Genomic DNA, 131,754 nt, shown 5'->3' with positions numbered 1-131,754 from the left:
AGAGAATCCCCCTCTCCTACAAGCCTAGTGTCAAGGCCAACAGATCATCCCCAGTGCTGCCTTCTGGACCCAAATCTGCCAAAACATCTTCCCAATGTCTACCAACATAAATACTCATTCAATACAAGATTATTCATATAGAACACTATACGGTGAATGTTTAAAATGGGTTTTACAGACTCAAAATACAATGACTACTACAAAACATAAATATTATCTAATGGGCTCTCGTGCTGCGATAACTGTACTTTGGGCTTGCTCCCTTGATGGCTGATCTGGTTCCTGCCCCGCTCCTCAACTTCCTAAACTGCCATCTCCATGGAGAGCCCACGTGACCTCCTCCATTTCCAAAGATACTAAAATCTTTGTCAGTTGCTGAAGCCACAAAATCCAAAGCAGTGAAAGAGGCAGAACAAAGCTGAGCTGTGGCAATCACCACGGCTGAGCATCGTTGCGATCACTGTCAGTCAAGCATTCACAAACCAATATTGTTATGTCTGAATATGTTTTTGACTGCTGACTGACCCGCTTCATGGCGGTAACAGTATCTGTAGGCTGGACCTGAAGATGTGCTCCAGTTCTCATGGTGTCTCTCAGAGTGTGGAGCTCTTTGCAGGGTGACTGGAGGGAGTCATGGTAGTACGTCCATCCAGTCTGGATGACTTTAGAGCAGGGGTCTCCAAAGTGGACTGTGGCTCAGCGGTAGAGCAGGGTCGTCCTTCAGTCAGAGGACCGGTGATTCCTTCCTTCCTCCAATTCATTTACCATTTATCTTAGATCTTAAGCCCGTCACGTGTTCCTCATGGTGCATTGTGAAGTGTGCTTCAAGAATGTAGGTTGATGGGATTCTACGAGCCATCTGGTCCTGATATAACTGGAGCGGTGTCTTTTCTTCTGCAATAAAAGTGCGCTCACGTTGGTCACTGGGCCTTGATGTAGTTTTGCAGATAAACAGATGGTGAGGTGTGCACTGTGGGTATACTTCAACTCTTAGAACCATGATGGCCAGTGAAGGTTCTGCTGCATTGGCTTCAGCCTTGTTCAGGTAAAGGTTAAGTCTTCTTGCTCAGTGATATCTGGTGCATAAAATCCAGCACATGGTCTTGAAATCTCAAACATTTAGAATTCACAATTGGTTGTTGAGAGCTCAACTTTGGTTAACTGTAAGGGCTATTATTGTGAAGTGGAAGTGACTAGAACAACAACTCAGTCACCAAGCAGTAGACCACGTAAACTCAGAGAGCTGAAGCACTTCTGATCTGTTGCATCTCTGGAAGCAGCCTCAGCACACGCACACTGTCCGTAGGGAGCATCACAATGCTCAACGTCAAGCGCCTGCAGTGGTGTAAAGCCTGCCGCAGCTGGACTCTGGAGCAGTTGAAATGTGTTTTTTGGAGTGAAGAATCATGCTTCACTAGTCTGATGGACGAAGCTGGGTTTGGCGGATGCCCGGAGAACGTTACCTGCCTACGGTAAAGGTTGGTGGAGGAGGTCTGAGTTCCAGTGAAGGGTCCTCTTAACGCTACAGAATACCAAGACATTTTAGCCAATTGGGCAATTCCAACTTCCACCGGTATGTGGAAGACCCTTTGCAGTTCCAGCATGACTGCACAAAGCAAGGGCCATGAAGAAATGGGAAGAATCAGAACGCAGATTGCGAGCGACGCCTTCTCGTCCAACATCAGCGCCTGACCTCTCAAAAGCTCTTTAGGCTGATTGGACACAAATTCACCACCGACACACTTCAGAATCTTGTGGAACGCCTTCCCAACGACATATTAATGTCAATGGATTTAGAACTGACTGTCCAACATGCTCACATACTGTGTGTGACGGCCAGGTCACTGACTCTGTGTGTGTTGGTCTCAAATATGCATCTTCTTTCATTCTTGTTAATTTTTCCACGGAGGATTCAACAGTGCAGATAAAGCTCCTAACTGGCTGGACTCAGCAATGACCTAGATACAGGGGGGGGGATGACTGGAGAAGAGAACACTATGATTTGGACATCGCTAAAGTACTCTGTTTTATCTTTACATCTCTGCACTCAACACTAAAGGTCTATCTGTCTCTCTCTCTCTCCTGGAGACAAATGCACACACACACACACACACACACACACACACACACACACACACACACACACACTGGACTCCACTAATTAGAGTCTGTTCTAAACTCTGGAAGTGATTCAGCGGCCTCTTACAGTAGAGAGTGTGTGTGTGTGTGTGTGTGGGGGAGGGGGGTCCTCTCAAGGACACAAGCTGTTTATTTCATTTTGAATCCAGTAGTTTCTCATTTGTCTTAGTTGGAGACAATGCTACTGTAACAGCAGCCTGTTCAGTCATAGAGGAACGTAATGAAACACCTCAATGTCTCTGGCTCAGAGAGTGTTCATCACAGCCCACAGTGTTCATTCTGCCGTTAGTCTTATGGTACCAGAGGTCCGCCTGTGCAAACAAACATGGAGGTAACTTATCTGTGACATGCTGTGACGTCTAGCATGGGAGCTCAGATGGGAATCAGCTGTTGTATTCTAATATTAACATTGAGCAGAATGTTCTGTACAGATGAGTTCTGCTGGGTTTAAAAACGTTTTCATTTTCAAAGTTCTGAGAAATGAAATGAAAAGGTGTCCATAGTTTGTGATTGGTACCCTGCTCTACCACGGAGCCACAGTCCACCTCTCTAAAGTCATGCTGACTGGATGGACGTACTCCCATGACTCCTCCAGTCACCCTGCAGAGACCTCCACTCTGTCCTGAGTCAGCCTCACTGCAGAGACCTCCACTCTGTCCTGAGTCAGCCTCACTGCAGAGACCTCCACTCTGTCCTCAGTCAGCCTCACTGCAGAGACCTCCACTCTGTCCTCAGTCAGCCTCACTGCAGGGACCTCCACTCTGTCCCGAGTCAGCCTCACTGCAGAGACCTCCACTCTGTCCTCAGTCAGCCTCACTGCAGAGACCTCCACTCTGTCCCGAGTCAGCCTCACTGCAGAGACCTCCACTCTGTCCTCAGTCAGCCTCACTGCAGAGACCTCCACTCTGTCCTCAGTCAGCCTCACTGCAGAGACCTCCACTCTGTCCCGAGTCAGCCTCACTGCAGAGACCTCCTCTCTGTCCCGAGTCAGCCTCACTGCAGAGACCTCCACTATGTCCTCAGTCAGCCTCACTGCAGAGACCTCCACTCTGTCCTGAGTCAGCCTCACTGCAGAGACCTCCACTCTGTCCTCAGTCAGCCTCACTGCAGAGACCTCCACTCTGTCCTCAGTCAGCCTCACTGCAGAGACCTCACAGGCTGAGGGAGGTGGAGTAGAGAGACACCATGAGACCTGGAGCACATCTTCAGGTCCGGCCTACAGATACCGTTACCGCCATGAAGCGGGTCAGTCAGCAGTCAAAAACATATTCAGACATAACAATATTGGTTTGTGAATGCTTGATTGACGGTGATCGCTCAGCAATGATTGTAACAGACTCAGGAAGATCAACCTGGCCTCTCATTCTGAGACATCAATGTCTGCTGTGAATGTTGAAATGATCTATAAGTGTGAATCTGTTTGTCTTCAGGGTGAGACTCCTAAGAACCGGGCTGAGAAGGCTCATGACTCTGAGCTGGCGGCCTATCTGGAGAACAGACAGCACTACCAGATGATCCAACGAGAGGACCAGGAGACGGCTGTCTGACTCACAGCAGCTCCTGAAGGCCTGGTCCTCACACACCAGTGATGTGACTCTAATGATGCTTTAGAATCGTTGTGAATGGGTTAATGAGGGCAAGATCAACAGTAAGATGATGAGATGCTCATGAAGTCGTCCCGTTTCATTTTGAGTAGAAAGTGTTGGTTAAGTTGTGAAAACAGTTTTGGGATGAGTCCACTTGCGAGGACTTCTCCGTTCTCCAGAACTGTTTTGTATCAAACTAATTTAAAGGACCAGAAGTGATGATGCCGTGTTTTTGGTTGAACATACTCAGGAAATGTAATTAATGTGGTAAACCATGGAGTCAACATCTAAAGAGACTAAAGTCTACGGCCCGGTTACTGTGGCTACAAAGTGCATTACACACCGTACCAAATGTAAGGCGGTCACTTTGTTTCGTTGAGTTCAGAGAATATCTCATGTTATATCTTATATTATTTTAATATTTACAGTTAACTTTAACTTCAACTTCCGACTGTTGGCTTTTGTAACACGTTGTCACGGAGCAACGTGTTCAACATGTTGAGGGCGGGGGGGTCATGAACATCAGCATCAGGTCTCATGGTAGTCCAGTAGAGAGATGTAGTCTAGACCGACGGTTGGACCAGAGACTAACGGGGGTTTGTTAAATGAATTATGAATGATCATAAACCTCCATCATTTATCTTTGTGACCCAGCCACACCAATGCATCACTATACTGTACATGCTGTAATTAGTTGACTTATATCAACATATTCTAGAGATGATTATTATTCATAAGTGATGTATTTCTGGTGCCTGACTCCACTTAAATCTTTGTTTTTGTGTCGAGTTAGATGAAGTGTGTGTGTGTGTGTGTGTGTGTGCGTGCGTGTGTGTGTGCGTGCGTGCGTGCGTGCGTGTGTGTGTGTGCTTTCAATTCAATGTTTATATTTTGTTCCGATTGTTTAAAATCCAGTCTCAAATCATGTATTCTGAATTATTATAGTTTGTTGTGCCAAACGTTACAGTACACACAAATTATTGACGTGAACTGTTACGAGTTCAGCATCAACTCTGTGAGGAGCGTTCATGTCGGGCTCACTGCAGCAAGATGAAATATCAAACTCAAACCTCACTTCAGGCTCATGAAGTCCTTTGAAGAGGAGTGCCCCCCCAGCACCAAGACCGCTGTCTTCAGGACTGAAGAGTCATTGAGCACGTCCACTTCACTAGCTCTGACACCAGAGGACCACGCCCACTTCTTCACTAGCTCTGATACCAGAGGACCATGCCCATTTCTTTACTAGCTCTGACACCAGAGGACCACGCCCACTTCTTCACTAGTTCTGACACCAGATGACCACGCCCACTTCTTCACTAGCTCTAACACCAGAGGACCATGCCCACTTCTTCACTAGCTCTGACACCAAAGGACCACGTCCACTTCTTCACTAGCTCTGACACCAGAGGACCACGCCCACTTCTTCACTAGCTCCGACACCAGAGGACCACGCCCACTTCTTGACTAGCTCTGACACCAGAGGACCACGCCCACTTCTTCACTAGCTCTGACACCAGAGGACCACGCACACTTCTTCACTGCCGATCAGCTGACGAAGCGATCACCCTCACCTGTTCAGGTGACTCGGTCTGTAGTGAGCTGCAGAGAGGCTGAGATGTGGACGACAGAGGACACGCCTGGATCTACACGGTGCTGAACATCTGGACACCAACTCAACACATTCAGAGACGTTCCTTCATGTGTACAGCAAGAGACACGAGCTCAGAGACCTCCATGGAGGCACACTCCATGTGAACACCTCATGCTACATATGATCAGAGCTGGTCATCGATGCAGACACACTCATTACATGATGAGGACGTCTGCATGCATTCTGTCGGCTTGTAATGGCAGATCACACATGCTCTTTATTTATCATATTTTTTCATTAATGTCTTTTGTTTGCGTTTCCATTTTCCTGACAGCCGTGTTAAGACTTAGTGTACCAAAGAGCTTTGAAGACGTGGCCGTTCACCAGAATACTCAGACCAGCTGGACCTTCAGACTCTGTATGAACCAGCTCCTACATCATGAGACTCTGCTCAGCAGGTGGACTAATGCACAGCCCATTGTCAGTCATATTGCAGGACATAAAGGTTCTGTGACTTGTGTCTTTGTTGAGTAAATGATGAGAAAGAGTCATGGGTGAACCAAGAAGACGTGAGTGTTTGGATGTTAGTTGGCTCCTGCCGGTGATGTGATCTTCTTCACGTCAGCGTTGAGTTGACGGTAAGCTCTTGCTCGTACTGTATCGCAGTGATGTGAAGCAGCTTGTTGTCCAGTCCAGTCTTTATTCTGTCACGCTCACGACTGTTGTCTGGTGAACACGTGGGTGTGCAACTGTTTCTGTCTTTCTATTTGTGCATTCAATTCTTTTGTTTTTGAGATTAATATGAAGACAATAAAAGAGGAAAGTGTATTTGTCTCTCTTGTCTGTTTTTAGATATGAGATTAAGTCAATTTGAAACACATTAGCATGTTTAGCTCCTGAGATTCAGATGGTCACACTAATGTGAGATCACGTGAACATCGTTCTGTACTGGACCAGCCACCAGTATGATGGACATCCTGCAGCTCTCTCTTTACACTTCAGTATCTGTACAAACAGTGTGCTTCCAGCTGATTAGGTCCATCCAGTTCAAACTAATCCAGTCTGATCCAACTGTCCTGAATCCTGGTTTTCATGAAGGTCCTGATGTTGAAACTAGAGGAGTTGATCCCACACACACTGCTTGCTCTGGAGGCTGCTGTGATATCTTGATGATAACTGCTCTCATCCAGCATACTGTGATTCTTAGATATCCCACAAAGTCATGTTGTATGTTATCTAAGGGATCATGAATGAGGCATAAATACATAGTTATTGTAACCCAAACCACCATCTTCTCCTAAACCGGGCTGAGAAGCTTGCTGTGAAGCAGTGTGTGTTGAACAGCCTGTCTGGATGTCAGACCGTCCTGTGAGGGTACGCTGATTATAAATGGCTGTGTGAACCTAACCTGTCGGCAACAATGTGGTAATGTGCATTCATGCAGCATAAGAAGTTACAGTGAGAAGTGCTGGTCCAGTCTCGGGTCGTCTCTATCACAGCTCTGAGTCTAATCAGGGAAGCTTTCCAGTATCTGCCACTATGTATGTGCAATAATCCCCCTAAAAACAAAATGGCCTCCAGGCCCACCTGTCTCTACTGTGAGAAGAACTAAACACCACATGTCAAGAATAGCAATCGACTTCCTATTGATCTCATCCAGGATGGCGTCCAGACGACACTCCCAATCAGGACAATCAGTCCAGATGGACTGATTGATCCTGTACAGCGTCTGTTGTCATCGAGTGATGACACTGGAGTGATCCACTCCTATTAGAGCTCTCACTCTTTCTGTTTGTATGGGTCAGTATGTTCCTCATCATGATCCCAGTGAACAGAGCATGTCAACAAGCATTCGCACTGAGAAGAAGCTGATGCGTCACACAGACACTCAGTGGCCGGGGGGACACTGAGCGTACATGTTGCCTATGATGGATCGTCTTCCTCGCTCTATAGATCAATAGATCACACAAAGCGTCTTAGTACATGCAAATGTCCACTGGACAGTTGACATTGGGTCAATGGGTGAGCGTGGAGCGTGGAGGAAGGCCGGCGCTGTTCATCTGATGTTCATCTGACGTAGGGAGGCGTGTGAAGCCAGCAGCGCTCTTCAGCTCCCGCCCACTTTTTAGCCGTCCAATCAAATGTGAAGGCTTTGATTTGAATCTTGTAACTGTGCAACACTCAAATATTCACATCCCGGAGAAATACGCCCCGATGATATGAACACAACCTTCTGTTACTCCAGTTCAAGTCAGGCTGCTTTGTGCCACAGGGTTAGCCTAAGCTAATGCTACTGGGTCAGCTAGGGTTAGCTGCGTTAGCCGGGACTATGTGAGGGTTTCGATGAGATGGGTCGTCTCAGGCTGGTTGTGGTCACTGGAGAAATGAATCCAACTGAGCCTGGATTCATCTTGCTAGTATCAATATCTGCTGAGAGTAACTGTTTCCATGTGTTTGTGTACTAAGTACTACTGTCTTCATGTTGAAGCGTAGTCACTGCAGTCATTGTGATCAGTACAGAAGACCTAGAATATAAACTGCCTTTGTTTTTCGATGCACAGTGAGAATACATATGTAGAGAAATACAACATGTTCTACCTGTGACTGTGACGGAGTGTTGAACGTAGATATTAGTGATGATATGAATGAGTCACATGCCTTGAGAGGAGTAAGGGAACGTGTGTCGCTCCATTCACTGCTGTGGAATCTCTATTCATTTTCTCATTGACAACTGCAAGCTAATTCCTCATGAATAATGAAAGCTGTAGTTCTGAGCTTCTACTGGTGTCTTTGACACGCTGCCAGCTGCTCTTATGCTCACTTACAAAGCTTAATCAAACTCTATTATCTCAGCATGCAGCGTCTACAGGAGGAACAGGGTTATTTAGGTTAGCTTTATGATAATAGTCATGACCCAGGTCACCTGTTTCTTCTTTGTTGTCTTTTACATTCATGTATTTAAGTGTCATCACGCAGACTTAGAATGTTTTTATGTGAGTTTGAGTTCATTCTGCCTCTTGGCTTGTTTAAATTCCATCACAGCTCCTCTGATACTTTAGAGCCTCAACATTGTTCTGCTCTCTGCTGTTATTTATGCCTTCTGGTCTCCCTTCATCAAGATCAACTCCACATTAAGAAGATGAAAGCAGAGACACGCTGCGATAAGAAACACAATGATCAAAGAAACAACACAAGCTCAGACAGAGATTCTCCTCGCTGCAGCTGTGGGCTGATGTGGATCTGTCCAATCAACAAATACCAAATTTAAAAGTGTCTGACCCAATGACCTGCAGCAGGGGGTCGTCTCATGACAACACATCTGTGCAGTTCTGTCTCAGTGTGTGTGTGTGTGTGTGTGTGTGTGTGTGTGTGTGTGTGTGTGTGTGGGGGGGGGGGGGGGGGGGGGGGGGGTGAATGGGGCTAATGCAACCAGAATGAACTGGTTTGAGAGACAAAGCAGGGCTCAGGGAGGTGCATGAGTAAGAGACGTAGAAGTCCAGACTGAGACACAACTTTCCCCTGAGTCTTCCTCCGACTGCCTGTTAACAAGTAAGTGAATCTTCACACTACGCTTTGTAAACTGTAATAACTTTTTAATGACTTCCACCAACACACAGAGAGATCCTTTGGTCTGTTCACCTGAGAAAACCACATGCAACACTAGTTTAGCTCTTAACGTTGTTACAGTGTACATCATGTCTAACGTCGTACTGTATTCCACTTCTCTAACCGCTACTGTTAAGTGCTTTTCATCTGACGCTGGCTTTTATTAGTCTTTATGTAATCGTCCCATTTCCTGTGCCAGATCCGGCACTTTCCCCACATCTCAACTTTACAATAGTGCAAGAAACACACTTTACGTGTGTGTGTGTGTGTGTGTGTGTGTGTGTGTGCAAGTGCAGCAGTTAAGCTATTGTAGCATATTTTAGGGTTTGATTAAAAATGTTAGTAATGCATGTTTTTGCTTCCTGCTGATACAAGTAGCTTAACTGTGTTGTGCTGTGAGTATGAGGCACATTTCCAGTGTCTGTGTGAGAGAGAGAGACAGAGACAGACAGAGAGACCGAGAGAGAGAGAAAGAGAGAGACAGAGAGAGACAGAGAGAGAGAGAGATTTTTTGATTTTTAAAAAACCTTTTATTGATCCAGAACAGATTACTGTCACGTCATGAATTCAAATAAATAAGAAATAAAACAACTCCTCCAACCACAGAAACATACATATCAAACATGAAACTCAGCTTTTTACTTCAGTCATCAGTTGAACTTTCAACCTGAACTAAATATCAAAAGTACAACAGACTCAATAAAAAGTCTTAGATTTCATTTCATTTTTCATGTCCATCTCCCCCGCTGGTGATGTTCAACGGTGTGATGTTGAGGCTCTGCTTTGAGGGTCAGAGCAGAGAGACAGAGAGACAGAGAGACAGAGAGAGAGAGAGAGAGAGAGAGAAAGAGAGAGAGAGAGGGATACAGAGAGAGAGAAAGAGAGAGAGAGACAGAGAGACAGAGACAGAGAGAGAGAGAGAGAGAGAGAGAGAGAGACACACAGAGAGGATCCAGGGTTGATTAACTTGGCTTTAACAGAACCGACTGGTGGTTAGAGAGACACATTCAGCTCAATAAAAGCATTATTAAATATTATATTATAATATTTTTGAGCAGTCAGACATGAATGTGGCCAGTGACCTCTCCTCTGAGAGTAGCACGTCGTTTTAAATATGGTTGATATGAAAATATGAAAACATTTATATTGACCTGTTCTCTTGATAAATTCAGCTAAAGACAGATGTGTGCCAGTCTGGATCAGCAGGGCACCGCCTCTCTGACAGGTGTCTCTCAGGACAAACCAACAGCTGGATGTTTGAACGTGACAGGAAGCAGCTGTCTGACAGCTCAATCATCTCAGTAAACAGGAGCTTCTGACTCATCTTCATCCACACATGCCCGTGATCGAACCCCGTGGGGCTGAAGTAAGTCACTACTCTTAGTGAAGGATTACCGTTGTGTTGAGGTGAGGAGGATTCCTGTTGGGTCAGTAGATACTACAGGTCAATGAAAGGAAAACCATTACATGCAGATACCTTCATGTGACAATAGTGACAGATAACCAAAACTAATGTTTCCTACGACATCATACGTACCGGTACGTTGAGTACTGTTGTGCACTAGAAGTGTTTGTTGTTCTGATCATGAGTCAGAAGATGCAGTTACACTAATGCATTGTGAGTGTAGACAGTCTACTGATTCAAGCTGATTCAGATCAGACAGCAGAAAGAGACAAAGCCTGTTATTCTCTGTTCTCTGCTGTAGCTCATACAGGGACCCATGAAATGTCATTTCCGCCTGGCTGCTTTTCAGAATCCCTAATTACAGAGTCAACACACACACACGCACTCACACACACACACACGCACATGCACACACACACGCACTCACACACACACACACACACACACACACACACACACACACACACACAGACTGAGCCCTTATGTCCAACCTCCCTCACTTCTAATAATTTGGTCAGAATCCAACTTGAGGAGCAAAATGTGTCTTTTTCACACCACAAATGGCTTTTCAGATTAAAAAGTGAACTTCCCACAGAAGTGTATACTGTCAGCCATTTATTATGAAGTGTGTGTGTGTGTATGTGTGTTTGTGTGTGTGTTTGTGTTTTTTTTAAATAAGCAGCCATAACTCTTGGTCCAGTCAGATAAGAACACTGTGTCTGCTAATCGCCAGCACTGCAGAAATGAAAATGAAAGGTTACTCGTTGTAATCCTAGACAGACAGAGTCTAAAGCAGGCGAGCCAGTGTGGAGCAGGACATTACTAGAAGTTCTGCAAGGATGACTCGGAGGTCCAGTTATCCAGCAACGAGAGAGGAGGCGGTATCAATCAGCATGTGTGTGTGTGTGTGTGTGTGTGTGAACATGATGTAATGTTATTGAAGTATTAGAACGTTGCAGAAAATGATAACAATATACTCTCAATAGTGACAACATGTCCTAAACCCACTGTTGATGTTTTGAAACTCAATACGATTGAAACTGAAAGGTGTTTCTAATATTTTGTCCACCTCCGGTAACATAACTGACCATACTTTTACAGTTTCTAAACAATGATGACGTACACAAGTGTGCACACACAGTCAGTGAAGAGCTACACAAAGACATTAACAGTGGTAGTCAACACGTTTGATAGCCTGCAGCCATAGTGCTGCTGGTGTTTCACTTTAAACAGGAACCGTGTTAACTGGTGACTCTCAGCTGAACGGTTGCTCGTAGTGACGACGGCCCATGTCCTCGTAAAAAGAGCTTAATCACTTTTAAATACACACATCTTTGTTTATTATCTACAAACCATTTACAGAAGTTACTACGAGCAACCAGGGACGCATTGCACTGAAAGTCACCAGTTAACACGGTCACTGTTTACAGTGAAACACATGTTTGATGCTGGTACGCTTTGATTCAGAGTCTAAAGCTTCTAGCTGTGGAAGGCTGGGGCTAAACACACCTTCTGTAAAAGGTCAACACCTCACACATACAGTGAATGTGATCAGCTTCATAATGGTAGGGATGAGTTCAGGTAGCTCCTGCCACATGACCAAACTCAACCAATCAACACATGTGGCAATCCTCAAAGCCCCCCCCTCGTGGTCTCCTTTGTATTTTTCGGCGTAAGGGAAATGTTGAGGGCAGTCTGAGAGGTGGGACCATGATATGGATATGGGTTTGTAGTACTGATTGTCTCAGCAGTGAGAAGGTACAGTTACGGCGAGATTCAGTCAGGCACCACCCACCGTGCTTTGAGCTAAACTTCCAAACCCTTGTCACAGCTAGTTTGGAAACATAAAAGCCGGGTAGGCGGGAAACGCAGCGACTTTTGTCATGCAGAACTTTAGAATGCGAGCACATGGCTGACCTGGAACGTGCTACACTCAGTCATGTGTTTCATAGCAGTAACTCATTACTGACTGTTTGCATCCTTTCATTCACTGTGATCTCAAGCAGCAGAGGGTTCACCCTGTATGATTACTTGTATGATTTCACTGACAGAGTGAAATAACATCAAATGACCACTGTTGAATCTGAGTCCTGCAGGACACCACGTCTGTCACAACAAACCTGAAGAAGAAAGAAAGCTTTTCTTCATTCCACCAGAAATAACTGCTCATTCCATCATGACCCTGAGGAAACCTTTTCTTTGTCTACTTCATGTTCATAAGGAAGCCAGGATGTGGTTTCAGGACTGAAGTACTGTTTTTCTGTCCTGTCTCATGGACCTCTAGGCACCGACAGAGAGAATCAGAGCAGAGAGAAGACGGTCCCTGGAGGAGCTGTAGAGCTGTTCTCTTGTCTAGGATTTGTCTCTGCGTTGGTTCCAGTGTAACACGTTCATTCATAGAATATTCACCTTTTCAATTTCAATCATTCAGTTCATTTCTTTTTCTGTGGGAGCAAAATGGTTCTATGACCCTTTCAAACCTCAAGTATTTCACTGAGTCATTAAACATTCATTGCTAAATAGTCAAACAGCATGGGTATTGGTATACAGCATAGTACAGATATTCAGTCTGGTTTAATATCTTTAATACTGATATTAAGTCTGGTTTAATATCTTTAATACAGATATTCAGTCAGGTTTAATATCTTTAATACAGATATTAAGTCTCATCTCATCTCATCTCATCTTCAACCGCTTATCCGGGATCGGGTCGCGGGGGCAACAGCTCCAGCAGGGGACCCCAAACTTCCCTTTCCACATCAGCCAGCTCTGACTGGGGGATCTCGAGGTGCTCCCAGGCCAGTTTGGAGATCTAGTCCCTTCACCTGGTCCTGCGCCTCCCTTGGGGTCTCCTCCCAGCTGGTTGTGCCTGGAACACCTCCCTAGGGAGGTGCCCAGGTGGCATCCTTATTCCAGAACCACCTCAACTGGCTCCTTTCCACACAAAGGAGCAGCGGCTCTGAGGAACCCTCCTGAGGAAACCCATTTCGGCCGCTTGTACCCGCGATCTAATTCTTTCGGTCATGAACCAGTTCACATGACCATAGGTGAGGGTAGAAACGAAGATTGCCCTGTAGATAGAGAGCTTTTTCTTGTGGCTCAGCTCTCTTTTTGTCACAACGGTGCGGTAAAGCGACTGCAATACCGCCCCAGCTGCTCCGATTCTACGGCCAATCTCACGTTCCATTGTTCCCTCACTCGCGAACAAGACCTCGAGGTACTTGAACTCCTTCACTTGGGGTAAGGCCTCATTCCCTACCTGGAGTGGGCAATCCACCGGTTTCCTGCTGAGAACCATGGCCTCAGATTTAGAGGTGCTGATCCTCATCCCAACCGCTTCACACTCGGCTGCGAACCGATCCAGTGAGTGCTGGAGGTCACAGCCCGATGAAGACATCAGGACCACATCATCTGCAAAAAGCAGCGATGCAATCCTCCACCCACCGAACTGTAAACACTCATACACTCACCCACGACTACGCCTCGATATCCTGTCCATGAATACCACAAACAGGATTGGTGACAAAGCGCAGCCCTGGCGGAGGCCAACCCTCACCGGAAACGAGTCCGACTTACTGCCGAGAACCCGGACACAGCTCTCGCTTTGGGCGTACAGGGATTGGATGGCCCCCAGAAGTGGCCCCCTCACCCCATACTCCCACAGCACCTCCCTCAGTATCTCCCGGGGGACCCGGTCATACGCCTTCTCCAGGTCCACAAAACACATGTAGACCGGATGGGCGTATTCCCAAGCCCCCTCCAGGATCCTTGCGAGAGTGAAGAGCTGGTCCGTTGTTCCACGGCCAGGACGGAATCCGCATTGTTCCTCTTCAATCCGAGGTTCGACTATCGGCCAAACTCTCCTTTCCAGCACCTTGGAGTAGACTTTACCAGGGAGGCTGAGTAGTGTGATACCGCGGTAATTGGCACACACTCTCTGGTCCCCCTTTTTGAACAGGGGAACCACCACCCCGGTCTGCCACTCCCTAAGCACCGTCCCAGACCTCCACACAATGTTGAAGAGACATGTCATCCAAGACAGCCCCTCCACACCCAGTGCCTTCAGCATTTCTGGACGGATCTCATCAATCCCTGGGGCTTTGCCAGGGAAGTTATCCTTCCACCGCCCGATTACCCCCTCAGTTGAAGTCAACAGAGTCCCATTCTTACTGTATACAGCTTGGATGTTTCCCTGTTTCCCCCTCCTGAGGTTCCGGACGGTTTTCCAGAAACACCTTGATGCCGACCGAAAGTCCTTCAACATGGCTACTCCGAACTCCTCCCACACCCGCTGCTTTGCCTCCTTCACGGCAGCAGCTGTAGCCCTTCGGGTTTGTCGGTACCTTGCAACTGCCTCAGGAGTCCTCTGGGATAACATATCCTGGAAGGCCTCTTTCTTCAGTCGGACGGCTTCCCTGACCACCGATGTCCACCACGGTGTTCGAGGATTACCGCCCCTTGAGGCACCTAAGACCTTGAGACCACAGCTCACCGCCGTAGCTTCGGCAATAGAAGCTTTGAACATTGCCCATTCCTGTTTGATGCCCCCAACCTCCACAGGGATGCTAGAAAAGCTCCGCCGGAGGTGTGAGTTGAAGATCTCCCGGACAGGGTCCTCCTCCAGATGTTCCCAGTTTGCCCGCACTACCCGTTTGGGCTTACCAGGTCTGTCCAGAGTTTTCCCACACCCTCTGACCCAACTCACAACCAGATGGTGATCAGTTGACAGCTCCGCCCCTCTCTTCACCCGAGTGTCCAAAACATGCGGCCTCCAATCCGATGATACGATCACAAAATCGATCATCGACCTTCGGCCTAGGGTGCTCTGGTACCACGTACACTTATGAACATCCTTATGCTCGAACATGGTGTTCGTTATGAACAATCCATGACTAGCACAGAAGTCCAACAACAAACGACCGCTCGGGTTTAGATCAGGGAGGCCGTTCCTCCCAATCACGCCTCTCCAGGTATCCCCATCGTTGCCCACCTGCGCGTTGAAATCCCCCAGCAGAACTATGGAGTCCCCTACTGGAGCCCCTTACGGGACTCCAGTCAGGGTTTCCAAGAAGGCCGAATACTCTGAACTGTTGTTCGGTGCATATGCACAGACAACAGTCAGAGTTTCCCCCCCCCATAACCTGCAGGTGTAGGGAGGCGACCCTCTCGTCCGACGCAGCGGCACTCAGCCGGGGATTTGTGAGTATCCCCACACCCGCCTGGCGCCTCACACCTTGGGCAACTCCAGAGAAGAAAAGAGTCCAACCCCTATCCAGGAGTACGGTTCCAGAACCGATGCAGTGCGTAGAGGTAAGCCCCAACAGATTTAACTGGTAGCGCTCCACCTCCCGCACAAGCTCCGGCTCCTTCCCCGACAGAGAGGTGACGTTCCACGTCCCCAGAGCCAGCCTTTGCCTCCCGGGTCTGGTCCATCGAGGTCCCTGACTTTCACTGCCACCCATCGGGCAGCACACCCGACCCCAGCGGCTCCTCCCACAGGTGGTGAGCCCACAGGACGGAGAGGAGAGGGGTGCCACGTTGCTGCTTCGGGCTGTGCCCGGCCGGGCTCCATGGCAAACCCAGCCACCAGGCGCTCGCTGTCGGGCCCTCCGACTGGGCCTGGCTCCAGACGTGGGCCTCAGGCTTCCTACGGGCAGGGTCTCCTCGACTCTTCTTTGATTTTCCAGATATTAAGTTTGGTTTAATATCTTTAGTACAGATATTCAGTCTGGTTTAATATCTTTAGTAGAGATATTCAGTCTGGTTTAATATCTTTAATACAGGTATTCAGTCTGGTTTAATATCTGGTATGGTGGTTCACTGCAATATTTATGGACTAATATGTGAAATGTGCAGAATGAGCACAATCAAATCCTCTAGAAAGGAGATATGACCTGCTGTCTGATTGTTTTTATGTTGCAGAAAACACACACACACCACAGGGCAGGTTTATGTGTGTGTGTGTTAATAGTCACTGGCTTCACTAACAATCAGATTGTGTATAATGGATTGAAGGGCTTTTTGTACATTCATTTGTCCTCACAGAATCCACTTCAATGACTTCTAAAGACCGCCTCCCTAACTACTCTCTGTGGTTCGTGGAGGTCCTCAGCAGCATCCACAGCAGAGAGTGTACAGGTCGTGACTTCTCTCATTGTCTTCTTCTCTCTGGTCTCTTGTGTTCTCCATTCTCTTGAGCTCGGTCAGTCTCGTGGGTGTTTTGACGCAGACTTGTCAAACAAAGTAGCAGGTTAATTCAGGCTCTGAGATTTGTTTTTACAGTTATCAACATAAAATATTCATCATTCAATATTAGTGGTTGCATTTACTCATCATACACTGAACTTGCTCTTTTCATATGGTTTGCATTGCGTAGCATGTTTCCTCAGCAAACGCTGCAGCAAGCCAGCTAACGATGAGCCACAAGGGACGCTGCTGTAAACGGCCCCACCAGAAACAAATACGCATGCATATTTAATGAAAAGTGGCTGGTTTGGGTTTGGAAAGTTTCAAATTTCACAGCTGAATACACTCTTTCCATGGAAATTTGAGGGGAGGCTCGACTAGCCAAGTCAAACTGCCAGCCAGAAACACAAAATATAAATCATAGCTGCTATCTGGACTCAATCAGAACCGTGGGGTCCGATTCTGTTGTGGCTCATAAGAGAATTGTGCTGTCACATCACGTCTTCTGGCCCAGGTGATCTTTTAATCTTCCACTGTCTCTGAAGTGTTTTACCTGTTTCACTATCTCCTTTGTGGCTCATAGGGAGAGGGTTATTGGCCCTCAGCCCACCCCACAACCAGGAGGACCAGGGGATCAACCTTTGACCTCCTCAGAGTGTCCCTACCTGGAGTACAAGACTCCAGCTGACGAGGCTGTAGGAGTCACGGAAACGATGAAGTGGTGACAGCGTACTGAAACATTGATGATACAAAGAGCCAAGATCACTCGCTCTCTTTTGCTGGAGGTGTGCTTTTTAAATGTCCATAGCTTTCTCAATGTTAATGAAATTAACACTGTTAGCAGCTGTGAGATTTACTCTCGTACATCAAGACAGTCTGTTGGCACAGTCCCTGAAGCTCAACAATGTCATGACAGCTGTCCTTTTCACCATGGATTTCATCAGAAGCAGAAGTCAAGGAGCTACTGAGTCCGAGTCCAGAGATCTGAAATACAAGTCAAGTGTATTTAAATGAAGAAACAGAGAAGGGATGTGCAGGGGAGTGACCGGTAAGAAACTGTCCTGGGGATGACAGTCAGTGGTTGTCCCGGGCTTTGTTGATGATCCCAACTGAAGACGGGAAAAACTGTTCATGTGGCGTGAGGTCTTGGTCCTGATGGACCTCAGCCTCCTGCCTGATGGAAGGGGCTTGAACAGTTTGTGTCCAGGGTGAGAGGGGTCGGCTACAATCTTTTTTGCTCGCTTCAGGGTCCTTGAAGCGAACAAGTCCTGGAGGGACGGCAGATTGCAGCCGATCACCCTCTCACAGAGCGAATGATGCTTTGCAATCTGCCCTTGTCCTTGGCAGTGGCTGCAGCTTACCAGACCGTGATGGAGGAGCAGAGGATGGACTCAATGATGGCTGTGTAGAAGTGCACCATCATTGTCTTTGGAAGGTTGAACTTCTTCAGCTGCCTCAGGAAGTACATCCTCTGCTGAGCCTTCCTGGTGATGGAGCTGATGTTAAGCTCCCACTTGAGGTCCTGAGTTATGGTGGAGCCCAGGAAGAGGAAGGACTCCACCGTGTCAATGGGGGAGTCACATAGGGTGACAGAAGGAGTCACACAGGGTGATAGAGGGAGTCACAGGTGATGGAGGGAGTCACATAGGGTGATAGGGGCAGGTGGGGCTACGTTCTTCCTGAAATCAGGAAGGCATGAGCCCCTGCTGAGCTGGGGGATGGGGGCCTGGTGGTCTGGGGCTGGTTGATGGAGCCGTGGGGGGTGGGGTCAGGACTGTCCCATTGTCTTTCAAATCTACAGAAGAACTCATTCAGCTTGTCTGCCAGGCATTGGTCGTTCATGGAGTGGAGGGTTTTAGGTTTATAGTTGGTGATCTGTCTGAGACCTCTCCAGACAGCAGCAGAGTCACTTGCTGAGAGCTGGTGTTGCAGTTTCTCAGAGTACAGTCGTTTAGCGTCTCTTACCACCTTACTAAACCTGTATTTTGCCTCTTTGTACATATCCTTGTCCCCACTCCTAAATGCCTGATCCTTGTGCAGCCTTAGCTGTCTGAGTTCTGCTGTGAACCAGGGTTTGTCGTTGTTATAACTCACATGAATGTTCTCCTCTCTGGGTGAGCATTTATTTAGGGAGTTTATGACTGAGGTTTCCTTTGTTAAAGTCACCAAGGACAATAACTAAAGAGTCTGGGTTGTTCGGCGAGTGTCTGCTGTGCTTCCTGCACGTTGCCCTGCGGCGGCATGTAAACACCGACCAGTATGGATGAAGCGAACTCACGGGGGAGTAAAAGGGTTTACAGTTTATGACGAAAGAGTCCAGATCAGGAGAACAGTGCTGCAGAACCACTGTCACATTGTTACACCAGCCAGTGTTGGAGTAGAAACAGATTCCTCCACCCTTTGATTTACCGGATAGCTCCGAGTCGTCTCACTGCATACGTTAAGGTGAGCGCACCTTTGACTAGAATGTCCAGTAATTCTACAGAAGTTAACCGAAAAGTTGGAAGTAAGTCCGCTGGAGTTGTTCCCCTGATGTTTATGAGCTCATCTCTGATGAAAGAGCTCCGGGTATCACAGCACAAAATAGTATTTACAACAAAAACAACGCAAAACAATGAGCACCAACCCGTAATACAATCAACAAAACAATAAGGTCACCACTGATTATGACTGGTACATTATACCATTCTTAAAGAAGGAATAAATAAATAAATAGCAATAAGGATATGTGCTAATATGCACGTCACCTACTTTTTCCACTTCAAGCTGTGTATTTAAAGATATACAGGAGTAATGTCTACATGAGCAGAGAATGAAGTCTCTCTCCCTTTGTGTGTGTTCACAAAGCCAGCCGGCCGTGTGCTTTCTTTACATGTTAGTGCATGTGAGCATGCTCTACTGGTTGTCTCATGGACGGCGCTCTGCACTGCTCTCATACGGCGGTTACAGCTGATAACGTCCAGACTGACAGCATCGTAGTTGAAGTATAACACCGCCCTCAGGTAAACACCGTTAGCTCTGTCAGCACGTTTCAGTTGTTTGCACTGCGCTGTTTGTACTGCACTGTTTGCACTGCGCTGTTTGTACTGCTCTGTTTGCACTGCGCTGTTTGCACTGCACTGTTTGCACTGCGCTGTTAGACCTACACTGCGCTGTTAGAACTGTGCTGTTTGCACTGCGCTGTTGGTATTGCGCTGTTTGCACTGCGCCATTTGCACTGCGCTGTTATACTGCTCAGTTTGTACTGCGCTGTTAGAACTGTGCTGTTTGCACTGCGCTGTTTGTACTGCGCTGTTTGTACTGCGCTGTTTGTACTGCTCAGTTTGTTCTGCGCTGTTTGTACTGCACTGTTTGCACTGTGCTGTTTGTACTGCGCTGTTTGTACTGCGCTGTTAGAACTGAGCTGTTTGCACTGCACTGTTTGTACTGTTCAGTTTGTACTGTGCTGTTTGTACTGCGCTGTTTGTACTGTTCAGTTTGTACTGTGCTGTTTGTACTGCGCTGTTTGTACTGTGCTGTGTGTACTGCGCTGTTAAAATTATGCTGTTTGCACTGCGCTGTTTGTACTGCGCTGTTTGTACTGCTCAGTTTGTTCTGCGCTGTTTGCACTGCGCTGTTTGTACTGCGCTGTTTGTACTGCACTGTTTGTACTGCTCAGTTTGTTCTGCGCTGTTTGTACTGCACTGTTTGCACTGTGCTGTTTGTACTGCGCTGTTTGTACTGCGCTGTTAGAACTGAGCTGTTTGCACTGCACTGTTTGTACTGTTCAGTTTGTACTGTGCTGTTTGTACTGCGCTGTTTGTACTGTTCAGTTTGTACTGTGCTGTTTGTACTGCGCTGTTTGTACTGTGCTGTGTGTACTGCGCTGTTAAAATTATGCTGTTTGTACTGCGCTGTTTGTACTGCGCTGTTTGTACTGCTCAGTTTGTTCTGCGCTGTTTGCACTGCGCTGTTTGTACTGCGCTGTTTGTACTGCACTGTTTGCACTGTGCTGTTTGCACTGCGCTGTTAGAACTGTGCTGTTTGTACTGCGCTGTTTGTACTGCGCTGTTTGTACTGTGCTGTTAGAACTGTGCTGTTTGTACTGCGCTGTTTGTACTGCGCTGTTTGTACTGCGCTGTTTGCACTGCGCTGTTTGCACTGCGCTGTTTGCACTGCGCTGTTTGCACCGTTAGCTGTGAGCTGCTGGCTTGCTGTCAACATGTTGAGACATGTTGAGAGGAAATGGAAATATTCCCAATCTGATATTATTAGCACCTTTAACCTCTAACCTGAAACAAGGCTCGCTGTTGGTCATTCCTCAACACTGACTAGACACTCACAGTGACCTCTGACCTTCAGTCTGAGCCTTAACAGGCTCAATTGACAGAAGATAACAGAAGATTGGAAGATTGATCATTCTTCTTTCATATGTTTGTTTTGTCATTGACAAAAATGTTTTAAATATGCAGTTTTAAAAAAGCAAAATACACAAAGTCAGAAGTAAATGCTTGGCCTCATTTTGTTACCACAGTTGTCTTATGGTATTGTGATCAGCAACATCATTTTAAAAACCATTCTCTTCAGCATCTGCTGAACACATAAATGAGGCTGTGGTTGACCAAGGTCTTTATTTCCATGAATATGTTTTTATTCCCCCTGGTGCTATTCGGTTGATCCTGGAAAGGCTAGGAATGGAATCCTCATGGGATGCTGCTGCGCTGCTTTTCAGCTACAGTCCCTGGACAGGTTATTAGAGCAGCAGTGCAGAACTGCAGCCTGGCTGGTTTGTGAAACTCCCTCATGCTCCAGCTTTGCTTGCACTTTGTATTACTGAATTAAAAAGAGGAAGACCTGACATGTGTTGTTTGGAATTGTATTTTCATTTGAAACGTGTTGTGCGAGTTTAGAACCCCTGTATATCACTGTATGATATACAGTGTATATTGAACCTGAAGGTTCTGGACCTTGGATATAGCAGTTTGGCATAACATTTGTATCAGGTCCACTTCTTTGTTTGAGTTATGATTACCTCATGTTCTCCATGATGAGAGACACAAGATGTGGTTGAAAGCTCCTCAAAACACCTTGTGACAGATAGTCAATAGTTTATCTTTGTTAAAACGTTCTATCTCATCTAAATAGTTTAATAATGAACAAAGAAAAAGAAGAGTAGAGTGTGATCAGATCACATGTGGGGGAGTCAGAGAGGCACAGCTTCAGATAGTTAATGATTTCAAGCTTGAAGTCCTCACTGGAAGATTAAAGACTGTGAAAAGCATCCATCTTCTGCTGGTCTTTTTGATCTCATGTCTTAATAATGAATCCGTTCTATAACTATGCTGCAAGACGTGAAGCTCTACAACAATGAGCCCTGGATCCTGCAGAGTGAGCTTCATCTCATAGCTTTATGTCTGCTTGTTATTGGCTGCTCACTGATGAATATGATGTTTGATGGGCTCTCATGATCATTTGTTCCTGCTGTGTTTATGGCTGGTGTCTTCTTCTGTTGTATGCAGGACATTCATGTGTATAAGCTAAGTGTGGTGGAATGTCTTCACACCTAACTCTTTACTTCAAACTTTGAAAAGCAGGGTGCAACTGTACAAAGACACCCCCACCCCCCCTTGTAAGTGAAAAAAAAAACGATGTAAGTGTAGGTGTGTTTGACAACCTTTGAGTTATATAAAGGAAAACACCAGATAAATACCTTGAAAATGTCTTCAACATGGAGATAAAAACACAGAACTGCATATCCTACTCCACCATATAATTCTGGGCAAACACTTAGAGCCTTTCTATAGCCGGCTGATTTCAAAGAACCGCCTCTGCCAAAGATCGACGTCTCAATTCATCACCTCGAGTTAAATGTATTCGTTTAAAAAGAGATATTGGCAGCCTGGTGTCCTAAACATGTTCCCATTCAACAAAACTACACTGTTCATTTCATTCCAGAGGAATTACGTTTGTATTTGACATGTCACAAATGTGTTTGATTAAAGTCTGCACAGAGAGGAGGTAGTCTCCTGGTTGATAGTCCAACACAGGACTATCAACCAGGAGACTGGCGTTAGTGACCCATGTGAAACCAGCAGTAACCATGATCTAACCAAACCATTATCTTTAACCAAACCATGATCTAACCAAACCATTATCTTTAACCAAACCATGATCTAACCAAACCATGATCTTTAACCAAACCATGATCTTTAACCAAACCATTATCTTTAACCAAACCATGATCTAACCAAACCATTATCTTTAACCAAACCATTATCTTTAACCAAAACATGATCTAACCAAACCATTATCTTTGACCAAACCATTATCTTTGACCAAACCATGATCTTTAACCAAACCATTATCTTTGACCAAACCATGATCTTTGACCAAACCATGATCTTTAACCAAACCATTATCTTTGACCAAACCATTATCTTTGACCAAACCATGATCTTTGACCAAATCATGATCTTTGACCAAACCATGATCTTTGACCAAACCATTATCTTTGACCAAACCATTATCTTTGACCAAACCATGATCTAACCAAACTTCAGCAGGTAGTTGTGTTGCCTAAACCTAACCGCCCTGAGGATGCAGTTTCAATGAGTGATTATTATAATATTGATATTACCTTCTCTAGAAATGGTGATATTACTTATATTTTTGTATTGACATCAAGATTCAACCCAAATGTACCATGTCAACATTTTATTCTGGTACCTGGGTTGTAACTGGCAATAGAAGCCTGCTGTATATGAACATGACATTTTCACTTCAAATGTAGGTTTTACTAACATTTGATGTGCGTATTTCTCGTAATAAGACAGCCAGTGTCGGCTAAGAATCCCGAGGTGAGGGTCAACACTTGTGAATGTTCACGTTCCCTCTGCTGTGTGTTCAGGATGAGGGCTGCGCTGGTGCTGCTGCTCGTCACTCTCATCACGGTCACAAGTGTAGCTGGAGGGAGAAACAAGAAAGGTAGGATTCTCTCTCTCTTTTATGTTTGTCATGTTACAATACACTAGATGTTCCTGCAAATATTGATTGATGAAGCCCACATCTCATTGAATGTCTGAACACAGCTGACAATATCTTCACATTTCTCTTTTGTGATTTACAGCTAGTGGAGCTGGGGGCATGGATGTTAATGTTACACTGCATATTGCTACCTATACGTCCATTGTTACAACATTCCATCATTCCCAAAAAGAAGAGATGAGAAGACATGTGCCAAAATGTGCTAAACATTCAAGATATAGCATCCCAAACGTGTCATTAATGCTGTGAATGAGGCCGCTGTTGAAAGCAGCTTACAGTAATACTAATGCTAACTAACCCCAGCTGCCACAGGAAGCACATTCAGCAGGCAGATCAGAGTAATGAGGCGTTGTCACTGAGCAACGGCTTCTAACTGCTCACACTTTCAACTATGCTCTTCACAGAGAGCTCCAGGACTGGTTCACTTCTGCCTCAAACAGCAAGTCTAAGCAGCGCACCACTCGAAGGAATATTTCAACAATACGCTCACTTGCTCAGTTTTTGACTGTGAGATAATAAGATGAATATCAAAACTGGAAGTCGGTTCCACAGGAGAGGAGCTCGGCAGCTGAAGGCTCTGGTTATCTGTACAGGAATATCTCTTTAAGACATGAAGGAGCACGTACGGAGAACCACTTTAAATCCTAATCTGGGTTTTACTGGGAGCCAGTAGGAATCATAGTACTTTATGAGTACCTGATTCAGTCAATCACAGGCTGTATACCTGTCGTCTGTGAAACGTTAAGAGTCTGAAAGTGTAAATGAATCAAGTTTTTGGGTTAAAACGTGTTCAATCATTTGAAAGTGATGTAACATTGCACAGTGGAGGTTGATGTGTACAGTTCTTACACTTACACCATCTATCACACCACCGTCAATAGCAGTCACGAGTGTAGTGACACCTTATCGTTCAGTGAGTCACCAGCAGAGCTCCAGCTCCAGTCATTGAATTTGTGGATTAGATGATGACATAATATTGAACCTAATATTGAACCTATGCATGTCTGATTACTCTATCCTCAGAGAAGAACAAACCCTCCCAGTCCGGGTCAGAATGCACTGACTGGCGCTATGGCAACTGTGTCCCTAGCAACGGGGACTGTGGAGCAGGGTTTAGAGAGGGGTCATGTGACCAGCAGAACAAGAGGATGAAATGTAGAGTACCTTGCAACTGGAAGAAAGAATTTGGAGGTAACACACACACACACACACACACACACACACACACACACACACACACACACACACACACACACACACACACACACAGTGCTGTACAGTGCAGGTGAAATGAGGTAGAATGTGTATTTCAGTGTAAAGTCACGTGTGCTGTGTTTCCCAGGCCTCTCACACACTGACTGCTAGTACAGTATGTGAACACAGAGGTGGTGGAAACAGCAGCATACCACCTGGAACATGTGATGCACTCCAGAACAGCAGCACTGCATGCATAGAACCACCTCTGTGCAGCTGTAATGATACCGTTGTGTTGATAGTGTGTCAGCGGAGATTCTGCTAGAAACAAATGTTTATGACATACTTTGTGGTGAGGTGCCTGAAGCTTGTACTCTGAAGACAGGAAGTGTTTTTACATGTGTGTTGCATCACTCTTAAAGGAGACCTGCACTGTTATGTAAAGTCCTATTTGTCTCATATCACTCATGTCTCAATTCTAAAACCAGACTCGGTAGAAAAGACTGAATGTTGGTGGTGATGGTGAGGTCAAGTCCGATCTGGAGGTTGTGGTTATGACTGTAGCAGTAGTGTTCTATCAAAGGACTCTTGATAGATACAGTTGTGGTCAAAAGTTTACATACACTTGTAAAGAACATAATGTCATGGCTCTCTTGAGTTTCCCCGTTATTTCTACAACTCTGATTTTTCTCTGATAGAGTGATTGGAACAGATACTTCTTTGTCACAAAAAACATTCATGAAGTTTGGTTCTTTCATGACTTTATTATGGGTTAACAGAAAAAGTGATCAAATCTGCTGGGTCAAAAATATACATACAGCAGTGCTAATATTTGGTTACATGTCCCTTGGCCATTTTCACTTCAATTAGGCGCTTTTGGTAGCCATCCACAAGCTTCTGGCAAGCTTCTCGTTGAATCTTTGACCACTCCTCTTGACAGAATTGGTGCAGTTCAGTTAAATTTGATGGCTTTCTGACATGGACTTGTTTCTTCAGCATTGTCCACATGTTCTCAATGGGATTTAAGTCAGGACTTTGGGAAGGCCATTCTAAAACCCTAATTCTAGCCTGATTTAGCCATTCCATTACCACTTTTGATGTGTGTTTGGGGTCATTGTCCTGTCGGAACACCCAACTGCGCCCAAGACCCAACCTTCGGGCTGATGATTTTAGGTTATCTTGAAGAATTTGAAGGTAATCCCCCTTCTTCATTATCCCATTTACTCTCTGTAAAGCACCAGTTCCATTGGCAGCAAAACAGCCCCACAGCATAATACCACCACCACCGTGCTTGACGGTAGGCATGGTGTTCTTGGGGTTAAAGGCCTCACCTTTTCTCCTCCAAACATATTGCTGGGCATTGTGGCCAAACAGCTTGATTTTTGTTTCGTCTGACCACAGAACTTTCCTCCAGAAGGTCTTATCTTTGTCCATGTGATCAGCAGCAAACTTCAGTCGAGCCTTAAGGTGCCGCTTTTGGAGCAAGGGCTTCCTTCTTGCACGGCAGCCTCTCAGTCCATGGAGATGCAAAACACGCTTGACTGTGGACACTGACACCTGTGTTCCAGCAGCTTCTAATTCTTGGCAGATCTGCTTTTTGGTGGTTCTCGGTTGAATCTTCACCCTCCTGACCAATTTTCTCTCAGCAGCAGGTGATAGCTTGCGTTTTCTTCCTGATCGTGGCAGTGACAAAACAGTGCCATGCACTTTATACTTACAAACAATTGTTTGCACTGTTGCTCTTGGGACCTGCAGCTGCTTTGAAATGGCTCCAAGTGACTTTCCTGACTTGTTCAAGTCAATGATTCGCTTTTTCAGATCCATGCTGAGCTCCTTTGACTTTCCCATTGTAGCGTTTGTGGGCGTTTGTATCCAATGAGCCCTATTTAAATGGCCTCAGAGAAGTCACCAGTTGTAGTCACTCATAATCACTCACAAGAAGTTAAGAGGCCATGCTATGAAGCTCATTTCATTGACACAACTTTCTAAGTCACCAAAATTGCTAATTCATGTTGCTGTATGTATATTTTTGACCCAGCAGATTTTGTCACTTTTTCCCATAATAACCCATAATAAAGTCATGAAAGAACCAAACTTCATGAATGTTTTTTGTGACAAAGAAGTATCTGTTCCAATCACTCTATCAGAGAAAAATCAGAGTTGTAGAAATAACTGGAAACTCAAGAGAGCCATGACATTATGTTCTTTACAAGTGTATGTAAACTTTTGACCACAACTGTAGCTGAGCTAGACCAGAGACAGAGAAGTCAGGAACATGTTGCTCTACTTGTATTATAAGTACAGAACAGTAGGTACACTACTGTGGAAAGGTCAGACCACTTGGTTTTAATAGACACAGAGTTGTGTTTGAGGAATAACAATGGAACTAGCTGAACTACGTGATGCGTCTGCTTTACTGGACCGTGTGTTCAAGTGTCTTCTGTGTGACTTCTCTCTTCCAGCTGACTGCAAGTATCGGTTTGGTAGTTGGGGAGAGTGTGATCCAAGCTCTGGCTTGCGGACCAGAATGGGGACACTGAAGAAGGCTCTGTATAATGCAGAGTGTCAACAGACTATTTCTGTGTCCAAACCTTGCAGTGGAAAAACCAAGACAAAAAGCAAAGGTTAGACTGGCGAGGTTTCTTTACCTCTGTGGAGAAGAACAAACTGTGATGTGATGTTGCTCTTTGCTTACCAGCACTAATCACAGTACAGTGATTCGTGCTGAGGCTGATACTAATGCCATCAGCTCTGCAGGTATTTGACCATCTATCAAAGTATTGGACAAGATGAAACCTGGTGAAAGCACCACGACAAGGAAGAAAGTCACGGTACTTTACCAGACACTTCACTAGAAACTTCACATATCAACCTCATGGGGACGCTGGATAAGTGTTCATCCTGTGGGGACCATGAATGTCTGTACAATAGTTGTTGAGATGTTTCTGACATCTGGTACGGTCATTCACTGTCTTCAGATGATGTTTCTAATGGTTTGGATACACCTTGATGAAGCACTTTTCTAGTCTCTCGACCACTCAAAGCTCTTTTACAGCCGAACACTCCACTTATAAATAAGAAATATTTCAACATGGCTCTTCACTGCCACTCATTGAGCTGAATCCTGAAGATGAACCCTGAGAACTGTTGAGCAATCTTCAGTGTGTTCTGTCCAGCACTTTTGATATCTTAACTTTGGGGCCTCTCCTGAGGACCATCTTTGTAGTTTGTCACTTCTGTCATGTTCTTCTGTAACTACAGACCAGTATTTTGTGAATCAATGGTGTAATGTTTGTGCCGGTGTTTGTCTTTTTTTCCAGGAAAGAAGAGAAAAGGCCAGGTCAACTAGAAGCAGGCTGTGGTAAAGAGTCTTCCGAGTCTAAGAACAGCACTGGTCTGAACCAGCTGACAGCTGCACAGTGACCCCAACACTTAGAATTGTTGCCTGATCCCCATAGACACAGTGTTGAATACAGGATTCTTCAACCACTAAATCTCTATAGGACTAATAAAGTAAGCATGGCCTGGAGCATGATAACCAGCTGCTTCCAAATCAAAGTGCATTTGGAATATTCATAATATACTTTTTTTAAACCATCATGTTATAAATTTCTTTAACTTTGAAATATTGTATAACATGTTCCCCGTCTCTATGTGACCCACCACTGCTTGCAAACCTTTCCTGAGTCCGCTCCACCAGAGCTCTTTAAACTCCCAGTGGTCTCAATCGTTTAGTTATTTGTGCATGTGTCAGTATCATCCACACACAAACGGTCTACTTTGTGTTTCATTGTGTCCTAATAAACGCAGCCATCCGGTTTTAATAATTCCAATCACCACGGTGACTTGTAGATAAAAGTGTGTTTGGAATATCAGTTTATAAATTTGCCTTAGGACACACAAGCCCACCGTTATACATTTCCTTCCTTTGTTCCTCCTCCTAAAGAATAGCCTTTCCATTTCTCCTGTAGAAAGTTTGCTGCAACAGTATTATTTCCACTTTTCTTTTGTTTATTAAAAGTTCTCAACATGGTGTGACATTGTGTCTTTTTTGTATTATTACAGACTTTTCTAGACCTGTAAGTACACTGTATCTATCTTCTTCTGAACAGGTCTTATCCATTATGGATCCCAGTACTGTGACTGGCCCACTGCACCCCTTACTTCTTATAAATAACTAGGGCCAGGGGCCATAGGGCCCCAACACCAACTTTAAGATCACAGACCCTCAGTGAGAGAGAGTAGCATTGAAATCTCCTTTTGCACTTGACAAGACTAAAGTAAAGACTTAGGTTTGGATTTGGAGGTCTGGGTCTCGTCAGGTGGAGGGTAAGAAGGTCTGTGCCGTTTGGTTCAAGTGTGCCATGACCTTCTGACCATGATATGAACTAGGTTTGTGAGCAGAGTCTCTAAAATAAATAGACATTAGATATTCATCACACAGTTGGGTTCAGAAGGACATTAAACAAACAAGAAAGATAGCATGTCAGCGAGGCTGATCTTCAGTGTACGTAATGTCACAATAACATGTTTCAATGCTGACATGCTGAGTCAGCTTTTTGTGATGGATTTTAGATGAAAAGTAGTTAGCAAGTGAGCTCAGATGTTTACCACTGTTGTATCTTGGTTTAGAACAGACAATTGAACCATATCTGCGTTGATATAAGTAATAATAAAACAATAATGTGAATAAGTTAAATATATTAGACCAGTGTTGGATCTGATAGAGCTGGATTAAAAGGTTTGGGAACCACTCTCTGTTGCTGTTTGAACCTGGGTACAGTGGCTTGTAAGGTTCAACAATCAGTCCTCATTTTGTCACATCTATACGAACACAATTCTCACGTGCAACATGTACTGTATGTTGAAAGCGTGATGTGACAATGACAGCGAACATGACAGGTGAAAGAATACTGACTAACTCAGACTAATGTCTGACTTACAAACTTAAATGGAACTATGAGCAAGAAAACAAGAAGAAGAAACTTGTTCTCTGTTGGCAGAGACGTAGCAGTTGGTGGTGTTCTTTTACCTGGCAGTGTGTCACATCTGTCATTGTTATGCTAAACCAGACCAGCTAGCCTGTAGAGTCCCTCCCTATGAGTAGCATTCCACGTGAGAGACATGTCCTACACTTCTCTGGGTGAATGAAACTGTTCCTCTTAATAAATATAAAGCATGAATTCCATCCATCCATCTATCCATCCGTCCATTTGGGGGTGGGGCCGGTGTAAACAGGAAGTAGATTGGTTGATCAAAGTCGCTAACCTGACTTCAGACGTCTCCGTAGGTCTGATACCTCCGCTGGTCACGCCGCTCACTAATCGCTCCATTAACAGCTGCTTCCTCCGTAGAAATGCAGACTTTAACTGAACAACAGCTGCTAGTAAAGACAACAAGGTCAGCCACACCTGTAATCAGTCGTTCATGTTAAATAAACCTGGTAGTCGATCGGTAATCAAGACTTTTGTTGTTGGTGATTTTCCGGGTAAGGGTCATGTGATAGGAGTGTGACGAATCAGAGAAGGACACGTCATGACTGCTAAGAACCAATCACGTAGTGAACACAGGTGTCTACATCACTGTTTCTAAACTTGTGCGTTTGCGAGTGTCCACATGAAGAGGTAACCCCGGAGTTTTCAAACTCCTGTTTTCAGTGCTTTGAAAACTCTGGCGTAGTGTAAACGGAGCAAAACATATGTGTTATCACATGGAAACGTAGTCGTGTGGACATGGCCTCAGGCTTTGACAAAAAAATAATTGACAATAATATGACATGGAAATAAATAACGGTTGCACAGTGGACACTCTTTCAAAGGGAACACCTCTCATCTTGGAGTTTGAGGTGAAACTGTGTCACTGAGAATAAAAAAAGTTTTAATATTTTGTCAACTAAAATGTGCGTCACATCCTATTACGTCGCTGTCAAGCGCCTTTCCCTGCAGGTGACTCATCATGATTTGCAGTTTGGTGATGTCTGCCTAAGGCTTCTTGGCCTGGATGGATTGATGATTGAGCGAGGTCGATGTAGTTACCGGTGAGAATCTGTTGCCTCGTGTGGCACGGGGGATGATCGGGGGGGGGGGGGGGGGGGGGGGGGGGGGGGGGTAGAAGGACGCTGGAACTGTCTACTGGCTGAGCTGTGTAAATGAGGAAGAGCATTTAAGGTGGGATGGGCAACGCTAGTGGGGGTAGGGATGGAGGAAGAGAGGGCAAGATACCCAACCCCGAGCTGCTCCCGTAATTCACTGTTGGAGTGGTCTGTGCAGCTGGGGTAGCCGGTAGAGGTGGGAGGAGTTAGCCGAAGTGGGTGGGACATAAAAAGGTAGAAGTAAGAGAAAAGGAAAGGATGTAAGATCTTTAGTATGTCTTTAGGTACCCGATTAGGGTAATGAGGCCGGTACCAAGGTTTTGAATCGATCCTCTTCAAGACGAGTCACGATTAAATATCTTTGCTTGAATAGTTTGGAAAGTTGTGCTTTTTTAACAGACTGATGTAAAGGAATGTTGCGTTGGATGATTGCGTTCTTCGGTTGAGAGAACTGTCCACTCGGAGAAGTGGGATATGTAGAGACTGTCGGAGCGTCAAAATGGTGACTGAGGGTCGCAGCGGTTTCACCGGTCGTTCGAGCGCCTGGATCTCCGGCGGTCGGAAGAGCGGCGTGGAGGTGTAGGGTAAAGATGAAGGGGTGAAGGGATGAGGGGTCGAGGGGTCGAGGGAAGGGATGCCGAATTCGGGATCTCCCCCTGGACTGTTGGAAGGTGGGGGCGGACAACTTCGGAGTTAACGGAGAATGGTTATCGAGAGCCGCGGGGAACGTGGAATGGCTAAACGCAGCCGAGGTTGCTGGCGATGAAGCGTGGTGAGAGAAGGGGAGCTCCGGGATGGCTGGTCATGTCTCATGTCAGATGTTTACATCTGGATCGTCATCCTTCAGGAGATTCAGTCTCTCCTCTTGGTTCTCTCTCCCTCTGTGTGTGTGTGTGTGTGTGTGTGTGTGTGTGTGTGTGTGTGTGTGTGTGTGTTTGGTCGTTTCTCCTCTCAGTGTTAATAATGTACTTGAGCTTTGTGTCCTGTGTCTTTGTGTCGTCCGTCCTTCATATCTGTTCAGTCTCTCCATATCTTTGTCATCCTGGTTGTCTATTGTGTACCTTCACTATGTTGGTGATTCTACTACACTTCTGATCCCTCTCCTGACACCTCCTCCATTTTCCCTGTTAAAGGGTTTGTGGGAGTTCTTCCTAAACGGAACGGGGTCTCAGGACAGGGGGGGGATTGTGAAGCCCCTTGACTTGTGACATTGAGCTATTAGAAATAAAATGGACTTTCCTTCTACTGATTGTGATGTTGATGATATGGTGTCATGCCTCCTGTAAAACACATAGTTCATATGCATATCCAGTGCATATGAGCGCAGTACATACACACACACACACTTACACACACCTGTGTCACTGTGTCTTTGATGTAGGTTAGAGAAGAAAGCCCTCATCAATAAATAAACAGCTCCCTGCAGCAATGATGTATTGCTGCCGTCTTCATTTCATCCACAGCTTCCACACATGTAGTTCATCCTGATGTTTGTGAAGTCTGCTGAACTTTGTGTTGTTTCACACATTCTCTTTCATGTCTTTAGACTTTGTATGACATCAGTCTTTGTCACTGTTTGATCCTCCTTCTGCATGCTGTGTCCCTGTTCTTTTCTTCATTCTACTTTTGATTTGTTACTATTTGGTTCTGAACTTCTAATGTTCACCTTTGTCTTCCATGCATGTATGTATTATATACCTTTAATTCTAACTGGTCACTACGAGTACACTCAACTCAGTCTCACAGCAGTTCATGAATAGTCACAAAATGCAACCTATTGGTTTTGTGCTGAGCCACACATATTGTCTATGTCTTCTGCGTTGCTAGACAATACTTGTTTTTCAGGACGTCATTATGCTACAAAACAAAATGTAGGTTTAGGCAACGAAACCACTCAGTTTAGGAAAACCGCCAGAAACACGTCTCTTCACAACGATGCTTTCGGACAGCAAGTGTTGAACACCGGTCCAGTGTTTGTAGGACCCATTGGTACACTACAGATTCTTCCGGTGTCTTCTTGTTGTATTAATACGTTATTTATTCATTTCTCAAAAGGTTTGCTTGCTACAGGATGATAGGAGTTGACTAACTTTTATATGGCCTCAGTTTGAAAGGTGAGGTGAGGCAAGATGATGCGCTTTGTATGAAACCATGAAGACTGTAAGTGGACTGTTACACAGAATGAAAGTTACACACAATTACCCAAGCTCCCATGTGATTGTGCAATGATTAAACGAAAGTATGTTTAATGTAAGGAACACATCATATTATTTGATGTGAACGTATATTTTAGGGGTGAAAAGAAACGTGTGTCCGATCCCTCAGATACTGCAGAGATAAGTAGGTTCAATCTCCATGAGACCAAATGTTAATTCCTAAAATAACTGTGTGAGAACTGTAAAATAGAACTTACTGCGCTGATGAAGGAAAGAAAAGGCCGTAGGAATTAAGGAGGAAATGGGAAGAGTACAAAGGAAGATCAAAACCAAAATCAGCGAGGCAGCCCACAGGGATGAGACAGAGTCACACTCACAGTGGCACAGAGAACGCCTGGCAGGGCTTACACACTGTTTCAGGAAAGAAACCCAAAGGACAATTTATCTCATTTACTAACGAGCAGGACCTTGTCAATGATTTAAAAAGGCTTTTGTTGTAGATTCCACACCAAGGACTTCAGATTAAAGCAAATGAGAGTATCTAGAAGAAACACACTGTGTGTGCTTCAGTGTATATCACACATTAGTTGTATGGAAATCAGGGCTCTGCTTCAGAAAGCAGGTCTAACCAACTTTGAACTGATGAAGAACATACGTTGTGGCCAGACTTCCTAACCAAATGGTTAGGAAGGTGCTCCTTCAGCCCCGCTGCCGTGTCGACCTGCATGTCTGAATGTGAATGCCCCTTCCCTGCCCTCTGCCCTTACCTTTGTTTCCTAGTGTTTACATACAGTCTGAACACTTCTCTGGCTCCCTGTATAAGATGCTTCTTTTTCATTTGTTCTGGGTCAACTCACCGGCTCAGATCTGCTCAGTCTGTGAGGTCACCAGCTTGCTTTATTAAACTCACAACACCACAGCAACTTCTGAACTGGATTTGAATGATTTCTTCAACAGAGCCTAACCCTAAACTCTGAGTTGATTAACCTTGAGTTGAATAACCCAGAACTCTGAAGTGACTAACCCTGAACTGTGAATTGACCAACCCTAAACTCCAGTGGCGGGCCGTGCATTTCATAGCTGGGCCTTCAGTGCTGTCCTACTACAGTTGAACCACCTCCTGATAACCTCATTATGATGCCACAGCTACGGTTATTATTTGTTTCTAGGGGTGTAATAATACACGTATTCGTATTAAACCATTTGATACGAGGCTTACGAACCAAACAATACGTTTGAATAATACTAGTGCATTTGGAAAATGCAGAAGCATTATTAAATTGTGGGAAATATAATGTTTTCGGTGTTGCTAGCTTGTGGGCTTAACTTTTGAGGTAACGTGTCACGTGACCGAGACAAGCGTCCTGACATGTGTCCAGAGGCACAGGCGGATGAAATTGCGAGAGAATCTGGTCATTTTTCAAAATAAAACTTCTTTCAGACTCTGATAATCAATAAAACAGAAATAATATAATATTTATTCTTTCGGTGCGGCCCGGTATCAAATGACCCACGGACCGGTACCGGGCCACTGCGCTAGAGAGCCTTTGCAGATTAAAGTATATGGGGACAATATTGTTGATTGTCATCGTCTTCAACCAATCAGATCTTTAGTTTGACATGTTGGGTGTATTCTTTGACGTGCCACTGCTACCCAGGTAGCCTGCTAAGTACGTCAGCATTAAGGTTTATCAAACAGAAAGCTAACTAGCAGATCTAGTGTTTAGTAAGAGTTCAAGTTGAAAGATATGTAAGAAGTTATGACAAAGCAGAGAAGGCTTAGCAGGCCCTGACGGCCCACCACTGCATAACTTACTGTAGAAAGACAATAAACAAATATTCTCTTACAAAAAGCACTATATTATTTTACAGATTTCTTTTTGTAAAGTAGCATTGGATCATTGGAGTTGTTTTCTTCACCACTAGGGCTAACACTAGCTCTAGCTGTGTTCGCTGTTACAGTAACAAGCCTGTGGCTTGAACTACATTGTGATGTTACTACACTTTAACATAAAATGTATCAATAAAAATGGATACGGGAAATTACTTTTACACATTTGTGGGATGCTTCCTGTCAGTTTAGAAACGATGACGCCCACACCCACGTTCGCTACCTGATTGGTTATCAGCAGTCATGACGTGTCCTTCCCTGATTCGTCACGCCCCATCACGTGACCGGAAATCTTAAACAACAACATTGATTACCAATCGTCTATCAGGTTAATATAACATGGAGAACTGATTACAGGTGTTGCTGACCTTGTTGTCTTTACTAGCAGCTGTTGTTCAGTTAAAGTCTGCTTTATTACGGAGGAAGCAGCTGTTAGTGGAGCGATCAGTGAGCGGCGTGACCAGCGGAGGAATCAGATCTACGACGACGTCTGAAGTCAGGGTTAGCGACTTTAGGGAGGGTGATGGACACAAAATGGAGAACTTTCCTGTCCTTATTAATGCTTATTTTGTTCTGCACAACTATTGTGAAGTCCACACATAAACTGTAAAGGAACAAAAGTCCAAGGATGCTAACGTGGGAGACAACCAAGTCAAATTCCTTGTATGTGTAACGTACTTGGCAATAAATGATTCTGATTCTGAACCGCCTGGCTTCAACCAGAAGGTGAATGACAACGTGGAGCATCTTTATTTAACCCAACTATTATGATTCAGGATAATGATGTCATCTCCAGGTGAGTGTGCTGTGCTTGCAAATCATTAGCCTACTGACTGACGTTACCTACATGTCACGGAGGGAACTCTGGATGAGGACTCGGACGCAGATGTTAAGGTTCAACTGACGATCCTTTATTTACAACAAAAAGACTCAGGAAAATCCCTGGAAACAAAGCCTCTTTTAGCGAGGCAGGAAAACAAACTCACAAAGCAGAACTAAAAAACTCCAATTTAACTCAAAGGGCAGTGAAGTAAAAACGGCAAAAGCCAAACCAAAAATCACTTCGCAAGGAAGGCAAAATGCTACAAATAAAAAAGCTCTGATTCTACTCAAAGAGCTGGATGATCAAAATGGCAAAAGGCAAAACAAGGTCGCTCTTACAGAAGAAACTAGAAACAAGAAACGAGGAACAAGAACGGGATAGACAATACTCAGGCTTGGATTTGCTGATATCATGAGGCGGGTGTGCAAGGCAAAAGGACATGACACACTGGCACAGGACAAGGGGAGACGCAGACTATAAGTACACATGAGGGAAGTGGGGGAGCAGGTGGAGACAATCAGGAATCAGGGAAGACAATCAGACTGGTGACACATGAGGAAGAGCAAGGAACCTGAAACGAGAGGAGAGTTAATTTCCAAAATAAAACAGGAAGTCACAAAACAAACGTGGAGACAGGACAAAAACCCAACTTGACATACAGGTGTGACACTACACTTAACATTAGCTGTGGTAGTCTGTCGTATCATTTAGTTCAGGTAACATTACAGAGAGATTTTGTACCTGAGGCATGAATAACTGCCTGAGTTGTCGGAAGACTAGAAAAAAACCAGTACAGTCCATTTACCATTTATTTGACGATTAGCTCTTATCTCGTGAGCCTGGAAGTCGTTCAAATCAGGGAGAAAAACCTAAAAACAAAAACCCACAATTGTGACTTATATGTGACTTGAAAAGGAGGGGAGGATTCAGACTAGAATCTAGTCTTCCCATCGGCAGTCGGGTTCATCAACAAAGTCCGGGATCCCCACTGACTGACATCCCAGGACAGTCTCCTACCGGTCACTCCCCTGCTCATCCCCTCTCTGTTTCTTACACTTTTACACTACACTTATGATTCCTGTTATCTGTTTTGTGCACTTTAATTTAAATTCTTTTATATTCTATATGTTTCTATTTCTTGCACTGTGTTGATTGTTGTTGATTGTTTAATGTTATGCACCACCCGCCATGACAAATTCCTTGTATGTGCAACATACAATGGCAATAAACGGTTTCTGATTCTGACTGACTCTGACTCTGATTGCACTTCCGTTGTTTGTGAAAAATCAATCCTGTCAGTCTAATATACATTCCTACATGAGTCCTACAATTACTGGACTGCTGCATTACGACACCCCAATAGTAAGTAATTTAAAAAATCCATTTAAAAGGGTATCAGGGCTCTCATGAGAGACCTGATACTACTACTACTATAGTACTAGCTGGAAAAAGCTACATTATATTAACAACAGCAGATCACAAGCCAAGCTGATATTTACCAAAGTAAGCAGACACAACAGTGTGTGTATCACATTGAAACACTGGTGGCAAATTACAGCTTCTGATTCATACACTCACATATGGTTTTGTTGGTACAATATTTAATTGAATGAATTGTCTGTGTGTGTGTCTGTGTGTGTGTTTGTGTGTGTGTGTGTGTGTGTGTGTGTGTGTGTGTGAGAGAGAGAGAGTTGCCTCACACACACAGTTTCCGAGATATCATTTCACAGTCCTCGCAATGATTATTCATCCTCATAACAAGACAGAGAGTTGTTCAACTGACGCTGATAATGATCACATTCTCACCATGGCAACACCCCGCCTCTCCTCCTCTGTGTGTGTGTGTGTGTGTGACTCTGAACACCAGTGACTTTGTTTGTGCGCTTTGTATGTCAGTGAATATGTGTGATGTTTCTCTCATTGTGCTCCTCAATCAGGTTACAGAACATTCTGTCGTCTGTAGTAAACACAAGATTCTGACCAGTACGACAGTACTTCACCTTCAATACTTTCTGAACTGATCCTTTATGAATATTGTGTTTGTTTGATTTGACACATTCATTTGATTCTGACTCTCAACAACCTGCTCCTCCCAATCTAGGTCAGCTCGGATGTTCTGATCTCTGTGTTCCGTTTCTTGGAATCGACACTGGAATAACTGATGTGTGTAGCTTCTATCTGTGTTGCCATGGTTACAGTGCCAGTGGGAGGGGCTATCTGCGGTTTCCAACACCGATGCTTGCTTAGAAAAAAGGCAAGAAATGTATTGAACAATAATACTTACTCAACATTACATTAGATCCAATTCACTGATCTTGACTTGTTAATCCTAAAGTCCCCCTTCACTCTCTATGTGGTGTTTGAGCTTCACATTGAGCACATTTATGATCTGTGCTCACATTAAATCTCAGCTTAACACATTCAGGACAGTGGCGTCCTGAATGAAGCTCACACTCGGAACCTTTACTGTCTCTGTTTGGTGGACACATTGACATCAGAAGGCTGTGATCAGTTGATTCATCTTTTGTCTAACTCACTGCTGGTGTATATTTAAAATGACATTAAATGTGAACGTGTTGTGTTCAAAGCAGTAAACAAATGTGCTTCATTATCTTAAACAGACACATGTTATGATCCACTCACAGAAATCCTGAAATTAAGAATTATTATGGGTGATTTAAGTTCAGTTAAAGTGAAAAAGATGAATGACGCTGAGGCAGCAGTGGACACCATCCACTCCACTGTGTCTAGACTGCTGAGTCAACACCCTGGGGCATTTTTGGCAATTACTGGAGACTTTAAACCACACCACTCTGATAAAGCCCTGACCAGTATGTTGACTGCTCCACAAGGAACAATACAACTCTGGACCTTCTGGATGCATACAGTGCTACTGCCCCCCCCCCCGGTAGGTCTGATCACAACCTGGTCAACACCAAAGTATGTTCCTCTGGTGCAGAGGCAGCCTGTGATTGTTGTTGACTGTTAAATGTTATGCACCTCCCGTCATGGCAAATTCCTTGTATGTTCAACATACCGTGGCAATAAACGGTTCTGATTCTGATTCTGTGACCACCAGGACTGTGAGGAGGTGGTCACAGGAGGCTAATGACGCCCTGCAGGACTGCTGTGAGTCAACGGACTGGAGTTTCAAACGAAAACGATCTCCGTCCAGACTAACACGCCTGAAAACGAACATCACGTGACTCTTCACGTACACTGGGCATGCGCCGATGTAAACAGGAAGTAGATTGGTTGCTTAGTCACAAAAAATACGACAGAGTAATGAAGTAATTAATAATGAAAGGTCGTGTTTGATACTTAAGATCTTCCTCTATAAACTCAAACAGATAGAGTTTGTGGAAAGTTTTATTTTTCAGACTTAACGTTAGTTACAGCGCTGCATCTCTCTCTCGCTCTCATCACATCTACTTTAAAATCAACACTTACACATACAAGTTTACTAGATTATGGATCTATAAATGTGGTCAACGCACGTCTCTCACTCGTAGCTCTGCTGGTGACTTCAGACGTCTCCGTAGATCTGATTCCTCCGCTGGTCACGCCGCTCACTGATCGCTCCACTAACAGCTGCTTCCTCCGTAATAAAGCAGACTTTAACTGAACAACAGCTGCTAGTAAAGACAACAAGGTCAGCAACACCTGTAATCAGTCGTCCATGTTAAATTAACTTGGTAGTCGATCGATAATCAAGGCTGTTGTTTAAGATTTCGGGTCACGTGATGGGGCGTGACGAATCAGGGAAGGACACGTCATGACTGCTGATAACCAATCAGGTAGCGAACGTGGGTGTGGGCGTCATCGTTTCTAAACTCATGCGTTTCTAAAGTCCTCTGTTTTCGGTGCTCGAAAACGCCGGTGTAGTGTGGACGCTCAGTGTAAACGTAGCAAAACATATGTATTCAAATGGAAACGGAGTAGTGTGGACATGTCCTTAGCTCACAGCCCTCATCTGTCTCCTCCACACACCTCACCTCACAAACAACTCGGCTGCCTGCCAGCCTCATGTGGGAGTGGACGACGCCATCATCTACCTGATGCAACGAGCTCAGTCACACCTGGATGGAACCGGTGGCTCTGTGAGAATCACTGTCTTTGACTTCTCCAGTGCATTCAACACCATCCAACCAGTGCTGCTGAGTGAGAAGCTGCGGGTGGTGGGGGTGGACACATCCACCTTCTCCTGGATCACTGACTACCTCACAGGCAGACCACAATTTGTCCGACTGGGCCGTGTGCTGTCTGATACGGTGGTCAGTGGTACTGGAGCCCCACAGGGAACTGTTCTGTCTAACTTCTTATTCACCTTATACACCACTGACTTCCAATACTACTCGGGGTCATGCCATTCGCAGAAGTTCTCTGATGACTCTGCAGTGGTCGGGTGTATAAGGGACGGACTAGAGGAGGAGTACAGGGCAGTAGTGGAGGACTTTGTGGGGTGGGCCGGTAGAAATCACCTGCTTCTGAACGTGGCCAAGACCAGAGAGATGGTGGTCGACTTCGGGAGGAAGACGACGGCTCCACAACCGCTGAGAGTTCTGGGAGAGGACGTGGACATGGTGGAGGAGGACAAGTTCCTGGGTGTCTCCATCGACAGCAGACTGAACTGGAAGGCCAACATCAACGCTGTGTACAAGAAGGGGATGAGTCGACTCTTTTTCTTGAGGAAACTTGGATCCTTCAACGTGTGCAGCAAGATGTTGGAGATGTTCTACCAGTCTGTTGAGGTCAGTGCACTGTACTTCGCCGTAGACTGCTGGGGGAGCAGCACTGGAGCCGGAGACACCAACAGACTCAACAAACTGGTTAAGAAGGCCGGCTCCATCAGGAACAGGTGGTGGAGAGGAGGACACTGAAGAAACTATTATCCATATTGGACCAGGACCACCCTCTCCACCACCTACTGCAGGGACAGACTGATCCAGCTCTGCTCTCACAGAGAATATTCCTGCCCTCTGCTATACCGCGGTACAATAAATCACCTCTGGCCAGATCTTCATTCACTTGACTACTACATCACTACACTGTCTTTGCACAATACAATTTCATTGTATATACTGCACATTTTTTATTTTACTTAATATGTTCTACTCTGTTATTTTATTGTATATATTGTGCATTTTGTATACTTAATGTTTTTATATATTTTTTACTGTCACATTGATTGCTTAGTATATATATTTATATTATATTTATATATATATATATTTTGCTGCCGTATCTAAAAAATTTCCTCTTGAATAAAGTATATATCTATCAAACAATAGATAGATATTTACCAAACTTTTGAATGGATAGTTTGGATTATTTAAAGTGGTTGTATTAGTACCTCCATAGTCAGTGTATTACTACAGTAGATGGAGTTTTGAGAAATAGACAGTAGTACCAGCACGGAGGAAATCAATGTACTGCTGAAAACGGACAGCAGCAACACATTTTAAAGGCACCTGATAAATCTATAGTGTACACTATATTTAGAATATTTTATAAATATGATGGCTTTAAAGGGAACATAGAAGTTTGACTTTCAGTTCAGTTCCCCATCAGAAAGGGCTGTCTGACGGCAAGGACAAGTGCTGCAAATATTCTAATATAGAGTACGCTTGAACTGATATATATATATTTTTTAAGTGGCTTAAATACATTTTGCTGCTTCCCATGGAGATACTTCCCAACTTGATACCGTGCTTCATAAAAGAATTTTAAGATATTTTAACTCATTTGACTAACTTGTCACTTAAACAGTACTTTCCCTGGACTGGAAACACTGTCTCTGCTATATTCAAATGTGGAGGGCAATAACTAAAGAGAAATATAGGTGTAGTGCCAGTACAGAGCCCAGACCGCCACATCCTCCACCCACAGCTCCAACACCATCATTAAGTTTGCAGAGAGCAGATTCATGTCGGTGCCATAACAACAACCTCCGTCTTAACATCGGCAAAAAATGAAGAGCTGACTGGTGACTACAGGAAGAGACACGCCCCCATCTCCATCAGTGGGACTATGGTGGAGGGAGTCAGGAGGAGGACCTGACCTGGACTCACCACACAGACTCCATCACAAGGACAGGGAGACAACAGCACGTCTTCCTCCACAGGCTGAGGAGGTTCAACATGGACTCCAGGATACTCTGCAAGAGGAGGACCATTGAGACCAGTGCTCTACAGAGGGGGGTGAAAACGGCCATCCATGGAGGACCTCTACACCCAGCGGTGTAGTAAGAAGGCCAACAGGGAGACCACAATCACCTCAGGTACAAAGTGTTCAGCCGCCACTGGAAGATGGTACCAGAGCATCCGGTCCTGCACCAGCAGGCTCAGGGACAGCTTCGTCCCTCAGGACATTAGACTCTTAAGATCTGACACTGTCACTTTACTTTTCCTCACTGTTTCACTACCTGTCCACATCTCTGTATATTTATTTATACATTTATATACATATTCTATTAAATCATATGTATATTTACATACTGTATATACATATATAATGAGCTGGAGGGAGTCTGAGATCTTTCATGACCATTGAGTGCTTCTGTGGACGACTTATCTTAACTCAAACCAGATTGGTTTACATTGCATGCAGATTTCAATACCATCACTGCAGGATACTGAAGAAACATCATCTTCGGAACTCTGAGAATGTTTGATTATTTTTAAATTTGAAATGACTCCTCCATTACATGTCCAGACACATGGATTTGAGAAGAGACTGTGCGGTACTGTGTTGTCCCCCTACAGTGGGACAGTGAGCTCTGTCAATGGGACGTCCTACCAGAGGACATGAAGACTTCTTTCAGTAGGTTGCTCATTGATGGTGTGGAATCTGTAGTTTCACATTCTCACCAATGAGAATGATGTGAAGTGTCCAATTAATGATCAATTAGACATTAGAAAGGAACAACATGTGCATATTAATAGATTCTGGGTGAAGGGGTGATGTTCTTTTAAGATTTTTAAAAAGGTGATTGACCTGTGTGTGGAAAAAAAATGATATATATATATATATATATCATTTTTTAGACACAATTAATTTTGTTTCTTCAAATATGTCTGGAAGGGTTCATTACAATGAGAACATTGACACTGAATAATACGGTTTATATGCAGTGTAAAGGCTGTGCCATTTTCAGATCAGTTCACTGAATGTAGTTGGAGACAACACACATCATCCAACCTTTCAACAGTAGGTGTTTATTAGTATTACAGTTTTGTATCAACACAAGTTGCTTCTAATATATCTTAAATACATTTAATTTCAAAGGTAATAGCTGTGTGCTGTGCATGGTGATGTGTATATTCCAATTCTGTTTTACATGAAAAAGTATAAGAGAAAGTACAAAGAGCCATGAAGCAATATACAGACAAAAGAAGAATCACCTGACGGGTTTCCCAATAGCCACCGCTGGAAGCCAAACAAAAGGCCCTGACTATAGTGGTGCTCACTGCTTTAAAGAGTAAATCAACTCTGTTACTCTGCTATCTGACCCATGTAGGAGACAACACATCATTTGGATGTACTTAAGTACATGTTTACATTACTGGACTACTTTCTTCCTCCCAACACCACCAAACAAAGACTTTTATAGACAGCTAAATAAGATACTACTTAGTAAGTAGTATAACCTACTTTCATACTGCTTTACTATTTACTCCACTACATAGATCCTGAGTTACAGAGTATTATTGATCTCACAGCTGAAAGTCTTTTTGTGTTTTTCTTGATCTTCAGGGGTTTAACTTCTCACTTTGCTGCTGTGATGTAAAAGTGTACCATAGGGTGTGTCAGTGCACTGTGACATCACAGCTGTTGGTTTAAAGGTAAACAGCACACTTCTGACCACAGCAACATGAGTTGAAGTTTGAAGTGTGACCAGTGAGGGGCGCTAGCAGGCGACAGCAGGAAGCTGTGTTTGGTGGCCTGTTTGACAAGAGTCCTACAGAACCCAGGTGTTTGAAGAACGTGCATTGGCTCCACGTTTGTGCTTTTGAAACAGATAAGCTGGGTAGTCCAACTAGCTTTGAAGTTAAACCAGTAAGAACCTGTACGGTCCATGTTCTAGGTTCTGCCATGTTCTCCACCAAAACATTTCAAATATGTGTCACTGAAAAGACGGCACCACATGGGGTCAACGCTGAGTAGCAGGAACTTGGATCCAGAGCAATGGCCAGCTTCAGGTTTATGAATTTACCTGGACAGGTGATACCAGTGGAACCAAAGGCAGAGCCTGGCTACACCTCAAGTTAAGGCCTGTTGAGGTCCTGAAGTTCTAAAGGCTTATTTGTGTCCTGACAAAGAGACCCTCATCTGAGCTCAAGGGTAGGAATGTTCAGATTTGTGTGCACCCCTAGTTCCAGAATCACCTGCTGTATTTAGTGTTGATTTACCCTTCAAAGAGTCGTTCTGTTAGAGTCCAGTGTGCTGTTGGGAACCCAGTTCTGGGTGAGTTGCAGGTTCCGTTTAAAGCATATACAGTACATATACAGATGGTTATCAACAAAGAGGAAACACAACATAGACGTTATATGTGTTTCCTTCACTTTGACTTTTATATTACAGATTTCCAGCTCTCAATATCAAACACATGTCATATGACATAAAAAGGAGTCAGTTGATCCTCCACATAGTGAACATGTGTTGTTGTCACTTCACTGATGCCGTTGAGCTGAAGTTTGAAAAGCAATACTCTGACAAAGTATAAGACTACAATTCACAATGTCTCTAGATCACTACAACATTCATGCTCTGTACATTGGGAGGTAAATATATTTCATATACTTTGAAAGAACACAAGGACCACATGTCCTCTCTTTGGAATGATTCAGTATGTGATATAGTAATAGTATTCATAATCATAATTATTGTGTTGTGTATTTACAGAAATGAGCTTAGACATTTGAACATACAGTAATGTTTTCTAAACTAGTGACTAGTTACTACCTCTGAATCATACATTACGTTGACTTTAACATACAGATCTTTAACACGTGTGGACAGTGTTTCACAGTGAACTACCACATGAAACAGAGCGTCTCGGCCTGATGAAGGTTTCTGTAGGCGCCTGCTTCAGTTTGGTACTTCAGTACAGTTCATCCCCAATTATAATACAGATCATGTGATTTTAAATCATGGCAAACGTATATTCTGTTTTATTTATCAAGCATCATCAGATAAAACCAGTGGTTCTTCAGACCTCCTGACCATGGAGACAGCAGGGGCACTACACTGAGCCACGTGGAACCTTTGGTAGAGCATTCGTGGTTCTCCACCTGCTGACTAAAGGATTTTCAATAATTTTATATTGTCAGGGGTTCTCTGAGGTGGTGGCCTCAAAAATAGTGTTGCTAGTACAAGCAGGACAAGCTGCATGTACACACTGTGTGCTACCATGTGGGGCTGCTGCATTGTTTTAACCCCAGGACGGATGGGAGAGTGAGGCTTGTTAATCCTCCAGAATCGCCCTTTGATTTGTACAGTTAGGTTTATATTTTGGCCCTCTGGTCATTGGTTCTGTCCAGCCCGTCCTCGTTCTGAGGCCATCAAACACTGAAGCTTTGTCCTGCCCCTCTACGTCCGATAGCGACGCACACAGCATCCTTAGTGTCTGTAAGAGACACACACCGGTGAAACCCATCCATGTCTGTATGAGAAGCTCCGAGAGGAAGCTCCGGCATAAGATGAAACAAGACGTCGGTATGTGACGAGTTGGGCTGAGAACAGCTATCGTAATACTGTTCTTTTCTTAGTTTTCCTTCACGCTGTAGAAGACAAGGTCACCTTTGTATGTACATTTCTACCAATGGTCTCCTACCAAAGGTGGCTGCTTCTCCAATCATGTTCTCCTCCCGGTGCCACAGAGCTGAGACGTTGTTTGTCTACCTTTACCTTATCAGTTCATCCAGGCAGAGACGAATCCAACAACTGCCTCAGCCATCAGTAGCCTAAGTACGATTTCAAATCTTTAATATAGATACCACTGGAATACATTTTAAAAGATAATTGCATTGTCAAAACTAACTTTGACGAATATGAACCCATTTTGAGCATGACATATGCCAAACTTAACAAATTCATTGTTTCATGTTGTCTTAACACAGACAGGTAAACAAATACTGATTTATCTGGTAATATCTGATAATAATATGTTTTGGTGCAGTGAAAGCAATTTAGCTGATGAATACTCAGAAAGTATTGAGGGTCCAGCTATGAGCAAGAACTCCTGGTAGAGGTGTACGATGGAAAACCAATCATGTGAAGTTTTTGGAGGTGGGAGGCAATTAGTTCCGATGTGATAGGAGGTGAGGGAACCTCAATCATACTTGTTAGAGCTAATGTACACCCACAGCATCAAAGCTCTCCATGCTCCCTGTGGGTCTTCAGCGCTCCACCACCTCTGCTCTCTCTGCCGGGCTCACAGGGATAAGCATGGAGCTGAAGACACCTCTACCCTGAAACACTGTGGTGCTAGAATGCTTCTGAACGCAGCACTAGCTCACAGGCAGCTGACAGGACAGGAGGGCACGGACTCAAACAGGGGGAGTGGTCAGTAGACGGTATGTGTCTTCAAACCCTAGACCATCAGGATCACCTAACATTGTTGTTCTGAACCAGGACAATGGTGATTCCCCAACCTTAAGATAGTTGGTCTTCTCTAACCCTGATGATGAAGGTTCCTTCATCTTTCCCTCACCCGAGCTACTCATAACTGTAATGGTCATATCAATCCTATTAAAAATGAATTTGTGATGCTTCTAGAGAGCACTGATGGAACAACGTCATCCTGCTGATCGGTGTGTCGTATTATTAAGGACATGAGAGATGCATGAAGGGGCTTTGCACTGAAAATAAGAGGATCTCAGTTCACCAGTAGTTTCACAGAGTTTGATAAATGTTTGTCATTCGTCTCTGTTACAGCCGTTTAAGATGGATGGATTTTCTCATGGAAACTGTGTCCAGTGAAGCTTCCACTCTTCCAGTCAGTCTAATTTTCCTAAACTCTGCTGTCATCCTTTTATTCTGAAATCTTGTCAATTTAGTATATCAGCTAATGATCATTTCTGCAGTCTGTTGGTGATGGTTGCCTTTGTTCGCTTCCTTCGCTTCGCTTTACTCTCTTTCTCCTCTATCTTCATCTTACACTGAGCATACAGGCTTTATTCTCATTGTGAGAAGACAAACACAAAGTTTAAATGGTGGTAGAACTTGAAGAAAAAAGTTTAAAAAGGCGCAGAAAACAGAAACTGGTGAAGACGAAGACGAGGTTCCGATCATACAGGAGAGTCAATGTGTTTGTATCCAGGTGAACACTGACATGGCTCAATGGAGGTAAAGGGGTCGGCTAACAGAGCCAGTGTTGTACTATCACTATGCATTTATTACAATTTGGACAGCTGACGTTAAGAACACAAGTTCAGTCTTTATTATCTGGAAATGTCCAGATATTATTTATCTTAAAATGTCAGAATTTCAGTGTAACTGCTTGTTGTATTTGGCTATGAATGCTCCATAATAATGTTCTCCCATGTGCGAAACAAAAAAATAGAAATCCAACAAGAGAGAGAAACCAAGTGAAAATGAGCTGACTACATGAGAGAGCAAGGAGCAGAATGAATTACCAGAAGAGTCTCACTGAGAACAACTACTGACAATCACGGGAGATGTGTCAGTCATACAATGATATTCATATTGTTTAGGAACAAACAATGTGATGCAGTACATGATGGCATGGAGATGAGGAAGAGCAGAATGAATTTGATATAAAATGACTGAAGAACAACTGTCCTTTGGGTCCACATCACATCACATCACGCTCCATTTTGGGTGATTCAGGGACTACAGCAGCTACAATAGACTACAGCGACAGGATGTGAGGGGAGAGAGAGGTTTGATTGGCTAATCTTCAATACCCTTCTGCGCTTATTGGTTGATTACTTTTTAATGTTTCATGTGACGATGCCAGACGAATCCGTCGACTTGAGCTCACTATTGAGCAATCAGTAGAATCTCTCATATAACTATATTTCACCGTTCAAATATGGAAATCTGATTTCAAAGTCAAATGGCCAGTGGTCTACCTTTAGTAACTCTGTACAAGCCTAAAATATGTTTGACATTTTTGGAATGGAAACAACTTAAATGTGTGATTAGAGCTGTAGAACACGTGATATCTGTCACAATGTCGTAGAAAGCATGAAACAATGCATCCCATTGTGGCCTCATTGTCTTCCACAAGCTCATCATTCCTTTTTCCTAAATCCCCTCCACCCTCTCTCTCTGTCATTTCCTCCCATCCAGATGTTCTCTCTTCAGCATCTCTCTCCATGTTCTCTCCCATCCTCTTACTTTGTCTTTGGTTCCTTCCCTACCTCTATATCATGGGAGGAGAGACACATAAGCGCTTCATCAAGTGTTAAAGAACGTGTGTTTGGGTGGATTTGGTGACACAAATACAATGGACTATACAATACAAATTGTGTATTCACAGTTTTGAAGCTAGAAAGTGAATTTCATTAGAAGAGAAACTCATTGCTTAGTGCGAAACAAACCAACTCGGTGACTGTAAAAGCTAGCTTAGAAGATGAGCTTGCAGTCTACAATAACGTAATAATGCTGTACACTAAATTCTCTAATATCATAGAACAGTAGAGGACATTCAAAGATCCAGTATGTCGGTCCTAATCTGAACCAACCGTCTGATGTGAAGAATAAGTGAAGTCGATCTAAAGCACGGAGGACCTGAACACACCCAAACACCGGCAGCAGCATGATCGAACAAATACAGATGTAAAGATATAGAGGAGTGATGTCTACATGAGCAGAGAGAGAAGTCTCTCCCTGTGTGTGTTGATATCACAGCTTCTCCTCTCTTTGTTCACAAAGACGGCCGGTCACATGCTTTTAGTGCATGTAAGTGCATGTTAGTGCATGTTAGCGTGCTCTATTGGCTAGCTCACGGCGGTCACTCTGCACCGCTCTCATACAGTGGTTACAGCTGATGACGTAGCATCCACCCTCTGGCTCCCCCTCAGGTAAACACTGTTAGCTCTGTTAGCTCTGTTAGCACTGTTAGCACTGTCAGCTCTGTTAGCACTGTTAGCTCTGTTGCTGTTTTTAGTAAAACGCTGTTAGTAAATGCAGAGCTCATCTATTTCTATTTTTTTGTCTGTGGTATAGAACCAATCATCAATTTGGGGTGTCAATCAGAACCACAGTTCAAAAAAGTATTAAAATTATACATTTAGATATACTTAAAAAAAACATCAGCACCAGTTTCATTTTCTTCTAAGACGACAGCTGCCTACACTTAAATAACGATGACCACAGGGTTTATTCTGACCTACTTTTGCCTTCAATGGTAATACGCTTTGAGTTACCTCACAATACTTTATGCATTCCATCTGATCCATAGAGGAGACTAACATGCATACAGCATTGACACATTATTATATGGCATAATATTATGAATTACGTTTAGTTACAATTGAGTGCAAGTCTGAATCATTGCAGCTTATTTAAGATAACCAGCAGGAAGCCTGTTATAATTACCATGGCAGTGACACACATCTGTCATAGATAGATCAAATAACAGCATGGTGATTACTTCCATCAGGGATCAGGGCAGGTTAAAGAATCACTGGTTTACACTCACATTCCACTCTGAATCTATTGGCACCAATCATTGATGATCAGGGATCATTTACAGAACAAACCAGAGTTGCTCACCTCCTCCAGATGTCCCTTCTCTTTAGAAGGACCCCTTCAACTAAGTTCTGTCCTCCATTCCTCCACTCACCTTTCAACACTCTCTCTCCTCCTCTGTCCCATGTTCTTGCAGTGGTCTACCCCTCCCCCATCCATCCCATCCTCAGTGCTCTCCTTCCATCTCATCTTGTACCTATGTTTTTATACTGGCACAAAAGCAGGTTCTTGAATGTCTTTTTGAATGTGGCATTGCACAGTGCGTAGCAAGCTGGGTTGATAGTAGAGTTGACATAACACAGCCAGTAGCCAATAGCCCACACAGTGTCAGGGACACAAGACTGGCAGAAGGTTGAGATCAACACCATGACGTTATACGGTGTCCATGTGATGATGAACGCCAGCAGGATGGCAAAGATAGTCTTGGTCACCTATAGTGAAAAGGAAGAAAAGAGAGAGAAGGAATATGAGAACGCACATGAGCTTTCCTCGTCTCCAGGCAGCCGTTTGGTGTTATGATTCATTTCACTGTGGTATAAAATCAATTTGGTGAGAATTCAAACTTGTTTGAGGTAGTTATTCCATGAGAGTGAACATTGTGTCTCTTGTTTTGTAGTCAAACAGCTGTAAGTGTCTACTGGACTTAATTATAACACAACAATGATGTAGCTGTTCACTCTGAAAGTCTTTTTAATTCTGCCGGTTGATATCTACAATAAACTGAAATTGTGGAGAGAAAATAAATGAAGAACATAATTTAGAGAGTACTATGTGAAACAAAGAAGTGCACTTCATTACAAGCCTTTTCTTCTAAAAGTACTGACTTTTTCTTTAACATTGACATAGAAGCAGATAACAGCAGTCTCTAAGGCCACACTACTATCTTATCAGACCTACGTTATCACAGATGTTTAAAGTCACAGTTTGCGGCTTTAGGGAGGGTGACGGACACAAAACGGAGGACTTTCCTGTTCTCATTAATGCTTATTTTGTTCTGCACAACTATTGTGAAGTCCACACATAAACTGTAAAGGAACAAAAGCGGTAAATGCTCTTCAGTAGGACAGAGACTTCAGCCACCAGCAGAGCTACGAGTGAGAGCAGACAACAACGACACCGAGGAAACGAGTGAGAGAAACTTTGATTTGTAAGTGTTCATTTTAAAGTAAATTTGATGTGAGATAGAGCAAGACCCAAAGCGCTGTCACTAAGTCTGAAAAATAAAACTTCTAAAACTTGTCTGAGTTTAAAGACAAGTTTTAGAAGATCTTAAGTATAAAGCACAACCTTTCACTATTAAAGACTATATATCTATAATATTATCGTATTTTCTGTAACTAAGCAACCAATCTACTTTCTGTTTAAACCTGCACCCGCATGCTCAGTGTATGTGAATAGTCACGTGATATATTCGTTTTCAGGCTTGCAAGTATTGACGGAAATCCACTCGCAAACGATGTTGAAACGGATTACATTAATGCTTTGAACTCATATCTATACTGATTCTGACACACATCTACGTCAAAGCCACCAGCCAAATTCCCATTAATGACACAAGGTGATCTTTAGAGTTTCTTTAGAAGCACCAAAGCCTGCAAGAGGAATACCAAACTACATGTTTCAGTAGATGTTTCTATAGTTTTGGTTCATTTATCTAAATCTTCAAGTCTACACTTTTATCTTCCCTGTGAGTGGTGTTTGATGTTAAATGACTGAGGGTGTTTAAATTGTAAAATAGGCCTATCCAAACACAAACACACAATAAACTCATTAGCAAATTATTAATTTGCTTCAGACTGGCTGTCTATTGTATATCAACTGACTGATTTACATCTGACTGTTTGTGTCACCATCATCGTCCTCATTTGAGGCTGCTATCATCTAGAAAGAAATGATCACATCGATGAGTGTACAGCACTGTGATGGAGCTGAGGATGAAGCTAAATCTGTGGCATGCTAGTCAGCTAAGCCTGGTTAGTCAAACTCAATGGGTTTGACTAACCCATTGAGTTAGTAAGCCAATAATTGACTTACTGTGTCAAACTGTAAGCCAACTATTTGACTGACATGGAGTCAAATATTTAATAATAATAAGACATTTTATTTATATAGCGCTTTTCAAAATTCTCAAAGACACTTTACAAACATTAAAATTATCGTAAAAAAGCTAAACACTAAAAACATAGAACACACATTCGTCACACATTAAAAGAAGTTCTGTAAAGGTGGGTTTTGATTAGTGATTTGAATATGGAGGTCGGTGAAGTCTTGGATGTGTTTGGGGAGAGAGTTCCAGAAGGAGGGGGCAGCTATGGAGAAGGCTCTGTCGCCCCATGTCCGGTGCTTGGTCCTGGGTGGAAGGGACAGGAGGTTGGCATCAGAGGAGCGGAGCGAAGGGATGGAGTGTGGTGGTGGAGCAGGTCGGTGAGGTAGGAGGGGGCCTGATTATGGAGGGCTTTGTGAGTGAGGAGAAGGACTTTGTACTGGATCCGTTGTGGGACGGGGAGCCAGTGGAGATTCTGGAGAACAGGGGTGATGTGATCACGGGAGCGGGAGTGGGTGAGCAGGCGAGCAGCAGAGTGCTGGATATACTGGAGTTTATTTAGGATTTTGGATGAGGTGCCGTGAAGAATATTGTTGCAGTATAGTCGATTCTGGAGGTGATGAAGGCGTGGATCAGAGTTTCAGTAGCAGAAGAGGAGAGTGATGGGCGAAGACGGGTTATGTTTTTTAAGTGAAAGAAGGCAGTTCTGGTGATTTGGTTGACATGGTGTTCGAAGGAGAGGTTGCTGTCAAACAAGACTCCGAGGTTGCAGATGTGTGCGGAGGGAGACAGAGTGGAGTTGCCAATGATGAGGCAGAAGTTGTGACTGGTTTTAGTGAGGGATTTGGGACCGATGATGATCATGTCAGATTTATCACAGTTGAGTTTGAGGAAGTTGGTTTGCACCCATGATTTAATGTCAGTGAGGCAGTTGGTCAGAGTGGAGTGTGTAGCAGTGGTAATGGTCTTTGTGGAGATGTAGAGCTGGACATCATCGGCGTAGCAGTGGAAGTGGAGACTATGTTGACGTATGATGTTACCAAGAGGGAGCAAGCAAGCACCGAACCCTGTGGGACACCTTGAGACAGAAGAGCAGTGGAGGAGGTGCAGTTGTTGATACTGTGAACTGTTGTCTGTTTGTAAGATATGATATGAAGGCATCAACCAAATGTGTCAATTAGCGGCACGAGACAAACCAAAAGTGGACGGCGAGCCCGTCTCCCCACAAAGTTCAGGCAGCCTCCCACTGCAGATTCACGCCATGCCAAGCACAGGCAGAGGCCTCTACTTGGCTGTATGGGCAATATTGTCCTCCAAACAAGAGCACACATTTGCCCATAGAACCATAGCGAGAAGTGGGTGATGAGCAGATCCACTTCCTTGTTCCCGAACCGGGTCCAAATCTGCTTCACTACTTCGGGGTGAAGCCTCCACTCGTCCGGTAGGGGTACGCCTCTTGACTTGAGATCATCACTGTTCTCCAGTCCCAGAATTTGGTGAGCCTTCAGAGACAACAGGTGCTCTGCTTTCATTTCAGTAGCAATGGATCCAGATTACCACTCTTTTCCACATACATCATGAATACTTTGACAAAAAGACCAGCCCTCTGGTGGCACATGTAGTTTGTCCCTTTACATTTAAGCTTAGTGCTGAATGGGGATTTCTGAACTCTTTCAAACGGGTTGTGTTATTGAGCATATGAGTAAGAAGGAGAATTCAAGTTGTCATGTAGGGATGCTTTTCAAATCTGAAAAAATGTAATGTCTTCAGGATTTCTCTCTTATATGCAAAAAAAGGTTGGTGTCTGAATTTAATCCATTCTCGGGACTTGGCCATGGCGATGTAGTCGCTGACAGCCACACATGGCAAGAACCTCCAGTGGCTAGAGACATAACATGACCGGCGGCTGTTGCAACTCCCTGCGCTTCAAATTGTCAGTAGAGACAATAGGCTGGGAAGAGGCCAGCGAAACGGCCAACACATCCAAACTGTTAGCAGATGCAACTAGCTGTGCCCAAAGTTGAAATATTATACAAAATATTTGTAAAGCAGCAGCGATGGTAGAGCTTCCTGCTCTTTGACCAGCCGACTGACTATGGAAGCTTTAAGGTGCCCCAAGGTAAAATGTTACCGCGTGACCCTGCAACCTGAGAAAATCCACCAGACCTGCAACCAGGGCTTTCCTTTCAATGGTGTGTCCACAGCAGCATCGCAGCGTTCGGGGCTGTGGTGGGGGGGGCCTATTCTCTTTTATGTGTGTGCATCAATAGGTTGCTGGTCCAATTATAGTGGACATGATGGGCTTTGCTCTGTGTTGTACTGATTCCTCTCACCTGCCCAGGGACTGCATAGTTATAGCTATTAGCTGATAGCTATTTCTGGTATAAAACGTGTGTTCTGTTTTTTGAGATAAAAGTATTTTTGTACATGGTCCCTGATGTAAATAAACCTAATCAACTAAACTCTACGATGTCGTCAATCTCAAGCTCACTCTCATTACAGCATCGGAACTGATGTCAAATGAGGGCAGTGATCAGCAGGCCGGTTAGGGTTAACCCGAACACTCTCTGAGTGGTTCAAGCAGAGGCACTCGATGCAGGTATTGTGAAATTTGTGACTTTTATATATCGTTCCACCACTGGTTTCTACTATATGCAACGGACCGCATTCTGCACAAAAACGTCATTTCTAATTTCTAACAATTTGAAGCATTCACAATAAATAACTGAATAAATGAATTCATGAAGTTTAAAATGAGTGCTGCCATTAGAAACACTGCTGTGGGATTTTCTAAACAATCATTTTTGGTCACCTATACAATAAATCTCCCAAAATGCCTACCTCACTGCTGATGTAGAAATTCAATCGTGACTTGTGGTGATTAAGATGGGTGCCGGACCAAAATCAGAACAATGTGGTTTAAGATAATGCTCATTTTAAAAGCTCAGGGGAATGTTTCCAAATGCCATCTGTCATTCTGATCACTAATGAAGCGAAGTGACTGAGACTCAACAGCTGCTTCGTACCATTTACAGGTAAGCTGGGTAGTCCCTCATGTAAACCAGCAAAATATTGTATGCTGCCATGCAAAACCCCAGTTTTAGCTTTGTTTGTTGTCATAATAAAAGATACTGCTCTCTTCTGTGTCTAGATGAATGACTATTGAGTATGTAAGTTGTATTATGAAACAGTTGGCTCGTACTTTTCAGACTGTTCAGGGAAACTGGACATTGCTATAATAACACGTTGTCCTTTGGATATTTTTGTTCCTTTCCTTCATTGCAACACAAACTATAACCATTTAACTGTAAAAATAATCTAAGATGATTTTACTGTCACTATGAACACATATCTGCCTTTGTGTTCTTCCACTATCACTAACAAACAAGCAGCTGTTTCATGTAATGAACATCTGTAAGTCATCACACCGTGGATTGTTTATCCATTTTTGCCGTGCAAAATGTCCGTGCAGTGTTACTTTAACATACTTTCTTTTCTCTGGCAGCCATCTGTCTTTTCCTCTTCACTTGGCTTCTAGCAATGCTTGCAAACTTTCTTGCCACAGTCCGAGGTCGGCTGATTGGGATTGAATGCCTCTCGGCTCCCTCTACAGGGGGGACGATCTCTATGGCTGTGATGCATTCGTCCCCGGCCTGCTTCGTTACAATCTTTATCTTGGACCACCTTGAGGCGGAGTTGATCTTGGACACTGCAGGATTGGCAGTTGTCGTATCAACTGGAATGGGATTTGCTGCAGCCTGTAACAAAACCAAGAGAGTTCGGTTAGGAACTTTTATAGCCAAGGTGACCTGTTGTAGGGTGCATGAAAGCGTATGATGTTATTGTATACCGAAACAAAAGTGCCAGAATGCTCCATCAGACAAGTGTAAAAACCATCTGCTATTCAAGTTTATCAGTTGCTTTTACACATTTTCTGAAACTCTATTGCACTTTTCAAAACACTAAGAGCAACCATCATTATATACTGAGCAGTCCAACGATTATTGTCTTGCAAAAAGCCATCACCTACAAAGGAAATTTCATCTGTGTCATATCGGGCCCTGCTACTTGGGTTTTCTTCTTCAATGTGTTCTTCATTAATTCATCATTAGTTTTATTTAGAAATACTGGAGTTAAAAAAGAAACGTTGACAGCTCTTGGCTTTGGACAAAGTTGTCCAACTTTGTTGTCCAAGTAGTCATCTCTATATATCATTTGTATCCTTTTTGAACAAAACAAGTTATGCATACCAACCTCAGATATCACCTCGTTGTTGGTGTTGTCCTTTAGTTCGGTGGGGGGAATAAAAGCTGTGGACGAATCGTTGGAGCTCTCTTTTTCCTCCTAGATAGATAGATAGATAGATAGATAGATAGATAGATAGATAGATAGATAGATAGATAGATAGATAGAATGAACGAACACTAACTATGAAGCTTCAGATTAGTTACAGTTAACACTCAATACATGTTAATGGAGATGTTAGCAGTGTGCGAGTTAGCACCTGTGTGAGTCCTGGACTGGGTTGTGCTGGACCCTGAACAGGTTTTGGTTCCTCCACTCTGCCATTCTTCACAGCCTCTAGTGCAGTGGTAGTTGAATCTAGACTGAGTTTGGGAGTAGAGCGGGGACTGGCCTGAGGACTGGTCTCATTGTTATTGTTCTGCTTTAACAGGTGACTCTTCATCAAGCTGGGAGTTCTGAAAAAAAACAAAAGGCAACATTTTTCAGAAAGCGTACACCATTAGAAAAACTCTGCCTATCGGGTGAGCAAAGTATATAAATCCAAAAATAGATATGAATCATTAATTGTGCACATAATTTGTTTTGCAACAAAATTGGAGTATATGCTAATTCATGTTAATAGCGTGGGTAACATTCCATCCCAATGGATTTTAGCGTCTACAGATGCCTTCCTGTCAGGTTGGGGAGCAGTCAAGAGGAGTGGTGAGGAGTGTGTGGAAGCCCACTTAGAAGGGCAAGCACATCAATGTTTTGAAGTTGAGACTAATCTACCTGGCCCTGGTAGGCCCCATCATCTTCCTAATAGGAATAGACAACTCCTCCACTTTGTACCACCTAAATCAACAAAGGGGCACCAGATCCCTTAGCTGTTTCCAGGTGGCCAGGAAGCTCTTGCTGTAGGCCTTTCCTCTAGGGTGGGCCCCAGTCCAGGAAAATGGAGGCTTCATTTGCCTGTCAATTGTCCCGATTTGGCAAACCATTGTGAGAGCTGGTTTTGGGGTTAGGGAGCCCCACAGATGTTCTGTTTCACAATGTAATCCATGTATCTACAGGATTGCTACAAGTCATTACAATGTGCTGTTAATAGGTAATGGGTTCTAGTGCTCCTTCAGTTGACCCATAACTCACATAACTCGAGGTGAAGTCTGTAGTGATGGTCATTGTTTGGTCTAATTCAGGGGTCGGCAACCTTTCCTATCCAAAGAGCCATTTTGACCTATTTTCCACCAAATAAATTTCATCTGGAGCCGCAAAAGCTATTTGATATTACAGCTTATAAAGTTTTAAATATAGTTATATTATGTTAAAATTATAGTTAGTTGTATTTCTGAAAATAAACAAATCATAATGAGTCACCTGCAGGGAAAGGTGCTCGACAGCAACGTAATAGGATGTGACGCAGATTTTAGTTGACAAAATATTAAAACATTTTTTATTTTCAGTGACACAGTAGACGTAGACACCCACGTTCACTACTTGATTGGTTCTTAGCAGTCACGACGTGTCCTTCCCTGTTTCGTCACACTCCTATCACGTGACCCTTACCCGGAAATTCACAAACAACAGCCTTGATTACAGATCGACTACCAGGTTAATTTAACGCGGACAACTGATTACAGGCGTTGCTGACCTTGTTGTCTTTACTAGCAGCTGTTGTTCAATTAAAGTCTGCATTTCTGAGGAGGAAACAGCTGTTATTGTAGCGATTAGTGAGCGGCTTGTCCAGCAGCTCAGTTATCAGATCTACCGAGCAGCCGTCGGTTAGCGGCTTTGAGCAACCAATCTACTTCCTGTTTACACCGGCCCCACCCGCATGTCCAGTGTACGTGAATAGTCACGTGATATTCGTTTTCAGGGGTTGTAGTCTGGACGGAGATCGTCTCAAAAACGATGCTGAAACGCCGCGTGGACGGAGATCGTTTTTGTTTGTTAAAACTTTTTTTTTTTACTAGTGTGGATGTAGACTCAGGGAGACGCAACATAGGGGCTGAAGAGCCACATGCGGCTCCGGAGCCGCTGGTTGCCGACCCCTGGTCTAATTGATCCATTTTTTTCACATTAAGTATTACTTGTTGTTACTTGTATACTTCCATTAATTTCATTTCATTCCTTACTTTATTCCCTTCTTCTCTTTCTTCTCTGGTTTGTGTTTGGAGACCCTGCTCCTGGAGGCAAGGGAAATGTGGATGTACAGGACTGTCATAATAATGACAGGAAGATAGAATGCTGCTATGGCTGTCCCAAATGTCACTGCAGGGTTTGAAAGGAACTGTAAAAAGAAAGAAATAAACCCTTACATGATCCATAGAGAATGTTCATACATATGCACTTTATACATACATTTATTTGTCAGTTTAGTAGGTACATGTATACAGTCTAATACAATCCAATACTCCTGAAATCAATCTGTTCATTTTTCATTCACACTGTGTTGCTTGAAATGTATATTGTCAAGGTTGCAGTTAGTGGTGGTATTGCATTGCACTGCATCGTATTGAAAGTCTATTATTATGAATATCCATACATATACATTAGGGGTATTAGAGTAGTAAACATACTAGCAAAGAGCAAAAAATTGAGGGTCGGGCTTCAGGGCTCTGCAGACAGAGTCGAGTCAAGGATGTCGACTGGCCTGTAAAGAGTTCGATTTTCTGCTGGATGCTAGATATGTTATATGGATGCTGGGTTACTAATGTTAAATGGATGCCAACTTTATTATGAGATTTTTTTTATACTTGACAAAGGTTGTCTGGCACCTCCAGGGATGCAATCCTAGTGTTTCTGTGTTTGGTTGATATATTTGCTTCCTAAGAGGGGGATCAGCCCATTTAAACAGCTAATGTCAGCATTTAAAGAAGATAATTAGAAATATCATATATATTAAGCCTCAAAGAGGTTTAGTGATTTCACCTTAGTGATCTAATGTTACAACTGGACTCTTTTCCACTTCCCTGAAGTCAACACAATCGGATAGCCAACTAGATGCAGATTTTGACCAGAACCTATCTGGTCTATTTGACCACCCAATAGACTATATTTCACCCTATAGACTATAGGACCGTGAGTAAGCTGCAACTTGGGTGTGTTTTTTCACCAGTAAGTAAGACTGCATTTCACCGGTGTAAGACTTGATGCTAATTTACAATAATGAGGGTACCGCTAGCAAAAAGGTCTGCTAATTAAATCCATGCTGTAGTTTGCAGTTATTAATAGGTCTATTTAGAAAGTACCTCCACTAAGTGCATTTCAACTCACACAGGCTCCGCCCTCTACTGGACTCTATGGGTAACTGTATCCTCCAGTCATGAGCATGCAAATTTGCATAAGAGTAGCCGGCCAATCAGGATGTGCCTACCCAAATACCTGCAGACCCCACAGTATATGACGCAGGTCACACTGCTCTGCTATTCTTCTTATCTTTAGTGAGTGGTGATTTGTCCACTGACTGCTCATCTCCAGATGGAGCCCGTTATGTCTCAAGCTCATCGCCGGGATGAATTTTCACCATGCCTGGTTTGATTGCCTCCAGGTAGACAACCCAGAAGTTCAGAAGCAACCAGCCTGCCTCACCTGATGAGTGCTGCCCAACATTCAACAGCAGCAGCGGGATCACTTCCAGATAGTTGCAGATGTTAATAAACTTGGGTGTTTTGGGCGTCACTGTCCAGCCTGATGCCTCGCCACGTCATCTCAGACTGACATTCTGGACTGTGGCATCAACCAAATGAATGGTTTGATTCAGGGATTTGAAAAAGCCGCAGGCCGTGTGATGTTGTGTGGTGTCTATAAGCTACTGTGCGGCTGGGTCTCACTGAACTCTCCAAGAAGGACTGGGATAATCTTCTGGGAGCCCCTGTCATCACATATTGGCTCTTCTGATAGATTATATCTGTTGATGTCAGCCGCCATCAGCTGCACGCTCATCTTTGGAAGACAGCTGAGGCAAAACATAACAAGGCGACAGAGAGGAGGAGGGAGCAGTGGCAAGGCAAAGCCCCCATGCCTCTGGACTCCTTCACTCCTGCGTCAGCAGAAAGGTGCTGCTTGGAGCCGACTGACGGGGCAAAAATGGGCCCATTTATGTCTTAGTGTTCATTGATGTGCCCCTGTTGGGGTGGGGAGGGACCGACAACCACACCATGGTGGGCATAGATCAAAAGGCAGGGAGGATATCAGTGCACTGCCCCGTTAAGGATGGCGGAGAGCTTCATGTTGTGGGCCTGAGAGCACCTATTGTTTCTGAAGCTGCTATGCTTCTGCCTGGCACAGCAGGGTGATCCGCTCACGTGCAGTCACCCAAAAAGCAGCTTGAAGCCTTTCCGCAGTTCCGTGACATCCCCTTTTTGGGTGAGGCAGGAGCAGTTGTTGGTCATTCTGGTAGCTCCGGGTAGCCACTCGGTAGTGGTATGCAGAAATGGCTCAGGTGATTGCAGCCCAGCCCTAAATGGTAAATGGACTGTACTTTTATAGTACTTTTCTAGTCTTCCGACCACTCAAAGCGCTTTAACACTACAACACCGAAGCATCCCCAGTTCTTGGGGTCTCTGTGGGGGGCTGTCTAAGGTGGATGCCAAGGCAATGTTGTACCAATAGAGTCCTGTAGATGGTGCAGCCTGTGTAAGTTTATATGAATATTACAATCGTGTAACCCTAGCTCTATAACAACAGGCAGAGACCTCTACTTTTTTTCCAAATATAATGCTTTATTTTTTCAGTATACTTACTGAAAAAATAAAGCATTATATTTGGTATTTATTTGAATCAATTGAGGGGCCTTTTCTAAGTTATACAACACGTCTAAACGTAATAATACAACTATAACTCTTTGGTGCCCATTTAGTTGGGGGCCCAGGCTAATGGTTTAGTTTGCCTCTAGTCTTTTATCCTGAATACCTGCGAGTGTATTTCCAACATAGTCTAACGGCAGTTTGTGAAATAGTAACAAAAGTTTGATCTGTTGATTAGTTTATGGACAAAATTTTTCCTTTTTCTTAATTTGTATTACTCAGCAGGACTTTCAAACTAACGTATTTTAATTGCAAGTCTTTTTCGTGCTTGCACCACATTTTTTTTCGGGTCAGTTGGGACAACATTACCCAACAAAATGGACATTGGGAAAAACACCATAGTTGGGCTTAAAATAAATACGTAGAGGTTTAGGCACAAAATAAACGTTGCATCGTTTTCGACATGAGCAACTTGAAAAAAAAAGAAAGTTCTTGTCCATGAAAACAAATCACTAAATTTGAATGATGCGACTATTTCAACAACTGCCGTGAGACTGGATTGGTATCTCACTGGAGTTTCTGACCTTGAGTAGCTGCCACTCTGGTATGTTTCATTGGCTATAGTTTGAATTACCGTACCTGAATATAACATTCTCCAGGTGGCACTGTTCGCTGTCCAACGATGAACTGCCAGAACAAGATGGCAGGAGCCCACAAGATGAACGACAGGATCCACGCTGCTGCGATCATCAGCCCTGCCATCTTAGTTGTCCTTCTTGTCGGATATGATAGGGGTTTGGTCACGCAGAAATAGCGATCAAAGCTGATGATCAATAAATTCATCACTGAGGCGTTTGAGACAACATAATCTAATGCTAGCCACAGGTCACAGACCACCGGCCCAAGTGGCCAGTAGCCAACAATGATGTAGACTGTGTACAAGTTCATGCTGAAAGCACCAATTATCAAGTCAGCGCATGCTAATGAAAATAAGAAATAGTTATTGACAGTTTGTAGGTGGCGGTTTACTTTGATGGAAAGCATAACTAAAATATTTCCTGTGACAGTCACAAAGCTCAAAGATCCAGTAACCAGTGCAATAAAGAACATTTCCAGGGCTTTATATGAACTCCCAGCCCCCGCGTCCTCGTCCACAAGAGAGCAGAATGTTGAATCATTGGAGGACATGTTGCATGAGGTGTTGGAAAACAGGTCAGCTGATTGGACGACCGATGACCCTGTAGGAAGAAAGAAAGAGATAAAAACATGGAGAAATAAAGATATGAGGTGTACATCATCGTCATAGTGGCAGATGACCTGTAATTTAATTCTAATGCTGTGTTCACACCAAACGCAGTGCACATTTTTCATGCGAATAGATTACATACAAAGTCAATGCACAGACGTGAGTAAACGCAAATTCGCGCCGGGCAGGGTGAATGACGGGGCATTGACATTTTTCAACTGCCTATCAGCGTTGAGATGGTCCTCCTGTCATCACCGACCTCCTGCCATCGTTGAATCAGGAAGAACATATTGCAGCTGTAGGTGGGCACCCAGAGCTCTACGACACCTCATATTAGACCAGACCAAACTATGTGTATAAATGTATGTGTGTAATCCATATAAATAATGAAAAAGATATATCACGTTATATTGAGTGTTGATGGAGCTGCTAGCATAGAATAGCACCGATCGATCATAGCTCCATTCAGAAAACAAATCAAAGTTATTTGCTTGTCGCCTTACGGAGAGAACTAACAAAACAGGAATTCAGACTTTTTGCAAATCGGCATCATTATATACTTCTTTCGGCATCCATTTTTGTCCATTTATTGCAGTTAAATCACAGAAAAATCGTTTTATTTTGTGTTACAGTTGTAGTAAATCAGCCGACATGTGGCTTGCTAGACACAGTGAATACAGCTCGATAGAATCCACGGAGCTCCTACAGACAAGAAGACGTTTAGTTTCCCGGCATATCCGGGACTTCCACAACAAGTACTAAGCAGAAATAGTGGTTATTTCTTCCATGGTTGATGGCGGAAATAAATGGTTTAGTTGACTTCCCCAGAGATAAGCAACTCCCCTTCTCCGGCGGGTCTAGCGTGAATAACCACGAATGGTCCCGCGAGTAAACTGCGGCGAGTAACGTAATGCGAAATTTCGATTTGCGTTTGTTGTGAACGTAAGGCAAGAAATAATGCTGATGACATATAAATTGCATTTCCCTTGGCTGCTTTACAATAAACGCCACTTGATCTTTTGCCAATGCATGACCTTTAATGTGAAGGAACAACTTCTCCTTCACATTAAAAGAACTCCTAACTTTTCCAATATGTTTGTAGAACAGAATAACATAGAAACACACCATAAACAGTGATGCTTATATCTGGTAGATGACAGTAAGTACATGAACAGAAGAACCAAACTCAAACAGAGATTCAGGATCAACACAAAAGTGCTTAAAGCTTGTGCTGTCTCATTGCATGCACAGCCACAAGACTACCAGGGTCCTATTTGACATTTGAGACACATTTTCACCATAAGGTAATATCATAATCCAACCTCTGTACAGCACCAAGCCACTCGTAAATTAAAACTGAATGAGATACCAATTGGTTACAACTCAGAAAAGAATGTGAATATATATTGTGTGGTTTTTACCACTGGATAAGCCTGACTGAAGTTCCTAGACATGAGTCATTTATTTGTGCTGACAATTTCAGCTTTGCTACCTTGAAATGAGTTTCAGCTTAACCCTCTCACTCAGCAGAGAAACTGTTCCTCGTCCTTTTCCTGCACACTCACAGGTTTTCATGGAGAGAGTTTTTGCCTCGTTTACTTAGTATGTGTTGTCTTATGTCCAAGCAGGTAGGTAGGCTCATTGTCCAGAAGAGATAAAATCCAAATAGACTATGCACAATGTAAAGGAGAGAAAATGTCAGTACTTTAAAAGGTGCAAAATCCGAGATTGGGAGCTTTTTCTGTTGCCTCTCAGCCACATCTCCACATCTTCGGCTGAGCCGGCAGCTCACAGCTAACGGTGCTAACAGCGCTAACGGTGCTAACAGCGCTAACGGTGAAAACAGCGCTAACGGTGCTAACAGCGCTAACGGTGCAAACAGAGCTAACAGTGCTAACAGCGCCAATGGTACAAACAGCGATAACGGTGAAAACAGCACTAACGGTGAAAACAGCGCTAATTGTACAAACAGCGCTAACGGTGCAAACAGGGCTAATAGTGCAAACCATGGCGAGAGTGCTGACAGAGTTTACATAGTTTACCTGAGGGGGAACCAGACAGCAGTTCCTTCCATAGACTATAGTTGTTTGCTGAAATATTAATGAACTGAATGTTAAATACAGCTCCTTTAGAGTGAACTATTGCAAAGATTTCAATTGTGTACACCATTTTCTCAGTAGATGGTATATGCCATCAAAATGTACGTTTTAATTTCAATCTAAACATTTTCACAATGTCATCTACGTATTGTGTTGCAGAAACATCTTGTCTTGTGATACCACTTGTCCCTTGACAGGCGACAGTGAGTCACCGTAGCGTCCTGTCTGTCCTCAGTCGAGAGGACACATAAGTACAGCTGTCTCGAGGACTTGTCAATCACATTGCAGATACAGTCTGTGTGCATTTTGATAGTTTGTTTATTGGATTGAATCCAAAGTAGCAGAAACTGATTTTTTTTAATATAACTGATGACTGTAAATTTACAATACATTATATAACAATACGATGCATCTTTATTTTTGTTGTAGACCCAGTAACAGACGTGTATTTGTTTGGAACATGTGGCCAGGTGTTACACATTTACACTTTTAAGCCAATGTGGCTTCTGGCTCAGAAGTAGAATAGAGTTGATCATCCTTCAATCAGAAGACTGAAGGCTCCTCCAGTCTAAGTTGTTCATTGTGTGCACATGACATCTATCACACTTCTGTCCATCCTGATAGAGGGACCCCTCCTCTGCTCTTACCTGAGGATTCTTCCTTTTCTTCTCCCGCTAAAGGGTTCTTCCTGTTCCACTGTGAGGGTCCGAGACAGAGGATGTCATATGCGTACAGATTGTAAAGCCCTCGAGGAGAATTTGTGATTTAGTGCCATAGAAAATAAAACCAAATGTAATTGAGTTGAACTGAACATCGTATTGTTTTCCATCTGGTCATTATGTTCAGGGATTTCAGGTATATCTATTCAATATTTTTAGATCTTTAGAAAAAATATTTTCCCTTACGTGTGCTGTTGTTTGTGCTCTCCCTCTGCCCACCCTCAGTGTTATCTCAGGTATCATGCCAGCTGCAGCGCTGCGCTCAATCACCGATTAGCGGTGGTTAAAAGGAGATCCCACGCTCCTTGCTGCCAGTGATCCGAGTGGCAGCCTACAAACGGTGTGTTTTCATGTAGCAGCGCGTGTGCTCGCTAATAAATATCTTTTGTTCACTTATCGGTGGCTCATGATTCTCTTCCACTGGGAATTTTACGTTGTTACTCCCCTCACCCCCTAGACACAAAAAGGGGAACATAACAACTGGTTATATTACTTAATTAATATTCATCATACATACATGATATACAGTACATAATGTTCGGTAGTCATTTCGTGTATAATAGGATTTTTTTGGCTGTCAAAAATATCAACAAAGGATCTTGTGAATTAACATGCATGTGATCAAATCATTAACAGATAACAAAAGTTAAGAAATAAAAAATGCCCATCACAATCTAATCTTAACGCTTATTCACACACACACTCTCACACCGATGGCCCCGCCTACAGGAGTATCGGATGAGAACTCCTAGTGCTCAGTTGGGTTGAGGCGCTGCTGGTTGTTTTAATACAACTTGTCTGTCTTCAGTATTTCTCTGCAGTCTGCAGACCTACCTGCTAACTTTACCTCCAGACTGATGAGGGACTTTGCGTCGGTTGAATGTGGGCGTGTAGAGAGCGGGATGAGAGGCTGAACCAGCTGTGCACATACAGCTTGATTTGGGATTTATAAAAGGAAATTGCACAGACCCAGAGGTCTCATTTATAAAACGGTGCGAAGGATCCACACTAAATGTTTGCGTGCGTTCAAAGGAGGAAATGAGGAACGTATTCAGATTTATAAAACCTTGTGTACGCTGCCAGTGAGCCATTTCCTTCTATAAATCCCAAATCAACCTTTAATGTGTGCAGCTGGTTCAGCCTCACATCCCGCCCTCTACACAGTGTGGGCCGTCAGGTCCAGCAAGGCCTTCTCTGCCGGCCCTGACAGAATCACAAAGTTATAGCTATTTTATCATTTCATAATTTTTTTGGGGGGCTCGCGTGGCCCCCACCCCCCAAAATGTTTTCAATTTGAATTACATGTGATGCACACTATGGTCTTATTGTCTTGTCTGTGTTTCCAGAGTTGATATAAAAATAAAGAAAAATATATTTAATTGTGCTTTCTTTGTTAGCTAGGTTAGTGATGTGACGACATAGGTCAAAAGGTCACAGACCGGCGCGCCCGCGGCAAATAGGTAGCTAACGTTAGCGCTGATTCATCAGTAACGTTAGCAGTGATTTTTCCTGAGGAGAAAATGAAACGCAAATTCAAAAGCGGTGCCCAAAAGCGGCATTCAAAACAGAAATTTGCTGAATTGAATGCCAAACTTCCAAAAATAACAAGTATTTTTCGACCAGCCAGTGAAGGATGCACTAATCTGCCAGAAGAGACAGGTATTGTACTGTTTGCTATAGCTAACATTACCACGTAGCTAATGTTATACTTTGACAGCCTTGCTGTGGACTAACGTTAGCAACAGGTTCTTGGGGGCCTTTCAGGGTTATTCTGCGGGGGAACCTTACATGTTACTGTTACGATACTGCTCGACTGTCATCACTGGCGTCCATGAATCAAGAAGGACTTCTTGCTGGAACCGCACCGATGTTCTGAACAACCGTGTCATTGAACTCTTTGTAATCAAAGAAAGGAGGATGGACTTTGTCTTTCAGTGAACAGCAATTTTGATAAGTGAACTGCTTTTGTTTTTTTACATCTGCAGTAGCGTTACTACTGTGTTCATTATTCTATGGTGTCGTTTTCATGATATGGTTAATATTGTTCCTCTGATGTGAATACTATTTGAATGGTGCTCTTTAGTGTGTGGATGAATGCGTGTTTTAGCGCCGCAGTTTCGCTGGAATGTGCAGAGGCCTGTTGAATCGTGTTATTTGGGTTTTATGTTATTCTACCTGCTTTGTTGTCATATAAATATGTGTGACTGCTTCTTGTGAGTTTGTTCTCATCACTGTGTTAATTACATTGATTTTGATAGATAGATAGATAGATAGATAGATAGATAGATAGATAGATAGATAGATAGATAGACTTTATTTCAGACTCAGGGTCCAGAGAGACAATTACATAAAAAGACATACACAAACAGTAAAGTACTTAGGCCTAGCAATGCCTTACAAAGAGACATCTGTACAAATGTCTCCACAGCTGGGACTGGTAGCGTGTGCTACTAAGCCTTATGTTGGTTAAAACAACTATGATCTCATTTTCAGAGTCATTAAGTTGACAAATGAATTTGTACATGAGATTTCTTAAAACAGTTTGGAAAGTATTGACTCGTGCAGCCACAAACATTCCACTAGCACTACTCCATCTCGGTCTCTTCAGCAGTATCCTCATGGCATCATTAGAAGCTACTTGAAGTCTCTGTAAGCTCTTTTATTTGTAGTTTGACCACAAGTGTGCAGTAGAGTGGTGTACAATATGCTCTGAACAGAGACATCTTCTCTCCATCTGTACACTTACCAAACTTGCGTGAGAGACTGTTTGCTTGTGCAAACATCATACGACATTGCCTAGAAATGTCCTTATCATCGGTCATGTGTTCCGTTATAAAATGACCAAGATATTTTACTTCATCACCGACACCAAGTTATCAGACAATTTGAAGTCAGAGAAGTTTAAACATTTGTCCTCTTTGGTTGGACAGATCAAGATAGCACTGTTACTGCCGTTGTATTTGATGTCATGTTCCACACCATACACAGTACATATAGTAAGGAGCTGCTGAAGACCAGCGCTACATGGACTAAAAATCACCAGATCATCTGCATACATGATATGGTTAACCAGAGTATTCCCAATCATGCACCCAGTAGTACAGGCTTCCAGTTGCTTGGACAGATCATCAATATATAGATTAAAAAGAATTGGGGACAAAATTCAGTGGGTCTTTACGGTGAATCACAGAGACTACCGAAAGAAAGAACACTTGTTTCCTCCTATTTCTTCCATTTACACAGTCCTATCAGTCCAATCAGTCCAATCAGTTATATCAGTCCAATCAGTCCTATCAGTCCAATCAGTTATATCAGTCCTATCAGTCCAATCAGTTCTATCAGTCCTATCATTCCTATCAGTCCAATCAGTCCAATCAGTCCAATCAGTCCTAACAGTCCTATCAGTCCTATCAGTCCTATCAGTTCTATCAGTCCAATCAGTTCTATCAGTCCTATCAGTCCTAACAGTCCTAACAGTTCTATCAGTCCTAACAGTTCTATCAGTCCTATCAGTCCTATCAGTCCTATCAGTCTTAACAGTTCCAGAGTATCTATCCTGCAGCAAAACACATCACTAGTGTCACCGTAGTATTCATGTTTACACCAGTCAGACTGATTGCTTCCAAAATGATCGTGACAATCAGTGGTATTCCCCACTCATTTTTTAAAAAACAAAGGAAGTTTGATAGGTGAACACAAGTTATTGATGTTTTCTTATGGCCTTATGATTGGGACTGATAATTGTGATATGGTGTGATCATATGAGAGCTGTCACTGGCTTTAATCCCCCATAAATGAAGTAATAAAGTTGTGTTCACTGCAGTGATTTTACTCACAAACACTTTATGAAAACTCAGATCGTACTTGGTGATATATGCACATTATAAGAAGATTATTGAAAACTAATGACGCTCTGTTCTGCAGTTCTTTAACGCTAGTTGACGTCATCTTACAGATGATGATAATTTCACCAGCTGACCATGAGTGTCGGTAGTTGGATCTCTCTGTGCTCCGGGGAGCAGACAGCACTAATTAAATACCTGTTATAATTGAAATGTGCGTACAGTTATCCACACTAGTACAAGCACAAACAACACTGCTGGTTTGACTGTTAATGATAAAGACAATATATAAGTGCAAAGTAACGTGTCATATGAGAGATACAGATTCGGTTAGTTACAATGGTGATTCAATGCATTCAGTTTACTTTGAAAAGGTGACCACATCCAGTGACAATGAATCAGACCATACTATAATCCAGGCTGAAATGACACGCTCAAAGCTGCAGAATGGTAATGAAACACATTCCTGTGTGCGGTTATGCCGGTACCACTTCAAAGCATCATGGCTATTGAAAATTAATGCATACCCTCTACCCAATCTCTGCTGTGAATTCAATTTAGGCCATGGTTTAAATATACAGTGCATTGTTCTTTCAACAACATGCTGAGTCAACACAGTTATTCTGTTGATATCTAAACTCATTTAACAGAGAGACTGGTTGGCTCTGATAACATTCATTTAATGCATGAAGTGCAGAAAAAATGCTGCAGAACCAAGAAATTATTTTTTTTAAACATTAAAGTAGAACTCCAGCCATTTTCAGCTTTCAAAAATGATCTTTGCATGTCTTTTTTCAAAACAATGATGAGAAATCTGGAAATGTTCAACAGTGTTAGCTGGACATTAAGGGCTGTGTGGAGATTTCTATCACTGCTCTCCCTCTCTGTTGTTTACCCGACAAACACTCAAAGAATTGGTCTCTACCTCCAGTAGTAGTTGATTTCTTTGCATATAGTTCTAACTCATAAAGGTTATTGTTGGACTCTTTGGTTTACACTCTCCTCCAATCACAAGCAGTTGCCCGTTGAAAATTTGCAATATGTCAACTCAGATGTCTTTAACTTTAACTCTTTTACTGAGTTCATTAGAGCGCTAAAAGAACTGATCCCAGTCAAGAGCCTGATTGATATCAGTCTTTTTTTTAGCTGAACCACTATGTCACTTTTTTAATTTGACCTTATCAACAAATAAAATCCCCAAGGACTGGAAAGCTGCTTTTGTTGTTCCCCTCTTGAAAGGAGGCTTTCCAGCGGTCTCCAATCTCTAAACTCTCTGTCTTGGCTCAGGTAATTGAATCTCTGGTCAGTGAACAAATAAAAGAGTACCTGGCCATCAACTCTATACAATCTACATTTCAGTCAGGATTTCACCAAAAAGCATAGCACTGTCAATGAAGGTCATAAATGATCTAACTGAAGCCCTAGATAATGAGCAGGGCTGTCTTTCTCTGTTCGTAGACCTCTCTAAGGCCTTTGTTGACCACAGTACTTAATTGGACGTTTTCAAGCTATTGTTTTTCCGAACATGCATGGAGGATCTGACAATTATCTCATCCACAGAACCCAGGCTTATTAGTTACAGGGCGTTACTTTGAAAGTTGCCAGGCCTCAAGGGGGTACCACAAGGTTTGGTTCTGGGCCCTTTATTATTTACTATATAAATAAATTGTCATGGGCAGAATATCCTTTCATTTCTATGCAGATGACACCGTTATTTATTTCTTTGCACCCACTACTGCTTAGGTGTTTGAGTTTCTTCACTATGCATTTGAGTACAAGATCAAACTAAACTTACCTTAAGACCTTACTACCTCAAGAATGGTAAGAGTTACGATTAGGGTTAGTTAACTACTTGACCAACATGAAAGAGATGAAGAACCCCTCAGCATGCAGCCACCATGCTACCAGACAGTACCTGTGCATTCCACCTTCAAGCTGCAAATCAGAAAGTGTTCAGCACATCAGTCATTATCTGAAGTCCCAGCACGCTGGGCTGACTGCTGGTCTTCCTGGCCAACAACCTTGAAGTGGCCAAAGAGCTGTCTAGAAAACTTATAGAGGGAATACAATAATAAAATGTTCTGGTTTTCACATGTCCATGTTCTGTGACACAAATATTTCTATTGTGAATGAATTTTGGTTTATTTATAGCTGTTTTAGCAGGTTCAATAGCTATACAGTTGTGAACTATATTTCCTTTATTTATTTAGATTTGTTATGATTAAAAAGTTCACATTCCTGCTTTGCCTAACACCTGTCGAACACCAGTAGGCTGTGTGGTGTTATTTTTTTGGGCCCCTCTCCTCTGCCAGTCTGGTTGCACCATTGCTCACAGAGCTTTCTGGAATCTTTCTCCTCCCACCTGATGATGTCCGCGACCCATTTCTTGCAGGCCGGCCCTCTGACCCCTCTGACTCCAGTGCTCTGCAGAGTGACTTCCCTGGAAACCCCCCGTTACCAACGCTTTCAAGGAAGAGGAATACCACATTGTAATAATTACTCCATTGCTTTCAGAAGTCCTGCATGCCTGATTATCCTCCAGATAATCAGGCATGAACACTAATTCACCACATGTTATAATGTGCTGATTCATTTCCAGTGTACAAAAAGGAGAGATTGTGATTGTGATGCTACTTAGTGGTTAATGAAACAGTAAAAACATTGAGGGGTCTGGGGCAATACGTTATTTAATCACGTAGGTTAGACTCAATTGGTCGACTCCATCTCAGGATTGATCTTGAAGTTTAGGACTGATTTAAACAGTAGATGAGGGTTTTTAGCTATTTTTAACCATGAAATGACACATTTTTTTTATCAATTTGGTAAGAAATGTCAACATTAACACCAGCATTGAAGTTTCATCACAGTACAGTTGTATCATTTAGTTTATAGCTTAGAAAACATGTTTAATAGTTTAATAATTAGATTATTGTTACTCATCTTGATCATGCAGCATTATATGCTTGTAGTTGGTTGAGGTGGAGCTCACTTTTAACTATTTTAGAAACCCATGGTTATTTTCATTTTGGGTTAATCTGCAGCTTCTTTTTTTATCAATTAATTTATTTTGTAGTCTGTTCAACTTAAGCAAATATTGAGAAATTGCCATCACAATAAGTTAAATATTTGCATTAGAGAAGCTGAAAAGATAAAAATGTTTATTGATTAATTGATCAATCATTTAAACTCACATTTTCTTCAAGCGTTTTTTACGTAAGATCTTAATTTTTAAAGCTGTCAAATAAATGAAGTGCAGTAAAAAGTAAAATATTTCCCTCTGAAATGTAGTGCAGTAGAAGCTAACGGCACTGTTGGTGTTCTTGAAAAACTATGAAGAGTTTAAGATTTTAAAGTGATCCAACCTAAAAAGTCTATTCCAATGATTGAAGCTAGCAGCACTACATCTAGAAAGAAAGACTCAAAGTCTTCAACAGTGACAGTCCGTCAAACTCCAAAAGACAAGCCCCTAAAATGATCATTATGAACATGAATAATAACCAACATGGTTATTCTCAGTACTCACAGCTGTTATGACTCCATAACAAGCAAAGAGTGACCGGGCAGAATACGCGCAGGCAGGTAGACAGGTAGGTAGACAGTAGACAGGTAGGTAGACAGTAGACAGGTAGACAGTAGACAGGCAGGTAGACAGTAGACAGGTAGGTAGACAGTAAACAGGCAGGTAGACAGTAGACAGGTAGGTAGACAGTAGACAGGTAGGCAGTAGACAGGTAGGCAGTAGACAGGTAGACAGGTAGGTAGACAGTAGACAGGTAGACAGTAGACAGGTAGGTAGACAGTAGACAGGTAGACAGGTAGACAGACAGGTAGACAGTAGACAGGTAGACAGTAGACAGGTAGGTAGACAGTAGACAGGTAGACAGTAGACAGGCAGGTAGACAGTAGACAGGTAGGTAGACATGTAGACAGACAGGTAGACAGTAGACAGGCAGGTAGACAGTAGACAGGTAGGTAGACAGTAGACAGGCAGGTAGACAGGTAGACAGTAGACAGGTAGGTAGACAGGTAGACAGGTAGGTAGACAGTAGACAGGTAGACAGTAGACAGTAGACAGGCAGGTAGACAGTAGACAGGTAGGTAGACAGTAGACAGGTAGACAGGCAGGTAGACAGTAGACAGTAGACAGGTAGACAGTAGACAGTAGACAGGTAGACTAGACAGTAGACAGGTAGACAGTAGACAGACAGGTAGACAGTAGACAGGTAGGTAGACAGTAGACAGGTAGATATAAATTAGAAGGACTTATTACAGTCCTGCGACAGACACATATCAGATATATTTCTTATTTTTTTTACATTTTGATTGCTGTCAGGATGTAATGAGAATTTCTTAAAAAATATCCCAAATGTTTTTGAAGATGATTACCTACCCTATCTTTAAGTCACAAGTGAAGTGGGTGCCTCACATTTGTACAGTACTTGAGTAAATGCACTTAGTTACATTCCACCTCTGCACGGCTGCATAATCGTATTTTTTTAAGGACATAAAGTGAAGAGAGAAAACCTAAATCCTGGCCGTGAATACTGTATGTGGCTCAGTGGAAGGATTTCAAAGTGCAGGTATTCTTTCTGAGCAATTGATGCCTACTGCGGTTTTATGTTTGTCATGGCTGCAAATATGTTTAAGATGAAACTACAGCAGTAAAATATTCATGAAGTTCAGCACAATTAACATGCAACATTATGTTTGAATTATCTACATGAAAGTAGTTTTCAGCTTGAATACATGCATGTTTCACATAAATATTAAAATGCTGTAACATCAATACATACATACATATACATACAGTTAAGTAGCTGACCAGCACATAACCATGAGACACGTGGATGCAGATATGTTTTATACACAGACAGCTCCCCTGGTGTTAGTTCAGCTATGGGGTGTTTAAATATGTATGTAATGTATCTGCAGTGTTTGGATCATGTATGCATAACCTGTATCTCTATGACACCACATCGCTCTGGAACAACGATATCTATATATATACAGTGGGGAAAAAAAATATTTAGTCAGCCACCAATTGTGCAAGTTCTCCCACTTAAAAAGATGAGAGAGGCCTGTAATTTTCATCATAGGTACACTTCAACTATGAGAGACAAAATGAGAAAAAAAATCCAGAAAATCACATTGTCTGATTTTTAAAGAATTTATTTGCAAATTATGGTGGAAAATAAGTATTTGGTCAATAACAAAAGTTCATCTCAATACTTTGTTATATACCCTTTGTTTGCAATGACAGAGGTCAAACGTTTTCTGTAAGTCTTCACAAGGTTTTCACACACTGTTGCTGGTATTTTGGCCCATTCCTCCATGCAGATCTCCTCTAGAGCAGTGATGTTTTGGGGCTGTCGCTGGGCAACACAGACTTTCAACCAAAGAGCTGTCAAAGGTCACCAGAAACAAAATTGTAGACCTGCACCAGGCTGGGAAGACTGAATCTGCAATAGGTAAGCAGCTTGGTGTGAAGAAATGGAAGACATACAAGACCACTGATAATGTCCCTCGATCTGGGGCTCCACGCAAGATCTCACCCCGTGGGGTCAAAATGATCACCTAGTGAATGACCTGCAGAGAGCTGGGACCAAAGTAACAAAGGCTACCATCAGTAACACACTACGTCGCCAGGGACTCAAATCCTGCAGTGCCAGACGTGTCCCCCTGCTCAAGCCAGTACATGTCCAGGCCCGTCTGAAGTTTGCTAGAGAGCATTTGGATGATCCAGAAGAGGATTGGGAGAATGTCATATGGTCAGATGAAACCAAAATAGAACTTTTTGGTAAAAACTCAACTAGTCGTGTTTGGAGGAGAAAGAATGCTGAGTTGCATCCAAAGAACACCATACCTACTGTGAAGCATGGGGGTGGAAACATCATGCTTTGGGGCTGTTTTTCTGCAAAGGGACCAGGACGACTGATCCATGTAAAGGAAAGAATGAATGGGGCCATGTATCGTGAGATTTTGAGTGAAAACCTCCTTCCATCAGCAAGGGCATTGAAGATGAAACGTGGCTGGGTCTTTCAGCATGACAATGATCCCAAACACACCGCCCGGGCAACGAAGGAGTGGCTTTGTAAGAAGCATTTCAAGGTCCTGGAGTGGCCTAGCCAGTCTCCAGATCTCAACCCCATAGAAAATCTTTGGAGGGAGTTGAAAGTCCGTGTTGCCCAGCGACAGCCCCAAAACATCACTGCTCTAGAGGAGATCTGCATGGAGGAATGGGCCAAAATACCAGCAACAGTGTGTGAAAACCTTGTGAAGACTTACAGAAAACGTTTGACCTCTGTCATTGCCAAGAAAGGGTATATAACAAAGTATTGAGATGAACTTTTGTTATTGACCAAATACTTATTTTCCACCATAATTGGCAAATAAATTCTTTAAAAATCAGACAATGTGATTTTCTGGATTTTTTTTTCTCATTTTGTCTCTCATAGTTGAGGTATACCTATGATGAAAATTACAGGCCTCTCTCATCTTTTTAAGTGGGAGAACTTGCACAATTGGTGGCTGACTAAATACTTTTTTTCCCCACTGTATATCTCTCTATATGTGTGTATATATATATATATATATATATATATATATATATGTATATATATATATATATATATATATATATATAAATATATAGATAGATATCTGTGGTTCTCTTTGAACGTTATCATGATAGAATGAAGGCAGGGACGTGTGGTCAGGGGAGGCCTCACCCGCCATCATGAAAAGTAAAAAACAAATAATGCTAAAATAAAATAAATATTAATATTTCTCTACTGATTTACGCTATAAATGTAATTTCTCTATGATTCCAATCATTTCAATAATTTTTATAATCAGAATCTCTGAATTATCTCATGTCCTGTTCAAACACAGAGGAGACAGTGAGGTGAGGCAGTGACCAGCTGTTCCTCACCTCAGACTGTGAATCCTCACTAACTGGGTTGAGATTGTGTCTTTTTCTTTCTCATTGTTTGCCACCACTGTAATATCTGTAGACTCTTTTATTATATGTCCTTTCTTTACATAGAATAGGTAATGTATTTCACGTCTGTGTAGAACATATTTAGTGTTGCTGATCTGACATTAAACCGCAGTGAAAAAGCACAGAGAGGCAAACAGTACCTCTGCCTCACTGAAGGGGGCGAGCGAGAGCCCACGGGTCGGGTTCATGTTGTTCTGTCGTTGCTCTTCTTCTACACTTCTCTTCTTTTTCTACACTTCTCTTCTTCTTCTTCTTCTTCTTCTTCTTCTTCTTCTTCTTCTTCTTCTTCTTCTTCTTCTACACTTCTCTTCTTCTACACTTCTCTTCTTCTACACTTCTCTTCTTCTTATATTTTGCTTTGACCACAAGAACGTAAGATTCAAGCTTAAAAATGTCTCAAAAAACAGAAATATGACCAAATCAACATCAATTCATCGTCGGACAGGTAAAGTAACCTTTTATGTGTTTGTCGTTCTCTTTATACATCCGGGGTTGTTTCACAGATTATCTTGTCTCACGATTTTCGCGGGTGGTGCCCGCAAGCGCTCCGCTTCTGAAACGCTCCCGGTGGAATCAAATATGTACCTTACCTATGTGTGTGTAAAGAATGCTGATATGAAATATGAAAAACAACCAGTAGTCAATGTGCAAGCTGCCAATTGAATGGTGATTGAAGCTACTCTATTGGGTTGATATATTTGAAAATCTGACTTATGTAGAGTCAGAGCCTCACCAGACATGAACCTCACCGCACGTCACTGCATGAAGGACACATACCAGGAGTCACAGTTATAGTCATAAAATCAGAAAGAAAAGAAGTACGACTTAATATAGGATGAGTAATGTAATATGATACAGAACACAATGTTATTAAATATACAGTAAATATATATATAGTGTTTTGTGTCCTGCATGTCAACAGCTATATTGCCGTTTACAATTCATATTACGTCTATTGTGTGTCGCTTCAAGCATTTAGCATGTATTGTGCATATGTGTTCTATATATATTGTTACATTAAGGATATATTTCATAAATTGAAATATGTTGATGCAATTTCTAATCTTAACGTACATAAAATCTGTTGACGGTGTGTTCTGATAAATATCCAAATAAACAAAAAAAAAAAGAAGTTGCTGTTTATTGTAAACATCTTCGTCTGATCTCGTGAGCATGACAAACAAACATGGTTTCATTGTTTCATTGTATTGAGTGGAGGCAGATCTCTCACAAACAGATATTTCTAAATAATACTTTGCATGGGTAAATGCAAGTAGGTCAGAAACATAGATATTTGTAATTTGGCCTCATACTCTACTACTACTACTACTCTAGAGAGAGACTACTACTCTGCCCTTTAGCAAGGCACTGAACCAAGAGGATAGACACACACCAGAGTTCTAAATAAAAGGCAAAGTGCAGCAGCTAGCTCTAGCTGGGGGACCTGGAATGCTGACTAATGCTTTCTCTCTCTTCAGAGATGCATTCTCTTCACAATTTCCCACCGGCCGACAGGAAATGGACGATTACCAAATACGTTGTACTTCCGGGGGCGCTGCTCTGTAGAGATCCTGGCTCATGCTATTGTTACTATTGTTTTCCATAAGTCTTTATGTTTCAACGCTTTGTGCTTGTGATTGTAGTGTATTGTCTATTGACAACAGGCACGCTTTGCCCTTCAGAACTTAAGGCCGTCCTAACCCTACAGCAACTGTGACAACAATGGTGTCACGCCTATCGCTACACATTTCACCACTCGCCCTGATCATCAGCGACATTTGGAATAAGGACCACAACATGTGTGTAAAATAAAACATGACCACTTTGATTTACACCACTGGATCATCTACCATCGCAGCCGCGATGGAGGCGACGGTGTGGGGAGGCTCCAATGAGCAAACCAGTAAAACCGTCATTAATCCTGAGACGTGTCAAGAAAAGGAGGTGTTCGTTGAGACGAGCCCAGACTCTCTGCTCCATCTGAAGGGGTACTTGCTTGTAGGAGCTGACCGCTCTGACATGTCCGGCAGGAGGAACGGAGTGACTAACAGTATACAGTGAGATACATCGTGTGCAGCGCCGACATAGAACTGCTTTGTGTATCCATGAGACCTCATAACTGCCAAGGACATTTGGCAATATTATCATTGGTGCTGTTTCTGTCCCATCCGTCAGCAATGCAGAACTGCTGCAACTCACACCTGGGGCTCAGGTGTTCTTCTACTGTGTGGCCAAGCTTTGAACAATGAGTACGATCCAACACCCGGAAGAACAAGATCTTTCCAACTCGACCACAACCTTACAGCTACTTCCCTTGTATGAAACAGTTTTCAAGTCAAGCGAACCTAAACACTTCAGTGATGATTCAGTCGAGGTACTAGAGGTGTGTTTTAAGTGTACAGATTGGTCCATCTTTCCATGATTCCATGACATTTGGCATCGACAGTGTGGTGGCAAAGAAGGATGTCATCATCTATCCTAACAATAAACTACAGAAGACGTCACAGACGTCATCACTGAATGAATGAATGAATGAAAAACAAAGACAGGGCAGCACTGTCAGTAGTTCTACTCCTTATGAAAGTAAAAGAACAACAATGGCAAACAATGGAAGAGAGCTTTCAGACTTCACTTGCAATGGTGGTTCACTTCTTAGAAAGGTAGATCCCCATGGTAACCGATGCTGAACAGCTCACTTTAATCAAACTGAATGAAGATAAGGCTACGTTAATATTAGTTTGATGCTATTTCTAGAATAAGATGACAGCGGTGGATGCGTTGGGTTGTTTCAGGCTCGTCTTTTTGGAATAACTCCAGAGCCCAAAAATCACCATTTATCAAAAAAGATAGATGTAAAATCTGCCAGTGCCATAAATTACATTTATATAACCACAATAACCCAAAATCAGCAAATATTCTCTTATCATATCTCCACTTATGTGTCAGCTTGTTGAGCAATGTGTAGAGTGTGACATGCAGCACCAGACTGGTACTTTGATGTACTCTGTGGGTAATAATCAGATTTGAAAGTAAGCCTGCTTAAAACTCTGAATTATCTTTTTACATCATCTTTTATTCTCCCAAGTCTGCTTCACACCGCAGCTAAAAGAATAAGGCTAAAATACATTCATACACGCCATAAGAATAGATCTGCAACACTTTAACTTAACAGAATGTACACGTGTAATTATAGTCAGATCTACTCATATCTTAGATAGTCCAAGTATAATCATTCACACAGTTTGTGATTTCCTGGCACTTGGTAGCTGCGTCTGTGTTACTTCAATCCTGGATTATGTGTTTGATTTTTTCTTATCTGTCTAGTATTATCGTGCTCTGCTGACAGCAGACTTGGTACCAGCCATCTGCCAGTCTTGATGGAAACATTACTGAGAAGAGTAAAGGTCTATGTTCTATACTTCCTCAGAGAAAGTGGTGCTTCGGTCTTTATTTGCCGTCAAGACAATTGAATGGTTAACTTCCCTGATCTCAAATGAGTTGACATCATGAGCTTTAACGTTTTAGTGTTAGTAAGGTGTGAAGTTGACGGCAAGAGCTTTAACAGATTAACAGAAAACAATTATTTCATTTATTAGCAACTTGTCAATGTTCAGAGATGATGTCTTCCCCAAATTGAAGTTCATATTCATGGGAGACATTGCCTTTAGTTGTATTAAACTATTCGGTTGTTTCATCTTGAATGTAATATTTTGCTCCTGAATTAGCGGATCAACGCTCTTTAGGGAATAATCTCAGCACTTCATTAACCCACTTAGTTGTATTGTTATCTGTGACTTTTTGCATTGTTGAACAAACTTATTGACAATACAAATAATTCTGAGCATAAATGAATTTGATATATTTTGTATAGCACAAAATCACAAATCACAAACTTCCCTCAGAGGGCTTTACAAGCTGCACACATCGGAACAGGAGGGTCCTCTATCAGGATGGAAGTGTGATAGATGTCATGTGTACACAATGAACACATCAGTGTATTACTATGTTTATCTACTTGTTTGTGTTGTATTACCTCATCCAAATTAACTTTCATTCATTCATTCTCAAACTCCTTGTGATGAATCTCAAGTTGTACTGTTTTGTGACTGCTGTTTAAATAAACTAGACTTTCTTTGTAACATTTCTTGCAATTAGCATCATGTATGATCTGACAAACCACTTCCTAATGATATGTTTATGTGACTTGATAGTGTTTGCAAATATTAAATCTATCAGTGTTTGAGTATTCCTGGTTAGGTAAGTAGAACATTAATCATCTGATAGAAGTCAAAATTCAAAGGTAAATGGACTGTACTTGTATATCGCCTTTCTAATCTTTCAACTACTTGAAGCGCTTCAACACTACATGAAATCATTCACCCATTCACACTCTGATGACAGGGTCCACCATGTAAGGTGCCAGCTGCCCATCAGGACTATCACCCATTCACAGACACACCCTACAGGAGCAATTTGGGGTTAAGAGTCTTGCCCAAGTTGACATGGACCGCTCTACCCGCTCTACTAATCCACAGTTGCCCTAAACATTAAACTTCAAACAAAAGAAAAGTGTTTGGCCAGCCAATTAAATATGATGAAGGAAATAATTCCTCTAGATTTTCAGAGAACTTTAGAGCACAACCTGTACACTACTAAAATATTAAATTCTATACATGAGGACAATTACACATGGAAACATGGTTCTGTCCTTGTAGTCAGTGCATATGCTTGGACTGTTCTTACATTAGTGGTGTCTTATTGGGTTTTGGGCACAGCAGCCCTTCTTTAGCCCTTCAGTGAGGTCCATCTCTCTCAATGTCTTCATCTCACCGCCCTCCTCGCCGCCTGCTTCTGGTCCGGTCACTCTAAAGTGTTCTTCAACCTGGGGGTTCCACCGTCCACTGATGGAACATAGACCTCCTCCACAACCCTTCAGTTTCTCGGAATCACTCTAGGCTTAACTCTGTTTCAGTCTTCACTCCCAACAGAAAAGCTCAACAGAATCAACTTTCCGATCTTCAATTTCCTCCTTGCCGCCTCACTTTCGCCCATCGCATCTTCCCCCTGGGGCGAGCCCTCATCTCTCACCTGCTATCAATCGCTTCCTCTTTCCCACGGTGACTAAAACAAAGCAGACGGATCATATTTAGAACTTTTGACGGCTTTCATTGCCTTTTGAGGCAGTTTAAATGATTTTCGGGACGGTGATGAAAAAGATTAAGCTGACCTGCCAGATGGTTTGTTACACAGAAAACTGTGAGGAGCTGCCATTGGAAATAATTTGGAAAAGGGCAGGCACTTTAACAAATTCGTGGCATGTGATTGGATACCCCATCTGTCAATCAAACTCTTACTGGAGCACGTTAAATGGTAGTCTAACTATGGTAGTAAACTATGGCCGATATGGCTCATTGACAGCAACAAAACATGATCGGGGCATCTCTACAAGTTAAAACTGGGATCACCAAAGGTGAGTTTTATGATCCGTTGCACCCTAAGAGGTAACGTTCTCACTTGCCTTTATCAGTTTCCTCAGATGTTCCAAGTTCCCCGCCTCATCCCTTCACTCCAACTCATGCCATCCTCTTTTCACTTCAGGGTCTGTAGTGGCGTTTTGATTCTGGTTCCATCAGCACTTCCGCCACGTTCTCTCCTTGCCTGGCATTTCTCCCGCCCTTTATTCCTATCACTCCTTCAGCCTCTGGCATCCCAGGACACTGAATACAATCATGAGCCGCTGGTCCTCCCAAGTGGATCTCGGCTACATTCGCCCAGATTTTTAAGATCTCTGCTCGGCTCAATCGAGACTCAAGCGACTGGGGGTTTTGGGGGTTTGTCGTTCCAGGGTGTGACAAAGGATTCGCTGTTCAAGCTTTACCACTACACATTCTGCAAACTCAGATGAGCTACAAGCAGTTTAAGCCTCGCATATCAATCATGTTTTCCTTTTATAAATCTTAAAAACGATTCTATTTGATAGTCTTTGTTAGTGGATTGAAGCTACCTAGCAGAATTTTGACAGCAGGACCACATCTCAAACCTGCCATTTCCTGCATTTCCATAAACGCCTGACTAAACGCCTGACTAACCCATTCCTCCTGTTCCGCTCTCGTATTACGTTACACCCCCCCCCCCCTTTCTTCTTTCTTCCTCCTTGACTTAGAGTTCTGAGGGCGTTCCTCCTGCCCGGATGCTACAGCAGATTCCCTGTCGAAGCTTCTCCACAACGCCGTCAAAAAAGTGGATGAGCTTTGCATATCAATCATATTTTTCTTTAATAAATCATTACAATGGTACTTGTTGACGGTGTGGGTCTAGTCTGATAATGTATGGAACACAGATAAGAGATGTTCACTACTGATGGGTAAAAGGAGTCGGACCAGAAATACTGCAAGTGGTAATGAGACACAATCGTATTGCTCACACGCCAACGTGCACCAAAAGCATGCACGCACACTGGAACACCGTCCTTACAAAGATTTAGACAGCATACGTGATCTGGTCTCCATCAAGTCCTGAGAGAGTTTGTGTCTGTCTGCTGCTTGGTGCTGGCGAGGTAGTGTACAGTGTATCAGAGCTCATGCAGCCTACTGCTTCTGGAAGCCAGGTTCATGAGATAAGACTGACCCATGCAGTAAATGAACAGGCTACCAAACCAATACGCTTTTTAAAACTACCGTGCACTCCATAACTAGGTCTCTGCAGTGTGTAGGATTTAGTGGCATCTAGTAATTAGGCTGCAGATTGCATCCAGCTGAACATCCCTCCGCTCACCCCTCCCTTCACACGCGTGTCGGAGAGCTGTGGTGGCCTTCAGGTAACGTACAACGTGAAAGGCTCTCTCTAGAATCAGTGCTCAGTTTGTCCGCTCTAGGCTACTGTAGAAACATGGTGGTGCAACAAGCCAAACTCTGTGAGAAGCCCAGGACCCTGTGTAGATATGAAGGGCTCGCTCTGAGCTAACAACAAACGAGTTTCAGGTGATTATACACTAATGAAACATAGTTGTGAATATTATATTCTGCTAGTATATCCCCTTAATTGCTACACACTGTTCCTTTAAACAAGAGTCTACAGTCACGCTAGCAGCTATCTGATTCATTTTAGGGTCAGAATATGTTTGGGTGGCCATTGAAAGATATTGAGCAACATTATGTTAGTAATGCTCTTAAAGGCACCCAGAGCCTTCTATGTGTTTTATACGTCATTCTGGACACGGTGTCCATTGATTATGTAATACTCTAGTTACTCTACTCACAGCTTGAGTTTTTCATGTAATCATTAAATAATCTCTAAAATCATCTTTGGAGGATTTTGAGTTATAGAAACAGAAAAAAAGCTGGAGAGTTGAGCCTGAGGAGTGCATTAGTTAAATAACCAGCGTAATCGCTTTCAACACATCCAATAGTCATCAGGAGATGGAGTTTGCTCAGGTGTCATCATGTGACCTAGTAGTCTGGAATATGATCACATGATGACAGGTGTGGGTGCTTTGGCCTGGTTGAACCTCTTCCAGCTGTCCATGACTTTTTCATGTGTATCTGTGTTTGTGTATTTGATCCAGTCGCGGGGGCAACAGCTCCAGCAGGGGACCCCAAACTTCCCTTTCCACATCGGCCAGCTCTGACTGGGGGATCCCGAGGTCCTCCCAGGCTAGTTTGGAGATATAGTCCCTCCACCTGGTCCCGGGCCTCCCTCGGGGTCTCCTCCCAGCTGGTCGTGCCTGGAACACCTCCCTAGGGAGGCGCCCCGGTGGCATCCTTACCAGATGCTGAACCACCTCAACTGGCTCCTTTCCACGCAAAGAAGCAGCGGCTCTACTCCGAGTCCCTCACGGATGACCGAACTTCTCACCCTATCTCTATGGGAGACGCCCGCCACCCTCCTGAGGAAACCCATTTCGGATCACATGACCGTAGGTGAGGGTAGGAACGAAGATTGCCCGGTAGATAGAGAGCTTTGCCTTGCGGCTCAGCTCTCTTTTCGTCACAACGGTGCGGTAGAGCGACTGTAATACCGCCCCAGCTGCTCCGATTCTCCGGCCAATCTCACGTTCCATTGTTCCCTCACTCGCGAACAAGACCCCGAGGTACTTGACCTCCTTCATTTGGGGTAAGGACTCATTCCCTACCCGGAGTGGGCAATCCACCGGTTTCCTGCTGAGAACCATGTCCTGTGAAGTCTCTGGTTAAATGTTCCGACAGTCCAGTGCATGTATGGGAGTCCAATTGGGGTTCCTCCTCCCTGTTGATCAGCAGAGTCTGTCTCGTTCATCGGCCTCATCTCCACTGGATTGTTTTTCTCATGTTCCTCAGTTACAGCTCTATCACTGTTCTAATGTGTGCAGAACATGTTACAGAGGTCTGTTCTCCAGCAGTGGAATCTGTGATATAGATTAGTCCTTCAACCGACATTTATTTGTGTTATGCACAAGTATAAATACATGTTTACAGCCCAGCTGTGATCACACCTTCTGAAGGTCCAGTAACACGGGTTACTATGAAGATCAATATCTATTCTGTCCGTCCATGTTAAGATCATTAACATGGATTATACATCAGCCCTGATCAAATTATAGTTTCATACTAAGTTGTAAAATATATATCTATATCTCTATTTAAAAACAATATGTCACATGTGTATATGTTTCTGTATAATTAGGCTCTTGCCACAAATCCAGAGATGAAAAAGACTTCAAGGACAGACTCGTCCACACAGACTTGGCTTAGAGTCTGTATGAAATATACAATACAGGCCCACGAGAGGCACATTACTATTGATTTCATCAGCAGCATCTTGCACATGCATATATACAGTACATGAGCAGCGAGCCAGCAACAAGGCTCTTGCAATCACGCTGTTGCAACATTTATACCTCTCTAACATGAGCATACAGCCCAACAGTCAACAGACAACCAGCAGCCTGCACTCTCCTGAAATATTCATCGAAAATATACATTATATTAAATTATACAACTGCAGACGTTCAGCGATTTTATTCCTCATTCTTAAGGTCTGAACCTCAAGAAGCCTGAATGTATGCTGAATAACACACAATGACCTGCTGTCAAACTGAGTGTTTAAAATGGAAATCCATTAGCACTGTGACGCATTCAAAGACTCATTGTAGCAGCCAGGCTGATTTAACTGTATATCATTTGTTATGACATGTTGGGAATACTTACGCTTGCTTGATGCTCAATAATTTCTCCCTATTATACCTCACTGCTGAAATCAAAATATACATGTTGAATTTTGAAAAGGATGCTCAAGAAGAGGAAGAAATCCAAAATGGTCCTGAGGGATGAAAGCTGGTCTAGCAGTTTCCCAGCAAACAAGCCCCTGTGGGGTCGCGGCTGTTTTGTTGGAGGTGTGGACGAAAGCAAACTAACCCTGAACCCACAGGACCCGCTGCACAGCCCTCAGCAGCAGCCTGAGTATTGGTCCATTGTGGGATTGTGTGTGCAGGCCTCACTGAGGTACACAAAGCCTTAAAGACCAGTTCTGCTTGTTATGTCAAGATCACAGAGGAAATGATTCTGCAAGCACACAAAACATGAAGGTAATCATCTCAAACCAATTCAAAGTACACCTTATGTTGGGTGAAATAAACAGATAAAATAAGTCTTCATTCACATGGTGTAGTTGGTGACCAAAGTAACCACAACAAAGCTGAGGCCAGTTGTTAGCAGCTTCATCAAAACAACACAGCAGTAAAGACATGGCTCTGTGAATTGTAATGGACCGGTCTATCTCAAGGACCAGGCCTACAACCAGAGGATGCAGAACACACACACATTCATGGCAATATTGAACACAGGAGAGAAAAAGAGGCGGTGATGTCAGGGATCATATTACCATCCCCCACCGACCCAATCAGCACAGCCCCACCCTCACAAGCCACCAGCACCGGCATCCTGCATGCATTATAGAAGCCAGATTGTGAGGACTGAGGTCTGAGACACGGACAGAGACGAGCAGACTGGAGGGAATGTTTTTTAGTGCGTGTGTGTGTGTGTGTGTGTGTGTGTGTGTGTGTGTGTGTGTGTGTGTGTGTGTGTGTGAGCGTGAGTGAGTGAGTGAGAAAGAGACAGACAGAGAGAGACAGAGAGCGAGAGAGAGACAGAGAGAGAGAGAGAGACAGAGAGACAGAGATTTTTTGATTTTTACAAAAACACTTTATTTACATATTGTTTAAATTTTTACAGTCACAAGACGTCTCAAATGTAAATAAATACAAAAATAAATTAAAAAACTGTTTTCTTTTGTTTTTAAAATACATCAGTCAAGTAAAAAGTGTGAAAAGGACAGCTGGTCGTTAAGAACCTCACACAGTGTGTTTTTAAAACACCAACGCTCTTTAAAAGACTCGAGATCGGAGACCTGTCGATAAAATCCGAACTCAAGCCGGAGTCTTGACCGGAGGTTCGTCTTCCACACTGCCGCCGCTTCCTGCCCCACCCCCTGCTCCACCTTCCTCTTTCTGCTGGTGTAAATGGCCAGTTTGGCTTGGGCTGAGAGGAAGTTGAGGAGCTGCCACTTGATTTTAAAATTTTTGTTGTAGCCAGCTCCCAAGATAAAAATCCTCTCAGTAAAAACAACGTTAAAACGTGTAAAAACCGATGTTAAAAGAGAGAAGAGACTGGTGAGTCTCTTGCACTCAGTAAAAACGTGGTAAATTGTCTCACGTACTCCGCAAAATGGACACCCGCTAAGAACAGTTGGATTAATAACAGAAATAAAAGCATTGGAAGCGACGGCACCGTGCAAGATTCTCCACTGGAGGTCGCCTGTCCGTTTTTTGAGGGTGGCTTTGTACAAAATCCTCCACTGTGGGCCGGGTCCGTCCTGTCCCCATCTCTTGGTCCACACAGTGGGAGGTCTGCCGCTCAGTCCGGCCTGGTGGATGCACTTCACGCAGTTGCGGTACAGAGTCTCTTTGTCCGCTTTCGTTATTGTTAGTTTTTCTGCGTGGATGACTCTCAGAAGGGGGCCGGTCTTTTCTCCCAGCCCTGGGCTCAGGATGATGTCCGGGTAGGGGTCTGCAGCGTCCGGGCTGGTCCTGGTCTGGTCACCCATCAGGAGGTCTTTTTCTTTCTTTGATAGCCTGCTGGACCAGAGCTCCAGGATCCTCTTTGCCACCCGGAGAGACTGCAGCCCCAGCAGAGAACCCAGGGCCTGGGTGTCGGTTAGTGCCGGCCCCGCTGCATCCACCAGCTGCTGCAGGGTCAAGGTTCCAGACTGGATCAGCGCCGCCGTCAGGCCGTGCGTGGTGTGGTTGCTGACGTCCAGCCTTGCTCCATTGACCAGTGGTTCTCTCAACAACCAGCGCAGAGAGTTGGCTTTCGGGCACCTTTTTTGGTTAAAAAGGGTCCATGACTTAAAGACGCCCTGGTAAAAAGGAGGCAACATAGTTAGTTTTAAAAATTTAGGATCAGTTAAAAACAGAGCATCATCCAACCCCAGGTTATTGGCACGCCTCAGGATGCTGCTGGCCACATCTCTCCACACCAGATCTGCCGGGCCTGTGAGGTACCTTTGAATAAACTGTAGTCTAAAAGTGGCAGTCCGGCTGGCCAGGTGGACAAGGCCCTGTCCCCCCTCCTCTCTGGCTAAAAACAGCACCCCCTGTGGCACCCAGTGTAGACCCCCCCAGAGGAAGTCCACCATCTTCCTCTGGATTTCCGCAAGTAATCCTAAGAGGGGGTCCACACAAGCTAACCGGTGCCACAACTGGGATGCTACCAAGTTGTTTAAAACCAGCACTCTCCCTCTAAGCGACATCTGGGGGAGCAGCCATTTCCATTTTTTAAGTTTTTCTTCGACCTTTTCTGTGACGGTCTCCCAGTTCTTCTTCACTATATGGTCTGCTCCCAAAAACACCCCTAGGTACTTTAGACCTCCTCTTTTCCATTCCAGGTTTTGGGGGAGAACTGGGAGACCGCCGCGCCACTCACCGACAGCGAGGGCTTCACTCTTCCCCCAGTTGACCCTCGCTGCTGATGCTGAGCTAAAATCCTGTATAATGCCTGCTAAAATGTTGACCTCACTTTGGTTTTTAATAAAAAATATAATATCGTCTGCATAAGCAGATAAAATCATTTCTTTATTAAAACCCGGATAAAACAAACCCTGAGTGCTGGAGCGTATCTTGTGGAGGAGAGGTTCAAGGGAGAGAGCGTAGAGCATCCCAGACAGAGCACAGCCCTGCCGGACCCCTCTACACACTCTAAAAGGAGCACTCAGACTGCCGTTGATTTTCAGCACACTCTCAACATCCCTGTACAGCACCTTGATCTTAGCTACGAAGCCCGCGCTGAACCCAAACTTCTCCATCACGTTCCACAAGAAGCTGTGCTCAACGCGGTCAAAAGCCTTTTCCTGGTCCAGGGAAATCAAACCAGCGTCTACACCTAATGAACTAGAGACATCCAAAACATCTCGAATTAGGTGGACGTTGTCCACCATGGACCTGCCAGGGACGCAGTAGGTCTGGTCCCGGTGGATAACCTGCTCCATAACTTTCCCCAGCCTGGAGGCCAATACTTTGGACAGGAGTTTGTAATCCACACAGAGCAAGGACACAGGGCGCCAATTTTTGATGTCCTGCAGATTTCCTTTTTTGGGCAGCAATGTGAGGACTGCCCTCCTGCAGGACACTGGCATGGAACCAGCAGCCAGACACTCATTAAAAACCTTAGAGACATCCTCTGCGAGGATGTCCCAGTAGGCCTTATAAAATTCAACTGTAAGGCCATCGATGCCAGGAGCCCGCCGCCCCTGCATGCTTTGCAGGGCGGTCAGCAGCTCCTGCATCTGGAGGGGGCCCTCGAGCTGTGAGTTGGCCTCTTCAGAGACCTGGGGCAGTCCTCCACAGAAACTCTCCAGGAGAGCTGGCTCTTCCTGGTATTCTGTGGAGTACAATTGTTGATAAAAGCTCACAGCTCGCCCTCGTATCTGGCTTGGTTCCGCCAGTTCCTGCCCTGTGTCAGACAGCAGCGCATGGATTACTTTCCCCTGCCCGTTCTTTTTCTCCAGACTGAAGAAATAGCCAGAGGGAGCATCCATCTCTGTGATGTTCAGGAACCGGGACCTGACCAGCCATTTTTTTCTCTTTGAGGTTTTCAATATAACCTCGATCTCCTGTGGACTCACTTAAATGTTCCAGTTCCACTATGTCGGTCTCCAGATCTTTCATAGATCTGGTGCTATCCCGTGTGACGTTTAAAGTGTGCTGTTGACACAGTAGTCTTATTTGTGTCTTACCATGGTCCCACCACTGTCTAAGATTACTAAACTCGCCCTTCCTCTGTCTAAAAGCACCCCAAAAATAAATAAAAACCTCTCTAAAACTCTTATCAAATGTTAAAACAGAATTAAAATGCCAATAAGCACTTCTGGGTAAAATGTTCCTGATAAGAACATGAGCTAAAACCAGAGAATGATCACTAAAACCAGTAGGCATAATAGCACAACTCTTAAAAATGCTAAAATGATGCTTAAAACAATAAATACGATCTAACCTGGCTGAGGAGACCCTGCTCTCTCTGAGGTGGGACCAGGTGTACTGTCTGGAGTCTGGGTGCATCCTCCTCCACACGTCCACCAGGCCGTGAGAGCGGACCAGCTGCTTCAAGGCGTGCTGAGAGGCCGGATGAGGCTCTGCGTGATTACGATCTAAAATTGCATTTTCTGTGCAGTTAAAATCCCCCCCCAAGAATAAAAAATCCTCCGTGGAGCAACCATTTAAAACGTCATTCACTTTGAGTAAAAACTGCTTCCTCTCTGCGCCGGATGTTGGAGCATAAACGTTGATAAAAACAGCAGAAAATGTGTCGAACCGAGCTTTGACTAAAAGAAGCCTCCCCTCGATAAAATGCTGGACCTCCAGTGCGTTGGGTTTATAAGCCTGTGAGAAGAGGAAGCCCACTCCTGCGCTAAGGGAGGTGTTGTGGCTTAAAATGACTTCCCCTTCCCACTCCCTCCTCCAGTCAGACTCGTTGTTAAAATCACTGTGCGTCTCCTGTAGGAAGAGAACGTCTATCTTTTTCATTTTGGATGTTTCATAGATAGACGTTCTCTTCCGGACGTCTCTGGCACCGTTGACGTTGGAAAGGCCCACTTTAAAAACATCCATGGTGGATAAAATTAAAGTAAAAACCAAACAATAAAACAGTAACTTAGATAAAATAACCCAAGCTGTCCTTTCCATCACTGCTCAGCTGACGCTTTGCCTTAAGCACTAGTTTTTTAAGTCTAAAAGCCTCCTGGTCTGTGAGGCCAGACTCCTCCCTCTGGCTCATGTGGAGTCTGGCCGAGGCAATAAAAAGACCGAGGTCCGGGAAGTGCTCACCCACCTTTACCCCGTGCTGGTTTTTTGTTTGGGCTAAAAACAACTTTAATTTTTCTGACGTGAACATCTTTTTCTTTTGACTGCTGCTAAAAACCGGGACATCGCTGCTATCAGACACACACTCATCATTCGCACTCTCATCAGTCACACCCACACTCATCGCCACCGCCCTGCTTGACCTCCTGCGCTTTATTGTACTTTTTGTTTTACCCTTATTTATTTCCTCCATCTCCGCCTCCTCCACCTGCTCGCTCCACAGCGCACTGCGCTCCCCTCCGTCTTTTCTTTTCTCTTTTTTTCCCCCTGCTTCACCTGTCTTCTCCTCCGCGACCCCCTCACCTGCCTTCTCCTCCATGCCCCCCTCACCTGCCTTCTCCTCCATGCCCCCCTCACCTGCCTTCTCCTCCGCGACCCCCTCACCTGCCTCCTCCTCCACCTGCATCCCACACACACCGCTCACACCACCCCCCACCTCCTTCTCCCCCACCCCACCCAGAACACCTTCTCCTCCCAGAACAACCTCCTCACCCACCACCCCCTCTTTACACGCAATACCCTCACCCAAACCTCCCTTTTCACCCGTAGCTACCTCCACCCCCGGTGCATCAACTGAACTCACCCCGTGTGTTGGTTCGGCCACAGCGGCGGGTCTCCGCGGAGAGATCCGCGGAGCCGCGATCGGCCGCACGATGGGGGCGGCCACCCCCGCGGCGGGGACCCCGCTCGCGAGCGGCATCCCCGCCGCGCCAGCGCCTCCCCAGGCGGGAGCCCTCGGCCACTCCGGTACCGGTGGAGCGGCGGGGGCCCCCGCGTCAGCAGCCGCAGCCGCTCCCGGGCCGGGCGGAGCCGGCTCGCTCCGCTCCGGACAGGCCCTCACCGAGTGTCCCTCCTCTCCACAACCGAAGCACTTCATGCCCGCTGAAGTGGCGTATATGGTGTAGTCATAATCATCTACTTTAACAACGAAACAGAGGTTGAGCTCCTCGTTCCGGTTGTTCAGTATCATATAGAGCTGTCTACGATGAGACACCACTTGCTTCAGCAATGGAGACTTACACCCAGACAACATCCTGCGGATCGGGGACGCCACCTTCCCGTGTCTGGACAGCTCTCTGCTGAGGAACTCGTCGGTGATGAAGGGGGGGACGTTCGAGAGGACTACCTTGGTGGCGGGTTGGCATAAAGGCAGTACCTGCACGAAACAGCTGTTTACGGTGATGCCCGTCTCGACCACCGAGTTCACCTTCTCCACCCGGTCCAGGAACACAACCACGGCTCTGTTCATACGTGCGGCCGACACGACGCCGCCGTGGCCGACCTTTTCCCCCACAGCGAGGCCGATGTCCTCCACGCTGCAGGGGAACGTGGCACACACCTTAACCCCGTGCTTGCGGGTGAGGTGCTTGTAGCACCCGCTCGCCATGGCGTCCGCCACGCTACCGGCAGACGCCGGTGAGAAAAGAAAATAAAAAAATAAAAAAAACCCACAAAATACCCCAACACTAAACTATAAACTACTGTGAAACTGTGATTATTAAACTATGTGAAAAATATAACATTAACAAGAAAACACTACGACGCACAAGCTCTGCCACCACCACCTGCTCTCAGCTCGCACACTCAGAGAGAGAGAGAGAGAGAGAGAGAGAGAGAGAGACAAAGAGACAGAGAGAGAGACAGAGAGAGACAGACAGAGAGAGAGACAGAGAGAGACAGAGACAGAGAGAGACAGAGAGAGAGAGAGAGACAAAGAGACAGAGAGAGACAGACAGAGAGAGAGACAGAGAGAGAGAGAGAGACAAAGAGACAGAGAGAGACAGACAGAGAGAGAGACAGAGAGAGACAGAGACAGAGAGAGACAGAGAGAGAGAGACAGAGAGAGGGCGAAGGTGGACTAGTGCATGCAGTGTTTCAGTAAGTTATAAATAACTTACTGACTTTTTGACCCGTCCACCTGAACTTTTACACCTTTGAACCAAAGTGTCCCAGTTTTGTTTATCACGTGCACATACAAAAAGAAGCATGTGCACATGCTGCATGCGGTGCTGTGATACATATTCCTGCATATGGTCACACTATCTAACACTCACATTCCTACTGAGCTACATGTTTCACAGAGTTCTTCATCCTCTCTTTATTCTCTTCATGCACTCTTCTATCACAAAGTGAAGTCCAGCTATAATAATTACAACGTTTTTACAGGTTCCCAGAGACCTTTCTTAATCAACAAATAGCACTATAAAGACGTTGGAGGTGCATGAGATATCAAACATGATGAGATCAGCTGGATTCCAGTTGCACTGTGGTGGGTCAGGATGTTCAGTGGTAACGAGCAGACTGGAAGACGTACCCGTTAGACTGGTGGACTTCCAACAGCAGAGCTCCTAGTCTGAGGACCGGCCATGCAGAGTCACTGTCCTCTTGAATGTCTGCTGATGTGTGTTGTATTCCTTTGTGTTTGCATGACTTCTAATGTGTCTAATTCTTTCTGCAGCCTCTGTGAGCCTCATGGGGAGCACTTGACTGCCAAAGCACTGCTGTACCAACTGTTAGGCCATGCAGACTTGGTGATGTGGGAATCTCAAGAGAGTGTCTGCAGTCGATGCAGCATCACACAGAGTCCAGTGATGTTGGGTCACTGTATCCCAACAGAGCCTTGAAAACAGAGAGTACCAGAGAGCGAGGAGGCGGAGCCCCGTGCCCCGCCCACTAATCGATGTTTGGATCAGTGCCTTTAAAGAGGACATACCGGACTCTGTAGCTACGGTAGCATGCGTTCTTCAGAGACCTGGTTCACACTGGGGTGCAGTATGATGACAGCAGGACGTCCTTCTCTGAGACCTTTTCCTGTCAGTGTCCTGTATGAAGCAGCTCTATATACACACAATATACACATTGTGCTTAATTGGGCAGACTGTCAGAGTTCTTATTAAAAGTCAAAGTAACCTGACTGAGTGTAACATTGCTACAGTCTAAAGGCCAAAACACAGCGACAGTGATGAATGATCACAGGCATCGGAGTTGAAATGCCAACACACAGAAGAAAAAAACAAAAAGTTACTGTAAAGGCAGTATTTCAGTATTTTACAGATCTCCATTATCAGCTCATTTCTGTAATGATTGATATATGAATGAACGTTGTAATAGATGTATATGTAAAGATGTATGGGAGTTATTGGAGGAGTACAGACGCCTCCCTGCAGAGACACACAGACTGCCTGAAGTAGTGAGGAGACAGCAGCGCCTCCTTTAATGAGAACCCTGAGCTCTTTACTCCTTTTGGCTCTTTCCAAACAGTGAGGCTGCAGACATGAGGAGCTTCGGCTGCTGGGTCCTCATTAGACGCTCCAAACTCTAAACAAGATCCGAGAAGAGCGTCAAAGCAGTTTGACGCCTTGTGAAACGCTGTTTACAACAACAGGTGTACTTCAAAACCCCACAAAGACCGGGTCCTTTCTAGAGAAGTGAAGGAGACACGGCCATGAGAGCCGTCTTCGATGGACGCCCGTTTCTAAAAAGGTGAAGATGAAGTTGTGTCAGAGGGAGACTTTGGTAATCCCAATAAAACAATATCACATGTGACGCTCCGCTCCCTTTCCCTTCAACGCTCTCTTGTTTTCATTTGGTCATTCCACTGGTTTGCTGTGTGTGTGTGTGTGTGTGTGTGTGTGTGTGTAAAAGAGAGAGTTTTAGACCCCCCAAGCACATCATAGCGTTGCCAATCCAGACTTCACAGTGCAGGCCAGCAGCGCTCTGTGTGTGTACTGTGTGTGAGTGTGTGTGTGTGTGTGTGTGTGTGTGTGTGTGTGTGTGTGTGTGTGTGTGTGTGTGTGTGTGTGTGTGAGAGTGTGTGTGTGTGTACTAGCAGCATTAGCTATTCTTTTTGACACATTCACACTGTAATGGAGCTTCTCTTTCCAGCATCAGTCTGTCTCTCCAGCTCATACTTATACATGGTATGAATCCTCAGTTTGAAATCACCCATCACACACACACACACACACACACACACACATACACACACACACACACACACACACACACCCTTTGAACGTAGTTCTGAATGGGTTCATCTATCTGATTGGCCTCTCATTGCCACACTATGGCCATCAATATAATAGTTGTTGAGAGGTTTCAATCTGTGGACCAAACAACCGACTGACCAACACAGCATGGCTAAGAACATTCATGAAAGAGCACACAGCAGTGTTTGAATGACCACAAATTGAAGCTAGTTCCCCGTTCAGCCAGTGGCATGCTTTATGCAGCAGGCTCCACAAACACAGGACTCGTTCCTTGAGGACTGATAATCCCATAATCAACACATTTATAAAAATCTGAAAAAGATAATCCAGTAGGATGCAGCTCTGTCTCTGCCGAGAGAATTTGTGGCATTCATCGGCCTCCTTGTCATCAGGATATTCTCTTTGGTATGAACAAAATTCACAAAAAGTCAAAACCCATCATACCCATCAGATCCCATCAGATCCTATCAGATCCCATCAGATCCCATCAGATCCCATCAGATCCTATCAGATCCTATCAGATCCCATCAGATCCCATCAGATCCTATCATACCCATCAGATCCTATCAGATCCCATCAGATCCCATCAGATCCTATCAGATCCTATCAGATCCCATCAGATCCCATCAGATCCCATCAGATCCTATCAGATCCTATCATACCCATCAGATCCTATCAGATCCTATCAGATCCCATCAGATCCCATCAGATCCTATCAGATCCTATCAGATCCCATCAGATTCTATCATACCCATCAGATCCTATCAGATCCTATCATACCAATCAGATCCTATCAGATCCTATCAGATCCCATCAGATCCCATCAGATCCTATCAGATCCTATCAGATCCTATCATACCCATCAGATCCTATCAGATCCTATCAGACCCTATCAGATCCAGGGCAAAGAAGAAGTATAATAGTCAACTGAATGCATTTGGAATTGAAATATTCCAAAATAAAGTAGATCAAAGAAGTAACTAAAGTAAGCTGTGTGTTTCTCTCCCTACCAGAGGTTGGCTGTGGTGCACTGTGTAAACTGAGAAGAGGGCAAAGAAACAGGTTGAGCTATTCTGATGTGCAGGTGTTTCCCTGTGGACAGAGGTCTCTACACACACGACATGGACGCACTTTAAACTGAACTTCATCCAGCTTAGTCCAGGCTCAACACCTTCACACCAGCTTCAGGTTAGGCTAATTAAGCACAATGATATTTATTATATTATATATATGTATATATTATTATATGTGCTGCTCGGTCCCTTCATGCTCTGGAGCCACTTCAACAGGACACACTTCATGCTATTAAAGTGTGCTTTGTGATAAACATCAGTAACAATTACAGCACTTCTGATGGGAAAGATTTCGGTTGCATTTCTTTCCTCAACTAAATTCCCTCAGTGTCACCGTATCCACGTTTCATCAGCGCCGTTGTGATGAAATATCATTTTCTGTATCCATCAGTGCATACTTCTGTCTGTTTGCACAGAAGAGGTAATTAGGCACCATCTAATGTTCCCCCTCATCTAGATGAGAACATCTGAATCTAGTGAGACGATGAGAGCAAGCTCTCTGATAGAGGAAGAGTGTAGCTTTGTGTATAAGCATGTTGAGGATTATCAATTCAGTCAGTTCAGATGGTATTCAAATACATGGCGAGCACAAACCAATAGCATGCATGAACATTGTTGCAGAATGTCCACAGCATTGAATCTGTACAATAACAGAGTTGTGTGAGGCTACCATCAACGTAACGCACCATGTCTGCTGTGCTGATGGGTCTGATGCACATAGTGGTCCTCTCTTTGAACAGTCGCCATGAATCCTCCTGACAAACCCCACAGCCCCTAATCCCTCCATCGCCCATTTGCATCCTCCCCCCAACTCCACATCCCTCTGTGCCCGTTTTGATGCCAGCTCACAGTGTGCCAGTTACAACATCTGGGGCTGAAACGCACACATCCACATCCAGACACACGCACACAGCCACGCAGTCAAAACAACATGGCAACTGCAGAATCCTGAAAAACTAGGCCAGTACAGGGTAGAAAGAGCCACAGGTTGTACAGGATGCTAGTGGCGCTGATACAGCTTCATTAGACGGTCTATTATCTTAACATGCAGACACATGAAAAAACACGCTGCACCTCCTTTGAATACATGCTCTTATATGTCCCCAGAGGACCCTGTTCACGAGCTCATGCAAACACACATGTTACTCACTAAACTGCAGTCCATATGCACACTACTTCCTAGTTTTATTGATTGTTCCTTTTGTCAATAAAAACATTAGAAAATAATGAAAAATACCTTTCACCTCTGTAATCTCAAGGACACTCTTTCAGATATTCACTGGAGAACCAAACTAGTACAGTCCAGTGAACCCGTCTCTCATGAACGCAGACACTTGACGTGTCTGGATCTGGATGATCTTGTGCACAGAGGCGGATTTAAAGTTGAATTATGTTGCTTACTATTCAAACTTGTTATTTCTGAGTGCGATCACTCCACTCCACCTTTTACTGTTCATTAATCGTAATTAAACCTCGTCATATTTGTTTGCCGGTCTGGACCGTCTTCACGGTTTTGACCCTTGCCCCCTTTAATGATTGCAACACCTGCCAGTAGAACAATAGATACCTTCATTAAACTTGTCTGCAGAACCTAGTGCAAGCTCACAAAGTCGTATGTGAAACCCAAGAACAAAGAAACACTAAGAATTGTTTTGGATCAGATTCAATCAGATGAATATATATCGAAAGGTTAAGGAAAAAGTATCCAAACAGAGTCCTGCCTGAAGCTGCAATATCTCAGGGCTGTAAATCACAATCATCAGAGAAGCTTCAGAAGCCTGTTTGACCCGGTGGGAGACACTTTAAAGGTAATCTGTAATGATGCAAATGAGATTCAAACACTCACCCAGAATTATTCATAAGCTTCAGGTACAGGAAGTGACAGTCGCTATCGCAAACAAACACTAATGGGATGTTTTCTGATGCCGTTAAAGGTTCTTATCTTCCACTAAGTCATTTCATTTGTGTTTTCCAAATATCTCCAAGTATCAACTCGATATAAAGCATCCAAGAGACAATAACACACTAGATTCTCTTTAGAAGGGCATTTGGGTGAGAGGTTCCTTTTCAATTTACTGTGACGTTTCAAGCAAGTCACCCACCATAATAGAGATTTCATCAAAAACTTGGAGTCATATCAAGCTTCGCAGAAGATCCTTCAATCTATTTACTTGCTCATTCATTGACATGTTCTGTCTTCTCTCCCTTTGCCGCTTAATTCAATTAATTTTGTATCAAAAACAAACCTTTAACAGGAGAAACCTCAGAGGAGGATCCTCTCCCAGGACGTGTGATAGACGTTATGTGTAATTATTACATTACGGTCATTTAGCAGACGCTTTTATCCAAAGCGACTTACAATTCAGTATCTATCTACACCGTAGGCACAGATACGGGAGCAGATCAGGGTTGAGTGTCTTTCTCATGAGCCGGGGATCGAACCGCTGATCCTTTGATTGAAGGACGGCCCTGCTCTCCACTTAGCCACCGTCACAGAACTTAATCAGCTGACTATGCACGTTGAATCTTTGAAATAAACCAATCACATTTTGCCAGGATCTCCATGAGCTAACTGCTCTGCTGTCAACCTTCATCTCAGTACAGAATCAATACCAGATGTTCTCCTCACCTTGGCAAAGCCAATGTCTGATTCTGATGACGTTCCTCTCCCTGACAGGTGGCATCGACCGGTCTTTAATAAGCCTGGGCTTAACTGCTAAGTCGGACTTTGTTAAGGGAATGGACTTCATGTTGCCTTGTCTTAACTACGTCCGGTCTGGGCCAAGCAGCTCGGGCTATTGCTTAGCGGTCAAATCTCATCATTGTGTATGTTATTGTCCACACACGTGTTCATCTGATGAAGAGCAGGCTAGGTCAGCTTCATCATGAACGTGTCTCAGCATCACTCCAGCTCAGCGCCTCCCTCTCCTCCAGCCAGCTGTACAGATCAAGCAGCCATCTGCACCCTGCTGAGTAGTCACTGCTCCGTGGTCCTTACTGCTTCACCTGGTCCTCCCTCCACGACTGCTTGAGGGAGAACAAGGGTCAGGACATCAGGTCCTTCACAAGCTCCACAGCTTCTCTTCTTCCACTCGTTCTCTAGCTAACAAAGCCTCATCTGCCAGTCGAAGCCATCGCCAAAACATGTCCATCTGTCGGTTTGAGAAAAGACTAGAATTTGATTCTTATGTGGCACTTATTAGCGATCTCAAACACAAATATGGGAGGAATATTTTCCACCAATACCACAAATACAGATCAGATTCAACAACCGTGGAAATGAAAATCTCCTGATAGAGAGATTTTCATTTCCACAGGTGTTGAACTGTAGTTCATTACTTGGTTCATGTCCCTCCCCACTCCATCACAATCGTTCTTCTATAATATAATAAGTATAATAAGTCTTCTGAACAAAAGATTGCTAAAGTAGCAAACCAGAGAAAATCAAACAACCATTATTTTGGTTGATAAATTATGTTTTGTGTGGAAATGTGAAACTTATAAACTCATGAGGTATGACCAGTTCACTGAAACATAAAGTAGGATATGATCTGCTTTAAACAAAAGATTAATAGTGGGATGAATTTGTTAGTGTGCCAGCCTGCTACAAATAAGTAAGATGGTTTTCAGGAAATACGATTCATAAATGATGTTTAAGAGTTATTGTAAAACAATGGGAAACTTTTAGTAGTCTAGTAGCGTGGAAGTGTTCAGGTGAGTATATAAAACAACAATAGAGTTCAGAAGATCCTTTCAGGTCACAATGATTCTTCATGTCTGGTCTAAAAGAAGGTGATCTGAGTGAACCGTGCATCTTCCTGCTGTTGTCATGGAGGCTCACCAGATGTTTGATGCAGTAAAGCTGTGATATCAGGTGATGGAACAGTGATCTTCATCTGATTAGTTTTAAGATGCTGAATATCAATTTAGAATGTGTATTAAATGCAGCTTTATACTGAAGGATAACAGAAATGATGAAAGGTTGACTGAAGGCAGGTGAGAAAATTACATTTGAACTAAAACAGAATGTTGTAGAATTCCATCAATTATGAGAGGTCATTAGGTTTACCATATGATAATGCGGTGAATTTATGAAGTCTTTTTTGTATCCTTTAATGTTTTGTTACTTATTTAGGGGGTAGGGCCTGCTGATTCTTGTTACCAGAGCTTTAGAACAACATGTTTCAGAAGTGAACTATCGACCAGCAGAGGCAGCTCACACTGTGACCTCAGACCACTTATCTTATGTTTCAATGAAGAAAACCATGTTGGTTATTATTCATGTTCATCATGATCATTTTGGGGGCGTGTCTTTTGGAGTTTGACGGACTGTCACTGTTGAACACTTTGAGTCTTTCTTTCTAGCTTCACTCACTGGAATAGACTTTTTAGGTTGGATCACTTTAAAAGCGTACTTTAGTTAGTTTCTCAAGATTAGAAACCCTGCCATTAAAAAGACATTTTACATTCAAAATCAGGTTTCAGTATCAGGAAACCAGCAATATACAATAATATCATTTATGATTGAGCTTCAAATCACGATACTAAGTTATAGCAGAAGAGTTAACACTGACAAACACAATGGATTTGTGCATTTATGTTTCTTTTCTTGAGGAGAAAGAGAAAGGTGTGTAATGACACAAGTTTGTTTAAGCTGGAGAAGTGTCATGGATGTAAGTAATATATAGTTTAAATATGAAGGATGTAAGTAATATATAGTTTAAATATGGAGGATGTAAGTAATATATAGTTTAAATATGGAGGATGTAAGTAATATATAGTTTAAATATGAAGGATGTAAGTAATATATAGTTTAAATATGGAGGATGTAAGTAATATATAGTTTAAATATGGAGGATGTAAGTAATATACAGTTTGAATATGGAGGATGTAAGTAATATATAGTTTAAATATGAAGGATGTAAGTAATATACAGTTTAAATATGGAGGATGTAAGTAATATACAGTTTAAATATGGAGGCTGTAAGTAATATACAGTTTATATATGGAGGCTGTAAGTAATATATAGTTTAAATATGGAGGCTGTACGTAATATACAGTTTAAATATGAAGGCTGTAAGTAATATACAGTTTAAATATGGAGGATGTAAGTAATATACAGTTTGAATATGGAGGATGTAAGTAATATACAGTTTAAATATGGAGGCTGTAAGTAATATATAGTTTAAATATGGAGGATGTAAGTAATATATAGTTTAAATATGGAGGATGTAAGTAATATATAGTTTAAATATGGAGGATGTAAGTAATATACAGTTTGAATATGGAGGATGTAAGTAATATATAGTTTAAATATGGAGGATGTAAGTAATATACAGTTTAAATATGGAGGCTGTAAGTAATATACAGTTTATATATGGAGGCTGTAAGTAATATATAGTTTAAATATGGAGGCTGTACGTAATATACAGTTTAAATATGAAGGCTGTAAGTAATATACAGTTTAAATATGGAGGATGTAAGTAATATACAGTTTGAATATGGAGGATGTAAGTAATATACAGTTTAAATATGGAGGCTGTAAGTAATATATAGTTTAAATATGGAGGATGTAAGTAATATATAGTTTAAATATGGAGGATGTAAGTAATATATAGTTTAAATATGGAGGATGTAAGTAATATACAGTTTGAATATGGAGGATGTAAGTAATATATAGTTTAAATATGAAGGATGTAAGTAATATACAGTTTAAATATGGAGGATGTAAGTAATATACAGTTTAAATATGGAGGCTGTAAGTAATATACAGTTTATATATGGAGGCTGTAAGTAATATATAGTTTAAATATGGAGGCTGTACGTAATATACAGTTTAAATATGAAGGCTGTAAGTAATATACAGTTTAAATATGGAGGCTGTAAGTAATATACAGTTTATATATGGAGGCTGTAAGTAATATATAGTTTAAATATGGAGGCTGTACGTAATATACAGTTTAAATATGAAGGCTGTAAGTAATATACAGTTTAAATATGGAGGATGTAAGTAATATATAGTTTAAATATGAAGGATGTAAGTAATATACAGTTTAAATATGGAGGATGTAAGTAATATATAGTTTAAATATGGAGGATGTAAGTAATATACAGTTTAAATATGGAGGATGTAAGTAATATATAGTTTAAATATGGAGGATGTAAGTAATATACAGTTTAAATATGGAGGATGTAAGTAATATATAGTTTAAATATGGAGGATGTAAGTAATATACAGTTTAAATATGGAGGATGTAAGTAATATACAGTTTAAATATGGAGGCTGTAAGTAATATACAGTTTAAATATGAAGGCTGTAAGTAATATACAGTTTAAATATGGAGGATGTAAGTAATATATAGTTTAAATATGGAGGATGTAAGTAATATATAGATTAAATATGGAGGATGTAAGTAATATACAGTTTAAATATGGAGGATGTAAGTAATATACAGTTTAAATATGGAGGATGTAAGTAATATATAGTTTAAATATGGAGGATGTAAGTAATATACAGTTTAAATATGGAGGATGTAAGTAATATACAGTTTAAATATGGAGGATGTAAGTAATATATAGTTTAAATATGGAGGATGTAAGTAATATACAGTTTAAATATGGAGGATGTAAGTAATATACAGTTTAAATATGGAGGATGTAAGTAATATACAGTTTAAATATGGAGGCTGTAAGTAATATACAGTTTAAATATGGAGGCTGTAAGTAATATATAGTTTAGTCTATATTTAGTCAATAGTTAGTCTGCATCACATCTGCGGTGTTTCGAGTGCTGAACGTGGGAACATGTTGCAGCTGAACTCCCTCACACTACACCACTGGTTCTCAAACTTTTTCTGTCACGCCCCACCGCCCCAACAAAATTGTAACAAAATGGTCCATGTTGAGTTTTTATTGAAATAACATTTTGAGTCCTCCATCTGTGTAAAGCAGATTGTTCCATCAGACAAAAACAAATAAAATGTGCAGTCACTTTGTTAGAACAATGCAAATAAAGTTCTATCTGTGCAAGAAAGAACTAATATTTGGCAAAAGATAGCTTATTGTGGCTGCGATTAACCTGTTATGCACTGAATGTCTTTTCAAGATAATATCAATAACGTGCAACCTGTGAAAAACAGAACCGAATGAGAGCAGATGTGTGTGAGCCATCAGGTTCATCGGTGTTAGTGCTGCAGTGAGCCTGCTTCCACTACAACTCTTCTTCAAACGGGGCTGCAGACTTCATACGGCCACTCTCAATTCAAAATATGTTGGATATAGAGGATGTTGCTGTCCAATGAACTATAACTAGAGAGTGTAATGCTAGTTTAAATTAATTAAGAGTCTGTCATTACTGAATCAAAGCTGCGGTGGATGGAGGGAAGCTTCATGTTCATGTATTGTTCCTTACAGCAGCACGTCCAATGATTCTGACTGTAAACACAGAACAAATTCACTGCGTTCATCCTAAACACCTTTGAGTAATACAAAGTTATAGTTTGAATAGAATCGGCTGATGTATGCAGCTAGAATGACTTCTTCACTCCTCTACAGCCACAGACGATGAGGAAGATTACTCTGTTGTGGTTTGAGAAGTTACTTCTCGAACACTCTGAAAACGTGTCACTTATTCTGAGTGAGCGTCATAATCCTAAGAAGACCACAGCCTCCACTCTGAAGGAGATAACTGACACATGTCTACATGTCTCAGGCGTACGAGAGGGACACGAAGGAGAAGCTCTTTCAGGAAATGTGTCTCTTTGCTTTCTTGTCAAGCGTTATATGAGAGTTAAATGTTGAAAGTTAAACGAGAAGATCAATACCATCCTCATGTCAGTCCTCTAAAGGGAATAAGATATAAATTACAAGGCAGCAGCCGGCTAGTTTAGCTTAGCATAAAGACTGGGAATAGGAGAAATCATCTAGCTTGGCTCTGTCCACAAGTTAAACAAATAAAAAAAACTACCTACAATGAGAAATATAAAAAATTATTAAAATGATCAATGAAGATCACTAAATAACACAGTCAGCAATCTGAAGGTTATGAACAATTATGAACGATTCAAAACAAATACATAGTACTGCAGTAATGGATGCTGGTAAATGTCTGGTTGACTTTGTCCTAAAGACAGTAGAGCGTAGCTCAGTGGCTGCAGGTGTCCCTCGATTTGACTTCTCTTTTTCACTTTGACCAAACACAGAGAATGAAGACACAGCTCCCTCTAGTGGACCACTATAGGCTGGTGGAAACCAATACAGGCTGGTAGAAACCACTACAGGCTGGTGGAAACCACTACAGGCTGGTAGAAACCACTACAGGCTGGTGGAAACCACTACAGGCTGGTAGAAACCACTACAGGCTGGTGGAAACCACTACAGGCTGGTGGAAACCACTACATACTGGTGGAACCCACTACAGGCTGGTAGAAACCACTACAGGCTGGTAGAACCCACTACAGGCTGGTAGAACCCACTACATACTGGTAGAACCCACTACAGGCTGGTAGAAACCACTACAGGCTGGTAGAACCCACTACAGTCTGGTAGAACCCACTACAGGCTGGTAGAACCCACTACAGGCTGGTAGAAACCACTACAGGCTGGTAGAACCCACTACATGCTAGTATAAACCACTACAGGCTGGTAGAACCTACTACATGCTGGTAGAACCCATTACAGGCTGGTAGAAACCACTACATGCTGGTAGAACCCACTACAGGCTGGTAGAAACCACTACATGCTGGTAGAACCCACTACATGCTGGTAGAACCCACTACAGGCTGGTAGAACCCACTACATGCTGGTAGAACCCACTACAGGCTGGTAGAACCCACTACAGGCTGGTAGAAACCACTACAGGCTGGTGGAAACCACTACAGGCTGGTAGAACCCACTACATGCTGGTAGAACCCACTACAGGCTGGTAGAACCCACTACAGGCTGGTGGAAACCACTACAGGCTGGTAGAACCCACTACAGCAGGTGAGGAGCAAGACTGGAAACCAACATCAGTATGACGCCATTTCCATACACACACACACACACACACACACACACACACACACTGTACAAAATGATAATAATAATGATGATGATAACATTATTAACATCCATTCTCTACACACACATGCTCCTCTTGACAGGAGCCCATTCAAGCATCAATCAGATCCACAATGTCTGGAGCAGGACGTGTCCGTCAGCACCACTCAGGACTTCATCTGACGTGAACGTGTCCACAGGTCAACGTTCAGGACTACACATAGACTACGTTATATTTAGACATCCTGGTGTGCTGATAGAGACATGCATCCACTTCATCCAGAGTCCCAGCACACACCCTGCTGCAGGCTGAAGTACACAAACACACGTCTACAGTATACACACGTCATGTACACACACACGTATTCAAAAGGATTCATCCACACACACTTAAAACACGGCCTTTACGCTGGAGGTGAATGCATTAAACTAAAAGAGCAGGAGGAGAGGAGACATGAGAGGTGAGGAGAAGGAAGCGAGGAGAATAGAGGAGCCGCTGACGGAGGGGAGGAATCAGAGAAAATGGAGTAGAAGAGGACCGTAACATCAACCCCCTGCTGCTCCTCTAGAACTCAGAGCTGTCAGTCACTCTACGTACAGAGAGGAACACATATTCACCCGTTCACTCAAATGTCTGGCAGCAGTAAATATGAAAAAGATTAAGACCTTCAATCACAAATTCTGATATGAAACAGATCCACTGGGACACTTAATCACAGCAGGTGTCACAGAGTGTGTTATGTATTGAGATGAACTACGATAGAATATTATGTTATCAACACCTCGCAGTGAACAAGTTATCAGCCATTCAACTGCAACCTCAGCAGAACAAGAACACCACCAGGGAGTGAGAGTCAGAATTCCATATGTACTGATGCTGTAGAGTCATTTTAGACACAGAGCAGGAGAGGAGACGAGGTGACGAGGAGACCTCTGTTGTTTTTATCTCCTCCTTCACCACCTCTCCTTCCTCCTCTTTCTCATCATCTTCACTTGTCTCCTCTGAGGAGAAGCTGCTGCGTGTTGATTATCGATCAGATATCAAAGCATATCTTACCTGCTGATCCCACAACATTTAGTTGGTTTTTAAACAGATCGTGGACCTGTCCTCCACACAATAACAGTGTTGAACTTCATATCCACAAACTTCTTCTATTCATCAATATTCACTAAATGATCAATGTGTGTGTGTTCTTAACATGAATACATGAATAGACATGTATTGTTGCTTCACCGTACCAATGACCATCAGCCTCGCTCACAGCCTGCATGTCGACGTCTGTGCACGTGCTGCTCTCTAAGTTGAACCAACGTATTCTCTCACTCACCGTTGAAGGTCCAGAGGGGCCGCAGCCCCCCCGCTCCGTTGCTGTCGTTACTCATGTTGCATGGCGGAGTTGCTCTCCTCTCCACTTTCCTCCTCCAAGTTTTCCAGCAAAATCCCCCCGTAGTCCTTCAACTCCTTCTTTCTCTGATCCTCCACTCCGGAGCAGAGTCCGCGCACGGATCCTCTGATGCTCCTCTTCCTCTTCCTCTTCCTCTTTCCAGGATTCAACCAGTCCGTCTTCTGCGCTTTGTTCCTCTCTGTCTGTCACAGGAACGAGATGAAGAGGAAGAAAAACATCATCAACTCTTCACTTCTTCATCAATGTGAGCGCTCAGCTGCTGCCTCGTGGCCACTGGCGCACCAGAATGCGTTACGCTCATTTAGAGAGAGGGAGAGAGAGGGAAGGAGAGAGAGAGAGGGAGAGAGAGAGAGGGAGAGGGAGGGTGAGAGAGGGAGAGGGAGGGTGAGAAAGGGAGGGAGGGAGGGAGAGAGAGAAAGAGAGAGAGAGAGAGAGGGAGGGAGAGAGAGGGAGAGAGAGAGGGAGAGAGGGAGAGAGAGAAAGAGCGAGAGAGAGGGAGGGAGAGGGAGGGAAAGAGAGAGAGGGGAGGGAGAGAGAGAAAGGGAGAGAGAGAGAGAGAGAGAGAGAGAGAAGGAGAGAGGGAGGGGGAGGGAGAGAGAGATAGAGAGGGAGGGAGAGGGAGGGAGAGAGCGAGGGAGAGAGAGAGAGAGAGAGAGTGAGAGAGAGGGGGAGAGAGAGAGAGAGAGAGAGAGAGAGAGAGAGAGAGAGAGAGAGAGAGAGAGAGAGAGAGGGAGGGAGGGAGAGAGAGAGGGAGAGAGAGAGAGAGAGAGGGAGAGAGAGAGAGGGGAGGGAGAGAGAGAGAGAGAGAGAGAGAGAGAGGGAGGGAGGAGAGAGAGAGGGAGAGACAGAGAGAGAGGGAGGGGGAGGGAGGGAGAGGGAGAGAGAGAGGGAGAGAGAGAGAGAAGAGAGAGAGAGAGAGAGAGAGAGAGAGAGAGAGAGAAGTATTTCTTCACAGTTCTTCTAAATTCATAATTTGTGTGTCATCACAAACATAATTCCCTCCTCAGAGAAATGGGAACTATAATATTGCTGTTGTCATACTGTTCTACTTCCGCTTGAAATCACAAAATAGGAATGTTTTTTATTATATTGATAGAATAAACCTGCACATCGTTCTCAAATCAGATGGTTAGGGTTCTCCGCTGGTCTCCTTGGGACCCACATCTCCACCGGTCATGCAGTAGAGCTGGGTGCTAAGTCAATTTGATCAATTAAATTAGCAGAACAACTTTCTTTTTTGTGATCACATTTTTATTGATTGTCAAGCTATGCATTACAAATCAACAAGATACAGTGAAAAGCAGGACAGAAATGAAGATATACAGATATACACATACATACATACATACATTATATATGTATTGTAACAGGAAGGTTTGGAGGACATAGGAGATGTCTGCACAGCAATCAGAGGCAGTTCTGCAGGTTTTCAATGAAACAAAGTAACACAAAACAACAGAACACCTAGCTCAGTCCAGAGCTCTATTACAAAACTAGAAAACATAAAGTTCTTCAGCCGGTCTCAACGTTCTCCAAACTTGGAGAGCTTAGGGAGGTGCGGCTCTCCTCCTCTCGCAGCATGTTCTCTCTGATCAGTTTCCGTGCTTGACATTTATTCACCTCCCTGATGAGGAGATCAGCTCCAGGTGTGTCCTCCCACACCTGATCCCAAAGCTCTCCTGAAGGAGTGGGTGGAGCCCTGTGGCCAGAATGTAGATTCCTCTAACTACCCTGCCCCTCAGCCCCTTACAGTATATATATATATATATACATATATATATATATATATATATATATACATATATATATATATATATATATATACATATATATATATATATATATATACATATATATATATATATATATATATACATATATATATATATATATATATATATACATATATATATATATATATACGTATAAATATATATACATATGTATATATATAGTTGCTACATAGGGTAGGATCTTTGGTGGGTTTAGGTAATACAGATAATAAAGTTTATGTATTTTTAAAAAGCAATTCCTTTCAATTGAACAGTGAATCATGTCCAGTAGAAACTGACCTAACAGATCCCAGAAAGTGAAGTCAAATTCAAGGGGAATACCGTCCCATCCCAGTGATGTTCCCCTTTTCATCCCTGCAATGGCATCTTTAAGAACTCATCCAAAGAAAGAGTCGCAAGTGTTACTTTCTATAAAAAGTTGGCACATTTAGCTCTGTCAAAGTGAACTTCGGAAGCAGACAGTCTAGAGCAGACCTGGGCATTGTACGGCCCACGGGCCATATCCGGCCCGTTGGCTGTTGCCGACTGGCCCGCGAGACGTCAATGGGAAAACATAAAGTGTAAATAACTGTACATCATGCACGAAGTACAGCTGCATTGCTTTTATTTTGAAGACGACTGCTGCTGTTTTTTATCTCAATTTCCGTATGTTCGTGGATGTGTGCAAGCAGCAGCATCACTGCAATCCCAACAACGGCAGTGTCGGCCGCCGGAATGAGTGTATTTGGCCCGATTCTGGCGCGTAATTCATCCCGAGTCTCAGCCGAGTCGGCAACCGGACTCCGCCCGCCATGTTTCTTCCGGCATGCCGAGCTTACGCCGGAACTGGGCCGGGTCATTTTGACTACCTGGGATGTGTTGGTGATGCAGAGCGTCAAAAGCAACATGCTCAGAAGATGTTGGTTCTCTGAACTGACAAAACAGAAAATGAGGACAAACCATTGTAATAAAAGTACTAATTTATCCGAAACATGATCCCTGTCAGTGTTTTACTATTGTATATGGATATTACAAATGTATATTTGTTTGGATCATTATTCCTGCTGCAGATGTCTCCGGTGGAGCTTATTTTAACTCTGTTATACTGTGTTGCTCAGTTAGGGTAGTTAGGAAAGGTTTGTAGTGGAGTGGAAGTACAAAGTTGAATAAAATGGAAATACTCAAGTAAAGTACCTTGAATTTGTACATAAGTACAGTAAAATCGACTTAGCTACATTCCACCACTGATCATAATATTTACTCTTACCACTCACGGCTTATCAAAACTATAAAAAGTAAATTGTATGAAGAGGTGGAATAATATAGAGCAGGATCCAGTTCAGTCTGTTGGTCCGGCCCTCCACAACAGTCCCTGTTTCTCATGTGGCCCCTTGGCAAAAAGAATTGCCCGCCCCTGGTCTAGAGTTTATCTGGCCAGACTCGATAGGTATAATACTAGCAGACTTCTCACCCAAATGTAGGTTTAAAGCCAGGTGGCTTGGTCTGGATCCACTGAAGTAATAGTTTCTTCTAGATTTGTGAATCAAAAATTCTGCTCTGACTTTTAAGGAGTTTAAATTTTCTGGATTTCATTTATTCTTCCCTATCATCTGAGAAGCTAGTATTTTGCTGATCATACTCCAAAATGTTGAGAGTAGTCTCGCGATCAATAATTTGGCCTAGTCTAGTTTTATTGAGAAGAGAAGAATATGAGATTGCTGTGTTCCTTATACAACCTTTACTGGAATTCCAAAGAATCCGTGGACGTTCGGTGCATAAAGTGCAACAAATGCGATTTTGCGTCCTGCAAAGTTCTTTTTTAATATAAGCGATGCTTCCATAGGTTTCTATAATGCATATGGAAAGGTTGTGTTTGAGGACCACTAACACACTACGGCCTTATGCTCTTACATGAGGCCGTAGCAGCTAGAAAACTGATGGCCACTTTAATCTCACGCCTCTTGAGAAAGTCTAAACATGCAGATCGTTTAACCGGACAATTAAGGCCATTAATGTTCCAGCTCGCCATATTAATCATAGTCATGTGGATAGGTTATGAAGTTAATATTACATATCCCAAAGCAAGAAATTAAGTGAATAGAAGATGTATCAAAACCCATTCCCCAGGTACCCCAAAGCAATACCACTAAATAACAACAAATATATCTATAATATCCGTAATATAAAGTTGTACCGTCATTCGCCCAAAACCGTTTTGGTCACATGACGCTCGTCAAGAGCAATCTCTCGCTTCCATGTATACAAATGGAAAATTACCATTCATATTTGGCTGGCTCTAACATTATATAAACCTATTCCATAACAGACATTTGGCTAACTGTAAATACCAGCTTGTTATTTAGGAGCAACTAAACAAAACAACTAAAAAAACATCGTACCAGTCTATGTATGCCCCCCCCTTTGATAACATCAACAATATCTTGTTGGTACCGCTCCACATCCCGCACCAGCTCCAGTTTAGTCCCCACCAGAGGGGACATTCCACGTCCTAGGTCCAGTCTGTGATGCCTGGGGTCCCCGCCTTTGCCTTGATGTAGATTTCTATATTAATGCTATTTATGTAGAAAAATGTAAAATGTTGCAGCTGGCTGCAGTAAAGCTAATTCAATTCATGTTTTATACTATTAGGATGGAACATATGAGAGTATTTTCTTCTCTTCCTGTAAAACGGTTTCCATTGTTTGATGACTCATCCTGTTTACAAAAAGTATTCCAATCAAAGGAGACTTTTGACAACCAGTTAGCCACACCGGTCCACACATCAACGCTTGTGGATTGATCGTGGATCGAGGAAGAGATACAGGAAGAGATGTCTTATTGGATGTCAGTGGACAAACACTTTGTGTTCATTTCCAAAGCATGGTGGCTGAGGTGTAATTCATTCAGAGGAAACGGTGCATGCAGATGATGAACTGTGACAGTGACACAGAGCCGGTCTCTGCCTCGTCAACCGATGAGGGAGGTGTGTGTGAAGCCAAAAGTCCTCTTTAACTCCATATTTCCTTACACTCTAAGTCCTTCTCATTTTAGCAGTCCAATCGAATGTGAAGGATTGGATTTAAATCCTTCTTGTAATCCTTCTACACCACTAACATTCTGTTTCAGTGGGGAAAACATCACTGTACCGAAGCTAAACGCAATCTAAATTTATTTTCATGGGGACTTTAAAACACCTAGTACTGTCGCCAGTAACCTGTTGTACACTGTTCCATAGTATCATCACAGAAATCAACAAAAAGTATTGATCCCTGGGGGCTAATTGGGTAACAGGTAATGGTATGTTGATCGTGGGACACACCTCTATTAAGGTGACACTTAAAGCTAGGGTTGGTAGTCTTGTGAAACAGGCAGGAGTAAATTAGAGTTAAAAAATGATAAACCCAGCACAGTGTTGTCTGCTCGTTTCCAGTGAAAGTAGCAGCACTAGTTCCAAAAGTTACTAAATCTAGAAAGAAAGACTCAAAGGCTTCAACACTGACAGTCCGTCCCTTCAGACCTCCCTCCAAAGACACGCCCCCAAAATGATCATTATGAACATAAATAACCAACATGGCGACTGTACTAGCAGCTTGTGGAAGAGTGTACAGGCAGTGTGTGCAGGTAGACAGGTATGTATGGAATGATTGAAAAGCTTATTACTTGGACTCAAGCCCTATTTTTAGGCCTCTGCTCGAAAATTCCATACCCATACTAAAAAGAGTGTATTTCTCTAAATACAAGGTTTATTTGAATAGTTTTGGTGTTATAATAAAGGGAACACTTGTGAGATTTGTTCAGATGTGTAAATATCAGTATGTATGTTACTGGTTAAGAGTAAATGAAGACGGCACACAGCTCAAATTGAAAAGTTTCAGGTTCGCCTGGGGAAAAAAAGCACTTTTATTGTTATTATTTCTTTGAAATGATGCAGCTGACAGTCTAAAAACTCTCCCAAATCATAGCACAATATATGGACAGCCTCTCTGCATGACTTTGAAGTGAAGCAAAACAAAGTTAGAGAGGTTTTAGTACAGAGAGGTCAGGTGAGGTCAAGCACAATTGTCATTTTGGAAACAGCTGTTCCAGCTCCATCCTCTGTACAGAAAAAAGTCACCTGCGTATACTGATACTTTAGCATCCTAATGACTAGCATTTACAATATATATCAATTATAAATAGATACGGTATGAAGGGGCCAACCATATATATATATATATATATATATATATATATATATATATATTTATATATACACACTGTATATATATGTTGTGAGCAGAGAGGAGTAATACTGTGTTTGTGTGTGTCAACAACCTTATATAAGAAATGCTTTGCTCTACTCACCTCACCTCTGACACACACATACAAACACACACCGCATGTGTCATTGTGGATTGAAGTGGGCTGATTTTGGCTCAGCCATTATCTTCTTACACAACCCACTACAGTGAAGAGAGTCTCGGTGTGTGTGTGTGTGTGTGTGTGTGTGTGTGTGTGTGTGTGAGAGCACTCACATTACTCATGTGCTTCTGTGCCTTTTCAAGTCCTTTCTAAAATTGCAGCCTAATAAAGCAGTGCGCTCTGTCTCTCAGGCCTCTGCCCCCTCTTTGTCAGCAGGGCTGCTGAGTTTCATTGTGACATGTGGAAGTCTGATACACAAAACTGATGCAATTGGTACTTTGAAACCTTGGAGACACTGAAAAACGGCTTTCCCAGACCTGTTCAGGGGAAGGCTGTGAAATCTACTGTCCATCATCTCCCCTCACGCTTCAGGTTCTGTGGACTTATGAGAACCACCTCACACTGCATGTGTGTTTTATAGCAGGTACATTCACTTATTTTGTTTAAGTGATGCCAAACTAAACGTGCTGTAATGTCTGTTAGATTGTGTCCTTTTCACCCTGTAGCTAATAATTGTTAATGATAATCACCTGATACATCGTGAATGTAGAAACCTGTGTTTTCATCAAAGAATGTGACGAAGTTCAGTTTGAATTATCATGGTCTATTTGTGTGTCTTATTGGGAATAGCTGAGAGTAAAAAGCAGAATGAGCAACAAGAATTACATTTAAGAACAATGCTCTTTAGTGCCACTTTAGGAGTAAAAGAGTAAAACAAGAGCTTGGCAAGTTTGAAAGATTGTCAGTAGCACCATTGACAACATAGTTCTAATAATCCATTTAGTACTGAGGGACACTAAAGGGTATTATTAAATCACATCTGGATTTCATTTGCATACGATTGTGTATGTGTGCCAACAGCTACATCTCCTCAACTCTACCTTCTCCATTTAAATTCTACATCCATGCTAAGAAAGAGGGAGAGAGTCAGTAACATGGCTGGAAAATAAAAGAACACTAGAAAGACAAACCACAGCTGGAATGAATTTTCTTTTGAAGTTTTAAAAAAGCTCTGAAGTTATTCTGCCAAAAAACTCTAAACCGGGAAAACAATCATCCAAGACTCTGCAAATTATTACTATTAATAGTAGTGTTATGAAGGTGTATTTGTGTCTTTATTACGCAAACAAAAAAAAGGTTTTGAGAGCAAATTTCTCACACAGCAATCAAAAATCAAGTTTGTAAGTGAAAATATATAAAGTGAGAATAAATTATTTGTTAGTTTTGCTTATGAAACTAGAATTTTTGGCTGCAAATCAAAAACCTACACTTTAAAAAAACAACAACTACAAGTTGAGTTTGGATGTAGTGGGCGGGGCATGCGCTGTTGAATGAGCCAGGAGTTGCGATTGGTGGGTTCATTTGGATCCCGGTATCTGCTTCCACTGTAAACACTGCATATGTCCCAATCCAGCGGCTGCATCCTTCGGTGGACCCGGCCCTCGCGGTCCACATCGGCCTTGTCCTTTGAGGACCACGAAGGCTGGACCGAGCGACCTCCGAAATGAGACGGCCTATGCTACAGAGGACTTCCTGTTTGCGTCACCAGCTATTAGTAAAGGCTTCATTAGGAGTAGAGCTAATGTAACTGTAACCTTAAGTACAGGATGGTCAAATGGAGCTATTACAAAAGGACTAATATCTTAATTCAAAGCTACGGTTGCTGAATGTTTGGCCCCGGTGAAGAGGCCGTTGTTCTTCCCCTCAGCTTGATGAACTGAGCCGTTTGCTCATGGCTCCCTGTAACAAAACTAAATGTACAGTTAGTTTTATTTCACAAAACAAAAAGAGCAAAATACTCAAGTTCAGTTTATCCGTGTAATTAATCTCAACGTTTGTGACGTTACCGGACTTAAAGTGATATTTCAGGTTCACAACCGGTCGACCTGCGCTCCTGTTGGTCCGTTAATGGACATAATATGAAGTATAAATCATCACAATCTCAGTAAGATATTAGTCAACCTCTGAGGTTTGAAAGTGAAGTTATTAAAAGTTACTTTCCAAGGATGCAGGCAGATGAGCTGCCGCTAACGTTAGCTAGCTAGTCAGCTAACGTTAGTTAGCTTGTCAACTAAATGTCACAAAACTTAACCGATCATTTTAACAAACATGTGATGTTATAAGCTCCCGGTAAGGGAGTAACGTACGCCTGAGGCATGACTATGTTAGCTAAGGTTAGCTACGCATGTATGACACAATTTAACTAAATCCTGAGCTTTGTGAGAAAGTGAGGCTTCATGTGAACACAGCAGTCCTCCATGTCGTTCTTTAACGACACTAACAACATGAGAACAAAGTGAAGTGCTGCTACATTTAAAATCATTGTGACCAAACAGCAATATAATGTCAACTTACCTCCATGTCGCTCATCACGCTAACCTCCCGTCAGTGTTTACAGTGATCCAAGTGAACCAATAGAAACTCCTGGCTCATTCAGCAGCGTATGCCCCGCCCACTACGTCCAAACTCAACTCTCAACTTTTGGATTTGCAGCCAAAAATTCTAGTTTCATAAGCAAAACTAACAAATAATTTATTTTCAGTTTATATATTTTCACTTACAAACTTGATTTTTGATTGCAGTGTGAGAAATTTGCTCTCATTTTGTTTGCGTAATAAAGACTCAAATATACCTTCATATAGTGTGTGTGTGTGTGTGTGTGTGTGTGTGTGTGTGTGTGTGTGTGTGTGTGTGTGTGCGCGCGTGTGTGTTCCTTTCAGTAGTGTGTGTGATATAATTTCAGTAGTGTGTGTGAATCCTTTCTGTCGTGTGTGTGAGATCAATTTAGTAGTGTGTGTGTGTGTGTGTGATCATTTCAGTAAAAACAATACATTTCCCCTCCTAGTTTGTGATATAAAAGCTTTAATTTTGAAGCAGCAATATATATTTTTTGTGAGCATGTGCACAGTATGTAAGAGCTTTTTATTTGTGTGTATGAGGCTCAGTAGTGAATGTGAGAGGCATTTTATATGTATATGCAAGGTCATTTTCTCTGGGTGACCGTGGCTAAGTGGAGAGCAGGGCCGCCTTTCAATCAGAGGGCCGTCGGTTCAATCCCCGGCTCCTGCTCCGCTAGTCTCATGTCAATGTGTCCTTGAGCAAGACACTTAACCCCCAAAATTGCTCCCGTAGCTGTGCCTACGATGTTTAGATACTGAATTGTAAGTCGCTTTGGATAAAAGCGTCTGCTAAATGACTGTAATGTAATGTAATTTTGATTAATGGCCTATAAGGCACCTCCTACTAAACAGTGTAGTCCACACCTGTGTGAAGTGTCACTGTCATGTGTTACACAGTGTCAGCGTCGTTGTGTGCAGTGGAGTGGTACTAACGTGATGTAACCCTACTGGAGCATCCTCACTGCTCTCTCTCCTTGATGATCTTTTGGAGCTGCAATAGCGTTAGTCGGCTCTCAGAATAAGACACAGAGTCTGCTGTTGAAAAGACTTGCAGATGTGTTGTAGCTGTTGTCGTTGGTCTCAAATGGTGGGGTGATGTCCCAGGCAAAGGGGGCCATTGGGTCCATTTGGCTGGGGTCCGGGCATGTGTCTCCGAGTACATTCTCAGTTCTCCCATCAGACTCTAAATGAAAGAAACATTTTGAAGTTGTATGATTTGATAAACCTTTATATCCCCAGTCTGTCACAGACTTCATATACAAATGAAATGATCTATTGCATCTCATTACTGCCATGTACTGTGCAGTAATGACCAGTGATTCACGGATGAAACCGAAGCTCTGAAGCTTCTTTCTCTCTACTTGTCGTGGGTGAAATCAGTGAGGCGTTGTAGGGTCCTGAAGAGCTGCCATATGTTTTTCAAACCACTAGATGTCACCGTGCTGCTGAGTTTGACGCTCCACAGCTTCAGCTCTTCTTCTGGCACAAACAGAAAGAGCTTCATCACAGCCAGGAACCATATGAGCAAGACTTGTGTCTGGGTGAACAAAGGAATAACACATTCTCCATGTGGATGAACACACTGCATACACAGTGAATGCATTATTTTACTAATACAGCCATAGCAACAATCTCCTGTGATTATCATTACTGTATACGGTCTTCTTGCGCATCTCCACTGGCTTCTAGTAAGCTGCTATTCCACTCGACACTAGAGGAGACTGGGGGTGTCCGAGCCCCACTGCCATCCCTGCCCATGTTTATACTCTTTCACATTCAAGTGGCATTTATTGAAATGTCCACTCCACCGATTTGGAGTGGACTGAGTGGTCTGTTCTAAATGGATTCAAAGAACAGAACATGTCTCTGCTTTGTATGTGGAAACAGCATTACTTGACTCTGTCGTTCTGCTACGAGATGACAGGGTGAGACTTGTTCTGTGGGGACCTCTTCTCCGTAATGTTGAGCACTGACTGCCACCTTTATACGAAACATTGTGCATCTTTAAGCCTTACAAGTGATCTAAAGCATGTCTGTGAATCCTTCAGCATAGACGTCTATATGGGAGAATAGAGATTGGAAGGACAGCTCTGTTAGTTTGTCCTAAACCTGTCTGCTATAAATCAGTCATGTTGATTCTATCTCACACAGGCTCTGCTATTGTGTGAGATAATGCAGTGTGATTAGTATCTGTAAATCTGTATCTAGATCTGTTCTTTACCTGTTTCGCTCTGGCCACAATCGTCCCTGTAAAGACAGGCCCCTCCAACCTCTCTTCCCATGATGCCATCTTCTGACACCAGCTGGTTCCCCATCAGGAAGTAAGTAGTCATCTGTCCTTTGCCCTTCACCTCAATCTGCCCACGCTCTTGTATGTTGAACCCAGCATCCTTCAACGCACTGAAGAGGGGTGGGGGTGGGTTGAGCGGACACAAAGGGGACACAAAGGGGACACAAAGGGGACACAGAAGTGAAGTAAGTTAAGTTCTGGGGAGAACGATTACAGTTGCCACTAATCTTCAGCCCAACAAGTGTTCTTTCTCTGCACACATAAATAAAGCTTAAAGCTTTCTCATCCACCAGCCTGATCTCCAGGATATATGCATTGAAACTAAATGTTGACACTGGAGGTTAATCATGACCTGCAGAACCATCAAATATGAATCCAAGTCCCAGGATTTCAATTCCCAGTGGAAAGAAGAAAGAAAGTAATTTTGAGATGGACAGAGGGAGGGAGAGCAGCGCTGCATTGCTCACTGTTCAGGATGAGACCTTTCTGTAGAACAGTGAGTCAAGGACAGCCACAAAGCAACACATTAAGAAGCAGGAAATGTATTTTCAATATGAAGTAAGCACCCAAATCTTTCTGCAAAATAACTCCAAACAATTTTGGAAACAAATTAAATTGAATAAACACAGAAAACATGCTGGAGAACAGACAGCGTGAAGATGTTCTGCTTTTGAAAAACTTCCAGAACCTTGACAGAGCCATGACGAAGTATTGGTGTTGGTGGTTATGTACATGAACATCTGCAGCTATAGTTAATAATGTAGATGTGTCGTTACAGCCTCAGACATAAAAGACCAATCTCAATCAGTTCCACACCGATTGTTTCGGGGGAAAGAGCAGTGGTTTGAATGTGATTACTAATCTTTAACTGAATATGGGAACCAGTAAACAAGGACAAAGCCCCTGACTCTGTTACAGCTGGCTCTGGGGGTGACACACACACACACACACACACACACACACACACACACACACACACACCTATATGTGGAAGTGCTGAGGTGAATGTGGTCGGGGAGTCCGTGACTCTCCATCCTGGAGGCAGTGTTAACAGAGTCTCCAAACAGGCAGTAGCGAGGCATCTTCTCCCCCACCACCCCAGCTAACACTGGACCAGTGTGGAGACCCACACGGATCTGGAACATACAAACACACCATGTCAGCAAGAGTGACATCCTGTGGTAGAAGATCACAAATACATCATTGGTTGAATAACTTTAAAGGGCCGTTGCAAACTCTGATCTCAGAAAAGGTTCAGACTGTAAACTTCATGATGATATGTCATTTCTTCAGAAAGTGGTTCTGACTGGATTTAGATGTTTAGAGATGTGAAGAGCCATATACTGTTCTCTGTTGACCTTGGCAGCATTGGCTTAACTAGACTATTGGAAGGATTGTTGCTGAATCTGTGTGTAGAATTTGGCTTCCTGGTGCCAGCACTGTATTAAAATGCATTCAAATAAAGGCAATGGAGACCTTCATCACATCCCCTCCAGCTCTGCATGGTGCTGCATTTCTGTTTGTGGATGCTCTGTTGCCGGAGGCAGGAGAACAGTGCTGAGTGAAATATGCGGCCAATGGCAGGTGAGATCTGGGGTCTCATTTATGAGGAACTTGTGAGGAAACAGCAGGAGTTTAAGAGGCCATGTTCATTTCTTACTGACAGCACAACCCTTAGCTCCAAAAAAGACAGTTCTTTCATCTAGGAGACCGCAGTTTGTACCAATGTGAAACCTCCCAACTTGTCTGCTTCAGTAACAGCACTTCTGCGTCATTTCAACGCAAACAATAGTCTTTTCCACAAGCTAACGAACAAAGTCATTTTGTTGTCTAAACCTAACTGAGTAATATGGCACAGGGTATTCACAATGAGATGATACCGGGCTCAGTGACCTGGAGGGAGGATCCCTGATATGAATAGAAGTGCAGAACTAGTGAATGTTCCACAAGTGATGGTTACAGTTGTTTTATCCTTTCTGCACAATGATCTTCTATATTGTACATCACAGGCTGTGGATTTATCAACATGTGAGTCCTGCTGCCTTCAGATGCTGCAGGCTACAAAGCAGATACTGTCTAATGCAGTGATGGGCCGTGTGTGTTTTATACCTGGGCCTTCAGTGCTGTCCTACTACAGTTGAACACCTCATTATGACGCCACAGCTACTGTTATTATTTGTTTCTAGGGGTGTAATAATACACGTATTCGTATTAAACCGTTCAGTACAAGGCTCATGAACCGAACAATACGTTTGAATAATACTAGTGCATTTGGAAAATGCAGACGCTTAAATTGTGGGAAATATAATGTTCTTTCGGTGGAGCCACTGCGCACAAACTGGCAACCCACCCAACGTGCTGTCTGACACGCCCACCACGGAAGAACACCATTGTACTCTGGTGATGCATGTGTGTTCTGGGAGGCTATGCTAAACTAGCTTAGCAGGAAAACAACAGCAGCACACACGCTGAAAAAACTGCAGCGTTTAAGCAGCTGCTCCCTACTGATTCAAACAGGACTAAAGCAATCCCCATCTCTCCAGACCATAACTCTATAATAAGTAAAAAGTAACTTATTACACTTCCTGAGTAACTTGCAGCAACACTGGTTACGAGTGAAACGCAGCACATTTGTGCAAAGCTAAAACAACATAAACAACATCATACTGTATAACCAGAAGGGTTTTCAGTTACTCTATAGAGGCTTAGGCACCGACAAGAAGGCACCACATCTCCTCTCCTCGTCATGAAACACATGGAAAAAGACATCAGTCAGAAGGAACAAACCAAAAGAACACGGTTCATGAGCTACCTGATGTGATCAGAATTCTTACCTGTATGGGTTTGCCTGTGACAGGGTTGGGGACCTCTCTGGCAGCTATCCTCATACCTAAAGCAAAGTTTGCCACTCTGTGAGCATGGCTGTCTGTCGGGACTGGAACGCCACCCACCACCATGTAGGCATCACCAATAGTCTCGACCTTTAGGAACGGTAGGGGTGAGGGGACGGGTATTCAGTTCATCTGTAGCTCACCACACAAACCTCACACAAAAGACTTCAACTCTTTACACTGTTTAATAGCAAAGAGCGATGAATGGAATTTGCCAATCATAGCTTATTCTTAAGGTATACTCACTTCATTGTTATATTGATACTACAGGTTGTGAGCATGACTACATCTACCAGAGAAAATTAGAGTATTTCTGCTTTTTCAGCCAACAAAGTGCAGATCTTTGACTTGTAATTAGTACAACATATTCAAAGCTGAACCTAATTAGATTCAGTAAGGACTTGTAAAGGATTCAGATTCAAAAAAGCAAATATGATGCAGGATTCAGATGGAATGAATAACTTCATTGGTAAATCATTAAGTTTGAATTAAAAGAAATATTTTTGTGCTGAAACAACAGGAAATCAAAACTGTAACTGTGTTAATTGTGTCAGAAACGTTGCCATCACCTCCTTGAGATTGCACATTTGTAGCTAAATACAGTATGTGTACTTTGCTGGAGGGGGGACAACCGCTTAAGGACATAAACTTATAAAGAATGCACACAATGGTCTGAGTTGAAAAATGACGGAAAGACTATCCTCATCCAGTTCAACAGAAATACAATAGAACAATAGAACAAGAGATATTTCAGCACAATGTCCATCCTCAACCTCCTGTGGAGATAACACACATCACAGAGAGATCATACCTTGTAGATGTCATGCACGCTGGTGAGTCGGTCAAACTTGGAGTACATGGAGTTGAGCATGTGAACGATATGGATGGGCTCACAGGCAGCGCAGATGCTTGTGAAGGTTACCACATCACTGAACAAAATAGTGCACACCTCAAACTCCCCTGAAGAAGACAAGACGCTTTGACAGAGCAGCAAGCAGACATGTGGAGATAGACCGCTAACAGCTAGCTTGGTAGAATGACTGACCTGCCTTTACGCTCTTCCCGTCTTTGAGCTGATTGGCTATGTGACGGGGCAGCATGGCATACAGCAGAGTCTCCGTCTTCTCTTTTTCAGCCTCTAGGTGCTGTGACAGGATTCTCAGTTCCTCCTACAGACAGACAGACCGACACATGCAATAATTCAGATTTCCCTTCCTGTGAAAGCTGCTGTACCAATCCCAGATTTGTATGTTGTCACAATAATCACATGCAGAATGTTAAAACAGATCCATATAAAAAGGCAGTGGAGAAAAAGGGTTTCCCAACTGGACCAGAGAAACACAATACTGTCATCACAGTATTGTTTCAGGTAACTGATAATAAACTAAAGCATTCAAACTGAATTCTTACCCGATTATGGGGATGACCAAAGTTGCTTTAATTTATCTTCTGGGAAACATACATGTCTGCACAAAATCTGATGGTAATCAAATATAGCAATCCAACGGCAACTCAAGTAGTAGAGACATGTCACTAAAACCCTATGATGTCAACCTCATGGTAAACGGACTGTACTTGTATAGAGATTTTCTAGTCTTTCCGACCACTCAAAGTGCTTTCACACTACCTGTCATCATTCACCCATTCACACACTGAAGGCAGGACTGCCTTCCTCCACAACAAGGGTGCCTTGCTCAAGGACAAATCGACATGAGACTAGCGGAGCTGGTGATCGAACCACGGATCCTCTGATTGAAGGACGACCCTGCTCTCCACTTAGCCACAGTAATGGTGGTCTTAAAGTCAAAGTCAATAAATGTATAAAATCTCATGGCAATCCATCCAACTGTCGTTGATGTCTTTCTGTGGACCGAAGTGGTGGATAGCCTACCCACAATCCTTATTGCACTTTTATAGTTTACTACTACTATTACTATGCTGCACACACTTTGAAACCAGATTAAATAGTATTGTGTTGATGTTTGTAGATGTGTACTGAAGAATGTGGAATTACAGAAAGGCAAGCTTCTTGTGTTTGTAAATTGGGCTGCTGTGACTAAAGACGACAGGAACAAAAAGCTGCTCTCCTGCCTTTTTCCTCTCCAGCTGGTTGGTGAGCTCCATCTCAGCTAGACGTTGATGGTTGAGGAGAACCAGGTCTCTGGTGACATCGTGCTGGGCCAGGTCAGCCAGGTGGAGGCCAACATCTTGAAGTTCCTGAAGGCTTCGTAGCTTCGGAGAACACAGGTACAACATACAGCCAAGAGACTCCATCCACAACATCTGACCTACACATGAATGGAACACAGGTAAACTAATGTTGATAATGCAGCACAGATATTATCTCAGTGGTTGCCTATGCACCTCTTGGGTTCCCACATGCCTACCCAGTTTCCATGTTTCTCTCCTCTTACTTACTTCTTCTTCTTGAGTTGTCTCTATCACACAATGTGCCTCTCCCAAGTTCAGTTCAACCTGGCTATCTTGTCCGTCATAGTTCTGCACCAGGTCACTTTTGGTCTTCCAGGTCTGCTTGTGTAATGTGGGGAAGTGGTGACACGACAATATTGTGGTGCTGTAGACTGACAGCGAGGAACCTGGGGGACTGTTGGCCACACAGCCACTCCAAAGACCTTGTGGTCGCTCGTCTCAATCTCTGGTCTGACCCCACAGTGAAAAGTCACTGCTCTTTTTCACACCACAGTGTAAAAAACACATTTCATGCTAGCTCTTTTTTTAAGCTCAAAAAGCACTTTAACCGTGTAAGAAAACGTCCATTTGGTTGATTTGGTTGATTTGGTGAGCGTACACAATGTATTGTGGTGCTGTTTATTATAACCCACCTCTTAGTTTGAGCTTGGTGTGTTTGTCTTTGCAGCTCTTCAAGACAAATTGACTGTTGATGAATTTCCTGATGCTCTCAATGGTAAAAGTCACCTGGAGATGGAGTGGAGACACACAACACTAGTTTAACTAAACTCGTCTGCACTCACAATTCTCTATTTGGAATAAATCAAATCAAGTTTATTTTACCAGACAAGACCAAATGAGTGAGTCTACTCTGGGATCAAGGAGCTACATAAATAACACTATATACAAAGCTATATCTTACGATCAAATAATATACTGTAGTCTGAACTGCTAGTGGCAAATTGCAACTGTAGCTTCTTATAGTGACCATATATCAGATTCTGTTCATGTTAAAGCCCCTAAATTTGGCACGGCATAAACTAAATATTGTATTTTTAGCAGGAAATATTAAAACATACATATGTATAAATAATTTAAGCTATATATGATATTTTGACTGCCTTGGGCTCCATAAGCACCAATTTTGCACTTTCAAGGGCCATATTGATAAATATGACATCTGCTTGTGCCTTTGGATCCGTTGTACACCATTTTGTCTGTGCGCCTACTCAATTTCAATGACTAAGTGTTATGTGTCTAAAGATGTTGAACTCTAAATACATTTTAGGGGGCAAAAAACATTCCTAGGTGCAACAACGTTTATTTGAAGTGGAATGACCCAACTGGCTAATAGTCGTATAGATTTTAACGTAGAACTACGAAGGTTTGGTGTCATTTTAGTCTCTTGATTGAAAGCTAAAATCTTGATATATTTAACTTGACTGAGCAATTGTTTGGTCACATACATGCATGTATGTGTAGTTTACAATTACCTTCTTGGTTTAAGAGTCATAGGTGCTGTATTATGGTCAGGGTGGTTCAGGACTCTGGCCAGGATCACCCCAGATGTGATTTCTTTTTATTCATTCCACTCTTACCTGTACTCCATTGTGCTCTTCTTTGCTGATGACATTTCACCCAATCCCAATCTCTGTTGCTAAATGTCTGAACCCTTGGCTCTGTGACTATGTTTTACCTGTGGGTGTATGATGGTGAAGTTTTGGTCCAACGTAGCATCTTTGGCCTGGAGACCTGGAAGAATCTTTTGTATGTTCACCCCCATCTGTCTCACCTTCAGCTGATGCACAGCCCAGAACAGAGACATACAGAAACACAAGGTGTCAGGAGTCTGAGCAAAACCCAAACGTGTGATAATGAATTTGATAAAGAAAGACTACCATTCTCTCATGGAGCTAAAGCACAAAGACAAATGGAGCCTTACATCCTCATCAAAGACTATATGGAAGGGAAACGCATTGCAGAAAGCCTTCTCTTCCACCCACAGCTTGTCCGGGTAACATGGACTGAAGGTGCAATGGAGGCTGCCTGGGAAGTACATCAAACACACCCATTCCATCAGTGTTAGATAAGCTACCCTTAAAACAGATCACTAAGAATGTTGGCAATGTTGCATTTAGTGTTGTTACATGTTTTCTTTTCATATAATCGTGAGAGTGGGCGATGTTAACATATGCTGTGGCCTTCCTTTACTCTGTTTAAGTACTGTACTACACGCCGTCCTGAAGAGTGTGTAGAGATTAACCTAGGGTCACATTCAAGTTATAGTCCTGAAGATCTTCTACTGTTTCTGCAATAGTCATTCACTGTAGATGGACATCAGTCTCATGTCTGCATTAAAGACGGAGCTGAACTCAGGATGTGGTTAGCCGATCTTGTCTAGCTTCTCTTCACTTGATGGAGAACTGTTTATGTGCAGTACTTCTGAGCAGCCACTCTAAAGGGCAGTTTGCCAGATAAGGTCAGGGAGCAGAGTTTTTTAAAATCGTAACGTAAACCTTTTTCTGAGAGAACCACAGCTCTGATCAGGTCCCAGCCGCTCTTTGTCCCAGCCAGTGACGCACACCGGCCCCTCAATGTTGTGAATAATCCCTCCTGGGGATAGGTGGGCCAAGATTTAGAAACACATATAGAAACAGACCATGCACATACACCCACAGACACCCACCCCTCCATGACTGGAACGGTCCTGGTCTCTAGTCTTGCTAGCTTGGTTGGTTTGTTTGACCAGAAACACGACATGCTCCTTCTTCCCTGTGCGCTCGTCTTCCTCTGATTGATTCAGAACCATCATGGTCACTTTGCTATCAAACAAGTCTCTAGCAACCGCTTCCATGATACCTGCAGCAAGGTGGGAACATGTAGAACGTTAATGAGAGATCACGTTGCAGTAAGAATAGGGTTTGTTCAGAGACATTCACATTGATTGTTTAAAGGGTAACTTCATCCTCAAATTCTGCAAGAACTGGCTCAGAAACAACAAGCTTGAACCTAGAAAAACAGGTTAAGATTGGCTTTGGGTTTACTTGAATCACAGGGCAAGCAATGGTCCAAGGCATCTGGGACAGGTTTGAATGCTTGAAGCACCGTTTTTTTGGTCTTTATGCTACATCATCACGCTCTCTGAGCATTCTCTCGTCTAGTGACTAGGATGGGTTGACACTGTAATTACGTGAGAGCCTGCCCTGTGCGTTGGTATGAGACGCTGAGGGGGCGGGACAAAACGCGGTATTGGACACCCTGGGAACGGGCCGCTGACCCGTAATCAGCGAGACGAGAGTTAAGAGCCACTTTTTGTCTGCTTTAACAGACCATCAATCCAAACCACAGATCGCATAATGAAAAGTCAAAGGACACGACCCAGATTCACGTCATGCCCTGTCAGTGGGAGGCCAAGGAACAACAGAAGCCCCATCTTCAAGCAGCCAAGGATCACTGAATCAGGAGACCGATATGTCTACTTAAGAAGAGATCAGAACAACAAGTTACAACAAGAGGGAGACTGATAGATTTATTTACAGTGTCATTTTAGACACCCAGATAGGAGGGAGGGAGATGGGAGGGGCTTGTAACCTTGGGAAAGGCATGAGGGAGGGGAAAAAAGAGGGGAAATGACAGTACCATCTGTCAACTCATCATGGTCTCTGACAGAAAGGTGGCACCTCAATCTCTCAAACAAGTGTGGCCTGTTGGGACAGGAGGGAGATGGGTTTTGTCCTGTCCCTGTTAAGTAATGTGATTACTTTTTCAATAACTGCCCCTTCACTGATGGCGTTGGTGCAATATGTTTTTAATATATCTTGGGTATTATCGGTCATCCCATTTCTTTTACTATAAAGAACACTTAAGATCAGGATCCAGGCAGCGGGTTGAGGGAGTGTGGATGGTTTTACCAGGTACAATGTGGTGCAGGCCCTTCCTGTCAGAGTAGTAGTGAAGCAGCGTCTTCCCATCGTCGGTCATCTCCACCCGGAAAGACGGTGCATTCATTTCCTTAAAAACAGGAAGGATGGTTCAGATTCAGTCCATGGTTCAGTTCATAAGAATGAATTACGACTCATAGCAGTGGTGTCTCTCAGTAGTCTACATATCTAGAGGTCTAAAAGTGGACTCAACATATTATATATAAAATACTCAACATATATATAAAATACTCAACATATTATCTATATATATATATATATATCTATATATATATCTATATATATATAGATATATATCATCTAGTATCTATAAGATACTAGATGACTGAACATATATATAAAATACTCAAATTATATATATATATATATATATATATATATATATATATATACTGTACTTCATTTTTTAGTTTGATGCGTTGGAACATGAAATAATCCCAAAGGTCTCAGTCACATGTTGACAGTGCTGGAGCTCTGGGATTGGACCGTACTCCTCTTCACTTTAATCTATGACGAGACTATACAAAGCATTGGCCCCACCTATTTTGTTGAGGCATGAGTCAAAGTAGATGTAATGGTGATGTGTAGTGTGTGTGTGTGTGTCTGTGGATTGTGGTGTGCTGTTTGTGGGTTATAGTGATTTCCACAGTGTACATGTTGTCAGTGTAATGTTCTAGTCTGTACAGGCTGTTGAGCAGTGAGTCTGGTGGTGTTGATTTCCATGAAGCATTCAAGGTTAATTGACTCAAAAGAAGAGAGTAAATGTGTAGATAGCTGAATGATTGGTGGAAGCTCTCAAGTTAAAAAAAGAGTTGGTTAGAGCAGAGAAAGAGAAGAGATGCTGAGGAAAGTAGCACATATAGAGCTCCAGAAAACTACACGAGCAAGTTGTCAGGCTCCCATTTACAGAGCTCAGGACAGCATCATTATTCACCTGAGTGGTGTTTGTGTCCACCTGATGAACGTCTAATTCTTACTCTCTTTATGCTCTCCAACTCGTGGGTGTGGTTGTTTCTTTTGGGCAGGAGGAGTTGTTGGCTAGCAGGATAATAATGACACACATGAGCACACCTGATAGGACAGAGCCAGGTAACTGTGGAGAGCGTCCAGATTTCCAATGAATTCAATGAGATTTCCTCCCAGTGTCCTCAGCATGGTGTCATATCCCGCTCGCTTACAGAACACAAAGAAATGCTCTCCAAAGAGCTTCAGAAAAACCTCGGCAGAGACACCTGAAACATGAAGACACACAGAGGAGCGCCGTCACAGAGCTTAAGAGAAAGATCAACATCACTTATCTCTCTGCAGTCTGCCCCCAGCGCACACCTTCAATTACAGCATATTCCCAAAAGTCCAGATAATCAGACCCTTGGGAAGAGCTTAGCAAGCTGTGAATAAACACTTCATAATCTATCAGTGTAGCTCACAAATATCATCTATGCATGTATCAATACATGAGTTGTGAAAACTACTCATCCTTTACCAATGTGTAGCGTGTCATGTTCTGACCATATACTGTTTCTGCAGTACTGACATCATGAACAAAGTCAGTTCTATTACTTCTATCTCTTACATGGGGCTACGTTCAAACAGAACTACTGTTCTATTTGAGATGTAAACCAGCTGTGTGTGTCAGCTGATGCTGGTCATTGGGGACATTGTTAACACTCTGGTCAGTTCACACCTCAGACACCTACATGCAAAATATTATTCACTGAAAATAGAACACAACACCAATATGTAAACTACGACTTTACTGTACTAATTCAGCTTCCACATGTATTGCTCTACGTTTCTGAAGCACATCTGTGCTTTTTACTCAAACTCTCTAATCAATATAAAATATGTAAGCACAGCTATGGAAAGTGTTTGTCCGTTTAGCTCACTGACTCAGTGACTCCGTTTCACCAAAATAAGTTTTAGCTAAATATGACGACAGAAGAAGTATTGTGCCTGAATACATGTTGGCCTATAAAATCACCATCCAGTGCAAACATCTTACTGTACACTGAGGGAGGAGTCACAAATACAAAAGTAGCTCTGTGCTCCTCCATAACTTAACTCATCGTTCTGACACATAGAGACCATACATTCAATTATTATTCTATAGACATGGACATGCTTTTTTTTACTTTTTTCATTGTTTTTTCAAAAACAAAGAGACAACAATAAATGATGACAGAAATAAGATAGCAATGAAGTTTGTTTACAAAAGATGAAAGACAAATAATAACCACAAAACTAAAATAAATAGACACAGTTGCACAAAGGAATGGTGGTTAAGGTTGTATTCGTCATCCTACACAAGGAGAAGAGGTGTAAAGAAAGGTTTGGCCAGCTGGATGTTCTCCCGAATGTAAAGCAGGAAAAGGTTCCATAGTTTGTGAAAATGTTTTCTCTCATTTGAGAAGAGCAATAACTCATGAAGCCGTTATGTAATGCTGGCTGGAAACGCATCTTTAAAAGGATCAGACGTCAAGCGACCAACATGGCAAAGGCCTCTACCTTCGGAGATGAGACACCAGCAGGGGGCGTGGATGAGCTGTTCTACCGAGGCAGATGGAAATAAATGAAAGCTGTTCAGACAGAATTCCTTGATATGGCAGTGTGACCAGCACAAGAGAGCATGAGTGGCTAGGGTTGATTCTCTGCGGTTTCCTTTGAACAATGTTGGATGCAAATAGAAGATCTAAATCTGGAAGGCTGGTATTTAAATCAGTTTCCCAGTCAGCTTGAGACTGAAGTATTGCTTCTGTGTGATCTTATTATATACAATAAAAAAGATGACTTAAAAAGAAGGGTGCTGTAAAATAAATGGACTGTACTTATAGATCTCTTTTGTAGTCAAAGCGCTTAAATACTATGTCAACATTCACACCAACACACACTGATGGCTCAGCCTACGGGAGCAAGCTGGGTTTAAGTGTCCCGCCGAAGGACACATCGCCATGGATTGAACTGCCGATCCTTTGATGAGGGATGTCTCCCTTCTGAGCCACAGTCGTCCCATGGAGACTGTTGATGGGATGCTTTGTCATCACTAAATAAAGAAAAAAAGCCATTGAAATAGCAATCAGCAAATGACTAAATGGCCATGTGTTAGGACTGGTGACAGGACTCAACACCATGACCCAGAACGTGTCGATAGAACAGCCTCTACTCTACTACTCTTTACTGTCAGATCAGGCTCGCTTCACAGGTAGGCAGTCAGAACAGGCAACGCATCAGGCAGGGACGAGGCACAAAACACAGTTGAGGAAAACCAGGACCATGAACACGAGGACTAAGACGACCTGGCCCAGAGACAGGAACCCAGAGTTTAAATACAATGGGGGGGGGGGGAATCAATCAGGGGTGAGGCAGACAATCAAAGACAGGAAGTGAATCTAAAATGAGAGGAGAGGTGAGTAACACAAAATAAAACAGGAAATACTGAAATGACAAAAATAAAAAAAACTTCGGGAACAAGATGTGACAAACAACTGCTGCACAGTAAAAAGGAGGGAAGACCACAAAGGCAGGAAGTCAAACAAACATGGGACACAAGAGGCAGGGAACTAAACCAAACTCAAGATCATGACACTGTCAAAAAAAGTGTTTTCCAATAGAGAAGGTTTAAATAAGAATTGGAGATTTTAAGAAGAAGAGAGTCCAGTCAAAGTGAAGTCTGACCTGAAACCAGATTTAGATTCTTTATTTTACAACTTTCTTTGTTGGAGTAGTCTGCTGAAGGTGGAGAAAAAATGAAACTTTGCCAAGAGGACGGGCAACATGAAAGGTGTTCAAAGATGGTGCATCACAACCTGGGTCCTCGTACAGCCAGTGTGCAGCTAGATTTATATTAGTGGACCAGTAATACAGAAACTTAGGGTTTGGAGCTGACCTCCTCCTGACTTTTCAATATTGGAGTGTTTTGAGTGATAGTTGAGGCAGTTTACAGTTCCACACCAAATATTTGGGGATGAAAAACAGGATGCACTGGAAATGTTAAGTGAATTTAAGAAGGATATGGAGTTAATACGACCTGCAACTGACAGTGATAACAATCAGCGGTTTAGACTGCAGACCTGGTCCATAAGAATAAGAAAGTCAGCTGCAAAGAGATTAGTAAATGAGTTACATTAATGCCATTTTAAAGAATAATTCTAAAAGGATTGTAGTTAGACACTGCTGATTCCTGGACATGCTAATGCGACATGAATGCTGGATAACAAACGTTTCTTCACTTCCCTGAGTCAACAAGCGGATAGCCTTCAGGAACACCAACGCTCAAATCCTTTGTGCCTTTCTAGCTTACAACTGTACTGCCAGCAAAATACCTCCGCTAACTAAACTTGTGCTTTACTTCATCACCGCAGTGAGTATGTCAAGTGACCCCGACCTGGGAGTGATTTTCAGGGGCAGATTTAGGGACCTCCAGGAAAACGCTGTCCTGCTCTACTTCTCACTCTCTCTCTAACTGGGAATGTTGGTGTCAGCTGTGCCAACTCAAAACTTTATTCTGAAGTAAAACTATTAACTATTTAAAGTAAAACAACAAGTACCACATAGTAAAAGTACTGCAGTCAAATGTCTACCTCAAGAGAGAAACAGAGGCCTTTTGAGAACAACGGACCTGAAGTTACTCAACGTCTGTTCAAGGTTCTGATGTGAAGCTGCAGATCAATAATGCTTCACATTTATTATATTTTGTGAAATGTAAGCAGTAACATTTATCTGTCAGGTAAATGTACTACATGTTTTTCTCTGAAGAAGAAGAAGTGAGCTCAGTGACTCAATCAGCATTTAAATCAGTGCCATGTCTTGGTTGAACAGAGGACTCCTGTGCTAACTTTCGTCTTTCCCTAATGGGTCATCTCGTCAACAGAGCTACAGGCTCACTCTGAATTATGACTCCATTGCCTGCCAGTAGAACCGTCATACCCATGTTTTGTGCATTAGGGTCCCGTAGGACACGGCCCCACCAGAGAGCGCTGTTTTACAGAAGAAGTTAATGACTTTTCTCCATTTCAGACACAATAATGTCTACTTCATGAACTTCTTGCAATTTTTCATCATATTCTGAATGAAATCTCTTCTTTAGTGCGGCGTGTGTAAACGTGTCTTTGTGTTTCCGCTTGGTGGGGAACGGCAGACCTGGCCCTAATGGACCAACAAACCATATGTGTGTGTGTGTGTGTGTGTGTGTGTGTGTGTGTGTGTGTGTGTGTGTGTGTGCGCGCACGTTCAACATGACCTCTCTGATGGAGAGTGGGGCCTGATTCAGGGCCCCTAGAAGAATCCCATTGGTTGATTCTAATGGTGCAAGGGTGTACATGTCTTGCTCTCTATCTAAAGAGGGACTGATATTGTACTTACGTTACAATAGTAGTGGATTACTTAACTACAATACGTAAATAAAATAAAATAAACAATTATCATGTATCATTTGAAACTTGTTTCTGATAGTAATTTGAGAAGAACATCAGCTCTAATGGCACCTGATGGGTCGAAATGGGCAGAAAGTCCAAACAAATCTTCAACAGATTTTGCGAAAGCAACGGATATTAACCAAATTCCCAAGAAAGAGGGGGAGAGCCACTTGTTACCGTTAGGCATTAAGTGATCATTTCTCAACAAATGTCCATACAGTCACTGTGGTTCTCAGACGGGTTCTTCATCGGGCCGGCCTCCACCTGCCGACGTCTTGCGAGCTGGATATAGATATATATCTCTATCCCCAGGTAGAATGACGAAGAATTGAGCAGGATATCAAAATCTGGTGGTACAGAGGCCCTGCTGAGCTGGAGGTGGGGTCAGGACTGTCCCATTGTCTTTCAAATCTACAGAAGAACTCGTTCAGCTGCCAGGCATTGGTCGTTCATGGAGTGGAGGGTTTTAGGTTTATAGTTGGTGATCTGTCTGAGACCTCTCCAGACAGAAGCAGAGTCACTTGCTGAGAGCTGGTGTTGCAGTTTCTCAGAGTACAGTCGTTTAGCGTCTCTCACCACCTTACTAAACCTGTATTTTGACTCTTTATATATGTCCTTGTCCCCACTCCTAAATGCCTGATCCTTGTGCAGCCTTAGCCTTAGCTGATTGTGGTGTAGCAGTGATCTAGAATGTTCTCCTCTCTGGTTGAGCATTTATTTAGGGAGTTCATGACTGAGGTTTCCTTTGTTAAAGTCACCAAGGACAATAACTAAAGAGTCTGGGTTGTTCGGCGAGTGTCCGCTGTGCTTCCTGCACGTTGCCCTGCGGCGGCATGTAAACACCGACCAGTATGGATGAAGCGAACTCACGGGGGAGTAAAAGGGTTTACAGTTTATGATGAAAGAGTCCAGATCAGGAGAACAGTGCTGCAGAACCACTGTCACATTGTTACACCAGCCAGTGTTGGAGCTCCGAGTCGCGGTCCGCTCTGAACAGCTGGACGCCAGCCAGTGGTGCCAGTGGTGCCAGCACTTCAGTTCACAGAAACACAGAAGGTAACTGAGGATGTAATTATTACTGTAATAATTACTAGATGTATTATTACTAGAGACATAAATCCGGTCCCAATGGGGCTACTCTCAACGAGGTGTGTCATAATCAGCTAGTCAGACGGAGAACGTGATGTCTGATGTGAGAACAGAAACACAACAAAAAGCTATCGAAGTC

At 43.1% G+C, this 131,754-nt stretch overlaps 3 protein-coding genes across 5 annotated transcripts; 1 reads left to right on the top strand and 2 right to left on the bottom strand.

The window, feature by feature from the left end:
* Nucleotides 1-8,761: 8,761 nt before the first annotated feature.
* mdka (midkine a) lies at nt 8,762-28,763 on the top strand. 3 transcript variants are annotated; one of them, XM_068704678.1, is made up of 6 exons: nt 8,765-8,865; nt 10,095-10,288; nt 23,400-23,476; nt 24,560-24,727; nt 27,193-27,354; nt 28,051-28,763. In XM_068704678.1, exons 3-6 carry the CDS (start codon nt 23,401-23,403, stop codon nt 28,077-28,079), a joined length of 435 nt encoding a protein of 144 aa, XP_068560779.1. In that variant the 5' UTR covers nt 8,765-8,865; nt 10,095-10,288; nt 23,400; the 3' UTR covers nt 28,080-28,763. The 3 variants fall into 3 exon arrangements, with proteins under 3 accessions (XP_068560778.1, XP_068560779.1, XP_068560780.1); XM_068704679.1 differs by lacking the exon at nt 10,095-10,288 and adding an exon at nt 17,097-17,298 and having other exon boundaries at nt 8,768-8,865; XM_068704677.1 differs by lacking the exon at nt 10,095-10,288 and having other exon boundaries at nt 8,762-8,865.
* Nucleotides 28,764-42,906: 14,143 nt separating this feature from the next.
* chrm4a (cholinergic receptor, muscarinic 4a) lies at nt 42,907-105,477 on the bottom strand. Its single transcript, XM_068704671.1, has 7 exons — nt 105,154-105,477; nt 61,069-61,667; nt 57,817-57,971; nt 55,962-56,157; nt 55,712-55,801; nt 54,946-55,215; nt 42,907-49,844 (listed from the first exon to the last, which is right to left on the bottom strand). The coding sequence occupies exons 1-7, from the start codon at nt 105,206-105,208 to the stop codon at nt 49,599-49,601; spliced, it is 1,611 nt and encodes a 536-aa protein (XP_068560772.1). The 5' UTR covers nt 105,209-105,477; the 3' UTR covers nt 42,907-49,598.
* Nucleotides 105,478-114,310: 8,833 nt separating this feature from the next.
* gucy1b2 (guanylate cyclase 1, soluble, beta 2) lies at nt 114,311-126,342 on the bottom strand. Its single transcript, XM_068704667.1, has 14 exons — nt 126,187-126,342; nt 125,086-125,185; nt 123,861-124,033; nt 123,691-123,787; nt 123,117-123,220; nt 122,871-122,972; nt 121,828-121,921; nt 121,076-121,272; nt 120,030-120,153; nt 119,796-119,944; nt 118,928-119,074; nt 117,075-117,229; nt 116,025-116,203; nt 114,311-114,986 (listed from the first exon to the last, which is right to left on the bottom strand). Exons 1-14 carry the CDS (start codon nt 126,268-126,270, stop codon nt 114,817-114,819), a joined length of 1,875 nt encoding a protein of 624 aa, XP_068560768.1. The 5' UTR covers nt 126,271-126,342; the 3' UTR covers nt 114,311-114,816.
* Between the last annotated feature and the right edge of the window lie 5,412 nt (nt 126,343-131,754).

The sequence above is a fragment of the Cebidichthys violaceus genome, unplaced genomic scaffold (genome assembly GCF_023349555.1).
Source record: "Cebidichthys violaceus isolate CVI_PGR_0920_01 unplaced genomic scaffold, fCebVio1.0.p SCAF_98, whole genome shotgun sequence".
NCBI classification, from domain to species: Eukaryota; Metazoa; Chordata; class Actinopteri; order Perciformes; family Stichaeidae; genus Cebidichthys; species Cebidichthys violaceus.
The sequence above is the reverse complement of the archived record's forward strand: the minus strand, read 5'-3'. Positions and strand labels throughout refer to the sequence as shown.

Excerpts from the sequence above, each read along its gene's own strand:
- mdka (XM_068704677.1), top strand. The coding sequence starts at position 23,401 with ATGAGGGCTGCGCTGGTGCTGCTGCTCGTCACTCTCATCACGGTCACA. Across the intron at positions 24,728-27,192 it reads CTGGAAGAAAGAATTTGGAG|CTGACTGCAAGTATCGGTTT; the intron begins GTAACACACACA and ends TCTCTCTTCCAG. Across the intron at positions 27,355-28,050 it reads AACCAAGACAAAAAGCAAAG|GAAAGAAGAGAAAAGGCCAG; the intron begins GTTAGACTGGCG and ends CTTTTTTTCCAG.
- chrm4a (XM_068704671.1), bottom strand. The coding sequence starts at position 105,208 with ATGAGTAACGACAGCAACGGAGCGGGGGGGCTGCGGCCCCTCTGGACC. Across the intron at positions 56,158-57,816 it reads AAAGAGAAGAAGGGAATAAA|AACTCCCAGCTTGATGAAGA; the intron begins GTAAGGAATGAA and ends GTTTTTTTTCAG. Across the intron at positions 55,802-55,961 it reads CCAGTCCAGGACTCACACAG|GAGGAAAAAGAGAGCTCCAA; the intron begins GTGCTAACTCGC and ends CTATCTATCTAG.
- gucy1b2 (XM_068704667.1), bottom strand. The coding sequence starts at position 126,270 with ATGCTGAGGACACTGGGAGGAAATCTCATTGAATTCATTGGAAATCTG. Across the intron at positions 125,186-126,186 it reads ACCTGGCTCTGTCCTATCAG|GAAATGAATGCACCGTCTTT; the intron begins GTGTGCTCATGT and ends CCTGTTTTTAAG. Across the intron at positions 116,204-117,074 it reads CTCAGCACTTCCACATATAG|TGCGTTGAAGGATGCTGGGT; the intron begins GTGTGTGTGTGT and ends ACCCCTCTTCAG.